Source organism: Haemaphysalis longicornis, unplaced genomic scaffold (genome assembly GCF_048455015.1).
Source record: "Haemaphysalis longicornis isolate Haplotype H1 unplaced genomic scaffold, Haemaphysalis longicornis Haplotype H1 scaffold_2, whole genome shotgun sequence".
Classification (NCBI taxonomy): Eukaryota; Metazoa; Arthropoda; class Arachnida; order Ixodida; family Ixodidae; genus Haemaphysalis; species Haemaphysalis longicornis.
This window is the reverse complement of record NW_027526295.1, coordinates 248,681,642-248,825,820: the sequence shown is the minus strand read 5'-3', so window position 1 is coordinate 248,825,820 and position 144,179 is coordinate 248,681,642. Positions and strand designations below refer to the sequence as shown.

The window sequence follows — 144,179 nt, the reverse complement described above, 5'->3', positions numbered from 1 at the left end:
TATTATTTTATACAGCAGTATTTAGGGCTGTATTCGAAGCTTTCTTCGTGCCCCCTACAGTCTGTAATAACACACTCAGAACTAATTCGTCTTCAAGAATCCACTTTTACACTTCGTTTTTAGGTTCGGCTTTACAATATCCACTCAAGCTGTAGATCCCCCCACACCAAGGTATTTTTTTCCACAGCACCAACAAGTTTTTAGGCAGTTTGTAATCTGTCCTCTCGACGCAAGTACTCCGGGAACTATGATTTTCTTGCTCGAGAATAAGCAATTCGGAAAACGTAAACAGATAAGTTAGGCATAATACGTGGTACGCAAGCAGGTACGAAATCAGGGAAAACAGGATTTCCAAAAGTCAGCTGGCTAACTTGTCCCCTAGTGCCATAGAAAGATGTGTATAAGTGAGGGGCCGTCACTTGGATTTCCGCACCTTGCAAAGCCATCTACAGAAAATTTAAGAAAAAGAACGAAGTTTAGTGCAAACTTCAGCACCCCACACAAAACCACAGCCATGTGAAGCATTATCAATTCATTACATGGTAATGAAGATGCAGGCGAGAGAAAGGAAAGAAAAGCCACACCAGAGGGAGATTAATTTACGTAGAGTAATTTTAGAGCATATTAATAATCATTATGAAGAGTAATACACAGCATAGTTTATAACATGTGAAGGGACTGTAGTTATGCGTGCCAACTCTCCCGAATTTTGTCTTGCGCCATTAAAACCCGAACATCACCATGATCATCCTAAATTTTTCGTGTGCCATGCCCCAGTTTATGCCGTTATCAGTATCAGTTTATCTCGCGGCCAGAAGTTTCTGCGTTTAACCAAAGCATGCAGAAATTTCGGGTCTCAAGATAAAGTTGGGTGCAGCACATACATTTGAAAAAAAGGAGAAACTGATGCCATGCCTTCTTATGCAATTATTCATAATACGGACAACGCAGCGGACGTCAAACCGAACCCAAAACAATCTGCCTCCACTTAGCTGACGCTGTCCACGCCACACTTTAGGCGGTACACAAATGTGCCCACATTAATTGACCACTTCATTTAGAACAAGGCTCCCGTGTGGCAGCCGAAATGTCTTTTATTTCAGTAAAGTGTTTTGGCCAGTGTTTTCATCCTCTGCTGTTATTAAAAATAATCGCCAACCTACAACTTTTTTCCGTCCATAGGGGTTCTATCCTTGTAGAATTTGCACCGATCTTCAAGTGCCATCTTCATGAGGGCAACAAACACTCTCTGTGTACCTGGGATGGCCCGAAGGGTTAACTTAGTTAACGTGCAAATGGGTTGAAAGTTGGGCCAGTTGCTATACATATAATAATGAAAGAATAGCGCAAAGTTGACGGGAAGAATAGCGGAACACAACACCAACACTCACTAACCCCTGAAGTTTTATCAAAAAGTTATTTTATTTGGGTTATTTTGTTGTGGCCCAGCAGAATAGCTACAGCTGTTGCTGAAAAACTAAAATGTGTCAGGCTGTGGACATCGCTAAATAAATGATAACATACATGCAGTAGCGAACTGACGGAAAGAGTAACTGAACATGAGGCAAAATAATATAGGGAGCGTAAAATACAGCAAAACGACCTTAAGATGTACAATTAAGGCTGAAAGTCGGGCTAGTTGGTGTTGAATTAGAACCACTTTTCCAGCGAGAAATGACAAGGACCTAAAAAAAGCAAACAGGAAAATCGCTAGCGATTGTCCTGGTTGTTTTTTTCTTTAGGTCCTTGTCTTTTCTCGCTGAGAAAATGGTTCTAATTATAGAAAGACCTAAGTAAATCATCTGAAGCTACTTTTCGTCTGTGCTGGTCTAGTTGCCACCTTTAAATTGAATATTTAAATAGATATGTTTCGGTTTTTGCTGTTTCATACCGTTGTTGCGAACAAAATCGGACTTCATTTTCACTTGTGTCATACTCTGCGGAGTGTTGGTAGCCAGTCAAAGGAACAGTGCCTGCAAGAAAAACAGCAATGCTTATAAGTCATAGCACAGGTACCCGCAGTCAAGCACACCTTTTAAACAGCCAGGTACCGGTGAGAGTGCAACACCCAGGCCAACACCCATCTCTGTATAAGTTCACCAGCCCAGCCTGTAACCAAATTCGTCACAATATCTACATAATCAGAAAACAACAGCAATCCAGCAGCCTGCATGCTGCCTCTTAATACCACCATCTCCTACAGGAGCTTCACTGCTACAGCCATTGTCTTCCACACCAGAATCATGTGTGATAGCCATGAATACTGCGATGACACGAGAATGAATCAGAATAGTGAACGCAATAACCCCCAACAAATTTACCTGCCCAAGAGAAAGAAAATTACAAATAAAGAGGCATACGCTAGAGAAGAATGATTTTAGAAATTTTGGGCAGCGCTCAGTGGACGACTTTTTCTGCAATGAACAGTTTGTGTTTTATCGGATAGATTCCTACTAGTGAGGTAATCGACAGACACAATTCAGAAGACATGCAGCGGAAAAAATGAGCATTCCGCGACGGGTGAAACAAAACGATAACGCGCACATATTAGCGCGAAAGTATAAGCGCTTATCGCAAAGCATTGAAATTATTCCATCACAGCTATCTGACAATTACATGGGCCAATCACTCGTTGAGTGGGCTCGATGTTCCTACAGCCAACGGCGCAAACGAAACGTTCAACAGATGAGGAAGGCGCACAGCCTGACGCTCCACTAATAACAGCGCTAAAACAGGACTCGGGTGCTGCTACTTGTTATAATGTACCAGCTTGCCGGATCGTCCGCTCTAATCTGACACAACGAACGCAAGCCCGTAATATCATTCATTACCCGGCGCGGAAAATTGAACACATATCCGTAAAACAGTCAGTCAGGTAACGAGAATCTCTCTCGTATGCTATAATTCAAAATATTATATTTGAACAGTCTCCACGAAAAAAAAAAAAATGGCCGCGTATATGCTCCTTTCGTTGCAAATGTCGACGAAAGACGATGGGCGACCGGCGCCCCTGCCAAGTAAGTGCCTCCCTTCTCTTTCCCGATCACCTTTCATGCTGCTGATCTCCCGTCTCGTTCCTCCCAAGATAACACGCTAGAGGTTTGCTCAAATCAATTTAAATTTACCGCCTTCCACTGCTCCTAATCGGGTTCTTCGATGCCAGCGCTGCCATACGGTGGAGACGCGCGTGAATCGAGGCACCCTAATACAAAGTTTATAGAACCACGTTGCCCTACTCCTCGAGCGTTCCAAGCGGAACGTGGAACCTATGTAGTGGAACCTTTCGTTGGGGTTGCCGTATGATTTCTTAAAACAAGCATACATATTTTTTTAATAAGGGAACACTGAAAATATCATTTATGTATTGATTTTCTGCCTTATGTTTGCGTAATGTCTTGCTCTTGTTCAGAAATGTTGGTAAGTATGAACATTGGCACGGGACTTAGACGTTCAGATTTGACTGTGGATATATAAGACTATTGCGCAGATTCTATTTCACTTTTGCCAGGAGGCTGAATCGAGTCACAGACAGACAGACAGACAGACAGACAGACAGACAGACAGACAGACAGACAGACAGACAGACAGACAGACAGACAGACAGACAGACAGACAGACAGACAGACAGACAGACAGACAGACAGACAGACAGACAGATCAAAATTTCTTCGTTTAAGTAGCCCAAGAAAGACTATCGTCTTTAAAACACGCACCCAAAGAAAACACGTAAACCGTTTCATGAACACACTTACCGTATTCGCTCCCACGGGCGCTGGGGAAGCGGTCCAACATGCGGACTTGACGGCTGTAGAAGAAAGGGCGCTTTCAGTCACAAACGGGCTCACCGCAGCATCCGCGACTCCCGCCGACAAACAAGTTTTTGTAACAGCCATCGCGGCTTCATTGTAGGTGAATTACAAGGCTGGAAAGGGTCAGCTGGCGCGAAAACGCGGCCTCCTGTGCTGCCGACCCCGCCAGTTTTCTATATTACACGTAGCAACGGAGAAACCACAGGCTGCCCGGAGAGATGGCGCGACAAGCATCTCTTATAGGTTACCTAGCGTTTCTTAGGTTACAACGTAAAGGTTACATGTCGCTGCCGCGACGCTGGTCCCTTCCCCCCATCTACTTCCAAGTGCCATTCCCGGGCTATTACCAGTTGATATTTCTTTAGAGTTGACTCTACCTTATCACTTAAAATTTTATTGGGGTTAAAAGTTTGCTGCATCATTGAATTGGCGCAGACGTGGACGGCTTACTGTCATACTTTCCATTTATTCTTTCGGATTCTTACCATATGTGGACAAGAGCACTAGAAGCGTGTATGTATGCATTATGTATGTATGTATGTATGTATGTATGTATGTATGTATGTATGTATGTATGTATGTATGTATGTATGTATGTATGTATGTATGTATGTATGTATGTATGTATGTATGTATGTATGTATGTATGTATGTATGTATGCATGATGATGGGTACATTTTATCATCATCATCATCATGGGCTGCCAGTCAAGGGGGGGGGCGAGCATGAAAACTCTCCGCCTATGGACGTAACCAATTACTGAAGTAACCAATAAACCGCTTTTAACTTCACGCCTGTAACCCTTAGAATGGATTGGGATAAAGAAAAGATGAAATTGGCTCCATTGTAACTCTTAGGCTATATGGTACATCCGTTTAAAAGTTACAGTACAGGTTACCAAGATTTATATATGGCCAGAGAAGCATCGATTTTGCGAGAATACACGCGCAGCAGGGGTTCGGTGCCTTCTTTTCCCAATCTCTCCGGATCAAATGACGATACCAGTTGATCTCTTCCGGCGGGGCGGATTGTATGAAATTAGGCTTGACCTCGACCAACGTAAGTTGAATGCCTGTGCTCGCTAGCGTCTGCAAGCAAGGTTTGTTAGTCGGACATAAACGTGTGGAAGTGTTTGTACCTAGCTGTGCGGTTTATTAAACGGAGGGAATGCCCGCGGAATTAAATGTGCGGAAGAGATCACGCGCCGCTCATTAGCCACACATTTATGCTCGATGTAATGGGATCACACAGATGGGCATGGAGACAAAGTCTCTGAGGCGTCCATCGAGAGGGCCGAAGCGCGTGCAGGGCACTGCCCAAGCGGTGTTAAAGCAACTCTTGGACACACGCGGAATTGAATAAGAAATGACAAATATCGGGAGCAGTTCAGCCAGCTTAATTTTTATTCGTTTGCAGTTTTAGGTGCACACTGAACCCTCTGTTATCTCCGCCCTAATCGCCACGGGGCGATTGACTTCACAGCTCCCGAGTACACTCTTCCTGCAGCAGTGAGTCTCCAGCCCGGAGCCGCCCGAACAGATTTCCTCGTGCGCCACTCTTGCACACGCGCTGCCACCCGAAACGAGAACAAGCGTCGCGTGCGCGTTTGCGTGCTGACCGCGCGAGTAGCCGGCCGCACTGTATACAGACACGCGTCCTGACTCGAATTCCCGGTGCCCTTCTTTCATCGGTTACAAAACTGCGGCGGAACGCTCGCTTTACTGGGTAGCTCCCGGAGTGAGCGGTAGGTCAGTATTACACACAGCTGAAGTTGGTGGTGCTGACTTTGGCTCAGCCGCAGCTTGAAAAACGCGCCAATAAGGACGCTTTGCAAGCAAGTCGGCTTCTTCCGCGTGGAGTAATTCGAACCTTACACCGCGTTCTCTTCTATTTCCGTAAAGGAAAGTGGCTACGCTTAACTTCAACTTCTATATACTTTGTTCGGTACCGTTTTGGGCCGGAATTAACCGCATCGTTTACCCTACGCCATAAACAGCAGTGGTCGCCGAATTAAGCTATTATATTACCGCGGCGGGGGTTGTTTCGTATTTATAGACTGTACTTGTGACGTGCCGACGCGCGCGGGATATCGCTTGCTGACGAGGAAAACTTGCAGCCGCCTTTCTTTTTCGTTGTGAGCGGACGACCGCAGTCAGTCTTATTTGGAACGAAACTGTTTGAAAGGCGTGTTCATAACAGCAACGCCTTAGAAGGACAACGCATACGCGAAGGCTCTATCAGCAATATCAGAAAACATACTGAGTGGCTCAAATACACAACACACAAGAAAGAAGACACAGACAGGCGCTACTTGAGCATTTTCTCCATTCAGTATGTTTGTAGGCCTCAACCAACACGCCCGGCAACATGTTCTCAATATCAGAAAAGGATTTCAATGACTTGGTTGAAAGAACCCTCATTTGATTCGTAAACATCTGCGTGGAATTAATGACCGTATTAACTGCGCTCATACGGGATTTAAGATGGAGCAGCAACCGAAATTCTCGTGTGAAGGCACAAGACTACAGAACTCTTGCTTCCTGATCTCCGTAATATTGGTGTCACCATTGCGGATTTTCGTAGCAGAGGCACATACTTTTGCAAGTACACTGTGACGGCTCTCCACGACAGCATCGAGAGGCGCCTCGCCAGCGTTTGGAGTGAGTCAGTGTTTTTAATCGCAACATTGCTTGACCCTATATTCAAAAGCTCGTGGTGCTCGCCCGAAAATGCTCAAGAAAGGCGAGCTATACTCTAGCCACGCGGGCGCGGCCGTCGGGAGACCAAGTTTCCACCAGCACCGCGGGTACTACGCACGAGCCTGTTTTTAATTAAGGGGCCATGAAGACAAAATACAACGTGGTTTAGTTTGAAAGAATTAACCTTTGGTAACACGTTCAGCTCCATTCCAGCCATAACCGACGTTTTTAGCACGAAAGTGTTTTATTCCTGGATACACAAAGATTTCAATGACGTCATATCCGTGACGGAAATGACGCCAGCACAACGAAGCAAGCGACCTGTAAAGGGTGGCCCCCTGCACACAGGGTCTTCATGCGGGGCAGCAACCTTTAGTACTAAAGAGTACGTTATACTTAGGGTTGTTCGTTTTTAGGTTTTATATTTTAACACGAAGGTGTTTTATGCCGCGATACCCCAAGATTTCACTGACGTCATATCCATCACGAAAATGACGCCATTACACCTTTGCCGAAGCGACCCGCCAGCAGGACGTCGCTCGCCAAGCACACTCACAAGACGGCTGTCGTCGCGCAAATCATGTTCGGCTGGAGATCTCGCTGCACGTTTCACTTTCGTGTTTTACCGATTCCTATGACAAAGGAATTAACCATAGTTTTTACTGGACAGCGCGCAAGAAGTATTAAAAAATTTTCAAATTTCGCGCTACACGGCGTCAGCAGTGACGTAACAGCAGCAGCGGGGACACAATACATGCCCGCACTAAAGGCGTAGTTATCCCTGTTTTAACTGCACGTTAGCATTCAAGGGATACAATCAAACGGAACTATCGAGGACAATCAGCCAGTCACGTTTCCTGTCGGAAGCTCTGCCCGGCGGCTGCCAATGGCACAGACAAACCTTATTTAGTGACACTAGCACAGACAAGACTATGTGACGTCATAGAGACATCTCGATAGAGTAGTTGGGGAGTCGGCTGTGTTTTTTATGTACTATTAAATGCAGATCACTTTATGGGCTCGCCTTGTCCTCTTAGCTCGCTAACGGTAGATGCGACTGCCGGAATCAGGCGGCGCAGCGAGATAACGGACCTAAGTAGATCCTTCTGTGCCGGGGCCAGGGAGCCACGCTGAGGCTTCGAAAACCACGCGGTTTAAATAGTCACAACCGTTCAAACAAAGGGAACCGCTGGCGCTTGTCATACATCTCCCCGATATTTAGCGCTAAGAAAACAGCAGGTACATTTCAGGCAAAATCTGTCTATATAACCCCCGCGTTCATTTAGTCGGGAACGCTCGTTGGGTTGGTTTTTACGATAGTAAGCGAAAAAAGCGGCCGCGCAAGAAAGAAATGGCGCGCTAGAAATGCCGCAGAAAGGCTCCAGACGTGCAAGAAAAAAATTACGTGTTCGAAATGACTCGAAACAGCTCCAGCATACGAAATTAAAGCAAGCGCAAGAAGAACCGAACGCGCGCTGGCGCAGTTTCAGGCAGGAGGCGCGCGAGCACTGCGAAGGCGGGAAATTTGAAATGCAGGTGTGAGCGGATAACGGTGCTGCAGCCCGTTATGGCGAATCACTGCTCTGCCCTTCCGACAGCTTTCACATTGAGTGGAACGGCTTTAATTTTTTTAATATCTCGATTATTTGTTTGAATCTTTTGATAGAGGTACTAGTATCATTGTTATCGGTACACAGTAGTCTTTTGATTGAACCAAACCTGCATTTTGTCTTTCATGGTCCGTTTAAAAAAAATTCCGGCACAAAAATAAGCCTGGGACAATCAGGGGAGAACTTCCATTATGTATCTCAGAACCTACACTCAGCGACGCCTTGGCGGCTCTAACTTTTCGCAAGAGCAATGCGGCCCGACTTCCGCACGTATTCCGTGTCACGAAAGGTGCGGGCAGCGCAACTGACATATGAAGGGCATCTTCTTGCCGCATCTCGCATTGCTAGAGCTTGTGTTCTATAACATCCTGGTAGTTATTCCTGTCTGAGTAACCTCTTCCTGTGCACAGTGCCTATCTTGCCCAATTGTAACTTATAACGCCGAGGCGGTAGTTCCTTTTGTCTTTTTGTAACCTGCAAGGGACGGCTAGCTCCGAAGCGAATGTCAAGGTGTACATGGTCACAAACGGTGAACGCAGCCAGTTTCCCCTCCATGTTTGATAACGAGCCTTCAGTCTGTCTGCGAGGCAAGCATATAATGTGTTTAATTTTTAGTCTTCTCGGGCGATCTAAAAGGAGAAAGACGTAACGATGCCGGCTATGTGTGGCGCAGCGCGCCACACATCTTATGGAAATGCTCCTGTTGCCCCAGTTTTTGCAAAGGTGAGCAATAGCTAAGGAGAAGTATGTCGTAACAAAAGTTCCTCGTTATTATCTTCGGTATCCTACCTTTGCTTTCAGCGTGTAAAACGGACGGTGCATTTCGCGCAGGGGTTTCTTCCCTTTTACGGTATCCTTAAACAGCTCCCGAGTGATGCCCGGTTCGTTGCGGCTGACAGTCGAGGAAACGCAGCCACGGGTGGGCCGTATACATGTGAGGCACTATTGTGTTAAAGCGACAGGGTCACGCCCTTTTCGCGGTGCGCGAAAGTTTGTCAGCTTCGCATCAAACACTGGGCACGTGCTCCATTTCAACATTATGAGTATCCTATTCGGCGCTTCCCGTTCGAATAACCGGTGCTTTTCCTCATTATTGTTTCACTATATAATGTAGTGCGCACACCCATGAGTGTTGACGTATATGCTCCAATGCTCACCCTGTAAAATTGTCTATTGGCACTCATTATAAAATACCTCACACACCAGAGCGAAGTGAATATTCATGATAATAAGGCGAAGCAATTGGTGTAATTACCGTGACGCATATCCAACCTTGCTGCAGGGGTTGCCCAAGTTCGACCACCTGTGTTAGCAAGAAAAAATAAAGCACAAATGAAAAACTTCAAAAAAGCTAAAGCTAACCGCCGCAAAGATTGTGAATAGTTCGGTGAAACGATTGCGGTGCATTGAGGTGTTGCTTTGTGGGGACGTTTAGGTGAGTTAAAGTTTGCAATGAGACTTTATGGGGTTCGCTGTGTTTTAATTTCTTTGTTTGGCGCTTTCCAGCTTTTATCTTTGACTGCTCTCGTCCCGCTAAACCATTCAAAATCGCTGAAAACTCGGAACTCTCCAGAGAGATCGCTTTACAATGAAAACGAAGAATATACCCTTGTAACAGCTGCGCGCAAAGTACAAGTGTATCGTCGAAGCATGAACCGGCGTGACCGATCGGAAAAGTTTGTACGTTAGCACATACATTTTTGAACAGAATCACTCAAGCGCATAAAACATAGAAATAAACAAAATTACAGGAGAACTAAAACCTGCTCACGTGGCTTGAGGCTAAAGCGTAGCGATTAAAAGATCTCCTTTTGTTCTACGTCGTGTTTGCGCCCGTTTCTCTTTTTTATTCTTCGTCTTTCGGCGCGAATAACTCCGACAGACAGACTGGCCGTCCAGCATACCTCAAATGAGAGCTATCCTCCGCGTCCACCTGTTATACTCAAGTTCTGTGACGTTCAGCTGTCACGAGGCACGCGTCAGGCTAATTCTTGTTCCATTCTGGCAGGGTGCCGGGTTCCCGCTGTGGGGGTTCTGGTACCATTGTAATAGCATGCCAGGGTACGTAGTGCGCGGGGTGCTCCATGCTGACGTTTTCAAATTCCTTGGCGGGCTCTCCCAGTCCCCATGCTACGTGTCTATGCAATTGATAGCGCTTCCTGTCTCTTCGCAAAATTTCGTCGCTACTCGGACCGCTCTACTGACGCTCTTTTTATCACAGCACACAACCGCGAAATCGTCAGCATAGAAAAGAAGCCTTACGTCACTCTAGTGCGACGTAAAACCACTTCTCTGATTACTGTTTAACAATTTCAGACAGAATGACTCCAGGTAAACAGCAAACAGCAGTGCTGCTTCACGCTCGACGCAACCGATCAGGCCTGTGAAACTGTTTGAGTAGAATAACCGAGCCGAAATTCACATGCTCGAGAACTGCGAACAGGATCTTGTGTGTTACACGACCAAAGGCCTTATAGCAACCAATGAATTAACGGTTTCTAAAAGGCTCCGAAATACATGGAGGTTTGGCCTGATTGAGCGCCCTTTTTGCCGCAGATTTGGTTTTGACCAACAATAGATTGAATAACACCTTGAAAACGCTTTGCCAGAACTTTCATAACTATCTTATAATCTACATCTGCGAGTGTAGTTGGTCGGTAGGTTTCAACGATAACAATTTTGTTCCATCGTTTTACGGAATGACGGGGGTAACGCCTTTTCCCTATACGCGAGACTTATAACGGTATAAAGAGCCTCTGCAAGTTCACATTAAAATGTTTTGTTCTGGTCTGAAAAAACTGACAGAATCCGGAGTGAAACGCTAACACGGTGGAGAGGGGGGGGGGGGGGAGGGGGGTTTAGTCATGATATGTCCGTGTTTTCGCGCGCTTCTGTCTGCAATGTATTTTAGGTTGTTAAAATAGGGTATGGGCTTCAGGTGTTGTGCATGTCAAGGGTCAACGTGCGAAAAATTCACAGGGTTGTTGCTGTGTTTATTTGGCTCTCAGGATGGGGGCGCATATTAGCCGTACGCATCGTTTATTTCCGTTAGAAGAGGAGGCCTCGGAAAGGTGCACCAATTTCTGAAACAGGTTGCCTCCAGGTTTATTTTTCTGAGACCAGACAGACCCTTTTCTACGAACGATGGTGCAGACGAGGTTGTTGATTTATTTGCCAGGCTTTGTTGTCGTGCAGTGCACTGAAACCAAGAGCGCCGCGAGGCTACTTGAAGGAGGTCGTTTTGGCCTTTCGGTTCTGAAGGCCAAGTTTTCGCACAAATACCTTGTTTGGGTACCTCGAAAGAAACTGTACAAGGATGTGATTGACGTGGCATTACTGATACCTGTTTATCGCTCCTTATACTGCACAGATTCGGGGAGGGGCGCGTGTTAAAGCGAGTTAAAAAAATGCCTGTGAAGTCTTCGGTCAAAAGCTTTTTTCAATTACACAGCGGTAGCGGAACACTACCTGTAAGTCCATGGCTGCGGGAGAAAAGGTTGTGGGGTCCGTGAATTGCGGACTTTGCGGTAAACTGGAGACCCCAGAACACATTTTCTTGGACTGCTTTGACGCAGTCTTCCACTGGGACATTGTTCAGCGAACACAAAAGAAAGAACTGACGGTATCTCCGTACGTAATGCGTTTCCTTCTAACTCGTAATGATGAAGGCACGCCTTGAGCCTGAAGAGTCTCTGGAAACCTGGTATGGCCGTACGATATGCAGACGTGGTTGCACGGCCGGCGAGGGAATACTTTATTGAAACAATGCTTATATCAGGGATGTAATCAAAACGCCGGACGAGTAACGTGATGTGGCTAGCATGTTAACCTGAAACGTTTTTAACGCGCACCACTCGTAGTAGCGGGTGGGATTTTTATCATTATATTGTGTTGAAGCATATGTCATTGTTTTGGTTTTTCGTTCACTGTACCGAGCCGGCAATCAAGACAAAAAACGGGTTAGCGCTGTGGTTGGAGCAACCTGCTGCTTTTGTGGCGACCGCGGCTCAAATCCCGGCGCGAACCCAATTTATTTTTTCTTTACAGCGGTAGCCATTTTGGCACCGTTCGTGTTGACGCTGACGACGACAACGAGGACGAGTACGACTACGGTCACTCTTCGCGTTTGATAAGACGCCCAAGGTTTTCGCATTAATAATTTTGAACGGCAGTCACACAGCTTCATTGTTTTTGCAGCAGCCGCGCATTCCGCGCACCGATCTCCGTGGGTGAAATGCATGGGTCCGAACAGAAATGCGCGCAGGGAGAAAAGGCTGCTTCGTCACACTTACTAATAGACGTGCATGCACTGCATGAGACGAGGTGAAAAAGGCGCATGGTCTGCGGCGTCGCTGCTCCGCAATCTACGGTTCATCAGGCCCGCAGGTCTAGCGCGTTGTGGCCTGCATATTTATGGAAACCGAAACCCCGCTCGCACGGATGGGGGCGGTGCAGGAAAAGCCGCACCGGCTCTCGACTCAAGGGCTGCGGCCGTTTACATATCCGCACACGCGCGTATGCAGAAGCCGACCATGTGCTCTACATCAACCGCACGCCCTTGTATACAATTACGGTTTCGATCCAGATGAACAACGCCCGCTAGCACTTACGCGCGTATACTGCGGGTCGGCCAATTTCCAGAATGCCTTCTGAGGTATACAACCCAGGAAGGCGCCGTTCAATACGCTAACGATTGGCAGTACGCAGCTTTGTACGCGGATGGCATATTAAACCTTGCGGTTTGGTACACGTCCAGGTTCCTGGTCGGGTTCCGACCACAAAGATATTGCTGTAGGGCGCATGCGCGGCGGCAACTGCCACAGCGGCGTTTACTGCTTAACGCGCTCTGTTCCCCGCCAACACACCCCGTGGATCAGCTATCTCTACGCCCCTTTAGCAAATCTCGAAGTTTAAGTAGAGATACTAATTCACTTAAAAGAAGAAAAAAAGGCAAGCTTTTGAATGCTCGTGGGCAATACGGCTATGGAATGGGAAAGCACGACACTGGAGTTTTGTTAACGACGTCCCTAGGTGTGAAAGGCATTGTCCCTTCACTCTGCTCCTGATTAACGCGGGCAGTAGCGTAAGCATTGTGCTAATGGGTGTAAGTTTTGTCCCACCCCTTCTGCTGGACCGGATAGCGCGCATACGGAGCAATAGTGCTCGTGGGGAGCAGGAACGTTTCAAAAAGAGCGGGCTCCGCTTCGCGTGGGAAGCGGAGACGCATACACGACGCGGACGCCGTAGGGGGCATGAAATCGTTGATAAGGTAGTCCTGCAAGACATTGAAAGAATCATGAAAACAAGGGAGAGAGAGGAGGAAAAAAACGTTTATTGCTCCCATTGAACGGGAAGAAAGGAGCGCGGGATGGTTGTCGGTCATCCATGGTGGGTGGCGTCACTACCCGGGATGCCATGGCCAGCTGCAGCTCTAATGGCCCTGGTCACCAGGCCACGCTGGTTTTCCAGGACATCGCTCGTCAGCAGGACCTCCCACTGCTCCTGTGTCGGCGCGATGACTTCAGGTAGTTCGGTGACGCCTTCACATTCCCACACTATGTGGTACAGGGTGTTGGGCGTCCCAGAGCAGAAGTTGCAGTCGTAGCTTAAGAGCGTGGGGTGTATTTTGGACAGCTGTGTGGCGTGAGGAAATGAATTTGTCTGCAGTCTCCGGAATTGTGTGGCTTCTTCTTTGGTTAGCTTCGGGTGGGGCGGTGGGTATCGTCTTCTTGATAGTATGTAGTGCTTTAATATGTCTCTGCTGCGCTTGGGGATGTACGGGTGATTGTCGGCAGAGTGGTGAGTGCCTATGAGGGTTGAAGCGCGGTGTGAGTGGCCTCGGGCTGCGGTATCTGCGGCTTCGTTACCCTTTAAGGACTCGTGACCTGGTGTCCAAATGATATAAATGTCCAGTGGAGTTTTCCGTGCTTTTGAAGCCTTATGTAGTAGATCAAGTGCCATCGCTGAGATACGGCCCTTTTGAAAATTACGGCAGGCCGCTTGCGAGTCAGTGATGATGGTCACCCGGCCTTGGGTATATGGTACTGTGGTGGTGGCAAGCACGACAGCGGTCTCCTCCGCAGAGTCGGTGTCATCTGTATTGACCGTTGCTGAGCACAACTCAGCTCCTTTACTGCTTGTCACACCAACCGCGTACGCCCACTTGGTTCGTTCCGGGTACCTCGCAGCGTCGACGTATCTTGTTGAGCTGTCCTTGCTGTAGGCTTTTCGCAAGGGCTTGACCCTGGCTTCCCTTCGCCCCTTGTGGTAAACCGGGTGCATGTTGCGTGGGACTTTTTCAACCACGATGTATTCCCTCAAGGCATGGGGGATGCGTCGTTTTTGGTTTTGAGGTCCCACGCTTGCCTCGTAACCGAGGCGGTACAAGGTAGCTCGGCCGGTCGGGGTAAGCATAAGTCGCTTCATTTGGCTGGCTTTATGCGCCTCGGTGAGTTCTTGCCATGTGTTGTGGATTCATAAATGAAAAAGTTTCTCTGTGGAGGTCTTGGCTGACAGTCCCAGTGCTAATTTGTAGATGTGACGAATTAAAATGTCGAGTTTCTTTATTTCAGCAATTTTAAGCCCCAAGTAAGGGGTACCGTAGGTGATTCTGCTAATTACCAGGGCCTGTACCATTATGATTGTGTCCTCTTTCAACCCGTGTTTTTTGCTTGTTACTCACCTGATTAAATTGGTTAACTGGGTGACAGTGTTTTGTAGTTGCTGGAGGGTAGTAGTCCCTGCCCCGTCTTTTTGAAACGTCAGACCCAATACTCGGAGTGTATCGACCTTTGGGATGGTAGCGCCATGAAGCGTCACTTCTGGGTCGGGGGTCTCGGCGGGCGGTCTACCTCTTGTTCGCTTCTTGAGTATGAGAATTTCAGATTTTTCCGATGCAATAGAGAGCCCACATATTTTCAGATAGGTTTCCGTACAGTTAACGGCTTCCTGCAGGGCGTCCTGTTGTATGCCTGCTGGACCTTTGGTAGTCCAAAAGGTCAGGTCGTCCGCGTAGATGGCATGCCTGAGACCTGGGATGGCATTTAGCTGGTCAGGTAGGTGCATCATTGGTAAATTGAATAGTAATGACGAGATGACGGAGCCCTGCGGAGTGCCCTTTGCGGTGACGTCGAATTTGTCGCTCCGTAATTTACCAAGTCCCACGGTTGCCATGCGATGCGAGAGGAAATCCCTGATGTAATTATAGGCTTTCTCTCCGCAATGGGTAGTCCTCAGGGTTTCAAGTATGGCTGCGTGCGACACGTTGTCAAAAGCCCCTTTGACGTCCAAGGCGAGGATGGCGCTTGCTTGTGAGGTGCTTAGGTTGTAGATAACCTCTTCTTTAATTTGTAAGAGGATATCCTGAGTGGACAAGTTGGGGCGGAACCCATACATGGTGTCAGGGAATCTCCCTCTGCTGGTTCCTCCATGTGAGATGTAAGCCTGTCTGGTACCATGTGTTCCATTAGTTTGCCCGCGCACGAAGTCAGAGATATCGGCCTAAGGTTGGATATGCCCAAGGGTTTGTTGGGTTTTGGAAGCATGGTGACATCTGCGTGTTTCCACATGGCCGGAAGTCTGCCGCTGTCCCAAATAAGGTTTATTTTACCCAAGAGATCAACCTTCATCTTTTCGCTGGTATTGCGTAGCATCTTGTTTGTTATTCTGTCTTTCCCGGGGAGGTGTTTCTCGTGAGCTTGGCCAGTGCAGCATCAAGTTCTGCCCTCGTGAATGGCTGATCAAGTTCTGGGTTGGGGTTTCCACCGTAGTCCGGGTGGTTGACTGCTGTTGACGTGGTTCCCCCCCCCCCTAAAATTTCTTCTTTGCCGCTTCTAGGATGTCTTTATCTGTGCCCGGAAAATTGTGAATAAGTCGTTCCACGTTTTTTCTGGTCGTGGACTTTGACTCCGAATTGTATGAAACTTGAGCGACCTCGAAATTTTCCATGTTCCCCGAGTGCTCAGGGTTCCTTGTAATCTATCACACAGTTGATTCCAATTTTGTCTTCCAATTGATTGGCGTACTCTGCTGCTTCTTTTGTTAATAGGGCGATGCGACGTTGCAATTTCTTCTTGTATTTTTATTTCTTCCACCTTTGGGTAAGGCTTCGTCGAGCCTCCCAAGGATGTAAGAGGTGGGGATCCGCGTTAGGATTATCTGTTGTAAGTTGAATTTCTTTTGTGTGTTTGTTGGCCTTCTCCACCAATCGTCTGGTTCATTCTTCGAGATCAAATAACTGATCGTAGTCTTCTTCTTCTAACTCCTCTTCTTCTCTGAAGGCTTTCCAATTCGTGATTCGTGCCTTCCCCACCCTGGCAAGTGTCCGGGTATGGTGGTGGTCAATGGTTAGTTGGATAATATAATGATCACTTCCCAGTGTTTCATCCAACCTCATCCACTCTATGTAGGGTATTCCCCTCGAAAATGTCAGGTCTCGAGTAGTGTCTCTAGACACACTGTTGCCGATCCTTGTCGGGCACTGGACATTATTCATTAGGGTCAGGTGGTGTTGCTGGGCAAAGTTATGGACTTGCTCTCCTTTCTTTAGTGTTCTACAATATCCCCACGCTACGTGAGGAGCGTTAAAATCGCCCAGAACAACTATTATATGCCCTTTGGTCACTTTGAGGACCGTACGGAAGAATCCATCCAAGTCTCCGAAGTTGTCGGCGGGTGGACTGTTTATCTTGAGTAGAAATTTCTGCAGATTTTTCTTCGCTGGTATTAATTCAACGAGCGTGTGTTCGATCCTGTGTTGGACTAGGTGCTGTTGCGTCGTTAGGCTCTTCGAGGTGATGATGGCAGTGCGGTTCTTGCCTTCGGCTATGCGGGTATCGTAACCACTGAAGTTAAGGGTTTTCGTTTGGGTTTCCTGCATGGCCAGAATGTCCGGTTTCTCTTTCTCGCTGAGCTGCAACAAATTTTGTCGCTTCTGTTTAGTGGTCCTGCAATCCCATTGCCAAATTTTGAGCCTATGCTCCTGATTTGCTTTGTTTCTCTTTTTCTGGGAGTTGTTGCTCATCACTTTCGAGCATCTCTTCCATCCTTGCTTCTCTGCTAGGGTAGTTCCAAGGCTGCGAACTTTGTCTCTCCTCGGTAGCGGTGACTCGTTTGTCTAGCTCCGATATCTTCGTCACTATTGCTGCCATAGTTTACTGTATTTTCTGTTGCGTTTCGTGGGTTTGCTTCAGAGAATCGTTTATGCCCTGGATCTGCGTTTGGATATTTTGGAAAGTTTCTAAGGCCGCTTGTTTAAATTCGGCGTGGTATTGCTTCGTTTGGGCCTGATCTGGTTTCATCTGTGCAATTTCATAATCTTGTCGGGCTTGTACTATTTTGATTTGTTGAATATTTTTCATTGTCTCCTCAAAGTATTTCCTCGTCGTAACGTTTTCCTTGATCAATTCTTTGGTTTTTCGCGTGTTCTCTTCCATGGTACGTCGGAGTGCTTCAAAAGGGGCTAGCCAGTCAGGCGTGTCTTTCCCTCCTTTGATATAATTTGCAGTGCAGGATGTAGCAGAGGACAGAGGCGGGAAGTGTTTATCCGAGAACACAACTTCGTTAGTGTTCTGCTCGTCACCTCTACTGCAGTCCCCTCGTAAAATCGACCGCGACCTGGACCTCGAGTTTCTTTTGGTCCCCGACTTTGAACGGGATCGCGATCTGCTTCCGAGGTTAAGCAAGTAGGCGAGCCATTAGTGGTTGCCTATAGAATGCTCAAAGGCAACGACTCGGATCTTATGCTGCTTTTTGAACTGGTAAAGCTGCGGTCTGACGAGGGTGTCGACCACGGCGCATTGTCCCTCTTCTGTGCCCAAGCCTGTCTGACGTGCAATGGTGGTGGGGCCGGTTTCAGGCGCCTCTTGCACTCCTTACTGGCCGTCTCGTTAGCTAGATAGCGTAGCTTACATTTCGGGTTGCACGTATTGATCTGCAGCGGCTGTTCTAGTGCCAAATTTGGTGCATACGTCCGGTTTGGGTGATGGACTTATGTCCTGTCTGTGGCCGACATCACCGCATGCCTTGCAGTGCTGAGTGGATTTGGTCCCTAATACCTTTACATTAAAGGGAATTCGTGCGGCCCCTTTAAATGTATTACCGCTGCCTTCGAGTTTCGCAGGCGTCTTGCTGATACAATTTCGTGACGTTCTGCTGCAATGTATTCCATAATTTTTTCATTGGTCAGCCAATCGTTGATTCCTACTACTACTCCCGCAATCGTGTCTGGCAGTGGTTTGAGATATGAAGCGAAATTGTGAACGTTCGGGCCCACCTGTAGTTGGCGGATTGCTGTGAGTTGGTTGATCAGCTCCTCATGGGCCGTGCTGACTACAAGCAGGTTCTGGGTCCACTGTACTTGGACAGTGATCTTGTTCACGAAGTCTCGTAGGGGCATGTTCATTGCTTGCGACATGGCAATAGCAGCGTCCGAGTCTTTCCATTTTGCTAGGTGTAACCAGTTTTGGGCCCATACACGATCTTGTAGTCCGTCTCCGGCAGCGCCGGTGACTTAAGGCCTGTGGGTTTCGTCTTCCTTGTTGGTTGCTACTTCATGTTGTTGTTGCCAGCTCCCCTCTGGAAGTTCCTTGCCCTGGGCAGCAGCAGCGGTAATTACCTCCTGTTCTTTTTTCTTCTTGGCAGCACTCCTACTGTTAACTTCCTTCATCCACAATGAATGATATATTGTTCTTCCGCTGTCTGCGTCATAGCTAACAAGGGTGGTGTTATTCCCGCTTTGAATCATGGTCTCCGCGGCTTCTTCTCACATCTCCTCTTCTTCTCCAGTATGCGCTTCATGTACGACCTGGGTGTTGATGTTCGCATTTTGAACTGCCATGTTTTGGGTTTCTTGTTCCATCTCGTGCTCTTCGTTGCCGATCATAGTCCTCTCCGGTGACCACCGCTTAGTGCACGACGGGCGACACGTAGACACGTGCGCCTTGCGCAGCGCGCAGCAGCTGGGGGGTATGTTTCCGACCAGGTCTAGCGACCTTCGCCACTCGCTGATCACTTCCAGCAGCGATTCTTATTAGCAGCGTCCACGTACCGGTCAGAGCCTGGTGTCCACGTGTTCCGCTTCACTTGGCGGTTCTGGTGATGCCACTTGACCGGTTGTTAGATATACATAACCCCAAAAATTGCGTAGAAATGCAGGAGCCCATGTGTAAGTGCGACTGCTCTCCGCGGTACGATGATGATGATCCCCGGGAGAGAGAGGGAGAAGAATTTTTAAAGTGGCGCTTTCTTGGTCTAACTGATAATGGTGTCATAACAAAAGGCATTGCAGGAAAGCCGATTTTACAAAATTGGAGGGCTCATGATGACGATGGTGATGATGAAACAATAAAAAAAAACGCTTCCCGTGGGCGGAGTCGAACCTGGGTCCCTCGAATTATCAAGCTGAGGTATATCAGGTTGCACCATTCCGACACGGTCGAAGCAGTTTGAATTTTGGACTTTGATTTTCCCCCTTGGACTTCTTGAACTTCTTAAAGTTCTTCAACTTCTTGAGCTACTTGAACTTATAAATAAATAACACACACAAATCAATCGCGAATGCCCATTTACTTAATTTTGCGAAGATAAAGTTCGTTTTTCAACCATATTTCTGATTAAATGAAAAGTTGTTTTTTTAATAAACTGAAAGAAAAAAAAAACAGAGAGCCTGATTGTATACGCTCTAGCGGGCTACTCTGTGTAAGGGAAGGGAAAGGGGAAGAACCGAGCCATCTGCACTAACTTGAAACCTGGGGAGGGGCGAAGCATGCTGAGTATAGGTGTATTCAAAGATTGTAAGTCTATCTCTTGCCACACAGCACGCTCTGATATACGCGACATCCCAATTTTGAAGACAGAGGAGAAGTGAAATTCTTAATGGAGAACTGCCAATTTCAAAGGGACCCTGCTACACTCTCGATAAGCGCTTTCACTCTTTCCTGCTCGTCTGGAAGCACTGCGAAAGCTGCAGTTATCACCAGCACGGAGCGGCACTGCGTGATTTGCTCGTCGCACCAGATACGCCTTCCGTTTCTGCTTTGTGTTTATGGCTTTTTAAGGTGCTATCGAAAAGTGTTCATTGCTGCAGCTGAAAGAAAACCGGCCAACAGCCGCTACGTGGCCCCAGTGACGTAATTCGAGCCGTGGAAGAACGTCAAGACCGGGAAAGTGAGAAAAATCTTTTGAGCGAGTTTACAAGTTATCTGATGAGCATAGAGCAGTAATTTATGGCTGAGGTCTTTGGTGACCCTCTAATTTAACGACTGGGTGTGTTGGGTGACTACGTTCTGCAACCATTTAAAATTTCAAGAAAAATTGAAGAAAGTGTTGCAGGGTCCCTTTAAAGTTAAAGCAAGCACGGAGCGAAATAGAAGCAAGCTAGCAAGCGCGAACGAAAAACGAGTGTCCCGGTGTGTTCTTTTAGTAGGCGTTTTTGCCCACGGAGATGAATCTTTCTATCGCGAAACATTGCAAAACGAGTGTCCCGGTGTCTTAGCACCGCGAGAATACAACGGCATGAGAGGACGATGCATGAGACGCCGACAGCCCGAGCACGTAAGGTGCTCCGCCCCTAGAAGAGCGTAAATGGGGGTAACAGGTACAAAGATAAAAAGTGTGCCAACTTCCACGCGTTAAACTAGGCAATCATGAAAGCAGATTATGGAGGAGCAAATCACTATCGGCTTTCACTTCCCATGTGGCATCACAGGGACCAGTTAGTGGTATTGTCACCCGCCGACAAAAGATATACGGCCAATAAAAATTATTGTGCAGTTGTGTCGATGCTTCCCGTTACATTTTATAATTCCGCTTGAATGTTAGCCTGCGTAGAGTTAACACACTTTTACTGTGTTTTCTTACGCGCTTGCCGATGTTGCGCATCAGAAATTTTGAATGTTTTGCAATATTTGTGGCCATTGGAATCATCCGGTGAGGTTAGAAATCACCGTCGAGTGTTTTGCCTACGCGGGCAGCGCAATTACGAAATTAAAGCCAAAGTGATAAGCATAAATACGCTCATGGAGGACGTGTTAGTTTACAGTGAAAAGGTAATAAAAAAAAGCAAGTAAGTTTTGCAAACCACGTGACATAGATTTAGGGGGCGTTTGTCTTAACGATATGATTGACTCATTCCTGCCCAATAAAAGTTACGTGGTGATCGTTAAGTGTACAGGCAAAATAGTGCACGTATATTGGACCTCACTTCAACTAAAGCGCCACCTCACCGTCACCTATACCTCACATACGTCGGCTTGAGTTGAGGTCAAAATTCCGAACCTCACACACTTGGTAGATCGCAGCCTGGGACCTCACGTCCGCTTTAACCCGTTGAGTGTGAGCTTGACGGCCATTCAACGCTAAGACCGACGTTACGAGCCGAAACGCCGTGTGGGTTGTTCATCCCTGATCACCTGCCTCCAGTTTTGCTTATTTAGAGTTTGTGCCCTAACAGGCATCGAGAAGTTCACAAATTTGCGTTTGTTTGTTATTTCTGGTATAGTTAGCTTCGCATTCAGTGTTTGTCTGGCGTTATATAAACCACTGGAAAATAGAATTCATGCTGCTCTCATAGTTTAAGAAACCAATGCCAATAACAACAAAACACCTTTTACAATCATTTCCCTGTGACAACCATATACACAAAAAGCATTTTCTTTTCTTGGAATAAACCGTCGATTATCACAATTAAACTCCAGAGCCTTCGAGTGTACGAAGCGTAAAATGTGACCGCAACCAGACCGTGGAAAGTGCTAATGGCCCACCTTCTGTCGCAAACCGCTTCTGGGGTTTCATAACATTGCGCCGGCGATTGTTCCTCGAGCTTCGCGCATACGAGTGGGCTCACCGCTTCCGTATAACCGGCCCGTTCCGGATAACTTGCAGCGCTAACAACTCCATTATGCATGCCTCCGTAACTACGCGCTGAGCGTACGCGCAAGGGACGGTCGGGCAGACCGCAGACCGAGTGCGCTTTCCGGCTCGTCGGTTTGTCTTTTTTCGAGGGTGGCACATTGCGCGTTTGAAAACTTGTGAGGGGATGATGCCGAGAAACGTCAGAGTTGGGAGGCTCAAACAGCCAATGGCTTGGCGTACAAATGAAGAAAGAGGAAAAAGCATTGCTCTTTTTTCCTTCCCAGACTGTGCCGACTGCGGCGGCCGGAAAAGGCGCACTCTTTGCAATGCAGAACGCAGCAGCTCCGTGCGTATGTGGATGGTCGCATCTCGGCGCCGCATCGCGGGTTGTCGTCGCAGCGAAAGAATGCAGCCAGGGGGACAAAGAAGACGTCAGCCGCGTGCACCGAGGGGGCGTGAAAGAAGCGGCCCAGAAAGGCCGGATAAGAGAACGAAGCTCATATTGGCGGACCGGTTCGGGCTCAATTATCGCTGCGCTCATCGGCGCGATGAGACAAAGGAACCTGCTGCTGCACTTCCACGCTCCTCCTTCCGACAACACGCGACCAGCACCGCCACTGTTGTGCACGCGGCGCGTAAATAGATCCTGCGGTGGCTACGCGGCGGGCCTGTGTCCGTCCGGCCAAATCTCTGTCGGTCATGTGGTTGAACAGGCCATCCCTTCCTGCATACATTTTCTTTACTTTCTGATACAGAGAGGGCACGAAACATTATGAGTAACGTGCTTAGAAAAAGCGGACTTGTAGGCTCCACAGGTACAAAGTACGTTTATAACATACCAGAAATATTTCATTCATGGTAGGGTTTAACGCGCCGACGCAACGCACAGCGATGAGGCGCACCGTAGTGGACGGCTCCGGATTAATTCTGACCGCCTGGGGATCTTTAACGTGCGCGCCAAAATCTCGTTCACACGGGCGTTTTTGCTTTTCGCCTCCAACAGAAAAGCGGCCACCGCGACCGGGAATCGAACCCGCGACTTCGTGCTCAGCAGCGCAACGCCTTAGCCAGTGAGCCACCGCGGCGGGTAACATACAAGAAATAGAACACCTGGCATTTTACGCCTGGCCAAAAGTGTTGCAGGGACCCTGCAACACCTTTTTCAACTTTTTTTTTGAAATGTTAAATTCTTGCAGGACGTAGACACCCAACACACCCAGTACTTAGATTAGGGGGTAGCAAAGTACCGCAGGCAAAAATTACTGCGTTATGCCCATCAGATAACTTGTAAAGTCGCTCAGAAGATTTTTCTTTCTTTCCTTGTCTTGACGTTCTTCGACGGCTCGAATAACGTAACTAAGGCCATATAGCGGCTGTTGCCCGGTCGCAGCAATGAACGCTTTTCGATAGCAACTTAAAAAAAAGCCACCAAAACAAAGCAGAAATGGAAGGCGTATCTGGTGCGACGAGCAAATCACGCGTGCGCTCCGTGCTGGCGATAACTATAGCTTACGCAGTGGTTCCAGACACGAAGGAAAGATTGAAATCGCTTATGGAAAGTGTTGCAGGGTCCCTTTAAGGCTTCTGCAGGATGGGTATACAGGCCTGGAAGGGCTGCCAGTTGGGCTAGTTAGCGACAGTTCATGTATGCGCAACAGAGCTGCGCACTGGTGCCCGAGAGATTTTATGCAATCGTTTCGAGTGCCAGCCGTCGACCTTGCCCGCAACCATGCAGGCAAATGCAAACAGTTTCAATGTCGGTGCGTCCGACGACAGAATAAAAATGGGCCCCTGCAACGCGCAGATAAAATTAGGCATGCGGGTAAAGTAGTGTACACAGCATGGTTATGTTGTGTACATTAGGCGATGTACGCACAGACAATCATTACACGTCGAGTAAGCACTGTCTTGAACCTACATATTCAGGCACGTTTGGATCAGCACGGGTATCTGCTTTGTTGCATAGCACAATAAGTAACACAATAGGGAGAAGAATGCGCAGCACAATACGCAGCACAACACGTAGCACAATAGGTAGCACAAGTATACAACGCACACACTTGTACGCTGTGCCCCAGTCGCATGGCGTCAGTAAGTGGTCGGCGGTTGTTGCTAGTCCAATTACGTCGCTTGCGGAAATGAACCGCAGAGAGTATAGACGGTCAGGGCGAAGAGACACGCAGTGCTCCCGGGAGCTTCTGACGTGCACCCACCGAGCATTATACGTGTGCATAAGCGTTCTAATTTTAAACGCGAGTCGGGTTGCGGGGCGAAGCATTATTGTTCTTGGGCTGTATATCACGATATTATCACGCTCTTGTGGTGGAACACCGCCTATGCTTCGGTCGCATGCGTGCGCGCACGTACACACACCGCGGGTTTGTGCTTTCACCTGTGGACGCCAGATAATTGGAGCGAAGTGCGTCTGGTGAGAGCACCACAGCCGACGCTTAGCTCCTGGGTTTTCAGCGGTGTCGCGCTGATTAATCACGTGTCGGAACCCCCAAGACCCATTGTTTAGCTCATTGCGGCATTCCGCCACGTCTGGAGAAACTCGGTCGCACTTAGGCCGCGCGAATGACGCGAGAGAGTGTTATTTCTTAGTGTTCCGAGCGCGCATGCACGATTATTCGACCGCACCAGTTACGTAAGCCTCACCTACTCGTACGCACCCCAATTTTCAGCTCCTCAATTGCTTCATCAAATGGGCTTTCGTGCAAAGGAACATAGCTCGGCAGATAGTTTTTTACCTTCTCTATTTTGAGCATGCTGATTTGACATTACACATCTTCACCTCCCTTTTGTTTATCGCTGCCGGGGCAAAACAAAGGAAGTCCCGGCAATAGACCCCAATAGACCCGGGGGTGAGTGCTATGGTCCCACTGCTAGCACATCTCTCGGCCAGCCCGCATTGTTTGGCTTGCTGAATGATTGATGCGAAGCTTTATATACATAAGCGTATATTCTTAGCGTTTCTTAGTCGGGAAGATTAGATACCCCCTGTTCGCAAAAGCGGCGTACCTTCATTATTGGAGGACTGGTACGACACTGAAGTTCCTGCATAGGTATACACGTCAGAGCCACGCATGCGCACCAGCCACATCTTTTCAGAGTCGGCCACGCATGAGCGTAGCCACCGGAGCCAGCTCGCAGTTAGTTTGCACAGCGAGGTTCCCACCTGAAGATGGCGCAACAGGAAGTCGTTGGCGCTGACCGCCACTTCTGAAAGGCCGCTAAGTACTCAACGGCTCCATTGTGTGCACCGTACGTCGAATGGAGGAGTGGGAGGCCCGAGATGTGCTCTCGATCTCGCGACCTTTGCCGTCATCTCCGGATGCATTAGAGCGAGCCGCGTTGCCTTCTCGCTCGCGAGCTGGCTGCCGTCCGACGACGACGACTCAGCTCGCACGCAACGCTACGTCGAAGGTCAACCGTCAGATGCGCGACGGTGGCTCGACCCGCGTGTGGCCACGCTGATATATAGCGACGCGGCCTGTGACATATCGCCGATAATCACGCGACCTTCTTTTCTGTTTGATGAATTGTATAACAGGGCTCGTTAAACGAATTAATGTGTGCGTTCACTTCCGGGTGGTCACTGAAGCAAAGCTTTTGTCCGCGCCAACGCCAATTAGATTAAAGTTATGGCTGAGACGAAAGCTGCATTGAAATCAACTCGACCGTGGAATGCTCAACCGTATACGAGTCCTCAAGTGAGCCCGCAGGTCGCTCAATCTCTTATTTAATTTGAAATAGCCGTTTCAGCCATAGGATCTAGTCCATCCTCCTTGTCGACTTCAGCGAATGGAAGTGGGAGATAAAAGAGAGAGAGGAAATCTAGTCTGGTGTCGTGTCAGCTACGCTGGATAAAAACCTCAGAGGGCTGTTTTCCAGAAACGTTCTTGTTATCTTCGATTATTGCTTTTTGTTGCCATGACTTGAAACGAAATACAAATGCGGATATTTTAGAAGCTACCCGAGAGACACATTTAAGAAAACGCAATGTTTGCATACCCTTCATGACGGCTGCAGAAAAAGAACAGAAGAGCGGAGGTAATACTGCGTATTTGCGTAAAGTCCTGGGCCGAACTGACTGCGCCAAAATATTAAGTCGCATTTTTTATAACTATATAGCCTGTCTTCTCATTAATTCGTGTCCTCACTTGCGCGACGTGATAATATCTCATGAACTATTCTGAGGCTTAATTAAGAGAATGTGGTGATGTCAGAAGGTACGTGATGTAATTACCCATTTTGGTTCCGTGGTAGGCAAACGTGAAGCCTCACAGCCAAGCTAAATCATTCCTGATTGCATTTATGAGCATGAGACTACAGTGCAACAGCTAGTGTTCACGGCCCCCTGCTTTACTGTACCCACTGCTTCACCGCCGTGTCAGTAGGGCGGATGTAAACTGGCCTTTGATATCTTCATTTTTGCTAGCCTATTTTGTTATTCTCATGATTGCGAGTGGGTATAACAGCCTGGCCCCAATTCTTTTGTTTCGAAATGACGGCACTGAACTGTTGTAACTTGCACTGTACCAGGACTGTAATTTCTGTTTACACTGCTAGTGCAGAAGGAAGAACATTGTAAATGGAGCCTTCTCTCTACGTTGGTCGACATGTGTTAGAAATAATTGCGCTACGTGTCACCTCTAGCCGAAAAGCGTGCGAAGAGAGTGTCTTAATTTAGGTTACTTCAATGCACTGGCGTGCGGGTGGCGTGTTTTCAAACGCTTCTCTGCCCAGAGCACCCACGTGAAATGTTGGATGTCACTGCGCGCGCTATTCTTTTGAGCGCCTGCTGAAAAGATCCCGCCGTTCGGGCTCTGTTGCTTCGATGTAAAGTACTGAGTACTGACGCTAACAGTTTGGGTTCGAGCCCCAGCAGGTTTCTCTTTTCGTTTTCTGTTTTCATTGCTTAACATTTTTTTTTTCCCGAATTCTTTTTTCTAAACTCAAATCTACGTGTTGTTTTACTTAATAATAGGGATTTGGTATGTTTTAGGTCGCTTTAGGTTTGCGGCGCATACAATGACGACGTTTAATTACCGTTCTGCATCGCGCGAACAGACGTGTCACGTGGGTACTCTGTGCAGTGAGGCGTTTGGAAATACGTGTGCGGGTGAGAATGTGACGTGGGCTCACCATCGCTAGGCTGGAAGATTTTAAAAGCAAGCGCGGTCTAAGTGTGCCCGCTCCATTTTTCTTACAGGCATGCATAAGAGGCAGAAAAACTAAAACCCGTCGTGACAATCCCGCACGTAGAAAACTCGCGTAAACTGCGCCGGAAGGTAATAATTGGGCCAATATGACACGCAGTCCCCAACTCAGAAGACGGAATTCGTCCTCATCCGCGGCCGCGTGCATAAAACATGCCGAGCTGTATAATACCACGTCCGGATCTGCTCAATCAGAGAAGGGTCAGCGCTACCGATCTTCTCCCCTCGTGTCTGCAGTCGCACTCGCGCTTCCGCCTGCCAGTTCCACCGGGTAAGTGAGAAAAGATGAGCGGCCGGCGCATATTTGCATTCTAGAGGAGGCTCGCGCGGTGCAAAACGAGCGCGCACTCGCATGTTTGATTAAGGGGAAACTAGGTGCTGTTAAGGGGCCCACTAACCAATGCAGAAATTTTCTATTTTACGCATTTGCTGCTCTCCGGTGCACCTGCCGGATTCAACTCCTCAATCCACGGGCCTGAAGCGTGTAATGAACAACTCGTTACGCATCCTGAAACATGTTTCTTCTTTTTATTTTGTCTTTTCATTGACAAGTTGACAGGGAAGTCGGGGCAGTGTTGCCGTCGAGGAGTGAAGTAAATAAATACACGTCAGGATTTAACGCTATTCGCGATTTTTGTGGGCCAGCGAGCGGTATAAAGCGTTCGTCCGGGATCGGGGCGCGGCTCTCTGGTCATTAGATCGCCTTCACGACGCTCCCTTTCACGCACGCGTCAGATCTCTGATACCGTACGACGGACGCGCGGGGATGCGTGGCGATCGCAAGCCGCCGGCCAGGCCAAGCCAGGCCAAGCCTGGCACCATCGAATTTCCATAGCGTCATCGTCTATACACGTCAGGCATCAGAAACACCGTCCACATAGCCCTTTTTTGAACGACCAGTTGACTTCCTTTTCCCTTCTGACTTTTCTATTCGGTTAATGAGGTACCAAAAAACCCCTAAAATAGTGTTAGAGATGGTTAGTGCCTTAGATAGTTAGTGCCTTAGTAAGATGGTTAAACCTTTCCTGTAGTCCAGACATCCAACGTCAATAAAGCATAGATCTTCGCGTCTGTGAGGTGTTCAGGTGACCCATAAAATGGCTAGCTGAGGTAAAAGGACGAGCGCGAACACGCAATCCCTGTTCCGCCGTGGAGAAGTCTTGTATGACCTGGCCGGAGGCCAGCGCGGGAACCAGCTGACCTGTAGGCGCTCTGGTATACGACAGCTATCGTTTGTTGCTCGCCGGACGTGTGACGGCGACACCGAACCGAGCCGCCGTCCCTGCTGTCAGGCCGACTGAAGGCTCTAGTTCGCAAACACGAGCGCAGGCGCCTTTCTCGTTTGCTTGCTCGCTCGCGACGTCGCGCCTCTGCCTGTGGCGCCTGCCTCTATACGCCCGAGATGCGAGCACGCGAGAGGGCGAGCGTCGCTTAGAGAGCCGATCACTCCAGCCTTGTGTGTGCGTTGTTGCGTCTTGGGCCCCGCTTCGCCAGCGTTTGAGGGGGCGGCCCAGATTTTGCCATTGTTTTGGCGATGGCTTACACATTGTTCGCGTGTGATGATGACGCTCTCCGTCCCGGGTGTTTAACCCACGGAAGGCACTGACCCCGCTGTTTGACTTTCACAGGGAGAAGGAGAAGCCGGCGGCAGATGTATGGTAAACGTCGAAAACATTCACTATGTGCGCTCACGATAAGTTCTACCAGCGTGCATATTTGGATGTAGTACTTGGTGTTTTGGTATTGAGAGAGAGTATATGTGTTTAATAAAATGGCGAAGTTAGCCTGGCAAAGGCGCCTAGCTTGATACGCCAGGTCTATGAGAAAAAAAGAAAAGGTGAATGTAATGAACGCAATTATTATGACATGGTGACGATGGTGGGCAGGTTTGCGTAAATTTATTTAAAGACTGATCCAGACCTGTACTACGCAGGTATGTATAGTTTGGGTACGTGAGTTGGGAAACAAAATTCGGGGTGAACTGTAGGGTGGCGGACTGTTTTCGTGCTGCACTGCATGTTAGACGGACCTTGTGTTTGCCTGTTGGATTGTTTGCGTTTCAAGATCTATTCATTCTTGCCACTCTGGTTTCCCCATGAAGGTCTCCGTCCTTTCTGCGCTTGATGACATGTAAGGAGGCCTGTCAATTTTGGACCCTCCCTTTTGAGAAATTTGCTCCCGTCGCCGACAAAACCTCGCGACAATAATAATGAAAAAAAAAATGTTTGTTCGCCACCCTATGCGGATGGCGGCACTAATAAAGTCTGTACGTGTGCACCGCACTTAACGTCCCATGCAGTCATTTTTTTCCCGATAGAAGAAAATCGTATGCTGCATCCCATCGTGTAGCCTGAAAACAACGAAAACAGTATGAATTTGTGTTGACTTCGCAAGTGGCTTGTCTCTGAACATATATAAAACTGCGTACTATATGCGGTATGTTCATGCCGTCCATCCGTTGTTCAAAATATGCCGTTCATTTACTTGTTTAAAAAACTGTTAGCATTGATATCTCCCGAGTTATTAGCAACGAAACATTTCTGGTCGTTCTCGCAGAACAAGACGCACTTTCAGGGCTCTTGAGGTGTCCTTACTATGGCCAAATAACGAAGCTTATACAAATAAGCACTCTTTTCGTCATTCGCATGCCGACTGAGGCTTATTTGAGAGACTCAAAAAGGCACTATGGCCAGCAGAGGCGTAGCCAGGGGTGGGAAGGGGAGGGGGAGTGAGGGCGTTTCGGTGTCGGAACACCCCTGGAAATTGTCTGAGCGCGGAATTTTCCCCTACCCTCCATAAGACCTTTTTTCGCCCATGCCATTTAAATGCGTACGCATATCTTCAAGCGTAAAAACGAAAATAAAAAGGGTGTCGATTTATTAAAGCAGAAGAATGAATAGGTTATTACTTGGGTGCAAGACTTTTTTCCATTTTATTTGTTTTTCCCGGTGGCAAATACCCCCCCCTGAAACATATTTCTGGCTATGCCACTGATGGCCAGATTCCCCTCTCGATTATATAGTAGACAACACTCCGTTAAGACGTGATCTAATAGCTGATGGTGCACCACTTACAAGGCTGCGCAGGCTAACGAGCGTATCATAAAGTAATAAACTCTTCCAGCATCTGTGCTGACGCAGCAATCGGCCTCAACGCGTTCAAATACGAGCCAATCTTCGACGCCAGTAACGCGTAAATGATGTCAGTACTTCTGCTACCGTCGAGGACACCTTCTACGCGCATTCCTTTATGGGAGGGCAAAAGATCGCAAAGCCCTCAAAGGAAGTGTTTAAAGCCTCAATACGAACGCGCCAAGGTTCACTTCGTCGCCTTTCTTAGCCCGTGCGACGTAAGCTAACACCAATTCCAAAGCGCACGCTCCTTCACGACGCCACGGACGGACTCGAGAGAGGAAGCACTTTCTAAAGCGTTGCCTCGAATGATTTGCACGGTTCGGACTGCAGTCATAGCTGCAGTAGCATCGTCGGCGTAATGAAACGTGGAGCGCGAGCAGCGAAGGTATAGCCTTGGGAGCGCTCTCTTTCGCGCGAACGGAGGCAGCCCATTCACCGGTCGATTCCATTGTATTTATAGGCCCATCCCGGCGATTGCCGTCCAGCTGCGCGCGTTAACGACTGCTCATTTGGGCCTCCGTTGCCGGCTGTCCGTGCAGCCTTGGACCTCTTGGGAAACCGCCTTGAGTGCGGCCTTCGGGTGCAGTATTTAGCGCGCCTAGAAAGGCTCCGCTGGAACGAAAACTGGAGACACACGAACAGACGGAAATGACGTGTGCGGGTCCGGGGGTCGCCAGCTCCTTGCTGGACCAATGGGTGCTAGTCGGTTTTGCATAAGCTCGCCAGGTATTTCTTTTTTTTTTTTTTCGCTGATGGGTGGTTTCCACGAGCCAAAAAAGAAATCTTAGGTGGCTGCTGTTTGTTTCATTGGTCAAGATTATGCACATATGTATGCGATTCGTTTCCTTTCATCGGCGCGGTGGCTGTCCGGTGATTCATCCAGAAGCTCCCAATGAAGGCGGCTCTGTCTCGGGACTACTAGACAATGAAATTATCGTTAGCTTTCCACTCACCTCTTCGCATTTGCATAATGTTTTCTTCGACGAGTGACACTATTGTTGTTTAAGATTAATTGATCGACTTTCACGGACGCTGTCCTCGATTTCAGATGCGCACCTTTGTCGTGGGTATTACGCTATGTAAAGTGAAACTTGGCTTCTGTATACTTTATTTTCAGGGTGACTGAGTCCGTGAAAATTGCCAAAGAGGACAAAAAGTGTAGTGCGCTCTTTCCTCGTTTTCTTTTCTCCGACTTTTGGCGCTAATAACTTCTACCGACTTCTTTTCTACTCCACCGTGCTTGCGCTTCTTTATTAGCTCTCCTTTCTTGGTCTTATACAACTCGAATTACGTCAGCAAGTATAAACTGGCAAACGCCACAGGTATACCCCAAAATCAGGGTTCGGCGCGGCTGGAGCGCATCTGTTCTACTCACGTGCCACGCGGCACGCGATGTTCTACAACTTTGGCATTTCCGAATCGCAGTTTTGTGAGTTTTGTGAAGCGGGAACATTAGTCCCTCGAAGCTCCCGATTCCTTGTCGATTCCCCAAGTGGGTATGTGCCGCGAGGAAAGGAACAACTTTTGCTCCGCCGCTGGCAACGCGCGGAAATCGGGCTGCTACTGTGGAGCCCCAAATTTAAATCCCATCGATTTACCCGTGTTTTTTTATTTACTTTTACATCGGTGGCCACTTTCTTGACCGGATCACAACAACAACAGCAACCACCACCACCACAACAACAACAACAACAACAAAATTTTCGCAGAATGGCGCACTGAGACGCTTTCGCCTTAAAATGTGTCAGAGTCAGTCAATATTTGCTTTCTTTAAATACAGTTCCCGATAAGGCATCTCAATATCACTGTGTACAATAGAATGATTATTTTTGGCGCCACCGATAGCCATCATCATTTTTGTTGTTGTTCTGGCTCAGCTAGTTAGCTCTGGTGTACGATAAACTTACATGAAGACGACTTTAATTTGTCCGTGCCGCACGCTTCGCGAACATTGAAGCCACAACGGGGAGTGACAGCCGGCGTGCATCCGATGTCGCGCGCCCCGTCTCGATCATCACAGAAAAGAAACTCGCCCAAAGTCAGTAGCAGCGCTGGGCTCGACAAATGCTACGTCAGCACGCCTCTGATCAACACTGACCCGCCGCGGTGGCTTAGTGGCTAAGGCGTTGTGCTGCTGAGCACGAGGACGCGGGTTCGATTCCCGGCCGCGGTGCCGCTTTTCTGATGGAGGCGAAAAGCGAAAACGCCCGTGTGTTCGAGATTTTGTCGCACGTTAAAGATCCCCAGGTGGTCAGAATTAATCCGGAGCCCTCCACTACGGCGCGCCTCATCGCCTGTGTAGTGTCGGCGCGTTAAACACCACTATCAATCAATAATCAAGCACCGAAGAACTGAATCGTGCGCCCTGTGTCTTTGCGGCAAGCGAAAGAAACAAGCTTCGGACAACGAGGCTGTGCTCCCCCCTTCGCGTTGCCTCAGTAACCTTCGTGGAGATTTCTTATTTTTTTAAATATTTTTTCTTTCTTCTCTCAGTACACTTTATAAAAACCCGGGCAACTAACTGCCAGTTGAATTATGTGAGTTTAGATTAAGCGAGGTTTTTATTGTATGGGTGAAAAATTCTCCCGAAGACTTATTCAGCAGGCGCAATTAGGCCCCCCGAGTTCGGCTTGTTGACACACTGCGGTGTTTGGTACCTGACATCATTATTTGTGCGCAGGATATTTCTCTCGGGCCTTCCGCTCTTAACATGCAAGGCACGCCACCATCCGGAAATTCCGTGCGGAGCTATACGTCTCAGATCGAAACAAACGAGTAGAGGCGAAAGTCGTACGTCTGATCGTCCTTCGCTACCCAGACATGGAAGCTCTTGCATATCGCTTTAAGTTTCCCACCGTATCCACTTCAGGCGTTGCATGGGAACACGGATATAGGGACCAGCCGACAAGAACTGCGTCGGGCTTTGTTGTAGCTTCGCGGCTGTCTGCTACTATGCCAAGTGCGGAGCGTGCTGTTCGGTTCTTACGGCTCCTTCGTGCCGGCGTCATTCATTTCCATGGCGAGGCGGTGGCCGCCCCGAGGCGCCGATCCGTCGGCAGGTTTCAATGCATGGGCGCGGGCCAGGCGCCACGTGCGAGTGGACTTCCGACATTGATAACTCGCCTTGCTTGTGGACAGAAGGCCCTTCGTTGCCACCTATATACGGCACTCGGGACTGTGTCCGCGTTCACTCCGGAGATTATAAGATGCCTCGGAGTGTCCTTCTAGCCGCTGCTTTCGTTGGATAACTAGATTTTTTTTTTTATCTAAGCATCTCAGCGATCACGTTCTATGATGTTCACTGTGCTCCGAAGGATGAAATGAAGGATGTACTGTTTTGCGGGGGAAGCAACCAGCAGGCCTTGCGCTTGCATGGAAGGGGAAGTGCGCTGTCCGGACGCTATGCGTGCTCAAGGAGGGCGGGCGGCCGGCGCGCCCGGGTGCGTGAGACAATGGGGCGGGGATCCGTACGCGGCGGCGTCCTCGTCCCTTTGTTTAGTTTCAATTTGGCGTCCGGAATAGGAGCAGCGGGGCGGACAAAAGTGCCCGGCCCGGAATAAAGGCACTCGATCGCCGCCGCGTGCGGGGTCACCGGACTGCCTCTGCTGCGGTCGCCGCGACGGGCTACCGTGCTCACCGCAATCTTCGCGCGGACCGGCATGCATGGTTCCGCGCCGTTAAGGACAGCATGTCGTTGTCTCCACGCTGCCAACGAGTGTGTGTGTGTTCATGGACGCGCGCAGTTGCGTGTCCCGGGGTCGTCGAGATGCGGCGTTAATTATTGCATTAATTAGGGGCGCTGACCTCATTCAGTGATGTTCGAGCGCTGTTTCTCTGTTTTTTTTTTTAATTCCTAGCGCATTTCCAAACGGCTTGGAGCAGCTGCAAACTGTGCCCTATCTAGGAATGCCCTGTTGACCTTTACGTAGAATTTATGCAAAAGATTGAAAGGAGAGAGAGACTCGACGACTTCAGGTAAAAAAAAGAGGGACATACGCTTCCGCTTTGGTTTAAGTAACAAGAAACGATTCGAAAATAATTGCATTGCCTGTTTCGTTTTCGCGAGCAACTATGTAGAACAGTTGGGAAAGCGACACGGCGCCTCAATGGCTCGAACAGTGCAACAAAGTCGATGCGAATATAAACATATCGTTTCAGCTTTCGTTGGTCTCCGTCGTTTGCCTTCTGCTGTTCCGGAAGAAGGCTTTTCCGCTTTTCCTAAGCGAGGCACGGCTGTGGGAGTTCTGCCAATCTGGCAATGATCTCATAAGTGTGGTCCTGTGGAAAATTATTTGCCTGTATATCTTGACCTTCATGTTCATCCTCCCTGTTATGACAGGAATGTTTTTGCGACAACACAGTCACCGAAAGCTGGAATCGGCTGCAGAACACCGATTCTTAAAAAAAAATCGTATAATATGCTTTGCATATACAAATTCGGCACATCTAACAAAAATAACACCCTGTGGGCTGTAAGGGATCACTACTGCAGTGTTTGGGACAGGCTTCAATTTTGCTATCATAAAAGTAAGGGGCGTGTAATGAATGCCGTATCATGTTAACAAGCCCTTGGTAACCTAGATCGCGCATGAATATCCTATATAATTCTTTTTTTTTTGTTTTTTGTTAAGTGGATATATGCCTCTTGTTCAGCGATTTGCCGATAGTCAGCCCACACACCTGCCGGTTGTTCTTCTAAATTCGACAGTTGGGCTAGTTGGTGTTGATACTTAGTTAAGTAGCTCTTAAGACAGGACGAAGAAAAGATACACACGACGATTCAAGCGGCCCCCACTTAGCTGCCTCCAATGCGTCCGTTAAAAAAACGGAGGCAGTCTAACCCTTTCCCTCTTCTATAACACCGTAGTCCTTTCCACCGCAGTGCCCTCGGCAAATTGTAATGTGGAAAAACCGTGGTTTCATTCATACATTCGACGGCGCTCGTGTGTAAGTAGGTTGTTCCTCTACTTCAGCCCGTCACGCTGCCACTACCTCTAAAAATGTTCACTCTAAAGTAATATGGTGGTTCGTATCCACCACAATGAACGCGACTTTCAATCCACGCCGCCAACAAAGTCATCTCTGCGAATGACAGTAACATGCTTTTTTATGACACCAGTGTAACCCCCAGTGTACACCAGTGACAGCAGCATTTTTTCTTGTGACGCCAGTGTAACCCCCCTTACCCTATGTAATGCCCTCCCCAGAGGGCCTTTAGGGTTTTTTTAATAAATAAATAAAATGCTTACCGTTTGACTAAAAAACTAATTTGCGCATAGGAACTGCGCAATGAAAAACGTCATGCTTTCGTTGCGTGATGCCGCGTGCGCACACCATACTATCCAGCAAAATTTGAATGCTCGACGTAGTCACTTGCCGAATATTCATAGTGGACTGCATGAATTGGTAAATCGAGTGCACTGTGGTGAGGCTGAACCAAAGGATTAGAGTTTAGTAACTGCGCGCGTGCATTTTCTTATACCTCTTGAAGGGACCGTGCAACGCTTAAATAAACGCTTTCACTCTTTCATTCTTACCTGGAAGCACTGCGAAAGCTGCAGTCATTCCAGCTGAGAGCGGCACTGCGGTGTTTGCTCGTCGCAGCAGGTACACCTTGTAGTTTCTACTTTGCTTTTGTGGAGTATTTTTTTTAACATCGGAGCTGCTTAAGCTTAAGCTTGAGCTTGGTTCGGTGGCGTTATCAAAAAAAAAAACACTGAGAAAAAAAACGGCGCCGCATGTAAAGGGTGCACCACCGTAGATAGGGTACAAAAACAGTAAAGCCGACTTACGCGCCTATTCGAGTGTTTGCACAAGGGGCATTATGCGTATGCGCACCCCTTACTATGCCACCTTAAAGGTGATAGTATTTTTTGGGCTTCTAAAACGTAAAAAAAAAAAAATGGCGCAGCTCGCACTAGTGGTGCAGGGCTGGAGAAAAAGCGGAGCTGAGGGTCGATTTAGCTTCTTTCTCCCCTGGGATCCGATGTTAGTGTGGGAGACCGACTGGAACGGCCTTGAAAAATCCGGATAAACTTGGCCTCAACCCCATAACACTTTGCCTAGCCTAGCAAGAACATTGCAAAACCCAACAAAACTTATCGAAGCCTAGAAAAACTTAGCAATACCGGAAGAAGCTAAGTCGACTCCCCCTCCGCTGTTTCTCCACCCTTGCACTGCCTTTTTTTTTTTTTTGAAGTGGCTGTCGATTGCTTTTCTTGCTGCACCGGAAATCAAGCCGGCTAATATCCACAACATCGCTATAATTAAGTCATCCGAGCACTCAAACAACGTCAAGACCAGGCCGGTAAAGAAAGGAAAATCTTTTGAACAAGTTTCCAGGTTATCTTATGGGCGCAGAGCCGTAATTTTTGACTGATGTCGATTTCCAATGGAAAATCTAGAGCACTTTCAGAGCACCAAATCATGTTCTAATGACAGATCAAGAGCGCCTTCGTAGCCACTCGAGATCGCTCCGTGGAGCATGAAAAGTTGCTCCTCCGAAATTGGCGGTGTCGGCAGGAACTAGCGGGGGGTTTTCTCTTCTTTCGTGACATCGTCGCCGTCTGCTTCCGCTCTACTACCCTTATAAACCACCATGGCGCCCGCTTCGGCAAATACGAGCAACGACCACTTTTACAACGGGAAGATAGATGCTGCACGCCGTGTCGCGTTCATGCTTCTACTAAACGAAAGCGAGTGCGAGAGCTTAAACTCGGAATCAAGTGGCGAGGAGCCTAGCTCAAACGACGACAGGATGGACAGGCGAATAAATGCGCCTTCGGCGTTTTTTTTTTTTTCTGTTTCTTTTTTTTTCCTGACTGCGGAAAGGCCGACAAAACTTCCTTCACGGGCGCCGTTGGACGTCGTCGCAACTACTAAAGTCCCTTTATAGACAAAAAGCCTGTTAACGGACTTTAGTTGAGACCGGGAAAGGAGAAAACACTTGCAAGGAAGCAGACGATTTTCGAAGGGCCCGGCGTAAAGGCTGCCGGGAAATTCCTGCTTCTGTCATGCTTCGGCATTTACTCCGGCGGGAGCGCGTGTGTTACAAAGGCAGTTTCGGAGCATCTGCCCTTCGAGGGAGCAGGGTGCTCTGCTGCGGAGCTCGGTGACCATTCACGATCTGCCATTAAAATCCAACAAGAGATACTTTGTGAGCCCTTATTCCAAGTAGTGGACGCCCGTGCTGACTGCGTTGTGAAAGCAAGTTAGAAGAAATGTTGCAGGGTCCCTTTAAAAACCAGGCGGGTCGGCGAGACTGCTTTCGGGCGTGAGAAGGCGGCTCGTTTCCTCGTTTTTGTTACCCCCCCCCCTCCAAAAAAAGAAAAAAAATTACACCATCTTCCCTTACGCGAACCCTGAGTAGTATGCGAAGCAGCCATGCGGTCGACTGAAGTTACCATTAGTTTTCAGTTCGTCGTTTCCGGTGACGTCCAGCTTCGCGTGCCTTCGTAGTATCAGTAGCTTCTTGACGTAGTTTGAATGAGTAAAGGACATAAGGCACGTTCGTAGCCCATGCTCCCCTCTCGGTTTGTAGCGCAGTGGGAAGAGCGCCACGTACCTCCCGTTGCGGCTGCAGAGTCGTGGGATCGAAACCGGGAGCCGCCTAACTATTTCTTTTTATAGCGGACTGCGCTGACGTCAACCCAAACGCTGACGGGGCTGAAGAGACGCGCAAGCGCAATAGAGTGCGGACGGCGGACGACGACAACGACAACGAGGGAGAGAGGGACACAGCCCCGAGCATAAGATGCTTCGCATCTAAAAGAAACGACACAAAAAATTTCGGGTGATGCTTAGAACTTTCTAACGATGTGTAGGCGAAAGCCTAGTTGGACATTCTGTTGATCTGCTGTTGAAATTTCTGTTGAACTTTCAGGTTGCTCTCGTTGAGCTCCAGCCGCAGCGTCATACGCAGCCACTTCTTTCCGATGGCGGTTAGGACGAGCAGCATTTCAAGCTACTCTATCTTCTTCCGCCGTGGTGCACTTTCTCGGCCCTCCCTGCCCGCGACTAAAGGGGCTGGCGCATCGTCACCCATAACGATGTGGAATGAAACTCTGAGCTCACGCGGCGACGTATACAAGGCGCGTGCACGACGTTCTATGGTACGTCGCCCTTTCCCAAATCCCCTCCTCCGGCGCTGCTGTTTTCCTTTCCCTTCGCGCGCTCCCCAGCTCGCGTCCAGATTCTCTGTACTCCGTTTTGTAGCGCACACGTTCCATGAAACACAGATATCTAAGGCTTTCGTCTCAAAAGATACCCGCCAATTAACGTTGCCGATAGCCAAGTACGTGCCATCAACAAGCGATCGCATCTTCGCCACGAGTCGGGAATTCCAATTGCGCCAGGCTCAATCTCTTTCTTCCGCCGCTCTCAAAGAACAACCTCCATTCCGCACCAGTCGCGACTCCGAAATTCGCGCAAGCGCACAAGATGCGAGCGCAGAACTATACGCACATGCAGCACGTCATCCCCGCGGAGTAAACAGATCCTGGAGCATTATTTACTCCCTTGTTCTAGTGCTTCGCGTTAATCAGTTTCACAATTCGCACTTTGTGGGATTTTAAGTTTTGAACAACCGCATTTGAATTGAATTATGGTGGTTAACGCGCCGAAGATACACCTGTGCTATGAGGAGCGCCGCGGTGGAGGGCTCCGGATTAGCTTTGACCACATGGGTATCTTTAACATGCTCAGTTATAATCTCAACAAACGGGCACTTTCGCTTTTCCTTTCCACCTGAAAAGCAGCCAACACAGCCGGAATCAAACCCGCGTCCTTGGGATCAGCGGCACAATGCCTTAGTCACTGAGCCACCGCGGCGGGTAATTTTCAACAATCTAGAAAAAAAAAAAAACGATCGAGCAATGAGCCTCGAACAATAAGACTGGCCGCACAACACCGTCTAGAACGACCTAAATGAAACCCGGAGTGATTAAACAAGAGTTACAGCCGTTTTATGTAACCGTATACTCCCTACGTATCATGCAGGCATTGACAGCAGACGGAATTTAGGTAATGTTGACAACTTTACTGCGAAATAGCTTATTACGACCAGAAAATGAAACTCGGCGTAATGAAAGGGTCCTCTTAGCGCCCTATTTCAGTAGGATTTTTCCAACATGCCTACATCAGATTGAGAGCTACAGAGCATTCGCGAGGAAGTAGAGATGAGAATTGCTTCTTGTCGACGCGACGCGTGGATGGACGGACATCTACCACCACCGGAGGACAGCATATACGTACATGGAGCTTCGCTGTCAAATTCTAGGCTGTAACAACGCAAGTCTGTACGCGCTAACCGAATGACACACAATAGAGCAGGTTAAGATAAGACGAAAAATCGCATTTCTTGTGACAGCCGTAGGATGTGCTTTTATCCCCGCGTGATGAGGAGTGCGAAAGAAAAGCGGAGCGGCTTCTGCTGCTGATCGCAGGGTCGCGGGTTCGATTCCCGGCCGCGGCGGCTGCTCTTCTGGTGGAGGTGAAAAGCTAAAACGGCCGTGTTTTCGAGAATTCGGCACGCCTTAAAGATCCCCCGGTGGGGAAAATTAATCCGGAGCCCTCCCCTGCGGCGCGCCTCATTGCCTGTGTAGCGTCGGTGAGTTAAACCCCACAATGAGTGTGTGAATAAGCACACGTTTATTTCGTACTGTCACACCTATTTTACCAGCCGGCAGACGTATGCGTGGGTGACCCTGCACGTTCTTAAACACGGTGGTCAGGCTATTCTTGCGAAAACGTCTCACCTGTGCCAAATTTAGTTTAACGCGATCGCCTTACTCCTGTGACGTCAATATGAATACGCGGTTCGTGAAATGCAGTCCACTGTGCTTGCTTCATCTCCTTGGTTCAACCTCTTGAGGAACTTCCCGAAAATGAATGAGCGGAGAGGTCTCCCATGCAGCCCACGCACTCCTTCCTTGAAGACGATCTGTCCCGAGTATTGGGCTGAGTGAGTGACGCGTGCGAGTCACTTGCAGGGTCGTATAAGAAAAAGAAGAGAAAGCAAAGGCAGGGCGAGAGAGAGCACGGAAAGAGAGTCGTCATATTATCCATTATATAAACGCTCGCTTATGCTACACGGCACCGATGAATGCGTCGAGCGGCGGCAGCCGCTCCGTGATGCGTTCCGGCTTTCATTCGCTTTTGTTCCCTCGCGTAATTCGAGCCTTCCCACTTTTCTTCACCCGCCCACGCAACAGCTTCCTGGCTACGAGAGCAAAATGAACACGGCAGCCGACGTCGGCTCCAGCCCCATCGTGCAAGCATCTACGAACAATGGCGTGGAGGGGCTCCAATGAGCCAGTCACTCGCGCGCTTGCTGTTTATTCCTTTTTCCTTCCCAATTCTGTCTTTTACCTCGTAGCGCTTCTCTTAACGAGTGGGTGATGGCTTTCTCTTTTCACATCAACTCGCCGGCTTTTTCGAAAAGCGAAGAAAACTTTTCCCCTTTGCACGCGCACCCCCCGCGCAGACACTTCCGAGCAGAAAAGGGGCGCAATTTAGTGGTTGTCTCTGCCCACGCGGCCGCGTCGTCAGGCGACCGTTGCCCCAGAGCGCATTGAGACACGCAAGGCCTTGACACGGCGCCGGGACTGCTGTCAGAGCTGCCGCGTTTAGCGTGTTTTGCCAAATTATCCCCCATCTACGAAGGGGATTCGCTCCGCGATTGAGCACGGCGGTGTGCACGAGACTTAGCGATAACTGCGCGGCGGTTGCGACTGCGGATGAAAGTGCGCAGTTTAAAAAGGAGTTGCAGGAGCTCCTTTGCGTGTCTTTACCCAGTAGGGGGAAGGGGGCACATCGATGTCCTGTACACACGCACACTCGGATTCAATTTTTCAATCCAAAGCTACAAAGCGTGGATGTCTCTATGAAGGAGAAAAAAAAATTGTGCTCAATGTTGGAACGACCTAAGTACGGCGACGGCTGTCACGCCGCCCTTGGCAACCCGTTGAGCCTTCTCAATACTTTGAGGAGACCCGAAGAGTTGCCCATTGCGTTGCCTTGTGTGGGTGACCCGCTGAGTTGAGCAGTCGAGCCTGGCGGTTGTCTTACAGTGTCCAGTTTTCTGCCGAGAATTCTTTCAAACACCGTTTCACTGCTGGCAGGAATTATTTTGAACCTGTGTGGACCGTTGCGAATACTTTGGAGAATCGTGTTGCCCTTTTTTTTACTACGGCTAGTGAAGTTAACATTTTTTTAAAACATACGTATGTTTAAAAAAATGTTAACTTCACTAAACGTAGTAAAAAAAAAAAAGAGCCTAGCAACAGCCCCATGCCCCCTTTGGCGTTGTAGACTGCTGACCTATCTTTCTGTATTTCCTCAACGGGCCCCTCATTGCCTTACTATATTATTCTGCGAAAGTCAAGCGAGGGTCTCGGTTCTGGCAGCCTTGATGCCAAGGTAGCATAAGAGGGTTTCCCGCGAGTTACCCGCTCATGACAGGCTGTAGACACATTTTTTTTTATGCTGATGACCTTTGCTGCCCGATATGAGCTCGTGCTTTTCTGCTCACCTTCTTCTTGTGAACCGCATTTCTCTTGAATGCATTCCGAACGACCCAGACTGTCCACAATGGCTCCCTTCAGAAGAAATAGTTTGCTACACCTTGGCAACACGGCAGCCTCCCTTCCTTTAGACATTACGATTTCGCGACTGGCGCGCTTGGAATGTTCCCCAAACATTACCTCAGAGCAATTATTACGCGATCGTTATCGAAGGCTGGGGGCATGGGGACTGGATAGCCGAGGCGATCACTCGGTGCCAGAACAGTGCTGCGCGCGATTTCGAGTTTCTCTCGTGCAGCCGGTACACCCGAGGGACACGTTTTCGCCTTACAAACGTATTTCGTGCATGCGAGCTCGCGGTGCCGACATTGCCGCTGGTAGACACTGAAGTATTGCCCCGGAAAACGGAGCGGCTCGTCCTTGGAGAAAGGCTGAATGCGTGCAGTGCCCAGGCCGCAGGCACTGTTCGCGCACACAGAGCAGGATCTTTTCGCACGTTTTAGCCTGAGTCGATACGGATGACGATATTAGAGCAACAAAGGCAAGGCAACCACAAGAGAAGGGCAGGGCAACAGTTGTGGCGCCGGTAGAGCACACTAAACTTTTTTACACCATTTTTGGCCGAAAAGGGTGTAAAAATGTTGCCCCATGGCGCACACATTGTGTTTTGGCTAAAAAGGTGTGTAAGAATAAAAAAAAAAGGTGTAAGGATGCTCAACACCCTAAGATAATGGTGGGGGCACGGTAACTACGCGTGATAATGTGGATTGGCCGAGCGCGCAGCATGACATGCAGACACATTCAACACGCACAAGTCACGCTTGGACCACAAATGTACTGAGAAAGAAAACCAACAGGATGCATGGGGAGAGCGAGTACATACTTAGAAATACGTCTGCTCTTTTTGCTTTTATAGCCAGCAGAAAAAAGTCCTTTGATAGAGTCGGTGGGCTTGTCGAAAAAGTCAGATATATTTTATCGCTACCTTTTGAATTATGCAGTTTAATGTGAGCGTATACAAATCAGCATGCGGGATTGCGAAAACTTTTTAATCGGAAGGTGAGTATCGTGTTCAATAAGCCATAGAATTTTATTAAGTACCAAAAACCTATTCCACACCATTTCAACACCCTCCAAAAAGGGAGTTCATTATTTCAACACCCTTTTTACCTCAAGGGAGTAAAGCTACGAATTAGAGGGTTGGAAACTAAGAAAAGGTTGTAAAAGACTTCCAGCTTCGGAGGTATATAATACCTGTTTACCCGGGTGGACTGAACATTTTCTACGAGCGGGGATGTTTTGTACCTCACGATGTTTAAAATGATATGAATTAGCATAATTTATTACCAGCGGATCTGTTTAAGCTTGAGCTAGATTCGCTGGCGTTAGCAAAACAATACAAAGATAAAGGACTGCACCGCCTGTAGAGGGTGCACCACCGCCGATAGGGTATTATAACAGTGAAGCCGGCTTTAAGGCCGGCCCGAGTGTGAGCTCAAGGGGCGCATGCGTATTCGCACCTCTTACTATACCATTTTAGAGGTACTAGTCTTTTTTGGGATACTAAACGCAAAAAAAAAGTGGCGCAGCTTGCACTAGTGGTGCAAGGCGGGGGAAACAGCGGAGCTGGGGGACGGCCTAGCTTGTTTCCCCCTTGGGTCTACTGGCAGTGTGGGGAACACTGGAACAGCCTTGTAAAATGCGGATAAACTTGACCTCACCCCTTCAGAACTTAGCCTAGCCTAGCAAGAACACCGCAAACCTTACCAGAACTTGGCAAAGCCTAGCAAAACCTAGCATAGCTTAGCAATACCGAAAGAAGCTAGGTCGTCCCCAAGCTCCGCTGTTTATTATTTTTTTTTTTGCATCTGTACACCTTTTTCACGCTCTTTCAACACGCTACAGAAAACCATGGTTGTTGCAGTCGGTCAACACCCTGTACGCCACACAAAAAGAGTGTAAAGCTACATATTAGGGCTTTGGAACCTAAGAAAAAGGACGTAATGACGTCCGGAAACCTTTATTCCACTTATACTACACCTCTTTCAGGTAATAAGGGTGTAAAAAGTTTAGTGTAAGCCTTTTTAATTTCAAAAGTCAACGTTCCCGCACCGTTACTTTTGCTGCCTCATTTTTTCTTCGTGCAGCAAAAGACTGGAATGACCTCCCCCACCATATTGCAGCAATCACCTGTCCATCAACATTTATGCATAGCGTCACAAGCCATTTTTCAAACTAATTCATGGCTTTTTTGTACGTTTTTGTGTAACCCCACCCCTTATGTAATGTCCCTCCGGGGACCTTTAAGGTAATAAAATGAAATGAAATGAAATGAAAAGTTCAACTTGACGTTTCTCGTGCTAAAGCTAAACTTGGGCCATGCAGCGCACCGTATATGGATACGAGCGATCATTGCAGACGAACATTTTTTTTTTGCTTTTGAACATTTCTTACGAGGGGGTGAGGAGGGTATGAGGAAATATCTTGTACTTCGCAGTGCAATTTAAGTCCATGCATGGCCTTAATCGATCAATAGCTGAACACCTTTTCCGCACCCTTTCAACACCCTTTCAAAAACCGATGGCGTTGAAGTTGGTGAACACTCTTTTTTCCACACAAAAAGGGTGCGCAGCTACGAATTCAAGAAAAAGGGTGTAATGGCCTTTTGCCACCTATAATACACCATTTTTGGCCCAAATTGGTGTAAACGTTTAGTGTGAGCTTTCAACTTCGTTTAAATGTGAAGTGGGACTACTGCTGAATAAAAAGAGCAATTATATATTTGAGGGCAACTTGTGATCTTGCCAACATCAAATAGCATGACGCTTTGAGAGGTCATTGTCCAAAACAGGAAAAACACATGAGCATTCAAAATACCCCTCCCCCACCTCCCTCACCCATCCCTTTAAAAGAATTCCTTAGAGAACATCCTTAAAGAAATGGATCGCGAATGACTCCGTTAAAAATACCGAACGACTAATCATCAAGGGATCATGATCTTTGATGTATTGTCCTCGGAAACATTTTCCCTTAATCATGACCCGTTTCCTTGAGGAAATCCTTTACAGGAATCACTCGTGAGTCCAGGGGATGTTTCAGAATCCCCGAAGGAATGTATCATGATTGTGGGCGTAGTTACGAGGGACAAGGCATCAAGGATCATGCTTCCAGAGGGACAAGTCATCACTCTCGCTTGCTTTCCTATTATTTTCTCTCACCCCATTTTTGAATCTCCTTTCATATGTCGCGTGGCAAGAACACGAATCAAAAAACAGCCATCCACTCCCGTATGATGATTCATACACATCATGATTGCGTTTCGGATAACTCTTTAGGACATATTGCTGCCTATAATGACACCATGAATAAAGGTCCTGCTTTTCAAGAAGGACCACGACATGCCACTGTACCCTACTTATCTGCCCCTGTCTTTGGCGAGAGGCGCGATGCACCTTGCTGCTACTTGTTCTCCTCATGCCCCACGGAAGAATTGGAATGGCCCAGCACTCCAATCGCCATGTCAGAAAGGGACGGGTCACATCTCTCGGGTTAGTGAGGGTAATGCAATCGTACGCACGTACAAATTCCTGATTGGCGCCAGACATCCATATTATCGCATAATTAAACAGTTGCTCCTGGTTAAACGAACCCTGCGAAATCAGAACTATACTCAGAAGTAGCAAGTGCGCAGTGTCACTTGCAGTGTCCTCTTCATTGCAGTCACGCAATACATAGCTTGCATGTGAGTGTGACGACACCACAGCCCTTTTTGGAGTACTGCTCTCAGCTTCCCCAGTGCGACAGCTAAGTTCACAGATTTCCACCATGCAAGCAGTTCTACAACATGGCAGCTAAAGTGACGTCAGTGCAAGCTATGTATAGCTTCCGACAACCACAACGGTCAAAACAATAATTCTGCCCCTGGCCTCCAATTCTCCAAAAGCAACGTGTCGCGTCACTGACTATTGCCCGTCTCATACAACCGATACAAGCCAAACATTTGATATACAGGCGTGACCTTCGCTTGCACGTTCGTGCTGCGTGCGCATTACCGCGACGTAACTAAACGCGAGGCGCATGGTGGTGAGCACACCGCCGCGCTAACGTCGGGCCACGTGACCGCTCAGCGGAAGCGCGTGGCGTCATTCATCGATAACGAGCCTGGCCGCCGGTCAACGCCCAGCAAACGCTCCGCCCGTCCTCCGTTAAGTTTCACACCGTCGCCGGTCGGCATTATAGTCGGCCCACCCAGGCAGACGCGACGCCAGTGAAGCAACGGAGTGGTAATGGGCCCTCCCCATCAAGCCTCAGCCCGTCGTTTGGCGCCCCGGATTAGCACGTACACGTGCAAGCGACAGCAGCGCGGGGTTCGCTCCGGAAAGCTGCGTGACGCTCCGCTGGGGTCTGGCGTCGCCGTCGTCCCAGCGGGGGGAATGTAGGCCTCATCGCCGGAGACACCGTGCTGCAAGGTGGGTTCGGACGAGGCGTTTTGCCTCAGCGCATTGAGGCCGCTGTCGTCGCCGCCGCCGCCGCCGCCGCCGCCGATCTGTTACCCGCGACGGCCCGATCGCTGCCTTGTGTCACACGCCAATCAAATGGTACGCGCGTGCATCTTATGCCTGCGTGTATGCATTTACCTGCCTCGGTAGCTGGAACACCGTGGCGTATGTCCCGGGGCCGGCACTTCGCATCTGCCGCCTCCTGAGCCGCCGCTTGTTTTCGATTAGCGCTCCTCCCTATCACTCACGCGTGTTTCTTTATTTCTTTAGTAGATGAGGCTCACGTAAGATCGTGCGACAATTACGGCATACAGTAGGGTGCGGGTCGCGCCCTCTTCGCTTTAGCCACGGCGCCCCGGCGATATTACGAGCGGAAAATTGCACTGCGCGGAAATTGCTTAGCGCTTATGACACGCAGAAGGCTGACATGCCACGGTATACTTTTTTTTGTGCGTGCGAGTAAGCAAAGTAAGTAACTTATTGTTTGTGTTCCTATGGTCTTCTTTCTTGTGTTCCGCCACAGTACTAATTGACGCGCATACAATTCAGTGTGTGCACCCCCTCGTGGGATCCATACATTGCCTTTATCGTATACATTTCTGTGTTCAGGTATATCTTACTATGCGCGCGTCAAGGACAGCAATTCAGAATCAGTGGAATCAGAAACGCTCGGCCGCAACTCCACTGCTGTTGCGTGACTAAATTTCGGATGTTTTATGTGCAGCCTGTTTAATGAACTGTTATGAAGTTATGAGCCGTTGAAGAGGAGGCAGAAGAACCATTAATCGTGGTTAGCTAAAGTTACCTCAATTATAGCCAGCAGCAACAAAAAAAAAATTCCTCGGGGTACTTCTCTGCTTACATGTTTTGAAGGCGAAGGCCTGGGTATACTTATCAACGACTTCCTTAGTGCAAAATCGTACTTTCGCCTCTTTCTTCGCGGCTTACGACGTACCATTTTTGTTCTGGCGGGGGCGAGGGTAGAGGGGGGGACATTTTATTAGGGGAGCAGCGGTATTCACCTGCAGCATGTGAATGAGCCGGGACTAATTCCGCAGGTAGCAGTATTTTGAGCGCTCGTACAATTAAGCCCCAGCTGACGTTGTGCGTATGCGCGTGGTTCCTGCAGTTTGTTACGCATGTCTCTCGCGTGGTGTAATCAAAAGCGGAGCGCGGCGCGAGAGAACCGCCCGGGGCCCGCATCTTGTCAGTGGCCCGTAATAAGACAGCCGCGTCGGGAAAGGCGTTCCATTTTTGTGCTCTTCCCGCAGTGCGCTCCTTCGCCCCACTGCGGCTTCTGGTTTATTCCTGGTTCCCACGCGAAAAGCTACGAACAACCGCTTCCTGAATTGCGCAGCAGGCGAATCTTCCTCTTGACGAAGGATTTCTGCTCGTGTAGGTCTTTCCCCTAAGGCATTTTTTTAGGATCAACAGCATTATTGTTGTTGTTGACCCTGATCAATACCCTGACTGTGATCCTGTTAGTGATCGTGTTGATCAGGGTTGGTTGAGGCCGTAGATTGGGAAGACAGCTACCGGTTGGTGTGGATCTCGCGTGCGTGTCTGATAGCGGCGTTGGGCGGTAGCCCCTAAAGGGCCAGAAAGAAGTGTGTAAGCGCATGCGTGAGCATCACAAAGCACGCAGATTCTGACGCCACGGCAAGATTATAGATTGCCGAGGTTAGCGTTCCCACCTCGAAATTGTAACATCAGAGCTGTTTAGGCCGAGCTTTTCCGCCAGTCGCCACCTTAAAAAAAGTCGAAGCCTCAAGAAAAAAATGTGGTTAGCGAGGCCCCGGGTTCGATTCCCGGGACCTCGCTAACCACATTTCTTTCTTGGGGCTTCGCTTTACGCCGTGAAACCTGCAACCTATAGCCACTGGGCCACCCCGAAAGGCGTACGGGGTCAGAAGCGGTGAGGAACAATAGCATGTGTAGTCAGTTGGACAGAACAAAAATTGAAACGCGACGGAACAAGAGTAGATGAACCAGGGGAAAACGCTTCCCGTGGTCGGAATTTAATCTGGGTCCCTCACGCAATGAAACTGGCTTATATGCGATTGCTTTCGTGGCTTGATATCTCACGCCACGAACGCAATCGCATTGAAGCCTGAAGGGGGAAACACAGACTCCGAGTTCGCGCTACCAGCGCCGAGTTCGCGAAGCCGGTTGCCGTTGGTTCTAGCGCGTGCTCCCGCGGTTCACTTAGGGAGAGGTGTGAAGGGCTGCGGACAATGATGATCCGGGCCTGCCAGTCATTGAGAACTTTTAGCGGTAAGTTCGGAAATTCATGTCAGGTGCAAAGCCGGGTCTCCGACGAAGGGGTACCAGCCCTGCTGTTTTCCCAGCCATGCACCACTAAGCGCAAGCAGTCACTATTTTTTAGTAGTCATTGACTTTCGGGTGGGTTAATTGGATCGCAGTGTTAGAGTTAGATTTGCGTTGGTCTAATGCTTACAGTAAATTCTTTCCTGGAAATGAAAGGATGAATATATCCTGAAGTGAGCACCACCAGCTTTTGGCGAAAAAATTCACGCAACCGGCTTTGAATGTCGAATATGTACAGCGATCAACCGAGGCGAACGGCCAGTATGTGGTAAAGGCTATTACATCTTTGATGCGTTCGCAGTAGTGGCCAACATCAGTTTAAAGCCGCAGTATCGCAGGACCACGCGATGAAGAAAAGGTCGTTATCGCGCCTACACAGTGGCATTACAGTGAGGTGATATAAGATCCTTGGAAAGTGTGAAGGGGCAATGAAGTTATCATTTTGATTATCAGCCAATGCTGAAATAGTCTCTCTCGCTCGGCACTCTGTTTCCTATCCAACCATCGCCGCACAACCATCATCACCGCGTTGATTGTAGCCTACTTATTTTCTTACGGCGAATATTTGATTGTTGTAATTTCATGATCGCGTGTACGCATTGGAACGTTTTCATCCAGAATCTGCGTTGGCCAACCATCGACAGCGTCTTTAATGATAACCACGTTAGATTTCTGCGGCAAATGCACGTGGAAATTGGCACAGCATGAGTTATTAAAATTCCTTGGATAGCGTACATCATTAATTGACCTTTTCTTTCCTAGTCGGTTACTGCACGTACCCGGAAAGGCAAAGTTTACCTGTCATTCTATTCCACCAAGGTCGACGTAATTAGGTCTCATCACTGCGGGAGGTCCTGAATAGCGCGACCCATCGCTAGACACAAAGGACGCGCAGCACGGATCGCACAACATTAACCGGTGCTTAATGAACTCCGAGAGGCAGTCACTGAATCTGAAGACATTAAGCCATCAGTGAGTCCCCTCTAAGGAACTTTAATGCTCGCGGCCACATTACTTCTCTCTCTCTCCATTCCCACGACCAGCACTTTTTCGTGCGCGTTTCTCTCTTCTTATGGAACGGCCTGAGGTGATTTCAATACAAAGGCGGCTGTAGGTAACGAGAGAGTAAAGAAAGCGCGACGCCTGCGCGAACGAAGTAGTGATTAAGAACGTTGCTCGTCACGGCCGCGACTACCGAGCGGATGCCGTGATCGAGAGCGAAGGGGTTAAGCACACTGGCACGGATCACCGAACGAGGGGAGACCACCCCCGCCGGACACGGGCGTCGTGCGGGGAAGGCACCGCGCTTTGGTGAACCCACTCGATTGTCAACGTCGTGCGGCGGCGGGAAAGTGAAAAGGCGGATGCAGAGGGATGCGCTGGAGATTGAAAGAAGCGGATGAAAGGGGGTTGTGCGGAGAAGGCAACCCTCGCGGAAAAAAACACGCAGCGGCTCTGAGGGGTTCACGACAGGCGAGCCACTCTGGGGAGGAGCGAGAGCGCGGCCTCGTTGGGCAAGGGAACGGCGCCGTATAAGAGCGAATGGGCGAGAAGTTTGGCCCGCCAGTCGCCGTCGCGACAAAATCTCTTCTCGAGCAGAGCTCTTGCCACACTTCTCTCGCGTGCATCAAGCAAGCTCTTCGCCGACGAGGAGCGTGCTCTACGACTTGAATCGACTCGACCGACCGCTTGTGCCTCGACCCGGGTGATTTGAACGCGCTTGCGCGCATTCTTCTGAAAGTGTCCGGTGTGTGAACGTTCCTAGGTTCCCCAGCGGACGCTCCAGTGTTTGGTTCCTTTGGTTTGCGGTACGCAGTCGAATATCGCCGGAATGAAGCTGCTTCAGGCAAGTACCAACTCCGTGAATATTTTAAAGCTAAGTTTGTACACAATGTTGATACCGTATTGATTCCTGGTATCTCAAATCGCACTCCGTCCAATTTTGCAGGTTCGCTCGCTAGTTTCTTCAAAGTAAACTTTTTCTTCACCTTTGTTTCCACGCGTGAACGGGGTTGTTTACGTCGACCTTTCTGGTTGTCAAACGCATTCACGGGTGGTTGAAACAAAGTAATCGTCATTTATACTCGGCACTTCGCATTGGCTACACAACGCGCATGTATTAATGCGAATCAAGTAGTCTCAGCAGTAATGGTTAGTCTCGTTTGTAGCGTCCAGTGCTTAACTGTCAGTCAAGAACTGGAAAAAAAGTGGGCAGCGTTTTTTAAAGTGAAAGCTTTCTTAGTGGGACCGATTGGTCGACTGAAAAGATGTGATAAGATCTTCGGACACACTGCGCGTGCGTGAAACGGGGCTTCCATTGGGTCGAAACGGTTACTTGAACATCGCGAAAAAGGAACCCTTCTGCGTAAGCCAATACACGCATCGATCATGAAGGAGTACAATTAGCACACCTCTATTTCATAAACCACGGATACATTTAGATCGTTCATAGGTGTGTTTACTTAGCGCGCGAAAAATCGTCGCATAGGTTCGTTCTTCGTTTGCGATTTGGGTCTTTGAAGGTTTGGCGGTCAATTGGATGCACTTTCAGCGAAGGTTGGACTCACTTTTAGAAAATTTTCTACAGAACTTTTGAAGCAATTTTGATTTGAGTAAGCTTTCGTGCTTCTCTCAACTTTCTTTAGCAAGGGGAGGTGAAGCTTTTTTTTTTGTTACTTCGGGTGGAAATAGAGCAGAGTGTTTGCCTACAACGTTTTTCTAAAATTTGCAATTACTGTCAAGTAGTGGGTACAATTCTCTTTGGAGCGAGACCGGGGCAACATCGCCGCAAGGAAAAGAAACAATATTTTCACTGTCATTTTTTGTTTTGCGCAGTTTGCTCCTTTTTTACCCCTTCACAACATAATATGGACTATAAAAAAGAGGAATGAGTCTCGAGTTTGGAAGAGCGGATTTGTTGCCTCCTCCACTTTCGCTGACGGTTGTTATTTGACGAGTTCGAGAGGGAACTCCAAAAGATACCAGGTGCATGTCAGTGGCAACCACCGACGCTCATCGCGTAAAAATAGGTGAAAATATGAATTTTTTCGGTAAATTCATTCGCTACCTTTCCTCCTACAAGTGTCACTTTTAAGTCACGTGAGAGGCATGTGCGAGCGTAAATGTTAAGCCGTGTCACCACAAGCCATATTTCTGTCGTGTAATACCCGTGCCACACGTACCCGAAAAATGACATTAAGTGCTTAATGCCTCACGTTTTAAGGCCGATAATTCGCTGCTACACGCAAAGATCTAATGCCATTTGCTCTAATGTCATTTTTGGTTTAAGGAGTTCCGCACAACTCATTCACCTTCGCGAACGCCTTCAATCTGCCTACTCTCGAACGCGATGAGCACCAAATGAAGCCTACAAAACTCTCAGCACCAGAGTGTTGACGCGGAAACGTAGCTGAACTTCGAAATAAGACGATTTTTTGGGCACAATTGGTGGCGAAGTTTTGACGAAGTTCACTAGAACAGCGGCAAAAGGAAAAACATCGTGTTACTCTCCGCGTTAAATTTTTCGGATTCGGCTGCCGCGGGCCGGCGACGGCAGCTGCTGAAGCCACTTTTATAAACGGCTCACACCATTTTTTAGAAAACGGTATTTCTCAGAGCGTTTTCTTTCACAAAAAAAAAACAACAAATTTGTCCCTTGTAAGTCGTTTTTCTCTACGTTAAAGTCTTCTAAAATATATGTGAATTTCTCTTTCTGGTCATGCTCACCATCATTCCTAAAACATTTAATGCCTTTGCGTTTTTGCGAGTAACATGGCCTGCCCAATTAATGACATTCGTTCTATTAAGGCCTTAAACAATTAATGTCATTTTTCGTGTACGTGTGGCACGAATCAGTGCTTGACTTAACCAGATATCATGAATTTTTGTTTGCTCTAAATAGATATACTACAAAAATTTGGTTTCATTGAACGATAAAGACAGTATAAATTCTCATGCAAAAAAAGGCCGTATATCCGCTTGCTTCACTGCAATTGTCGTCGAAAGACGATAGTCGTCTGCCGCCCCTGCCACAAAGCTCCTTATCCACTCTCCGCTCCCACCTCCGCACTCTTCTTGCCTCACCTCGCTCCTCTCTTTAAATAGAGGTTTCTTCAATGTAATTCAATTTTCCCGCCTTTGCACTGCTCGCGCCCTGCTTTTGGGACAGCGCCCATCTCTTTCTTTACCTTTTGTTTGTTGTTCCGCGTGGAACAGCGCCAGCTGGAACTCTGTTCTTTTTGTGCTTGCTTTTATCTCAGACATTCTGGAGCCCTTCCGGACCATTTTTATCGAATTCTTTTTTTCCCCTTGCTATCTTAAAAAAAAAATCCAATGTGTATTCCTAAGTAAAAAAAAATAATGCGGGAACTACTGGTTAATCACTTATATTTTGCCTCAAATATGCCTGATGCTTTTTTTTTTTGCGCTAAATATTGGGGACATGTATGACTAACACCAGCAGTTTTAGTTGCTCGGAACGGTTCTGACTATATACACTCATTTCTGACAAATTTCTTAACTTTTGACAGGAAGGCTGAATCGGGACACAGACGGACAGGCACGCAGACAGACAAACCGAACATTTTGCGTTTAAGTAGCCTGTGAGAGATTATCGTCCTTAAAAATTAACGGGGAACGGGTGGTAACGTGTTCCCAAAGCTATGTAACGTAACGTGCTCCCAAAAATCTTAGAGGAAAAGTAAGAGTAAAGCACCAAATGCCTCAAGTCGTTGAGTACAGAGACAAGTTTCAAATCATGATTAAAAAAACTAATGGAAGATTCATTGGTGTGTCTTTACGAACGTGTGATAATTTCATTCCTCTTTGATTAATTGATTATGACGTTTAAGGTGTTGACGCAACGCAAGCGATTAGACGCGCCGTAGTGGAGGGCTCCGGGTTAATTTTGACCACCTGGAGATCTTTAACGTCCTCCGAAATCTCGAACACAAGGGTGTTTTCGCTTTTCGCCTCCATCAGAAAAGCGGCCACCGCGGCCGGGGTTCAAACCCGCGTCCTTAGACACTGCGCCAACGCCGCGGCTAATTTCATCCCTCTTCCTCACGAACTTGAAGCCCAGCGGGATGCGTACGCCTTGCGCCTGCTTTTTAATCCAGCAACGTCACGGTTCTTCAATGTGTACCAGTTGCGAAACTTTGTTTCACAATCCGGGCGCAATTTTTTTTTGTAAAATAAGCTTGCTTGGCATATTCGAAGACATTAATTAGGTAGATTTTATTTATGTTTTTATTGTTTTTTATGACTTACAGCAGCAGCCACGAGCACTTGAGTACACTTCAACTTTCTGCCTACAGATGACAGGCTAGTCAATTCGCCCCGTGCTTGTCAGAGAGAGAGAGAGAGAGAGAGAGAGAGAGAGAGAGAGAGAGAGAGAGAGAGAGAGAGAGAGAGAACGGCTTTTTATACATGGGGCCTTTGGGGAGTTTCGCAACTGTTATATATCCAGTAGCTGTGAGCAACACGACGTTTCTCGAACGCCCCTCGCACACCGTGCGGGCCATGCTTTGCGTTCTAACCATGTCGGTGGTCACGTTTTCTAACTCTAGAAGTGGCATTGGCTGCCTGTTGCTCCTCTTGCTGTCCACCAAAGTGAGCATTTCGCTACCACATCTTTCCAATTTTATACTGTTTCTTTTTTGCGCCTACTTGGCCCTGCACTTGCTGCACGCTCCATTTTACAATGCGAAAAAGCGGCGACGGAGTTAGTCGAGACGCCGTGCGACGTGCGCGTCGGACAGAGGAAAGGGGGCAGCCGCCGCGGCTTCAACTTGACGTCTCCATAGCAACTAACTTAGCAGCAGTGCGAACGCCGAGCCACTGCAGCCATTATCACCGCCGGCTCGGCTAGCGTAACCCCTCTATTCTTCCGTCGCTGTGTGTTCGCGGAACGATGGCGAAAAGTTTTGCCGAAATGTCCAATTTGTTGCCCACGCAATAAAACCCTTCACAGATACCACTGAAAGGCTAGGTCTGAATGCCCAAAGCGGCTTGGGACTACCGGCGCCTTGGCGATCACTTCGCTTTGCGCGGGGAGCTAATTGTGCGCGAGCACCGGCCAATAAGTCACATCCTCCTCCTCCAATATCTTACTACGTGAGCAGTTTCTGGAATCCTGTTTTTTTTTTTTTATGAACGTTTATTTTGCCACAGGGCATATATATGGGGGTATGAGTTGATGACGAAAGGTGATTAAATGAAAATGAAAATGTTCGCTTCGCGAATGAAGTCAAGAAGTGAACGATGATGGTGCCCATGTATCCATGCGGCGTATGCGAGGCGTCGTCTGCGCGGAGGCCCGTCGCCGCAAGGTGCCGCAGTCTCATCAGCCCCAAGGCGAGGCAGGACCACTGCAAGTGGTGGAGGTCGGCGATGGCGTCGCTGCGGTGGCAAACTGGGCAACCAGGGTTTGTAAAGGAACCTCGGTATTGAGGCCAGTGGCGGGTCACGGAGAATCCTGGTTGCTCGTCGTCGTTTTGTAATTTTTGGTATTTTTATTTGGTAACGATTTTCGGTCCTCCCGCAACATGTTGCATTTCTGCCTCCTGATCGGCCTACTGCTCGTCAGCCTGCGGGTTTATCACTGCAAGCTTCTCGGTGAAATCAATTTGTTTTGTGTCTTCCGAACGTTATTGTTTTATTTCACCGCGATGTGAACATTGTAACAACAAAAAATTCTGCTTCCGCTGGACCATGTACACATGCATAGCATACCCTGATAGAGACGCCTTGAACAAAATTTACTTCGACACCATTCACGTGACACTATGGTGAGTCGTTATTTGCTGAGCGGCTCTCTACAGCAATAAACCCACTGATATAAAATGGGTTTCTCGAAATTTGTTGTCCAATCGGATAAGTTTATTGCTGGGGAGCAGCCCGTACACGGCACAGTGAACGCATTCCTGAGGCGACAGGCGTACTCGCCTGCAAGCCGTTAACGTCTCCAATGCACGCGGGCACTCGTCTCGCTCGAACACGAAAGGTGCGGTATTCCTTCTTGCGCAAAGTTGGGGTGTACGCCGGCTCCTTCGTCTTAATTACCGAATTTCTTTTCCTCATTTCTCTGTCGCGTGCCTGCCATGAGCCTCCTCTTTTTCTTTATCCTTGTCGGGCCCGAGGCAGTGGAGCACTCTAGGCGTGCTCGAGGAATGCCCGTCCCGCCTTATCGACGCTCATAATCTCCACCCGGCCATTACGGAAGATTTAACGCGTTTCGGAAGCAAAGCGAGCCGTCATAAAAACTCGGAGCGCTCACGCGTGCGTGCGCCTAGCGCGTCGAGCAGCGGCAGGAGGAAGACGTGGTATACAGTGAGAGTTACATGCGCTCTTCCTCACCACTCTCGCAGTTGTCTGCTTCTTCCTTTACTCCTGTGTACAGCGTACACTTAAGTTTTTCGCACTGTTCTGGCTGTTTACGCCTTCAAACGCAGCTCCTCGAAACGCTCCATCCGAGATGTCCCGAATATGTTATTAAAATAATGACGGAGGGAGGGAAATTGTGTGCGTGTGGTCTGGATCATTGAGGCGAGTGCTCGAATATGACGGCTGTGCGGGCTAAGCCACGAAGCGGTTCTCCGCGCGCGCAGGATATATACGCTGATGAGGAAACGTATGCCGAGGGGTGCACGCGCGCGCGCGAGAGAGAGAGAGATAGAGAGAGGGAGGGGGGGCAGGCGTAGTTAAATTGAAGAAGCCGGCATTGCACGCATTTACTATACGGAAGAGAGGTAGAGATGCCGACCCGTGAGGCGCGTGAAGTGCGTTAAGAGAATCTGGAACGCCTGTGGAAGGCGATTCTCATTGAGGGCTTTTCTTTTTTATGTATAACATATACTTCCCGCTTTTGGTGTTCTTCGGCGGGCCCAGTTAAGTGCATCTCGCAACGCGCATTAGCTGCGGTCTCATTCACGACGCTTAAAAACAGGACATGTTGATCTCTCAGACGGGACTCACGGTATACGGTACTTGTAAACTAGTGGAAGTGGGTGTGTTTCTGGGTAAACGGGCCTTAACGCAGGCAAGTTTTTTTTCTATTTACCTGTCATTATTATTGCTTTAGTTGTTTCACCGGCACAAAAATGCCAAACCACTTTCTTTCTTTCTTTCTTTTATTTCTTTTCCTCTTTCTTTGGGTACAAGGGCAATTTTCCTAGCATTGGTTGTATTATAGTGTATCATCTGTTGACGCAGCCGTGAGTGCAAGCGTAACTACATACAGACGATGACCGGTCACGCTTGATTGCTGCAAAACCCCATACTGTGCTGCAGTGTGGATTGCACAGGTTCCTTTGAAGAGGAGGTAATGCCATAACCAAGGTACTGTGCACATTGACGGGTTCCTCGCGATTGTTGTTATGCGAGGATTAACCGCCAGTGTTTTCAATGGTAAAGCGTTCGAGGGGCGGTCATAAAGTTCTCAATGCTGCCATGAAGCAAAAGATATTAAACAATGAGGCTCCGGTAAGGGTGTAATATTACCCTACATATCCTCCACTTCTTCACACCACGCACTTTATGCACCGGAGGGTGGGCAATTGCTGCAAAACTCACATTTTGGAAGTTCAATAAATGCTTGAGCTCACTTGCCCGCTATCCCGCGGGCTTGTTTAACCATATTGAAAGAAAAGGCAAGCTTGATTTTGGGCTCGAAATTGCAGAACTTGAAGTGTCCGTTCTCGTCTTTTCACTGTTCGCATTTTGTGTTTGGCATTTAAAGAGGTAGGGGACACTATTAACTATTAGCTTACGTGTGCATTCATGGTAAAGGTACGTATAGCGTCATCCGGCGTAATATATCCGCACTAAATCTGAATGACTTGTTCATGGCCATTTCAGATATGCCCACTCCTTTTGCCGTTGCAACCAGCAGGTACTCGGTGTAACGGGGTCTTTAAGCGTTCCTCATATTGTTTCGCAATGCCAAGGATGATTGAGAGACCAGGGTTAAATAAAATACCCCGGTAAAGCTACGGTACACTTAAGCGATGTTGCTCGCCATAAGACACACAAAGACGCGTGCAAAATCTGGACAATGGGCTGGACTCTGGCAAGGTGCACGGCATAATCCGAGCGCAAACTTGCAGCCATTTGCATGCCGTCTCGAAGGCATCACGTTGCAATCTGCAATTCGACTCCAATCTAAATTTCTAATGAAGCTACGGCACCGTCGGTGGTTTGCTTAACAATTGTACGACGTTTTATTTTGCTGAGAGCCACTACCAACTGTTTTCGCGTGCAACTATCGCGCGTTATTTCGGGGACCGTGCCGGAGAGACTGTGCGTTACTCAGAGTATACGGGATGCCCTTGACAGCCTGGCCCGTTACGAAGACGTCGAAGCAGCTGAGATGCATCACGTTTGAAATTGACGCTCGTGCATGGCGTTGTGGGGAGAGACGACAAAAGAGAAGGTATAGTCAACCATGTATAGGGGCGACCCGTTGGCTACTGAGTGCTGAAAAATTCGGTCGAGGAGAAATAAAGGCAGAATGAGGATGCTACAAGTAGGAAAAAAATATTCGGGGTTGATGCCTCTCTGGGAGGAATTTGCCGAAGCGCAGAATGTCATTCTATTACAGTGTCCTCCCCCTTACGAACATGTGATTCATAGGAAACCGGAGCAGGAGCGAAATACAGTGACCCTCTGCTATGGTTTTCGGACAAGTTGGTACAACGTGGTGCATTTGGTAGGCCTTTTTAAAGACAAGACTCAAACTACAACTTGCCTTCTGTAAAATGTAAAGTACAGTAAAGTAATTTACAGTAATGTAAAGTAAAATGTAAATTAAAGTAAATGTAAAGTAGAAGTACCTGGCATAAATTTGTTTGCTGACATTAAAATCGATTAATTAAAAGCGAAAGAATTAAATTAGAGACGAGGAGACGCGACAGCAACAGGAGCATAAAGGTAGTAAAACTCAGTTATCGAGAACAAAACACACATTATAGAATAATTGGCAAGAGAGTTTGTCCGGAAATGTAATTAGACTAATAACTTCAGGTCAACAATGAGCTTCAGGTCAACTTTATCGTTGCTATTGATAACTTTCCGCGATGTTTACACAACAATGGTGTAACATTCAAATAGCATCGCCGTTATTTTTCCATTCCATGGCGGCTTACCAGCACTTAAAGCGCTGATAAGCTATCAGCGCCTCCTGGGTAATTTTTTACGCATCCCAGAGTTCGAGAAAGACGTGCACTGCAACAAGGACCACACCCATACATTTGACATTGACACATAAATATCAACAGTATAGCTGGCAGCTGAGCCTCCTTGTATGCCTCATTTTCCCTTGAGCCAAACATCCTTAACCCATGATGCTGTGCGGCATAGACGAGCTTCTGAGAAGATGACCAGAGCATCAGAAGCGCGGCATGTTCAAAGGTCCAAAAAGGGCTGTCGTATACGGGCTAGAGAATGATTTAGAACACATCAGTATGCTCGAGTCCCTTGGAAACACCGTAGACACGTGTTTTTTACACATAATTCACCTGTACCAATAATGCAAATTACGATACTGGGAGCCGAACCGGCGACCTCGCGCGTTCCCGCACATCGTCTTAGCCGCATCCCTACAGCGTCAGTTCGGAAGCGAAGCGCCGTGAAACGTCGCTTCCTCCCCCTCCTCCTTGTCGTCGAATCGCGCGTAACGTGCCAGCGCGGTGCGAGTTTTCTTGCTATCGGGTCGACACTGCAGCCGCTGTAAGGGGTTTACACGGCTTCCAAGCTTCCTCCTCCCCCTCCTTCCCCAACACGTTCCAATGGCCGACCGACCCGCCGCAAAAGTTGCGCGCAATTAAAGCAGCTGCTTGGCGGCGCAGCCGCGGGGCTTAGCGGCACCGGCTAGTAAGACTCCGGTAGCGGCAACGCCTGTGGCGGCTGCGCGGAAGTTAATCGCGCGTCGCCATCGACCTCCAAAGGACGCGGCTGCAGCAGACCGCAGGGCCGCCCCAGGCGCACGCCAAGGTCTCACGACCTCGTAACAACGGGCGTCGCGGCTGCTTTTCTCGCGACGGGAAGAAAAGCCGAGCGGCTGAGCTTTCCGCCTGCCAAAAGCAGCCGAGGGCTTTATATCGCAGCCTGAACCTCGTTCCGAGGTACGGCGTATAGACTCCCCCGCCGACGCAAGTAAGGCCTGTTGCACTCCACAGTCCATCAGGGGTCCTGAAGGCAGTAAAAATAAACCGCAGTGTTTGGAACGGTCAATCCTATAGCTGAGAGAGGAAATAGAAAGTGGAGGACGACGACAAGCCCCGGGGTCTTGCAAATCGGTGGTGACCGCTGTACGCAGGGTCCCCTAAGTGTGGTTGGGGCGGCGAGTTTAACCGTTATCGCCTTCTTGTGTGCGGTGCCCCATTGTCCACTGCCGTTAATGTATACCGCTGCCGTGGACACCGCCGAACCAACGCCCGTTTCCGTGAATAGCGATTCCTCATAGCTGAAATCGCTCACGCACGCTTCTTTCTTTCGTTAACGGACACTCTGAACTTGCGCAGTAGAATAGAGACCAAAAAAGGAAACTCTTTTTGTCTGTCCTTACGAAGCTGGAACAGTAATACCATGATATGGGGCAGGAGAAAGACCTGTAAAACAGAGATCTTTAGACTGCGGTTTACGTTTAGGTAAGTTCATTTATAAGCCGAAGAGCACTGGTTGAATGCTGGTATGCTTTTTTCGGCAAGACAAACGACATTTTTGTTAGCTGAAGGATCTCCGATATCACGTGTCGCGTTCAGACGCATTATCAGTGTCACATATCATACACAGGCCCGCTCTGTGTGGGCCAACACCCAACACAAGATTCGGCTGGCCTAGTTTTCGTGCTGCGAGGATAGGCCAGCCTACATTCCACGATTAGCCAAAGCTCTACCGTTTATTCGTGATACAGGACAATGGTTTAAGAAACGACGCCGTAACAAGACCAAGGGAGAGCTTACCGGATTACCTATTAAGGCACCGGAATCATGCCAGCGTTGACTCTAGAAGAACGCCGTACCCTTGAAAGGAGCGGCATGCATGTTGATTCTCAAACCCCCGATGGTGGCTCGGTGGTTTTAAGGCGTTGAGTTGCTGAGCAAAATGGCGCGTGTTTTATCCCGGCTGCCGCTGCCGTCTTCCTGATGGCGGAAAAGAACGAAAACTCCTGCGCGTTGAACGTTAGTGGTGACGTGTGTTAGCGTTAAAGATCGTCAGGTAGCCTAATTTAATTTGCAGCTCGATCCAACGGCGCGCATCGTATCCCAGGTGCGAAATTCCGAGTTTTGGCTGCTTCAAAACTGTCCGTTTTGGGGTGCGTTTCACTTGTGACGTATAGTTCCGGTTGCGGGGCCTCTGAGATTTACAGAAAAAAACGCCATGCCTTGCTTGTTCCCCGTCACATGACCCAGACCATCTTCCTTCGGCCGTTCAGTGCTCACTCGATATGAACGGACATGATTTGTTATTTGTGATTCTGTAAGTTTGTAATTTGTCATTCTGTTACACCCATTCACGTTATGTTTGATGTATGCGGATGCTCCCCGCTATGTAATACCCCCCCACGGAGGGCCTTTAGGGGTGCCCGAATAAAAATAAAATGGCAGAAGTGAAAATTCCGCCACAAGTACAGTGTACTAGAAGAGAGAGGTGTGTCGTTCGGGGCCTGTTAGGGGGGTCCCTTTTGCGATGAAAATTTCTGCTGAGGAACTTTTATTGTAAGCAGCGCCCCTGACGGGCGCTGCTTATCAGTTGGTTTCGGAAATTTTGTTTGATAAATTAATCCTTATTTGTTGTCCTAAATAGTCTCATTATTTGATTTTATGATATCAAGTTTTATAAAACCCGTCAAATAAGTCTAGTTTGGTTTAAAAACTTATAGGCGGCGTTGGCTGCAACAGGAGTTCTCTGGGGAACGCCTGCGCTCCATACAATTTTTTCATCGCAAAAAGGACCCGCGCTCTCCAGTGGTTTTTTCCCTCGCACGACCCACCTTACCTTTTAGTACACTGTACTCCAGGTGTAGCTTCTGCGCGTGTCCTCTTCTCATACGACCCCTCCCCTCAAAAAAAAAAAGTCTTAAAAAGAATGTTAGTTCTCAAACAAGCAAGCAAGCAGGGAAGCAGGGCAGCAAGCAAGCGAAGGCCGGATTCACCGTGTCAACCGCGAGGAGCGCGCAAAATTTGAAAGACGGGCTTCGTTTAAAAGGGCTGTGGCTTAGCTCAGCTATAACCTTGGATATGCTAAGCAAAAGTTTGGCTTAATTTGGTTGAGTCTTGGTTTCGCTTTGTTAACCTTTGATTTAGCTGTTTTTGCCGGCTACGGCTCAAAGCCGTTCGGTCCCGCGTGCAACGCTCACAGAAGCAGGCCCGCCTCACTTTCATTCGCGGCGAACACGGCGTTCCTCTTCGCCGGGCGCAAGACGACTCACGTAGCCCGAGACGACCCAGCGGTGCATGCTTGGGAGGCTGCGGGGTTGGTCGGCTGCCTATGAGCTGAGCGGCCGCATCCGCCGCGGCCGCCGCCTCTAGTTGAGCCGAACGACTGAAAACTGGGCCTTGTGCGCAGCGCCGAAAGCGGGCCCGGCGAGTCAGGGGATGCGCTTTAATGGGGGTGTGTCGCAGGGGATGTGTCGCGGTCAAAAGGTGAATTTGCGCATACGCGGCAAAACCTCCGGACGAGAGTAGTAAGGCTTTGCTTTAAAAGCATTAAACGCTCATTCATCGCTTTCAGTGCCCAAAATCGCTTCTTCCGAACCCGGTTGCGTAAGGTGTAATAACAAGTGCGATACGCTTGCGTAGCGGGTGAGGAGCTATTCGTGCCACGGCGCACGCGGAAGAGGGTGAAAACGATTAGGGAACGTAAGCGGCGCTAAACTGGTCTAGATATATATTAGGCCCTGGGCGACGCTGTGGGACAATACTCGAACCGGGCAGCCAGTGAAGTGCGGCACAGCTGCAGCACCACCGCAGCGGCAAAGCACCAGCGAACCCGCTGTTTTGCCATTACCGTGGACAAGAGCTTCCGGGTTTCCTTTTTGCAATTTATTTCCTTCGCTTCATTAAAGGGTGTGGAAACGCAACGACCACTTTTTTTTTTGTGGTAATAGTGCATTTAATTTTTCCGGATAGATTTCGTCTTGCCGGCTCGCTTGCTTCCACAAGTTGTAGCCTTTGTTACGTAGCTACGGGCGCAATGTTCAACGGATCGGCCCCGGAGGGGAGAAAAAGACCTGTTAGTATACGTGCCACATAATCGGCTCGAAGCCGCGCGAACTGAAACACACAACGGCGGTCTGATTGCGATCGCCAGGACGGTCGTCGATCAACCGTCGGTAAAGAAAGCCGCCATTGTGCGCTTCGCTTACTCGACAAAAGAGAACGCTTTCAAACGGCAGAGTATACACACGCCCACGCCGTATAGCCGTGCCCGCAGATGAATTCCAAAACCGCATCCGCGAGCTTAAGACACGGGACTCTCATACCTAATAAGAGAGAGCAATGACAACAACAAAGATCAGAACGTTTGTTCACTGATTTGTAATTTATCTTCATTAAAACTTGACAGGCGGTCGTGAGACACACGCGACGCCGATAATTGGCGGCTTGCGCGCGTGAGGTTTCGTTAGCGAACGGCGTCGTGCTTCACCGATTCTCCTGGAGCAGCTGGCCCGCATTTCGCATTTATTGCTTTCATTACTTTCAAGGAAGTGGGCGTTTTGTCGCCTTCAGGAGATCCAGTGTGTGTGTGTGCGTGTGCTCGCTAGTAGAGCGCAGAAAATACGGCGCTGAGCGATAAGTGAAGCCGAGCAGATGAGTTCGGACGAAGCTGGCGCCCGGTGATGTTGTGGGCCGCAGCGGAGGAGTGAAAGCACACTTTCGCCGCTTTAAGTGGGCCGTGCGTCCGCGTGAGTGGGGCGAATTCATGTTTTTGCTGAACTGCTTTTTTTTTTTATTTGGCGCACCTATTGGGAGCCGGCCCCCTACAAATGCCGCGTGAACCTGCAAATATTTTCTCTTCAAAATTGATTTTAATAAAAAATCCTTAGATCTCGGTTTCATATACTTACGAGTGCGGCGAACAGTGAAAACAGCGCAAGGAAAGACGAAGACAGAGATAGGGTAAACAGCGCCGTGTTTGTGTTTACCCTATCTTTGTCTTCGTCTTTCCTTGCGCCGTTTTCACCATGAATGTTTAGATGGGATGCGTGAGGTGGGAAAAAATGTTGTTAGGGGCACAGAATCACACAGAAAATCGGAGCGCGCGCCGGGAGAGGGAAACACGTGCGCCGAAGAAGGTAGGCCACTCGAGCATCCTTGAGAGATGAAGGTGTACCGGCGGGGTGAACAGGAAGCTCTTGGAGCAGGCGATTGAGCGAAACTAACTTCGAACTGGTGCTGAACGGGATGCTGGGCAGGTGTTTACGGTTGCGGCCGCAAATGTCAACAGAAAGTTCAACAACAGATCAACAGTAGGTCCAACTATATAGGCTTTCGCATTCACATTCTTCGAAAGTTCTAAGCATCGCCCGTAATTTTTCCTACATCAGTAATGAAGCGAGTCCTATAGACTTAACGATTCGCAGTGTATTACTACAGACCGTCATGGTTTGTACTTTGTTGGTTCTTCGAGTCGATTGCGCATTCGGGGAGAGACATTTTTGTATTTTTTTTTTGCAACTGTGCAGGCGCAGGCTTATTGGACAGCCCGAATTTGATTTCCAGACATCCGACAACATGATGATTCACTAAAAGCGAAGTTGTTCCTGGGCGCGCCACATAGTACCCACCGAGGAGTGCGGAAATTGTTCGACATTTTAATAAGCGTTTCACACGGTAATCACAGCTAACTCACAACCCCGTATAATGAGTATTGCAATTACTCTCAGTGTCATTTCCTGCTGCGCTAAATTGAAAGCAACAATGCCGCCTTGAGCAACGCGTTTCTAAGCAGTTTCAGCGCAACTTCGCTGCAAGCACTCGCCGCCACTTTCAGCAACAATGTGACCTCGCTAGAACTGCGTTGTGCTAACGCTAACCTCCATTGTGGTGCTAACGCTGACAGGAAGGCCATTGAATCCGCTCTGCTCCCCTTTATTGTCACCCTGTGGCTGGCTTTTCTCTCTTCTTTTCTTCCGCCGCATGCTAGGTTTATTTGTTTAATTTTTTTTCACTCCGTTGTCCTCGTGACTTTAGCTTCCGCCCGACGACCACGCGACATTACCGATTCGCTCCTCCTTTATTTTGCGGCTCCCCGCTGTTTCACCGAAGCTCTTTCATTCCAAGCAGTCGCCAATGTTTTTCGACACGACACTTGGAATTTTCCCCAGCTGTCCAACGAACGCACGGCACACGCACCTTTTTTTTGTGCTTAACTGATAAAATAGGAGGCTGATTTTAGCAAGTGTATTAAGCCGAGTTCTTAGTAGAGAGAGAGAAAGAGAGAGAATAAACTTTATTAGACGAAACGAGTCAAGTGGTCGGTTTCCTAAGTTCAAGACCCCGTGCGAGTGTCCAGATGTCTCAGCCCGGTGGACCTTCCGAAGGAGATCTCCGACTCCCTCCTACTGCTCAATTGAGTTAGAAATCGGGGAAAGTGTGGGGTTAAGCTGGCACTCCCATACCTTGTGATGCAGAGTGCAGGGCATGTTGCAGAATCGGCCCTTCGAGTCGTACTGCATTGGTCAGAATAAATGGAACTTGGTCGGGGGGCGGGGGGGGGGGGGTGGAGACGTTTTGGCTTGGAGGAGACGCCAGGAGCGCTCATCTTTCTTGCTGAGGTGAGGGTCCAGTACAAGCTTGAACAAACAATATAGTACATTAGCAGACGTGAAAGATTTGTCACTTTGCAAGTGCAAGCATTTGACCGAGCTGTAACAGACAGCATATACTTGGTCTCTCTCTCTCTCTCTCTCTCTCTCTCTCTCTCTCTCTCTCTCTCTCTCTCTCTCTCTCTCTCTCTCTCTCTCTCTCTCTCTCTCTCTCTCTCTCTCTCTCTCTCTCTCTCTCTCTCTCTCTCTCTCTCTCTCTCTCTCTCTCTCTCTCTCTCTCTCTCGTGTACGCACACAGGTGTGCAATTTGGTTCACCGTAAGGTCAAAATGCAAATTAGGAAAAAAAAACCGCACTCCCTTCACTAGTTTTGAGCTACAGGAAAAACAATTTACGGTTGGTTTTGCACAGCCCTAAACTTCAGTATACAGGTCCTCGAGCTAAAATTTATAAAAATGAAAGAATTCCCTCTCATGGAACGTGTACGTGAACTGTAATCGTGTTTCAAAAGAGCCACCGAAGTCGCCACCAGCCTCAGGCCGGCGGCCACCGCGCTTCTCTGACCACTTGCTAGAATTAAGTTTTCTCCTCCTCCTCCTTACTTTTCAAAATACTTACGATGAAGTTGGCGCCTTTAAAAACCTCAATCGGTTCAAGTCAACTGCTAATCGCTTGCGCAACAAAACACAATAGTCAAATAAGGTGTCAAGAGCGTCTTAAGTTTTACTTCTTTAAGGTAGAGTAGCGTGTGTACAGTTGACGGTAAAAATTCCCATGAAGGCAGCCAACAATTTTTAGGTATGGTCTTCTGCAGCTCGCGGTCGACGTCAAACATTTCTTGTAAACTCAGGGTGAAGAACTTAACATTGGCCAGCATTTCTCGTGTTTTCGTAAATATAAGAATATTCTATGGGCTGCAATGTATTATCTTCCACGCTCTGTCGCCTTAAGAAACGAGTTCGCACTACTCACTTACGTGATAGAGCGGTCCTGCGGCAGGTTCGCTTACGGAACCGGACAGGAAATTACTCTGCTCTTTGTTCCAGCTCTGGGCTTTGCAGTCTATTCTCCGACCCCCCGCAGCGGGTATCGACGAAGCACTGAGCAGCAGCAGGTGCATTGCGGGCTCCCACGTCTCGCCATTAAGAGGGTCACGAAACTTCTATTTCGCTAACGAAGGCGAACGAGAATCGGCAGCGGCACAAGGACTGTGGGCAGCGGCACAGTTATCGTGATCAGTGAGCACCGACTAATGAGCTGCCCAAGGGGCCGCCGGTCCAGGGGGCCGCGCCGCACGGAGCTGTCTTTCGGTTAAAACAAACGTTCGCAGCGAGCGAGAGTTAATGGCGCGAGTCGCTCGACCGACCGTCGTGCAGTTATGGCGGACTCCACACTCGTGCGTGACGGTGCGTGTTATACTTGCGCACTCGCTTGCGCTATACGAAACCCAAGATGAGCAGCTTTTTCGCCGTGGCATGCTTTCACATTGCGTGCATTCGTAGGTCTTTTAACTTTACGGCTGCGTTTACTAAAGGCCGCATGGCAGACCGTGCCAAGTGACAGGCAGAGTGCGGCTTATCAATGTTCCCGGATACTTTCCGGCACAGCCGTTTTTGGGAGTCTAATGGTGTAATGGAAACCGGAGGGATTGGCGCAGCAATCACGCACGTCGCTTACTGGGCTTTCACGCAAAATGCAGCACTCCCAGGTTTGCATATTAGTGGCACAGTTCGCTGCATTACTAAATCCCTAGATGTGTGCGGGGTTACCAAGTTTGCGCTTACATGTTGTACACGCCATGGCGAACGCCAAAGCGCGTCGTCACAGCCTATCGTTGTGACCTCCTCAATAATCATGTGATGACCTCACTTATGGTAAAGTTCTGGTCGATTAGCGGGACCAAGATGACGCTTATAACAGTGGCGGTCATCCTGCTGCTCACAAACGTGGTAGAGGACGTCGGGTGGTATTCCGCCCTCAACTGAGACATTGACGGAAGAACACATAGGAGACTACGCACAAATCCTCCGACCTCCCCTTCCTCAACACGGACAGTGGCAAGCCTCATAATAGAATGATGCTTCCTTCCAGTACAATGCCTTGCAACGTAGTCCACACTAACGAGTGAGGACGGGGTGTGCGTGCGTGCGTGCTGGCGTGTGTGTATGCGCGCTAGAGAGAGAGAGAGAGAGAGAGAGAGAGAGAGGAGAGAGAGAGAGAGAGAGAGAGAGAGACCACGTCCGTCTTTGCATTGTATGTTCTTATGCACGCTGGAATTGACCCTGACTTTTTTTATTATCCTGAGTGTATGCGCAATCTGGTAAAATTATGGCGCAATGGTCTCTTATGTTTAGATAATTGAGCGACAACACTCTCTTAACCGTTGATTTCCATTTCTCGTGGCTGGAACTACTTATGTCCCTGGCGTACACATAGGGGAGGAAGTAAGAGGCCCCCCGCCTCGACCTCCAAAACTTTCGAACTCATTGGATGAAGAGAATAGATGAGACCGCCGACTCTGCCTTTCATGCCGCTAGCGATCATACTTGTTCTACCGCGAACGATGTACCAATGTTAGGCGGCGGCTTTGACGTCTGCTCCCACCATGGCGATCAGTCATTGCAGTATCCTTGGTGAAACTGAAAATTAGAAAAACGAACATTTTGAAACCAAAGATTTTTTTACTTTCAAATAGATTTCTCCATTTTTTTTATCTCCGCTTATCATAGTATCTCTCTACTCTTCTGGTGGATGATCTTCAATCACCCATCATCTTCAAGACTGAGTTTATTCTTCAGTTCCTCTCTGCCCTGTTAATCGACCAGTTGCTAGATGCAACAAAGACCTCAAACAGCGACAACTGAGAAGGACCTACGCATGTCTAAGAAAACTACACAAACAATGTTCGCCAAGTTTTTTTTTTCACGTCTCTGCGGAGCCCATCTAACTTTTGTACTCGTCCAGCGTTGACACTTGCACCGACAGGCCTCACGCGGGCCCGATCTTTGATAGGTTCGTCGAACACGTTGTCGTTCAAAGTCATAACCATCACGTCGTGCCGCAGAAAATTGACGTATGCGTACCACCCCGTTCTCCTTATGCCGTGGTAGCCGCTCCACAATTATCTATGGCGCCTTCACACTTTGCGACATCCAACGGGATCCACTTCGTAGTTTTCCTTCGATTATCAGCGCCGCCCACTGTCAATGTGTCTTTGCTTTTTCCTCGTCTACGTCGCCCGCACCACGGCGCGTACTTAGAGGACCGCGTATTCACGTAATCGAGCGGGAAGGCAAAATAAACTGAACGGCTTTTCGTTTAGCTTTCGCTCCTGCCAGGCTGCGCGTTCTCAACTGCCTGGCACGCTGACACCTTTCGTCGAGGAAAGCGGACACGTTTCTCAGCTTTTATATTTTCCGCCTCGATATCTCGTCCCGGCATCGACGGTCGCCGGCGTGCACGCGCTAGACTCCTGCGGCTACGGCCGCTGTAGCCACCCGCCGAACCGGCGTTCCCGCCTTCTCACGGTTGCCGCATGTGGAAACTGCTGTCGGCGACAAGACAAGACAAGACCGGATCAGTACGGCGTGAGCGCGAGTCGACCCAAATCGCCCTCCATGCAACTGTGCCGCGCACACCTTCGTTCAATCCTTGTGCGGTCGCGCGCGCTCACGCATGCACACAGACAAATGCGTTTTGTCCCTATTGCTTACGCTGTGCTCAGATCGCGCGCGCGTGATTAGGGAAACGTGATAGCGTCGCGTTGTTAGCCTTCCGCGCAAAAACGTAAGAATGCGCCGGGCGTGCGCGTGCTGTTGCGCAAGGTGGCCCGCAAGGACACGTTCTCTCTCCTCCGCTTTTTTTTTTTTTCGCCGCTGGACAGCACGTTCCGCTGTCGGCGGCAGTGTTTGCAGTAGAGCAGTGCAGCACGCGTAACGAGGAGAATGAAAGAGAACGGAGAGAAGAAAAGACGAGAAACGCGGGTTCTCTTTTGCCCGGCCTGCGGGTTGCCGGTAGGTATGCGGAGCGTGGGAGTCTCGGACGATGAGAATGCGTTTATTTTGTCCCCTTGTCGCTGGACCACATCGCAGAGAGCCAGTGTAGGTGGGAAAGTATTGTCTGCTCGTAGCCTTGTCTCACTTTCTTCTCCAGAGTCGGCTGACTTTCGGTACCAACAAAGCAGCAAAAAACTGACTGGCTTTTAAGCTGATTATTACTATTGTCATTATTGTCCGCTCAAGCTATGACACCAAGCATAGATTTAATTAATTTCACTTGTCACATTCCTTTTCTCAGTACAGCTGGAAGCAATCACCTTGCTTTCTTTCTTTTATTATTATCAGCGACAGTCGACCCTCGCTAAATCGACGCTGGCGGAACAGCTCAAATTTTCTCGAAGTAAAGGAAAATCTGAATTAACCGAAGTAGAAATACGTAGCTTTACGCGCTATTGAGACTCGGAAATTTGGTCAAATTAAGTGTTAAAATCAAATCAGCTGAGATTCGGGCTTACGGGCAGTGCTAATATAGAAAGGGGGATGCTTGCGAGCAAAGATATATTCAGTGGACTGAACAAGTCTGAGGAAGCGGTGCAAATTAAAGTGCAGCGACCTCGGGAATATTGACACCCGCTCAAATGGGGCCGCTGTAGCAACGCGGGCAGGTGGTAATTATTTGTTTCTTCAAATTTCGGCAAGGCCAGCGAGCTCTTGACACCGGCCGCGTTCGTTTCTGCACTATTTTTGTTATCGTGCGAGCACATAAAAATTAATTTCGCAGAAGGCTGTTTTTTTTTTGTTCCGTACACAACTGTCGCGCGTAGCGCAGAAGTGAAGTGATTAGTGACCTTCGCTTGTCTCAAGGCCAGATCTTTTCTTCAATTTGCGACATTTCCTCTACGTGTTCCTTCTGCGAACGGCTCGTGACTTCCTGGCTACAGGTTTTCCTGCTTAGTTCCTTTTCCTTGCGTTCGGTTCTCCAGCTTCTTTCTTTCTTTGACTTCCTCGCCACTTTCCTTGGTGCGCCTTCTGTGATGCTCGATATAGACCTCTGGGACGGACTTGTGAGCCATGTCCACTTCAGAAGCGTCCACTTCGCTTCCATTTCAATTGTGACGTAGTTGCGCTTTCGAGGCCTCAGACCAATGACGTGCATAGAAACCGACACCCCGCCTTGCTTATTCTGCGTCACATCCGAGTCATCGGCTCTGAGCCAATCAGAGAACACTCGAAATCGACACTTTGAAACGGACATGAAATAGTACAGACGTTGCCGAAGAACCAGAACTAAATTCGTTTGTACCCCATCTAGTGTTTATCTATCTGTAAGGGCTATCAATACAGACAACTCCGACGGCTCCTAATTTGATGCCCGAGATGAGTTTTGAAGGGCAGGCGTCTTGGATGATCTCCCTCCCTTAGCCATCACCCAGGATTCCTTGGATCGAATCGGCAGCTTCGGCCATCCGGTCTGCTGTGAGTTGTGGCTCCAGGTGGAGCTGAGCAGAACAGTCTACAATTGGTCTGTCACCTTAATATTGTAGTCTGAGTTTATCGATATCTGCATTGCTATTATTGCCCGTTGTACATTTCTGCAGCTCATGACAGGACCATACCATGTGAAGCGGGTCTGCTTCGCTTTTGCACAGCGCAGACATGACAGGACCATACCATGTGAAGCGGGTCTGCTCCGCTGTTGCGCAGCGCAGACATGACAGGACTATACCATGTGAAGCGGGTCCGCTCCGCTGTTGCACAGCGCAGACATGACAGGACCATACCATGTGAAGCGGGTCTGCTCCGCTGTTGCGCAGCGCAGACATGACAGGACTATACCATGTGAAGCAGGTCCGCTCCGCTGTTGCACAGCGCAGACATGACAGGACCATACCATGTGAAGCGGGTCTGCTCCGCTGTTGCGCAGCGCAGACATGACAGGACTATACCATGTGAAGCGGGTCCGCTCCGCTGTTGCACAGCGCAGACATGACAGGACCATACCATGTGAAGCGGGTCTGCTTCGCTGTTGCACAGTGCAGACATGACAGGACCATACCATGTGAAGCGGGTCTGCTTCGCTGTTGCACAGTGCAGACATGACAGGACCATACCATGTGAAGCGGGTCTGCTTCGCTGTTGCACAGTGCATACTATTTTTTTTTTATGCAGGAAAATTACTGCGCTCCTTGTGAACGCTTCAGATGTCAGCATCCGCGTTACACACCTTCCCGTATTTAGTGAGGAGCGACAATCGACGTCGCGGACCTTCATTGTGATCAGAATAAAAATTCCGCTTTTTATGCCATTCCTCGCCTTACTTGGTAGCGGTTAGAACCTAATTACTGCCGCTCACACGGAAAGAAATTTGAGATGAATAAACATTTCTAAGAGGACAGAACGACAAACCGCGTCTGTCAGGCTGTTACGCCTAATCTGTCACACTTTCGCCGAATGCAAAAAGGCTATAAATAAAGGATTTTGTGGTCTTCATATCTTCGCATAATACAGCTTAAATGGCCCTTGAAAATGCCTTTGCAGCAATGTATTTGCGCTTAACTGGAATGCCGACTTTAGCAGTACCTGATCTGGAAGTCACGCTTCCTCTAAAAAGTGTCTTCGTAGCAATCCATCCCAGTATGGCAGTGAAGCCGCCTCTAAAACGGCTCGGTGTGTAGTGCTTTCTGGGAGCAATGGGGTTTTTTGGAGGTATTTAATAAAAGGTCCTAGGGCCTTCATACTTTGATGTCAGACCACTATGTTGTCCTAGAAAAAATGTATTCCCAGCAAGGCAGTAAATTATAACCGTGAAGCCGACTTTACCGGGTTGGGGTTTCTTGAACTTTTTTTACTTCCTGCCACGACCACGCGTGTTATGTTTGCAGTATTGCGAATCCAAGCCGTTCACCCGAATTTTATTTATTTATTTATTTATTTATTCATACTGTAAGCCTAATTAAAGGCTCATACAGGAGTGGTACGGTGCAAAAAATATGACACTTTAACAAATCTCTTCAAAGGTGTTAGCATACAAGGGTTAATAAAGGCGATGTATGTTTATATTTCTCAGGTCAACACACTTTCATTATTATTGAGAGTTATACAATGTTTCAACTTTAGCAACAAACATGTCCACAGAACGCGCTTCGACAATTTCACTAGGTAATTTATTCCATGTTTCTATGGTTAGTGGAAAATTGGTTAGTGGAAAGTGGTTAGTGGAATTCTAATGTTTGCCTTTTTTTAAATTTTTACTATTTTGCCGAACTCTCTTGAACGTGCAAATAATATGGTTCTGCTTTACGTGACAGTATGTTGAGTTTAAGAGTTGGTGAGGTTCCATCTTGTGTTTTCTTTTCTCTCTCATTTATTCGAAGTCTTCTTGCTTTTATAACCCCTATTGTTATGAGCTCTTAAGAAAGTGGCACATAGCGCTCGCTTTTTTAATGCCCTCCTAGTAACCTCAAATACCAAGGTAGAGGGTGTGCTAATAATGAGGTGTTGCATGTGGTTTACAGCCGAATCAAATTGTTGCTTTACCGAATAGACGCGTGTAATTACTGCATTAAAGTAGTGGCTGGACTCTTAACTTCACAGAAGGAAACTGGGAAAAAAACATTTAAATATTACAAGAGTGTAAGTGGCACCGGCGATTTGAAGAAAGGTTCGGTGGAGTTAGGACGGGGAAGGGGGGGGGGGGGTGGCTTAAGAACGCTTTTATTTCTAGTTACAGTCGGCAAGAGGCACGAGAAAACTTTCCACGTTTCTCTGTATTTTCCCTGGCCGTTCAATCTCGTTCGTTCTTGAATCACATCCAAGGTTGGCTTCTAATGGGGAGGGCGTAGTCGCATGGCAGCTGTGACCGATTTGATTGCCGAGAATTGTTGGTACTACGCTTCCAGTGCTGCAAATCGTACTGACGGCAATTGCAGCACGAGCTCGCTCCAAGACGCCCTCTACCCTTTCTATTATAACAGTACCTTACTTTCAATGTCTGGAAGAGTGAGTCATGGTGGTTCTTGTGTTAGAAAGAAATGAGGACTGGCCTCGCCGAGCTTCCGGCAATCGCTACTTTTGTGTTCTCGCCTGTACCGTGCTACAAAGATGCTGCAAATCCGTGGCGTCTATGAAATTTAGGAGGAACTCTGAATCTTCCCCGGGAGTGATCATACAGTCGCAGGTAAAAAGCATTTAATCGCAAGACTTGCGCGCGGATTACCTCTTGCGTAGCATGTAGCGCAAAAGCGGCAATGAGTGGGATTTTAAAGACAGCGAAACGTACAAAAATAAACCAAACCATGAAGGGTAAACAGCATTCTATAAGACACCGCATGTTTTTATGCGTGTTTTGCTATCCGTTGTTTGTTTTTCTGCCCCTTGTTGGTACTAACCAGTACTCTTAGTAAGTACTTACCACAGTACACCTGAAACACGTCAACAGCAATTTCTCGGCACTAACATGCTTGTACAACTGCCTACTGCACGCTTATCGGAACACAAAATCAATGCGCAATGGGCTCGTGACGCAACGTTTTAATGAAGACAGAACCCACTCCTTGTAGAAGTACCATTTCAGCGGCTAGTTACGATATAGTCGCAACCAATCCGTCTCGCGAAAAACAATCCTGACCGCTTTGATGAACGACGTTTGCAGATCAAGTTGTTGATTGCGGTTGTTGATAGCCCGAACTACCGAGGCTGGGCAGTCAATGAGGGTCAACGTCGTGACCAGCGATGAGGGTCAACCACACACAAGGCCACTGTACCCCGCTGTTACGCCGCGCGAGTCCGGCTAAGTGGAGCATGTGCCACTGTATGCATCCGCCTACGGTGCACGACCGCTCAAAGCTCATTCGCGAGAGGCTGGCTACGCAGGTCAGTCTTATTCTTCATTATCTCTGTGCTAGCGTACAACAAAGGAGGGAGCGAAAATTTGAGCATTGTAATCGTCGCTGTCGACGCAGAGCCAACTGTCGTCAACGCCGGATTCCGCACAGGTGCCTGCGGGCAGATCAAATCGGGACGAGAGTCAATGCCGTGTTGCTGCGTTTTAAGTGCAGATCATTTTAGGGGCTCACCTTTTCGTCATAGCTCGCTCGCTGGACCCAAGTAGAGCCACATGGCGTTCCGTGGTAGCGGCTGTTGTCGCGGCGTAACCCAGAGGCTTCGAAAGCCAAGCGGTTTATATAGTCATAAGCGTTCGAAACGCGTGAACCGCTGGCGCTTGTCATACATCTTCCCGTTGTTTAGCGCAAAGAAAACTGTAGGTACATTGAGGCAAAATATACGCAATTAAACGGCAGTGCCGCCCGCGTTCATTTAGTTAGGAACGCTTGTTGGGTTGATTTTTACGATGGTAAGAGAAAAAAATTCCCCCGCATTTCCCCGAGGGGGAGAATGTGAAAGTGCGAATGCACGGTTGTCGGCCCGCTTGCGGCGCTTGCGCTCGGCCCCCGCAGCCCACCGCCTCGCCGCCTTCTCTTCCATCTCTTCCATCGGGTTTGTAGTATCACGTGTACACCACGCAGTTATCAAGCCGCTATAACGCCGCTGAGTCGCCAACGCACGCCGCTGACGACGTAGTTTGAGTGCGTTAAAGATATAAGGCGCGTTCTGACACCGATATCAGCGTCGCGTCCGTAGCCTATTCGGTAGAGCGTCGGGCTGCGGCCCGCAAAGTCCTCGGATCGAAACCTGGCGCCGGATGCTGTTTCTTTCTTAAAGGAGCACTGCGGACGCCGCCGCCGGCGGTGGATGGTTTGGGGTCGCTTATAAAGAGCATTCGCTCTTAAAAAAGTGGCAGTGCAGCGGCGGCACGTGCGGGAGGAAAAGCAAGCACAAAAAACAGAACATCCCGCTGGCGCAGTTTCACGCAGAGGGCGCGCGAGCACTGCAAAGGCGGGAAATCTGAATTACATTGGGTGGTAGCAGTGAGTGGATAACGGCGCTGCAGGCAAATCACTGCTCTGCACTTCCGACAGCTTTCACATTGAGTGGAACGGCTTTAATTTTCAAACTGTAGTTGAGGAAGAGGGGCGGGGCTGGTAGGGGCAATCGATGACTTCTCCGATGCTGATTCCGAGGCGTTTAGATTTCGCAAGAGACGGCCTGAATAGCAGAGCGGAGGCTTTCTTTTCTGCACTCTCCCCATCTGTTGTCCGCGGGCGTCCTTGAAGTGCGTGGATGTGTCCTCAATCAACGACATTCATGCATACTTATCATTCGTGCACGCTCTGAAACTGCTTGTGTGGGATCCTTTACGTTAATTGCATTTGGATGCAGTGACATTGGTCCTGTTATAGATGACTGATGGCGTGAAACGCTGACCATGGCCACAGTTGAGTTTGCGTAGAACCATCGCACCCTGCTCTGTCCAGTACAGTAAAGGAAAGGGAAATGGGGGCGGGGATGAAGGACAGGATTTATTTCCTATTGTGTGTATAAATAACCACGGTAGTACCTGCGTACTTGAAGGAACATTATGTTGACAGGATTTAGTCTCAACAATGCTGGTGAGATGTTATCGTATGAGTAGTGGAGATATGATTTGCTCCCCAGCGCAGCCAACTCTGGTGTTCCCCCAGCAGCAGAAAGGCGCTTGCCCTATCGGCGACGTCGACTTATTTGACTCAATATTGTGTTATTTAATTATTGTGTTAGGAGGTTTATGGAGTGTTAAAAAACATCAAACTTCAGTTGTTATTCATTAAATCAAAAATAATGAAAACACAGGTAGGAAATGTAGAGAAATTCCGAAAATTGTCTGCTAATGTTTAAGCCACTCGTCTTCATTTCAAGTTTCTTTCCATCGACAAATAGAGTACATTTACACTATTGTAACAACTAAATGCGTTAAATTCGCCAATTGTACGTATTTGTACCGCTGCAGGTCGTTACATGGTTGGCGCTTTTTATTTTTTTTTCGCGTTTCCGTTTGTCCTTTGAAAGAGTTTCTTTTTTATTTTTGCCTTCGTCGTGCAAGGGAGGTGTATACAATAAGCATTTTTGATTTCGTTATTTCATGTCTGTTATTTTAACAGCGGAGCTGTTCAAGCTTTCTTCTATCCGTGCGCATAGTTAACATAAAATTCCGCTCGGCAAAGTGCAGAAGGAAAAAATGCTAGGCCAAGAAGTGTGAGGGAAGGTGGCGAGGAGGCGAAGAACCGACGAGTAGGTGTTGGGAGCGCGCGCCTCAATAAAATCACGCTTCCCGTAGTCGGAATCGAACATGGGTCCCTGGGTCCCTCGAGTTATGAAACCGGCGTCTATCAGATTGCCCTATCATCGTTTTAGGGCCGCACAGCATTTCCTTTGGATTCGTAGCACGGGCATTGGCTTTGGACTTTGGCTGACTTTGGCTTCAGACTTTGGCTCTTTGGATTTTGTACTTTAGGAAGGTGGATTGTGGACTTCGATTTAACGCAGTTTGCAAGCAGAAAGCTTCGCTTTTTAGCTGTCGTTCTCTTAAGGGGCAGACCTAAAAAAAAAAAAGTCAAGTCAGGTGAATACCACCAGCTCCACTGTCTCCTCAGTCTTCGCATTTCAATGGCGAAGATGGCCGAATTTTTATAGACCTTATTGTATGTTCGTTTTTTTGCTACGTAAAACCTATAACCCAATTTACATTTAATAACGATCGAATCTATTAACTTCGCAATTGTACATTTTTGTGCAGTTCAGCGCATTACATTGTTTAATTCGTCAGTACAAAATGCTTACGAATTATAACACGCACAGAAGACCCCGTGGGAATGACTTTACGCGCACGCGCACTCGAACTATTAATTTAATTCAAAGCTTGAACCAAGGTGCACGTGCTCGCGTAATCTTTCTACTTATCAAAAAAAAAACTGCACTGTCCAGACCCACTGGCTGACAGGTCTCCCTCGGTATGAATTCCTGCCCACACTTCGCTAGCCGCCGGTGCCGAGCAGGACGCGCTGGCGAGGCCCGAGGCGTTTGCTACGGCGTATAACCCCTGAGGCTGTGGTCCGAATCCCGCGCTCCGGATACGGCGTGGCTAGCGGCTCTCAAGGACTCCGCATATTGGCGTTGCTGGTGGCGGGCGCGGCTTCGTTGCAGCCTTGACTGACCTGCGATGTTATATCGCCGGCAGAACACTTTTTTTTTCGTCAGGAAAGGCGCTAAAGTGTAGGCACGTCCGGAGATAAAACAAAAGAGAAGCAAGAGTCAGTCACGGAAAAAAAACCGTTCAGCGAGAAATGGATACGTTTGGAGGCAAAGCAAAACAGAAACAAAAGTCAGTCACGGAAAAAAACCATTGGGCGAGAAACAGGATTGTAGAGAGAGGAAAGTACAGGCGGTTCCCTGCTGTGCTTTTTCTTTCGCCGTTTGCACCGGGAATGCTTCCATGTACGTATAGATTAACCTGAATTAGTTTGTTATCGTGTGGGCTAGCAAGGGCACGAAAAGGAAATACATTGCGCTCTTTTATTTTTGTTGTTCTTGTGGCGACAAGGTTGCAGTAAGGATATGAACAACTGGCCATATCCATACATTTGCTATGGCCTCAATTTTAGCCCCTAATGGAGCGATACTATCGTTCGTAAAAATGATCGGTAAGAAGTTCGTATCTGCCTACAAAGTTCACTTTTATTATCCACCCCAGTTATGTCAACAAATAAAAATACCTTTGACAGACATGTTGGCCAAGGGCTCTCATCGATTTTTCGCCGCTAAGAAATGAACCGTTGGGATATGCTGTAAAAGATCACCATATGCTTAAACATAACGTTTCTATGTTTTATGGGTTACGCGTTTTGTACCTGAGACTACGGTTAAATGGGTTTATTTTCACGAAATCGTTGCATTGCGGGGATATAATTATCCAGTTGTGCCAAAGTGAGCAGCAGTGCTACTGTGACGTTTCAATCCGGATGTCATAAAGCTCAGGCGTTTATGCTTCATGCGCAGGTATATTCTGTTGTTCGTTTATTTTCGCTCCTTCAAAAAGGAGTATTAGCGAGTGTTACACGTCCCTCCATTTGAGATGCTTTTTTCCACCCTGACTACTAGAAACGTTCAATTAAAGAGTGGTGTCACGAGCTCCTCTTGCGGACAGATCGAATTTCACATTCCCAATTAAGGATATAAATATGTGTGCAAGGGATCAGAGTGAGTCTGCGATGCTGATATTTTTTTATCAGGGGCGAAGCCCCTTAGGGGGCTGGGGCGGTTGGCGTCTCCTGTCGTCGTCGTCGTCGTAATCGTCGTCTCATGTAGACACGGTACTAAAACACCGGGACACTCGTTTACACCTCGCTCTAAGACGTTTCGTGTTTCAAATACACTACAGCTAAGCTGTATAGCTCTACCCCCCCCCCCCCCCCCCCGAAACGGTTTAATATCCGTTGGCAAAACCGCCAAGGCGCCAAGAATACACTTATACAGTGCATGCTCCGTCCCTCCCTAGGTTTCACGTTAGTGGAGATGGCCCGGTATTTTTTGCTTTCGGCGCTACCTGCAGGCCAGTAACTCTCAACCAACAGTCGCAAAATGACGGCATTTTTTCTTCGCGCTCTGCGCGTGCGAGAAGACGCAACTAGACCAGTGCAAAGCCAAATCCAGTCCAGTAAGGACACCGGCGCCGAGACTAACTGAGGCAGAGGATACGATGCGCGGATTCCGAGTTTACGAGGACAGGGGCGAGTTTTTTTCGAGATAGCAGGCTTCGATGGAAATTGAAGCTTCACCGAAATAGGTCGACGCGTGGGCTTCACAGCGGACAGAATCCGAGTGCGCCCGCCTTGTGCCGCCTTCGCTCCGGCAATCGCCGATCCAGCCGCGAAAACTCGGACGGGATGAGCAAGGCGCGCTTTTGTGCGGCTGTGAGCTGCAAACACCCGTGAGTCCCTTATTTTTGTATCGCTTCTTTTTATTTCCCCCTTTGCTTTTTTTTTTTTGTCAGCTTAAGAACTGACATTGCGCAGCTATCGTCACCGAGTCAGCAGACGGGCGATAAGTGTGTTTTCTTTTCGCACGAAGACATCAAAGAAGAGAGAGACAAGCCGGCGGTGCTTGTCTCTGTATAATTACTTGTTGCTGCTAATCCGAAGTGGAGCAGAAAAAATGCTATGCCAGAGCGTGCCAGTCTCTATGGGAATGGGGCCCTTTTCGTTTAACGATGACGGCTCCTGTCTGGCCCGTGGGTGCTCACCGGCCGGCCAATATCGGTCACTGGCAGCACCGGCGTGACAGTGTCGCTCGTTTTCGTGTCGCTGTTCGGCACACTTGCCTCATTTCTACCTTGTAGATGATTTGTGCGTGCGTGTAACTACCTTGGTGGATAGTATGATGGATGAAGATATGCAGAAGGGTGCGCAAAATTTCACTATGACTCATTCCAAAAGCGAACCATTAATTTGATGGATGGTGGAAATTAAAAAAAACTGCGGTTACTTCCTCTGTCGTAGGAATTAGTAAAACAAGAAAGTGAAATGTGCAGCGAAATCTGCATCTGAGCATGAGTTATGATTTTCGGGTCAGCGGCTGTCTTGCGGGTGTGCTTGGCGAGCGACGTCCTGCTGGCGGGTCGCTTCGGCAAAGGTTCATTGTAGTCATTTCCGGGACGGATATGACGTCAGTGAAATCTTGGGGTATTCCGGCATAAAACACTTTCGTGTTAAAATATAAAACCCGAAAACGAACACTAAGTATATCGTACTCTTTAGTACCGAAGGTTGCTTTCCCGCAAGAAGAGCCTGTGTGCAGGGGTGCACCCTTTAGAGGCCGCTTAATTTGTTGTAATGGCGTCACTTCCGTTACGGATATGACGTCGGTGAAATCTTCGTGTATCCGGGAATAAAACATGTTAAAAAAATTAGAGACGGAGTATCGCAAGATAAGAAATACCCTTAGGGCGTCTTCACTAAAATGCTCAAGAGTGACCAATAAAAGTGGCCTAGTGCGCAAATTCGGTGAATGACGTGGCCGAACATTCAATTTGACTGAAAAAGGGCATCCCCGCAGGCACATTGCCCAATGGAAAACGCCATTTACGCCTGTCGTGCTGTCCCTGCTCACAGGCACTCTTTTTAGTGAAATCATACATAGAAGAAAGAGAGAGAGAGACTTTATTCGCGGTCAGACTCAGACCTACTGGTATTCTTCCTCCAGAATAACCATGGTAGTCGTCAAATCATGCGCTGGGCGTCGTCATTAGCCGAATTCGCACACTTGGTCGCTTCAATTGAACATTTTTTAGCTCTGTGGTGAAGACGACGTACGGGGACGTCTTAGAGCCTATAGGCTAGAAGAACATGGGAGAGGCCCTTCGTCGTCCGCTGGACACAAACAGAAACATGAAGATGATGCTGGTGGTGCTGATGGTGTTGGTGGTGTGGTGGCGATGATGATAGAAGCGAACTGTTAGCCCGTTGTTTCTGACTACACAAATGATCCCGAACGTTTGAAACGACCGTGACTAGCAAACAACTGCCGCGCATACATTGTGCTTATGCGTCTTGTTACTGCGTCTGTTCAACTTCCTGGGATACTGATTTCGTGCGCCAGGAACTTCCTAAGTCGGAAGGGTTACCTTGTCCCACAAACCCGCCTCATGTACCTGAGGGTTTCGGTGTTACAGGAGTCAGAACTCTGTATTGAAGTGCGTTTTATTAACGCGAACACACCCAGGATATTTTCAGCGGAGGATCTCGGCATAAGGCGACCCAAACGTCCCCCGTTTGCAGTCACACGAAAACTGACCGTTTGGTTACCAGGAAATAACTGCCAACGCTCTCTCTATCTTTTTAAAAACTTTTTCTACAGTTTGAAACACTGAATGATGTGCAGGATTCGGCAAGCGACGTTGCCTCGCCGAGCGGCTCGCATGAAGCCCGTTCGCAGTGTGACCGTCATGCATGGTCGCCCTTCAAACATGTTTTGATACTTTTTTTCGGCGGCGAAGTACAGGCCCCGTCGGGCCATCATTGCGCCTCGTATAAATGGAGATACCCTTTACCTCTGACGCATTTCCTAGCTCGGCGATTCGGCGGGGAGACCTGCCCCTTTGGCGCATTCGAATAGACCTTCTTTGTTGTGTGCGCACAGCGCTATATAAATGCGAAAAGCGGTCATTCTTCAGAGACCGAGTGCGCGCCAGCAGCAGGGGCGGCTTCTTTTTCAGACATTTGGTTTTATTTGTCCCGCCAAATAGGTTATCGTTAGTCCACGTGCATGGTCCCGCTCTGAACGATGTTCGGAATACAGCTTAATCCCTAGCGTCCCATATAACCCACATTTGCAACTTGTTGAATTCTGTCGTCTTCGCTGAAGTTAGTGCAAGCGGTTCGACGATGGGCTTGCTGATTTCATTCATTTTTGTTTCTCTAACCCCATTACATCTAGAATAGTTTCTTTCTACTGCAGCAGAGGGAATAGTTTCGGAATTCGTTCCACTTAGCGACCGTACGGGCGAGTTGACGTTTGTATATATATATATATATATATATATATATATATATATATATATATATATATATATATTAGTAGTCTGTGGCCATTTTGAAACCGGACGGTTTAATTTATAATATGAACATAATATGGGGAAAATATACGATGTTGGCTGGGAAAACGCCAAAGTCAATCCGTACATGGGAACTTGTAAGGGATCAGCAGGAAATAGGTTTAATATGGAAATCCCTTTTACAGGAAAAATTGCAACAAATCAATACTGAACGGGGCGCTGTAGATAAATGCGGGTTTACTAAAGGGCTGTCGTGTTAACGCAGCTGATTTATGTGTCAACCTGCTATAAGAAGTTGTTGAAATCGTAGTTACGTGGCGGGCAGTTTGAAAGCAATGTTATGCCAATCTTGCATAAGGTACAATCATGTGAAGGACCCTCGGCGTTCACTCTAAAGTTTCATTTGGGTCTGCTTCACCGCAATAGCCATGAAAGAATAATTAACGTCTCTAAGGGAGCAATCAATGAAGAAGGCCCGACTTGACTCTGAAATTTGATATGCACTGTGACGTCGCGCAATACCTACGTCACAACGCAAACCACGTTTTGTTACCAAATCGTACGCTGTGCCTTATCATAGGCGAACTTCTCCCCTTTGATTGGGAATAGGTCATCTGGTTGCATTGCGGTGAAGCGGAGTCACTTGTATTCTAGGAGGGTGTGGAAAGCGTTGTGGACGCCACTAAAGAGCCAGTTCAGGCTCCCTCTGGAAGCGAGTATGTCATTCACTACCAAAATTATAAGTCCAGAGCTAATTGGCATGAGATCGAAATACAAATGAGTGAAGGCGACCTAGCATAATTTAGTGGGCCACAGTCGAAGTCGTGAGCGCATGCTGCCTAATGTACACTGCCTCAAAGCACCTGCATAGGATGGCACGGCTGTTACAATTACGAACTTTGTAGTGGCCACATGAAACACGTAGAAAAGCAGCGCAATGTAGTTTTTGTTTTCATAAATATGCTGGTGAATGAAAGTGTGAATTGTGAAATTCACTAAAAGAATGAGGCTGCAGGATATAACTTGCACAGTGCTCTAGAAATTTTAGCATGACACCAAAACCTGCTTAGAAGAGCGTGTCTAAAAGGTTGGTTATGTTATAAAATGGCTTGTCGGGTCAAATGTTTCATGCAAAGCATTCTTCGGTTACTTTCCACTCTTCGTAGTGACGAGTTGACCGGGTATTTCTAGGCTCTTACGCCGAGCCATCAATCATTGGCTTGCCTGTAAAGGGTGCACCACAGCATAGAGGGTATTATGGAGGTGAAGTAAATGTTAGTAATAATGTCGAACATACTTCCCCCACTCGCACTACTCGCACTGTATAATTTCCTTCCTGTCATGATCCAGGCATCTTTAGCAGTGGCTGTATATCAGATAATGGCGAGAAATTCTCCAAAAATAAAGGAGGCTCGCATTTAAAGGCACTTATTAGACATGAATTCTGCCTGTAATTTTTTTCGACGCAAACTATGCTGCGGGAAATATAAGCAATGGTGCACGAAAGGCTGTGAGATACAGATTTCAGTGGGTAGGGAAGTATGATTATGAGTGATCAGGCTTTTTCTGTGTATACATAAACAAGTAAACATAAAGGTTAATCATTCTGTTGGTTTGTCGTCGTACATCTATGATAGAGAATTATTTGATTTTTCTCGGAAGTCATCGGCCCTCCAGTTCGGACACTTTTTTGTGCGCACTATACCCGTCTGTTCTGCTACCGTGACTGCTCTCAAAAAACATCGTTTCATGCATCGTTCTCTTCTACCAAAGGCACTACTTTCGAAAATAAATCCCTCACGAGGACGCCGTGAAAAAAGCATCTGGATGTCTGTGCCCCCTTTTTTGGTAAACGTGATTTTTTTACCGAACCCGCATTTTCGCGCTCCACTGGACCTAGACGAAAACACGCGTTTTTCAGGGCCAATGTGAAACATAAGCTCTGTCACCAGACAAGAGTTGTAGACCTGCTCAGCAATGAGTCTACTACATCACCCACCCTGCCTGTTATGCACGTGGTCCTTGAACTTAAAGTGGGCGTGTTTCGACCTTGTACTTGCGAGCGTCCAAGTTTCTCCTGAAAGCAGCAGCCAAACCCAGCTACAATATTGGGAGAAACGAGAAAAGACAGTGTTGTCTACATGCGCGGGTGATGCTTATGGCTGGCGGCGTGCTTCGTGGCAGCCGTAATGGCACGCAGCGCCCTCGTGATGGACGTTCAGCGTTATTCGCGTTCGTATAGAGTGAGCCAGGCTGCCTCTTCACGCTTCTGTGCAGCTTCACATTTCCTCGAGTCCGCGTTCGTTTTAGCGGAGACAGCGTTGCGTGACGTATGGCTAGCGCTAAGGCTTTGCATCGCACTCGGGCCTCGCGCTCGCAACCGAGCCGAAACAAGAGCATTCCTTAGGCATGCATGACGCTCCACCCCTCTGCTCGTTGAATCACAATAAGTGTGGCTTGTTTTTGTTGTTGTTGTTGCTCGTCGTTTTTTAAAGATGATAGTTTTTCTAGGGCTACTTGAACGGGAAAATTTTGGTCTGTCTGTCTGTCTGTCTGTCTGTCTGTCTGTCTGTCTGTGACTCGATTCAACCACCCGGCCAAAGTGAAACTAAACTAGCGCAATAGTCTTATATACTCACAGCCAAATCTAAACGTCTAAGTCTGGTTTAATGTTCATAGTTGTCAACATTGTTGAACAAGAAGAAGGTATTACGCAAATATAAGGCACAAAATCAATACAGAAGTGATATTTGCGGTGTTCTTTTATTTAAAAATTTTCGGATACTTGGTTTTTGCGATAACAAATGACATACTACATCAACTGCAAAAAAAAAAAAAAAAAACGTCGCCTGCTGTTGCCTGCGCTACCTGGCGGCATTTAAAAAATAAAACGGCAACAGCAACGAAAGGTTCCACTAAATAGGTTCCCCGTTCTGCTAGGAACGCTCGTGGAGTGTGGCAACGTGGTTCTATAAACGTTTTAGTAAGGTGCCTTGATTCACGCGCGTCTCCGTCGTACGGTAGCGCTGGCATCGAGGCACTGGACTTGTAGCAGTGGAACATGGTAAATATAAATTCACTTGAGCAAACCTCTAGCGTGTTCTCTTGGGAGTAACGAGACGGGAGAGGAACAGCATGAGAAGTGAGCGGGAAAGAGAAGGGAGGCATTTACTTGCCAGGGGCGCCAGCCGACTATCGTCTTTCGTGGACATTTGCAACGAAAGGAGCAGATACGCGGCCTTGTTTTCGAAACATGCTTGTCTAAACAAAAAATTCCGGCAAATTTTTGCTATTTATGATTTTTTACGTTGCTGCCCGGTGCCGTTAGAAATATGCGCTCAGCGGCGTCGATAGCGAGGTTCGTTTGAGTTACCTCGGCTCGACCTCTTGTGCGAGTCTATGATTCCAGCTTGAATTGGAACAGATACATTTGTTCTCCTTTCATGGAACTATTTTCGCAATTTCATTCAATACCGAGGAGTTTACAAAATCTAAACATGGTCCCAGACTTTCCGCATACGGCTACGATCGCCTGGCCACAGTTAAGTATACTTTCTCAATCGGCTAGGTTTTATTACGGGGGGAGGGGAAGCAAATGGCGTATGCGTCTTTGGTCCGACTAAACGCCCTATCACTCTCTTCTGCGCTGTTTGCTGTCACATAGTATACGTCCGCGTCCGTTGTCAAGGGCCCAATGACAGCGCGCCACTGACCTCCATCGTGGCCCAGACGTTACCCAAGTTGGCGTTATGTTTACACGGGACAGCTGTTGTTTGCGCCGCCCCCCTTTCGGGCTACCGCCGGAGAGAACGGCCCGTCTTCCCCGATCCGAGCGAGCGACACCTAGCTCTGAACCGGGCACATTCCACTCGGCAAGCCAGCCTGGGTAGGCGGGTGGCCGACGAAAATGGGATGGAGCCACACGCTCTTTTGTCCGTTGGCCGCGAAACACAGATGCCGCGGAGGTCCTTTGTTTGATATCGCTTGATGTAAAGCCTCTCGGTGGCTGCTGTGTACCCTCGTACACGGCAGCACAGTCCACTGCGCCGCCGCAGCACAGGGCCGGGTCGGCATCGGCGGAACTTGCGTAATCAAGGAAGAACCGCGATCGGTAGCCGACAAGGAGCACTTGCTGTTTATCTATCCACTCGCGGGGCGTATGAAGTGCGTACGTGGGTGTACTGCGGACGTTATTCGGAACACGTGGCTAACACACCTTGCCGGGGAGCAGTTCCGTGCAATTCGACTGAGTGAGATCTCTACGGCCGAGCCAATGCGCGACATGATTAGGAGGCACGGTGTTAGAGTTTGGAGGCGAACCTTCACAGGGATGTATACAGGCGTCTGGCATCTTTATGAATGGAATTTTATTATTTAACCCAACAGACTAAATTTTACCGTCGCATCAAATAAACTAGTTTCATTTCACCCCTCTATTAAAAAAACGCAAACGAATATTGCTACGAAGACAGAAACGCTGATCATCTGCTGCACCTCTCGTGTGACGAAAGAAACGTGCAGCGAAAATTGTAAACCGCTGGCTTTCTCGAACAACGTGAAAGGCGTGGTTATCAGATTGTGTCCAATGCATGGTATTGCGGAAGATCGGATCTCAGCCGTGACTAATCGCCCAGAAAGCACAAGCTTATCTTGTAGAGCTAGCATTAAGGGTAAACAATGTTTTGTGTTAAATATCGCGCTTGAATGACTGTTCTGCCTCGTTGCAGCAAGATCGAAGCCACGATGAGTAATTCTACGGACCTCCATAGAGTCTACAATTTCGCAATTCTGTGTGATTCTTCTGACTACAGTTTACACAGATGTCCTCAATATATCCATGACGTATTCTTGCAAAGTCGTGGTTAAAAGTATAACGTTGCTTTAAGCTAAATATCGCATTTATAAAACGGTTCTGCTATGTTCCCGACCAGTGACCGAAAACGCAGAGTATGAGTTGTGTATTCAATTAGACTGTGTAGGGCTGAGCCAACGGCAATTTCGTTCGCGCTTTACCAACGATGGCGTCCGGACGGACACGGGGCTGAACTCTTAAGCCATGCACGCTGTTCGTTCGCAACGCGTAAACGCCCTGACTACCCGTGCTACTAGTAGTCCACCGAACGCAATCCAGGAGACTCAGAGTCCCGACTAAATTTCACCACACCGCCGATGTCTGCCAATGTCCTCCATGTCTGCCAATGGAGGACAAATATCAAAACAACGCCTTGAACAGAAACGTTTAGGAGGCCAGTTTCCTGGTGATCAAGACAATAGTGCGAAATGAAAGGTTCGTAAGCATTGTCGTCTAGTAGGCGCCAATGCAAGGCGCGAGCACACGCACGCGACGGTTCGCGCGAGGTAATGGGCGCTGCTCGCGAAAAGTGGGCCCTCCTCCGCGGTGAAGATTGGCTTCGGTCGATCTCGACTTCCGTGCCGGTTTCGCCGACTCACCCTAACAGCCGTGCGCCCACTGATCGAGCTCCGTCGTCGTCCCGATTGTTGTACCGGTTTTGGAGCACACCCTTGGAGAAGAATAAGGGTGAACGGAAGACAATGCGTGTCGTATGCCGGCGCACGTGGCTTGGCTGACAGCACCCACGGCGCTTTCACTGCGAACGGGGCGTGGAGACCGGATGACGCGAGATTTAGGGGTACCGTTATTGTGTTTGTCCGGCAGGGTAAGTATTGCTTTGAGGCGTATGGACTGTGACCGTCTGCGAGTTTATGAGGCTTGAGTGGGGCCGAAATACGGACCTTTCATTCAGCTGGAAATGAGCGCGGTGGGTGGCCGAGCGTGCGCAAGGGCCATTCATTGGAGCAACGCGACAGCGGTAGTTCATCACCGTCTTCAGCTAACCGTACAAAACCAAGCACGTAGATGGGAGATGGTGGGCTCAACGGTAGGTAATATACAACGCACACGCAGTGGCGGCTGTTTTTTATCATACCATGCGCTTATAGTTTCCACAGTGCACAAGTGCCGGAATGCATATTACTTGGTCCTGTACGTGTTATTGTAATTTATTAATAAAACGCTGACTTTGGCGTCGTCAAAGGAGTGGCCCACGATTTTATTGGTTTCTCAAGGTTGCGCTTAGATGCGTGGCGCCTGGGGAATTGCGAAATAACACAGGTCGTGTATCGAAAAGCTGGGTAACTGGGAATTTTATTCATCTTACGTTTGTCTTTGAACACACTAACGACGTTTTATATCAACAGATAGTTTGTCACCCCCGGGTAATGTCAACGCTTGAGTTTTCAACGGCAAATAATCAAGCCAAAATTATATACCGGTTAATAAAACGCTTATATAGTACTTTGGCCCCTATTATTCGCCAAGAAAAGAAAACGCGAGCACCAATTGCCGACAGCGTTTGCGAGTTCCTTGGCTCACAATATCCACGGAGGTCACTGAAAGCGAAGATACTGACTCTGAATCCCGAAAGCTCTTGACTTCCAGTCGCCCCAATAATAATCTTTCCCAACCGTGTAATCTTTTGTACTGAACGTTAGGCCATGTTCCCCTCTATTCAAGATATTTGTTTCAGAAGAAGGACGTACAGTAGATTTGTGACCCCTTGTTTCGCCAAACTGCAATGCCAAATATTGGTTCAAGGTGAGCCGTTTAAGAGACGCGTCCTTCATTCGGTTGCCTTCAATCAACTTGGACCAACAATCGCTCATAAGCGGCAGCTGCCTGCGTATACATGACGAGACAGCTCAAGGAGCACCCTTTCTTTAAACGGCGAATGCGTGCAACCCTTCGTGACACGCGTCCGTGAAGCTATAGCGGTGCCATTGGTACTCACGTAGGCGCCCCCCTTCTGTGGTCTGATTCCGTTTACAAGCCCGGTTGTTCATGGCTCCATGTTCGTTACTTTGAGGAGCAACTTAAATTTTTTTGGCCCAAATTTTTTATAAAAAGTCGTATCAATGTACATGTTTTCTTTTTACACCACAACGGCGTCCTTTTTGGGCTGCCTGTACACGATGCCACGTTTAAACTGTAGTAAAGACGGCAAACAAGGAATACACCAAACTGCGGAGTTGGTATGGGCCCAGATAATGACGCGCCATTATCTTATAAGATATCATAAACCTCCTGTGGAGTAGAATACACTGTGTATGACGAATAAGTGAAGATTGCCAGCGTTATTTTTCACCTTGCCTCGATCGCCTATGCTTGCTTGTCGCGGTTGGACAGCCACACACTCGTCTATATGGCAAATGGAATAGAAGCGCGAACACAACAAGGACAAGTGAGTCGACGCTTGCCCTTGTGCTCGCGCATACATTGTTTGTCATGTCCTACCAACCGGCCCAAACCAGCACTCTCGTGAACTCGTCTGCGCGTTTATCCTTTGATTGTCCCGTAAAACTGCCCTAATTACTGGCTTTCGTTAATAGTGCTGAATGCAAGGCGCTCTTAAGGCATGCTCGTTCTATAATTGTTATTCATTATCTTACTCATTGCTCGTACCAGTGGCGTCATCACCATGTTCATGACCAGCAATGTTCGAAGTGGGGCCCCTTTTTCTGCAACTTCTTTTTTCCAACGTAAAGCCATGAAGTGCGACCGCTGCCACCAATTGTCGAGGTCTCTTGGCAGCAGAAATGAATAATCTTCGGAAATTTAACCTTTTTTTTAGGGGAAAGGAAAGGCAAATTGGCAATACAGGAAAGTAGCAGCGCCTCGTTTTTTCTGTTTGGCTCGCTTGTTATTTTGTTTCTTGGGGGCGTTCCCGCCCTGTCCTGCGTCGGGCTACATTTCACCAGATTGCACCGCTGCACACCCTCGTGCCGCTTAGGTGCTCACGCTGCTTCGCCGGTCTGTACGCCATTGCAAGCAAGAAGGGCTCTGACCGCTCTGACGGCCAAAGTTTCGAAACCATGTGTGTGTTTGTGTGTGTGGAGGGGGGAGGGGGGAGTGCTAGCAGCTTCTGGTCGCTTTATATTTGCCCGTAAAGACAAAAGCTTTTGTTCTTCCGAGAGGCAAAAAGCTTCAAATGGCGTGGGATAAAGCAAACAAAAATCACCTTTCGCGCCTTCTACGTGAAGGCGCGAATTGCTTGGAGCCGGATTTTGCCGCGCGAATAAATTCTCGACGTACGCCCCCAGCCAGGAGGTGGCGCGCGCGCGAGCAACAAAAAGAGAAAGCGCGCGTTTTCGCGGGCCGTCGCGCGGGACCCAGATTCACCGTCCTTCGATGTGCCGCAGCGAGAGCGGCGTGGTCGGCCGCTACAAAAGAGAGTTGGAGGACGCGTGCTTGACCTCACGGCGGTGAACTCGATCGAGGGGCGCCGATCGCGCTCGCGCCCACTATTCCGCTCACGGTGCGGGTGGAACGCCGACGACGACGGACGCGAAGACGCCCACGTGCACGCCCGCGGACAGCGTTTCCCGCGGCGGCCGCCGGCTGAGAGTGCACCAGACGCGCGAACTTTCAATGCACGCGTATGTGAATACGTTGCGTTGCTCTTGGCGTCATCGCCGCTGCGTGGTACCAGCAATGGAGGTGTCGAACTGCTTTGGCTTCTCTGCGCTCAAAGGTTCAAAAGGTTCAACGGCCGTCTGCTGGTGTACGTTTGGTTACGGGAATAGTATTTTGTAACAGCGAAGCTGTTTAGCGAATCGTAATTTTTTTCTGTCCGCAGTTAGAAATACCAAGGAAATGCTGAGCGCCTGCACGTGAGCGTGCGCCTCGCGGCGAACGCCCGGCAGTTAAAAACCCAGAAAATGCCGAGCGCTCATGTGTGCGTTCCTCGCGATGACCGCCCAGCGTCCCCGGCGCAAGTCCGTCAAGCGAAGCACACCCACTTAGGGAGATTGGCCAAAATTCGCCACAATAATAATAAAAAAAAAAAAACTCCAGCGTTCGCCGTAATCGGGACAACACTTGCTCGGAACGAGAAAGACACGTCCTAGCGTGCGCCCCTCCAAGGTGATGTCCAATGATGTTATCACTTCTAAGAAAATGAAGGAAGCAACAAAGATGGAGTAGAGGTCGTTGCGACAGCGAAGAAGCAAATCGGCTGCAATCGTGGACTTAAACTATCGTGATGGTCGTGAAGGTTGCGTACAGCTTCGCTACCTTCAAGTCTTTCGCGTTACTGTGAGCTTCCTTCATTTTCCCTTTTTTTGTTTTTTTTTTTTGTTTTTTGTAGCAACCGTAAATAGGAGTGAGCGTTCAGAGCTTTCACCGGCGCGCCCCCTTAGCCCAGTGCGTGGTAAAAAGCGTGCATGATTGTCAGCGTTCCAACGTCCCAGTGTGCCGGGGGATTATAGCTATAGTGGTTCTCAAGGATTCGCAGCGGTCAACGTACCCTCGAAACATTGTCGACGACGCAATAGCCGACGCAACAAGTCTCCCTAAATTGATAAGTTTATGTAGCCTATTACTAAAGGCGTCTTCTGGTTGGTCTGCACACTGGTTGGTCACTGATTCACAGGTGTGTCGCTATTGTCACCTGCTCCCCGTGATCCAGCAGTGACACAGCAGTGACTCACCAGCGACTCATAGTTAACTAATTGGTAAGTCACTGGTGACCCACTATAGGGGCGCCCCACTTCTGAGCCGGGGGTGGGTGCGGAGGTGCACTGTGTCCCCAGCGGGCGTCCCAGTGAGGTTGAACTGATGTTCACTACAAGGGAAACAAGTTTAAATTGTATCTGAATGCTCAGATCACCTGCGGATGCATAATCGGCAACTGAATTAAGGTATATAGGCATTGGCTGCCAGCTCTATCATCTTTCCACGCAGAAAATTTTCTACATCTTTTTTTTATAGCATGAAAGTATATTCACCGGAACAATTTCACAAATCGCATGAAAAATTGAGATCGCGGAGCGTATTAACAGCCAACTAAAAATCCAGGCATTACAGCTCTGGCATGCTAATATGGCGCGATGTAACACGTCCCGAGTTTGCTCCTTGAAGTCAGGAGCGGCGGCTCTGCGTTGTAGACTACGACGGGACACTTCCAGGAGGGATACAGTCCCATCAGCATAAATGAATCGTACGGAGCTTGGGTGTCGTTATGAACAGACGAGATAATAATTCCGTGCATGTGTACTGGCAGAGTTATTTTGTGTGCGTGTGCCTCCCTGCAGCACGTCCCAGAAATCGAAAGTGCAGGGGCAATTAGTTTCCGAAAGAAGAAATTCCTGTAAATTTACAAGACCGTGTTTGAATTACTTTTAACGGCACCTCTACATATAGAGTCTTGCCTTAAATTTACAAGACCGTGTTTCAATTAATTTTAACGGCACCTGTACACATAGAGTCTAGCTTAAGTGGCAGTTGGCGTGGGAAGGATTAGTTATGAAAAGTGAACAGCGCTTTGGTTGCTACTTTTGTGCCTCAAAACGGTAAATTGAAGGAGTTAGATAATAAAATATGGAGTAGTAAGAAACAAACCAACCTGGCACAAATCGGCAGGGCTTGCTACATTGCTTCGGATTGCGACGGTGTTTCGCAATAGACTTAACAGATCACTTCCATCAATAGCACGCGGTAAGCATCGCCGGCTGAAAGAGCATGCATTCCAATCCGCCTCTTTTTGAAAATGGACCGAGATAGATCGAGAGAGTGGAGGAGAAAGAACGATAGAGGGCGAATAATGTGCGATGTAACGTGAGCAAAACCTAGTTCGTGACGGCTTAAAGATACCCGCGGAATACATATGCGGTCACGGTGCATAATGGAGTTTTCCTCGACATTACGAGTGAACCGAGCAAAAGCGAATAAGAATAACGAAAAAAAAAAGGCGTGCAGTATAAAAGCGTAGCATTTCCTGGACAGCTCAGCGGATGGACCAAGCGGAAACTGAAAGCGTGGAAACGACGGCTCTTCAAAACGTGGGGCGATCCTTCACGCCGGACTCGAATGGAGAGTGCATGCGTGCAATGCTTCGCTTCCGCTTGCACCAAAACGGCCGCGCACGATCACCGTTTCAGCCCGATTCATGTGCTCCAGGCCGTGTCGAAGCTGAAGCTACCAAGTGGCCGGGAAATAACGTGAGAAACGTGTTTATGGCTAGATTCCGTGTGTGCTAATGAGAGCTATGTTGTGCGTTAGTTGGATAGACCACACGCGTTTTGTGAATGCCTTACTAAAAACGAATCATAAGCGCTTTTCAGAACGCAGCGGGGTGACTCGCTGTCTCATACTTCGTGAGTCTTCAACATCTCAGCACACTGTGGCTGCTGTTTAAAGGCACTCTGCAGCACTCCCCATAAACGTTTTCACTCTTTCCTTAGCGTCTGGAAGCATTGCGAAAGCTTTAGTTATCGCCATCACGGAGCGGCACTGCGTGATTTGCTCGTCAACAGATACGCCCTCCGTTTCTGCTTTGCTTTTATGGCTTTAATTTTAAAGCGGCTTTCGAATACGTTCATTGTTGCAACTGCAGGAAAGCCTGCCAATAGCCGCTATACCGCAGTAATGACGTAATTCAAGCGGTCGAAGAACGCCAAGACTGGGGAAATCTTTTGGGAAAGTCTAAATTATCTTATGGGCATAGACTTGTCATTTTTGGCTGAAGTACTTTACGACCCCCTCATATAAGTATGGCTTAGTTGACTACGTTCTGCAAGCATTGAAGGTTTCAAAAAAGTTGAGAAAAGTGTTGCAGTGTCCTTTAATCATTTCAACTTACCTGCTCCTCAACTCGGCGGCAATATGCGGGGAACATCGCTGAATATTTAAACATTGCTGTTTGCAGCAATGATCTTTCGACGAGCATTTAAAGCCCCCTAGCCGGTTGTATGAGAAACATTACTGAATATTTAAACTGCCGTTTACACCAATGTTCTTTCAACGAGCATTTGCAGCCCCCTAGCCGGTTGTCGACCAAGCGACCACGCCACTAGGGCACGCTGTCCTACACGACGTCATCAGTTACACGAAGTTCCATATACTGTTTATCTCCCACGCTCGCTTAACGAGACGAACAAAACGGGACGCAGAAAACAGCTGCGCTCGTAACGTGTTACCCGTATAGTAAAGTAAAGAGAAAGAAATATTCGCGCCTGAAGCAAGAGGAACGCCAGCCACTCGCCTGCGTTCAACGTTCTTGCATTCGCATTAGCGTCAGCATTGAGCCATCGTTCGCACGCGAAGTGAACGATAGCAGCACGGGACGCTGAAGCGATGCATCTGACACCTCGATTAAAATTCCGCGTAATAACCGCTCACGCACGAAGTTACACGGACGGGAATGCTACACGCGTAGGGCAGCCGACTGAATAAACTCGGTTAGCATAAATGAATGGCCAATGAGAAGGCGTGCCATCGAGCGAGGTCGGTTCACGGGCACGGGCCCCGCAGGCATACGCTTGTCATCATCTCTCCTGCTCAGTGGTTCTGCGCAGCACTGCAGGCGTTAACGTGTTTCTTACCAACGTTCCTGGCACTGGAACTATCGGTGCGCTCTCCCTTCACTGCTCCCGCGCTTTGATCAGACAAGTAACATGCAAACAAAGCTGAACCACTCAAAATACCACACTGTACGTCATACGTAAATCCAGTGGCTGCCTTATTACCTGTCATTCATCCTTCAAATATTACTATTTTGCGTCAGTTAAGAGTTTTCTCTTGAATTTTTAACGCTAAAGTGTTTTATTACCGGACACACCATTTCGGTGACGTCATATCCGTCACGGAAGGAACGTCAATACAACGAAGCAAGCGGCCTGTAAAGAGTGCACCCCTGCACATAGGGTCTTCTTGCGGGGAAGCAACCTTTAGTTCTAAAGAGTACGTTATACTTAGGGTTGTTCGTTTTCGGGTTTTACATTTTAACACGAAAGTGTTTCATGTAGCGATACCCCAAGATTTCACCGACGTCATGTTCGTCGCGGAAATGACGCCAGCACACGTTTGCCGAAGCGACCCGCCAGCAGGACGTCGCTCGCCAAGCACACCCACAAGATATCCGCCGACCCGCAAATTATGCTCAGCTGCAGATATCGCTGCACATTTCACTTTCGTGTTTTACTGATTCATATGACAGAGGAATCAACTACAGTTTTCAAGTGATGTGAAGCAATTTCAATTCATTTACATCGCTTTCAATCACAACCCCAGTCGCACCTCGCGTTGCTAAAGCATTTTGCCCCCTCGCCCATACGAAGACAAAGGACAAATAAGCCCGTAAAAATTGTTCTGAAGAGACGAGCAGCCTCAATTTGTTGCCAGGCATTTAGCATGAGCCTCTACTTTCTACGTCAAATTCCTCTTTGCTAAGGAAGTTTCAGATCACCTCTCATCAAAGAAATCAATGGAACGTGCACGTAGAATGAAGAAGTATGGACAAGAATTTAATTCTGACTTAATCCCCGGCTTTACCAAGCACCAGTGATTTCCCGTTCTACAAGCGTTTTCCTTACTAAACCTATCTCGCTAACTTGCATTCCCGCACGTACACGCAAAAATAACAGGCTAAACACGCACGCAAACTTTCGTTTTCATCACAACCACAAGAGGCTCTTGGGGCTGTACAGAAAGGCCTCCCAGCAGGTGTTTGCGAATCGTACGGTTAAGGAAGCAGTCTCCCTGACAGCCCGTATTACATGGCCCGCTACGCAGGAATGCTCCCCCGATGCGCGTTTCGGAGTTTCGGCTCTGCTGCGTGGAACTAATCGGCCAGCGTAGCATAGTAAATAGTATACGCAGCGCCGCGGGACGGCCTAGATTCCTGGCGCGAAAGCGAAGTGCGCTCGCGGCGACCTTCCTCGTCTTCGCATGCGAGCGCGGGCAGGCCGCCTCCGAGTGATTGACAAAGATGAAGGCTCGTGCTCCAGAGTGGCCCGCATTGCCGCATCGGTTTTGCGCTTTAAGTCGCACGCTATCTACAGTAACACCATGTTCACTGACACACACTTTAAAAGCCAGACAGACAGACACACACACACGCGTGCTTGAAGAAGATGCAGCCAGCCCGGCGACTATGGTTGGGCCACCGAGACTCTATATGCGCATGCGCGCACCGTTCGAGGGAAATGTACTTAGTGCGCTGAAGTAGTAGCTCCGATGTAATCAATCATGCAGCACTTCCGCAGTATGAACAATCTAATAAGAACAAAAATATTATAATGCGCGGAATAGTTTTTCTGGTGATAGGCAAGAACCCGATACTACGCGGTGTCGTAGCCGTATCTTTTGTTAATCAGGTTCGCTGGAGAACACCTCAGAAGAGCGCAGCTTAACAGAGCGCAGTAGTCATTTGGCTGCGGTTTCTTGCACAAACGGTGACTGGGGAGAAAATATTCCCTTTTTGTGAACACACGCCTCAGTAACCTATATTTGTACAATTTTAAAAAGACAGTTTCTGAAGTAGCGTGGATCCACAAGCGGTTAACTCGCTGCAACAAACTACCATCTAAACGCCTGAGATGTGGTCGACGGTAAATGGGCATAGGGAACAAACTTCCATTGAATACTCGTGTCGTCCTTCCTGGAGCGTCCGTAGTGGCACCAAAGGGAGAAACGCAGTGAAAGAAAGGTTATGAAGTTCAGGGAGCAGAAACAATTTAGCATGGCTGGCAGAACTTACCTCGGGTGAAACCAGCAATACCAAGAACATGAGTCGGTCCTACATAGGTATAAAGGGTCATTCTGCATCAAGTACACTCGATTCCTAGGTTGCCCTCTCAAAAAATTTGAGGACTTGTTTTTTGTGTGTGTGTGTGTGTGTGTGTGTGTGTGTGTGCACTCCGTGACTTTTTCACAGATATTTCGACTCAGCTTTCACTTTGTTTTTAAGTGAATTCTGGACCACTTTCTGCGCCCGGAAATCAGTAAAAATAACATCCAATGTTCATACATCCCGCGCGGTAGCATGGATACATGACGCCTCACTAGCAGGGACATCCTGTTATAAGGGCAACATTTCTTTTTTTGCTTCCCAATTTCTGCACCCTGTACATGCACAGAGATATCAGGTATGCTTTATTTCGGTCGCTATCAATTTATACAGTCTGCTTTCCATTCCACCTGTCTTGCGTCGACGAGGAAACAGTCGGCGTAAGATGATCCGTATACTTCACGGCCATGGTTGACAATGCTTCTTTTCACGTTCTGGGCCTCCAAACAGCGCGATGCTCCTGATTTGAGGTATCTAGCACAACGATGTGGCCGGACGGCTTTGATATAAATGGCACAGTTTCACGGAATGCTGACGTGCCCCCGATCGCGGGTTAAAAAAAGACGAAACGAAAAAAGTGTGAAGGCTGGTTTAAAGGTATACGTACTATTGCGCTTGCCGCCAAACTGCTTCCTTTTCTCTATTTTCCTCCTCATTGATGGATAGAGGTCGCGGGTTTTTCTTTTTTTGCTTCATACTACTGTAGTTTTTAAGCTGCCAAGCTGACGCCCGTATTGCCGGCTTAGCACACGGTTATTATCAGTGTTTGTCGTTATTTCTTGTCAGTTTGTTTTTGACGGTGCGTCTCTGCTGAACGAAAATTGAAGTTGACTGTGGCAGTTTGAACTAGACGGTGCAAGGAGAGATGTTCACACGATGTATATTCCGTTTCACAGCGAGAGATGATCGTATTTCATTTTGCAGTTTTGCTGACTAGCTTATAAAACGTGCCACTACAAGTTGTGTGTCTTAAAAAGGGTATACAACCATCGCCTACTTCGAAGGCTACTTGGACTGAAAGAAATCTTGGCAAGGCTCAAACCGCAAATCACGACAGTTCAGCCCCAAAATTGCTTAAAGTATCGCGTATCTTCTGAATACGCGATAAAACGATAATGTATCCCCTACCGCAATACTTTTTTTTTTTCTCTGGCAAGCGATGCTTGGCAGCAAGAATCTAAATAGCTTAGCAAAGACACGTTCTCGTCGGTACCGACTGCTTCTGGTGCCAGGCATATAATAATACATTTTCTCTTTAATTGAATTGTTTTAGTTTTATCTCGGGACTCGGGAATTTTGGTGCTGAATTTTGTCCGAGTATAGGCGGCAAATAAGGAATCAGAGCCGATCTTTCGAGCTATAAATACTCGCGCTACTCCCGGATCTTTCTAATGAAATGCTTGACTGGTAGCCTATCGCGGGCGATCGCCCAGGAAGCTCACTCTTCGGAACGCCTGAGCTGTTAACTCAACGGCGCGCGCGGAGATGCGACTGCCCGCGCGAATCGGACAGCTGGAGTCGGCGTCTCTGGTGGACATTTAGGTTGACGAGATAAGAGCGGCGCCTGGTTCACCATCCTCGCAAGGGAAACATCCCTGCGTAGGCCGTGATTTAGAGACAGCAGTTAATGGCCCTAAGTGAAGTACACGGCGGACCGCTTAAAGCTTCCACCAGCTCGGCGAGACCGCACGGCCGTGTGCTTTATTTCTGTCGCCCGACGAACGATCTGTGAGTGGATTTGTGTTGTTTTGTTTTCACATCTGTTCTTTTATCCCACGCACTGTAGTGTCACGAAGAAACCTTTTCTAAACGCCAGGAATAGGATTCACAGACTAGGTGCTGCGTGCTGTGCGGCCTGCCAGGCAATTATCCGCTGTGACGTTACAGACTGCGTTCAGGCTATAAAAAACGTTCCGGATATAGAAGTAGTCGAATGGCTTACAGGGTCCCGGGACATGTTCTTAAGGACACTGCATGGTTGGCTGTTAGCAGATTTATCGTTAGAGCAAGCAAAGCCGCGTGAGAAATGTTGAGTCGTACCCTAAATTAATGCGTTGACTAATGCGAAAAGTTTTGAGATATGATTTCTTAGACAAATTATAATGCGAACAGTGGAGTTTATCCGCGAATGCATAGAACTCTGGTACGGTGTATCAGGACCATTCATTTATAAAAGCTGTTTTTCGGCAACAGTCGTCCCCTTTTTACAACTTTCTGGAGACATCTCGGGACGTGTTCTTCATCACTTCATTGCACTGCTTGGTTAAACTATTCGTTAGGTCACTAGGCGTCAGTATTCTGACTCTGATACGTGCTTTTGTTTTAAATACTGTATGGGACTTGGTTTTGGTTTAAAATCTGCTTCCTGGTCAATCCCCCGTAATTTTTTTCTTTTGGAGTGTTAGTCACAAACAAGAATATCAATTAGTCCTTACCTTATCGGCTTCCTGGTCAATCCCTTGGAATTTTCCTTCTGGGGAACGTGGGGCGCGAAAGCGGGCAGCGGCGGCCGCTTTTCTGATGGAGGCGAAAACCAAAAACGCCCGTGTGTACGAGATTTCGGCGCACGTTAAAGATCCCCAGGTGGTCAAAATTAGTCCGGAGCCCTCCACTACGGCGCGCCTCATCGCCTGCGTTTCGTCGGCGCGTTAAACCCTACAATCAATCAATCAATGAAACCTTGCAACCTCGCTCATCGACAGCTGTAGCTTTAAAATTACTAGAGGGCTATTATGCTAAGTACGCCGGCCGAATCTCCCTGTTCCCTCCACTTTCACTTGCACCAACGGTCCCAGTCCCCTCATTTGCTTCCTTTCATGCGGCGCAACGTGATCAGCCTTTCCCGGTGAATACCAGATTCGAAAACAAAGACATTTGTACATTCACTGTGGAAAACCCCTACGATTAGGACCGCTTCGTTATTTCCGAAAGATCCGTCTAATACGACCCGTGGTAGGCAATTCGATGCACGTTTGCAAACGATTCCACGTCTAAACGAAGCGTCGACGATGTGGTACGTCCGAGTTAAAGGGCCGTTACGGTGGGTGGTTCTTTCAAATTTCGACCTTCGATTTTACGACTCGAAGTGCGCGCTCCGTACTCCCCGCTCGTCGAACGGTGTTTCTGGAAGCATCAATAGGTGGGGGGCACAAGCTTTACGATGGCTGCAAAGAAAGGAGCTAACCGATGTTTGTTCAATGCCAGCTTGCCGTTTTGTTCCGATAAATTAGTAGTTAATGTATGTGCCGTCTTGTGAAGACAGACTGCCGATTTTTCTTGTTTCTTTAAATCCCAAAGTATAAAACGGGAGCGATAGCTTTCTACTTATACCTAACAGGATTTCGCTAACGGGCTTAGCGAGAGCAACGCTACATGTACGACCGCCACGGCTAGAAACGCTTGCATGTTGGCTTTCTGCTTACATTTAACAAGTTTTCGCTAACGGCCCGGGCTTAGCGAAAGCGACGCTACCTGTATGGCCACCACTGCTAAAAAACGCTTGCATAATAAGCACATAGCAAAACGTGTCATTCCGAACCAATAAATGAAATTGAAATCTCACTTTCTGCACTTATAACACGAGATTATTGTTAGCGGATAATGCGGCCTTCGCGTGGCTAATAAATGGTCCCACTTCTTAGCAAATTACTTTAAAACTGCATATTTTCGTCACTATACTCGAGACGATGGCTTTATCGGTGTTGTTATCGTCTGTTTGGGAACTTTCTGAAAACAAATGAATAAATACACCAACGCGAAGGAAGCCACTAAACATAAGTAAGCCGCCCATGTGGGAAACATTGAAGACTTCGTTTACGCATGACAGCTCGGACAGAGAGCATGCCCGCTTTCAATGCATCGCACTTGCTCAACAACGCTTACAAACCGTCCGTTCGATTGTGTGCCCATGGAGGCCCAGCTGTCTACGCTGCCCATTCATTTCGCCACTGACCGAAATAGACTGTACAGCTAGCTCTTAGATGAGATTCCCACTGCTTTCTTGTACACACTGCGTCACCATGGGTGCCCCGAGTCACGAGTTCCCGCCTCTGTCAACGGGCGTGGAGGCAGACCATGTGTGTCTACCTCGTCGCCGAGTTGCAGAGACTCGCCGCGCCTTTTACGCTTCGCCGCTTATGCGGCTTCGGCTGTGACAGGTCATACACTGTAGAACGTACGGGTGCCGAGGCGATAACGTGACGGTGACATTCTCGCTCATGCGTGTGGGACGTACGACTCACGGTTGTATGGACGCGTGGGCCACCAAGCGCTTGCTCGTAAGGTTGAGTGCGAATGTGGATGCGCATGAGACACCCGAGGGCATAGAGCGCAGAGAACTTACGAAATTGAGCGCATAGTGTCAGCTAGCATGGCCTGCCTTGTCACGGTACTCAGAAAAGAAAATAGCATGACCCTGCATCCCTCCGAGCAATACAGCTGCGTACTGCTGAACCTGCTCCGCAAGTAAGCGTACACGGAAGAAACAATGTCCTCTAGTGCTGAACTCTTTAGCATGAACATTTCTTTCTTTAATTGCCTCAGTGCAAGCACTTTGCTTGATTGATCTCCGTTCTGCGTTTGTTTGCGTTTATCAGTGCTTAAAAAATCATCGAAGGCTGTTTTGCCGCAATTCGATTCCTTTTGTTCTATATTTCGATATTGTTTATGTACAGTGACGCGTCTTGTTTTTTAACCACCACTGTGACGGTCTTGCCGAATCAGTAATGAACGATTATCCCCGCATTGTGTTCATATCCTCTAGGTATAATTTAGTTGTGTGAAAATCTGCTTTACATTTCTGCTTATACTCATCTTTCACTTGTTCTTATGTAGTTTTTAACAAGAGGTCCCTCCTCAGGGACAAACTATGAGACCTCTTTCTGTATTCTTTACAAATTGATGCACAGTACTTTTTGCAAACTTTCTAATAAACTTCGAACTTCAATTCGGGGCACTTAAAAAGAAGAAAAAACAGCAGCCTTAGTAATCCCGCCCCTCACGCACGCAGACAAAAGTTCGCATGCTTCGAGATAAACCACTCTGCGATGCTTCCAACATAAAACAAAATCATTCAAGTTAAACTCGGCCTTCCCGAAAAATGAGCCGCTATTGGCCGCGAGACCCACCACTGGAGAGGCCGGCGCTGCGATCGTTTTGACGTCACTTGTAGGATCACCGTTCCTATCTTGCTGCATAGTTGGCTTGCAGCGCGTGACGCTTCGCTTAGGCAGCGCGTTCTAAAAGTATTATCGTGTTAATTTCCCTCGTTTGAAGTTAATTCTCAGTGCGTCAAGCGCAGTTCGAACTATGGTGACCGTATAACCGTATCAACTGGGTAGATTATCCGTAAACACCATGAGCGTGGTGGTGTATTACGCATGCGACCGAAGCGTAAGCAGCGGCTTGTTTCCCCGATCAACAATGTGGACTACTACGATCGCCGAGTGAAGTTTCTAGATTTCCCTTGTTTGCAAGAAATGTATAAAGCAGGAAATCGTGAAGCGTTAACTGCTCGCAGAAGCACACGCACCCGCCGTGCCTGCCCGCATGGCCGAGGGTGCGGCTCGAACCGACGCAGGTCGCGGCAGCAACTACTTGTCGCCGCTTTTTAAAAATCACACAAGTCGTGGAAAAGAAGTTCCAGATTGGTGAAAGTGGATGTTAGTGTGATGAAAAATTCTGGTAGGTAGTGTCATCAGCTGTGGTTTTCAAAGCGATGTTCAAATATCTGCCGCGATTTACGCCTACCGGCTGCGGGGGTCGGCCCCGGCAGCGCCGGCCCGTTCACGCACGGTGCGGCGAGCGGCCGAAGGATGGCTATGCTTGCGCGCAAGAATCGGCCGAGGCCGTGCAGGTATCTATAGATCGTCGATCGCTTTAACGGAAATCACTGCGCTTACAGAGTTCCCAGCGCGGTGAAACGTTCTGTTAGGGTCTGTCACTCGCAACTCTAACGGCAATGAAATATCTTCTGCGACGCCAAGCCTAAAGTTCCCAACATCCGATTACATGCACCCGAAGTTGGCTGCGAGCTGTTGGCGAAGGCCCTCCCGTCGCGCACGCGCGTGTTGCGTTTGGGTTCCTCTAACTTCTTGGGGGCCCCCAACGCTCGGTTCTCCTATTCTAAATATCCCCATTACCCGAAGTCATTAACGACGTGCTCGTACGCAGCCTCGCCTTCTGTGGGCAGTCGTGAGTTTCGGAATTGATGCTTGAGAAATGCCGGTTTACTGTAAACATACAAAACACGCTGCAATTATAAATTACCACGCCGAGCGCCTAATGAAAACTAAATATAGCCTTGTCCGAACCCGCTCGAAGGCGTTAAAAACTCGCGTTCATACCATTCATACATTGCGGACAAGTCGCGAAAAGTAAACATCAGTCGTGCAGAGTACAGGCTACAGCAGTGATCGTTAATCAAATCCGGGCATGACTATAAAAACATCGTAGGGGAAATAGGCACTGATTAAGCCAAACTGCAGGCCATAACAATACTTTTAAGCATGTGCGGCGAAGCAATCTGATCACCGTTCTCGCGTCATTCATTCACCAAGCAATACGAGCAGTTCGCGCGGTGAGATCAAAAGTGAGCGACGCGTTTCCGTCACTGTTACAAGGCGTTTGCTTGCACACACATGTCCCGTCACAAGTATTTCATAATGAATTTACAGCGTACTTTTCTCGGCATCAGTTGCATCGTCCTTGGCGTTAGCTGGCTGCGTATGTAAGAGCTGTGTGGGTCGCGATGTAGCAGCTACCTAAACGCGGCGGTGTCGCCGGGAACAAGCGAGTCGCTGATTGCTTGCCCGAATTATTTGGTTTACAGAAAACTTTTTTGGTAATTTGCATCAAATCCACAAGGAGCGGGCGAGACGGTGGCCACAACAACAATAACAACAACAAAAAAAAACGCTTCCGCATACGCAGGGGAAATGTGTTGTAGCAGACGACAACACGATTCGGCGTCCAATGTGTTGTAGCAGACGACAACACGATTCGGCGTCCTACAAGTGACGTCACTCGTAGGTGGCGCCACGGTATGTCCTCGAGGCCATATTTAGACAGATGGGGAGGCTTGGCCCACGGTAAGCCTTTCGCGAGCGCTCGTACAGAGAACAGAAACGATCTGAGCGTTCAGAACAGCTGGGAAGTCCTTTGAGACCGCCTTTATAGTTGCCTGGTCACGCCTTGTGTTTTTTATACTTTCCTTTCTCTCATTTTCTCCTTTAATACGTACTGCTGTCCTTTCTTTCCCTTTCATTTCCCGTATCCCCTCCCCCCTGAGTAGGGTAGCCAACCGGACAGTATTCTGGTTAACCTCCCTGCCTTTCCTGTACTATTCCTTCCTTCCTTCCTTTGAGACCAAAACGATCGTTGCGGTCCACTCAGTGGGCTGGTGTCAAAAACTAAGATGTTCGTAAAATTCGATCCGCATTTAGTTAATTTACCGAAAAGGTAAAGCCAAGCTACGAGAAATATTCGAATATGTGTCATTCTGTGCAATCTTTAGCGTCAAAAACTCGTTAGCGTTGGGCTGATTAATGTTTCTGTGGAGAACGACCTACAACAGTTACTCAACCGAAGAAACTGTTAAAATAGATGCTTAACAACATTTTTTCCTCGTTGACTTGGTGACTTGACCACATGTACGAATACCGATATTCTGAATTGCATCACCGGTGATATCCGGGGCAAACCAATGTTTGCATAAGTATAGCCACATTTAAAGGGACCCTGCAACACTTTCGATAAGCGCTTTCACTCCTTCCTTCGCGTCTGGAACCACTGCGAAAGCTTTAGTCATCGCCAGCACGGAGCGGCACTGCGTGGTTTGCTCGTCGCACCAAATACGCCTTCCATTTCTGTTTTGTTTTTGTGATTTTTTTTAAGTTGTTATCGAAGAGCGTTCATTGCTGGAGAAAAACCGGCCAACAGCTGCTACATGGCCTTAGTGACGTAATTCGATCTGTCGAAGGGCGTCAAGACAGGGAAAGAGAGAAACCTTTTGAGCGAGTTTACTATCTGATGGGCATAGAGCAGTAATTTTTGGCGGAGGTTCTTTGCGACCCTCTAATCTAAGTACTCGGTGTGTTGGGTGACTACGTTATGCAAGCATTTAAGATTAAGCATCCACAAATAAAGTCAAATTCTTTGTTTTACCTGATTGCCTGGCTTGCTATTTGTGCGCTTCATTGATTTGTTCTTAAACCGTCACTTACGCAGACATGGAGGACGCCCAGCCTCCATACACCTCGTTGTTTATTTGTTCGTCCATTCATTCATTCATTTGCAGCTTGATAAGTCTGCTTAAATTTTGTGCCCACAGCAAGTGAGTGAGAAACCGTTCAAAGTCACAGTAAGGGCCTGATTTTGACGAGCACTGAACTCGCACTGTAAACCGCGGTGCTCCGCTGTATGTAGGTGTCGATAAGCGAGCTTCGTTCAGATCGCGGTTTATTTCGCAACCGCCACCCGTGCACTTACCACGCTTAGCATGAGTATGGAATGAACGGGATCGCTGCGTGCTCGCGTGTGATCCGTGGTCCAACGTCCTTCAATCGCGGAACCTGTCGCCCGCGTCTTTGGTTCACCCGAATTCTTTGTCCCACTCCTTTGACTTCTCTTACTACATACGCGCTTTTCGTTCCCACTCTTCGTATGCGCGTAGATAGCGTGTGGACGCCGTCAGCCCAAGGCCTTTCAAAAAGCTCGACGTGGTTCGGCCTAAGTGTTCTGATAATCCTTCGTCACGACACTGGTCACGTCAATCTCCGCCCTACGTCCCGTGTGCGCGGGAATGCGCGAACCTACCACCGTGGGAAAACCCATAGTTGGGTGGAGCCGTTCATAGTGAAGGCCTCATTAAATGCATAAAAGAAAAAGGCTGGGAACAACTTCATCAAACATTTTGCACCATGGCGCGCACAGGAGGCGAGCTAGTTGCAAAATAATTATAATAGGGAAAGATGGTATCATTTTCTTCCTTTTTTGCGTGTAACTTAGGGAACCAAGTTCGAACATGTACTTTTTGTTGTTGGTTGGTTTTCCTTTTTTTTGCAGCTAGTAATATATGTATATATACATATATATATATATATATATATATATATATATATATATATATATATATATATATATATATATATATATATATATATATATATATATATATATATATATATATATATATATATATATATATATATATATATATATATATATATATATATATGTGTGTGTGTGTGTGTGTGTGTGTGTGTGTGCTCATTTTGTTAAGTCTTGAGTGGCTCGTTCTGCACAACAAAAGAAACTTCTTCGGTTTTTCGGTTCTGGTTCCGTGTTCATCTGTTTGCGCATATTCTTTGTGCATTAATTCTGTATTGATAGCACAAACTATAAAAAAACTTGTTGCAGAGCTAAGTGCCATTCATAGATTATTATCACTGTAAAATCAATGCGTTGTCCAAATCCAATTTGACGAGCTGGTGACCAACCTCGCCATGTTTGCTCACTGATCTTGAACGTATATTGTGTGGAATAACGAAGTTGTGTAATTGTTTCTTAGCGAATTAGATTGTAAAGCTAAAATAATTAGCAGCTTTGGGCTTTCATTGTCCGCTACAATGAAATAGCTACGCGGTATGTCACTTACACCTAAAAAATTATTCCTGCTGTCGTAGTGACTTACGACACTAAGCAGCTGCAAAGAATATAAGGTTGCTCCAACACTTTCTTTGCTACGTTTTAACGAATGTTTTTTGTTTTTTCACCTTCGTTGCCTTTTACCGATCCCATTTGTACTCATTTCTTCCTTTTTTTTCTATTTTTCAGGTGGCTTTTCTGGCGTGCGCTCTGGTTGCATCAGCCAGAGCTGGCTATGAGGACCAGGAGGTAACAGCACCTTTTTGCTTTTTGTCAATATTCATAATGGGGGAAGTTAAACTTCGTTTCGTGCAGACAACTCCTTGGCGTGTTTATGGACATTTGTTTAACAACTAATGAACGCAATGGCGTCTAAGACAAAATCTGCACGTGCACGCTAGACGGCTCCTACAGCTGAGCATGCGGTCACGTACGTTCGGTTCCTCTTCAGAGAAGTTATGTAGCAGGGCGTTCAGTGTTGGTTCAGAACACAGGAACAATGCTATACAGCTGCGCAAGAAAAAAAAAATGGTGAAGCTTCACTAGTGTTGCAAGGCTAGAGAACCAGCAGTGTTGGCGGCTCCTGTCTCTTCTTCGGAGACCCGGCTGTTGCACCTCGCATATATTTCCGAACTTGCCGCTGAAAGCTCTCCATGACTGGCAGGCCCGGATCGTTTTGTCCACAGGCTTTCACATCTCTCCCAAAGTGGACCGCGTTAGCGCGTGCTAGAACCCGCGGCAACCGGTTTCGCGAATTCGGCGTCTGTAGCGCGAACTCGGCGTCTGTGCTCCCTACTTCAGGCGCGAACGCACGTGAACTGGCGAGTAGAAGAGCACGCGAGATATCACGCCACGAACGCCGGGCAGTGTGTTCTCGAAGGTCGAGCTGGCAGACGCTGGGCGCTCCTCACGTGGCGCATTCCTGGCCGACGCCGCGCGCTCCTAACGTGCGCTCGGCTGGGCTCAGTTTTCTGGTAACGCTCGACGGCGGAACTAAAAGCTTAAACAGCTCTGCTGTTGAAACACGAACTACTTCAAACATAACGGGAGTTTTCTAATGCGGCGTTTTTCTGTTACCTTATACTTTCTGCGGACCTTCCAAAGCACGAAGCAGTGCCGTTTTACATACAAAACATATCTTAGCAAAGCCCGGCTGGTTTCTTGCGTCGATTTTTTAGCAGCGACACCTTTCTTTTAAAGCCGCTTTCAGCGCTGTTGCAAAAGCATTTCTGCTATATGACAAACAGCATGAACGCGAAGTATGTAACAGGCAAGCCCTTTCTACTCTAAAAGCATTGGTGGCGCGACTCCTGCATGTCAGCATTAGGCGCACAGCAAATCGGTTTAATAAAGAATGAAGAAACGGTTTACTAAAGCCTTTAAAGAGAGGCGAAAAATTCAGGGAAGTTTGCTCTCACGCGCAAGACTTGAATGGCGAAGCTGTTGTAGCTGATCATTGACGGACACAAAGTTGAGTTTTAGTATTGTGCGGTGTCGTGGTTGACGTCGGAGGCATGGCGTTTCAATGACCTTAGGTTAAGCAAGGCCAGAGTGAGTTCGTCGTCTTGTTCGACATTTTCGTACGCCACTCTGCGAGCGTGACTTATCGCCTCTAGCGGATGCTTTGCACTCTGAGCCTCTCGAAGCGCGGCCTCTTCCTCGGCCGAGCGAACTTTCCGCGGCCGGGCCATGTGGGGTCAATGATCGCCTACAGCAGCTTCGACATTCAAGTCGCGGCTCTTCTACGGTACAGAGCGCATGCGCATGACGACACGAGGACGAACGAACGAGGTGCGTACGCTATGACGTATTTTCCTCGTTCTGAGCAAGTGTTGCCCCGATACGGCGAACGCTGGAGCTCTTTTGTCTCCCTAAGTGGGTATGCTTAGCTTGACGAACGTGCGCTCGAGGCACTCGTGCATGAGCGCTCGGCATATTCTTGGTATTCTTAACTGCGGACACCATACACCACCGATTTGCTCAACAGCTTCACTGTTAAAAGGAAGCTCTACAAAAACAAAAGACGTCGGCTCGAGCGACGCCAAGCTCAACAAATGCAAGAAATAACAAGAAAGGCGTTGGCTTCTCCTGTTCGTTCGAGCGGCGCCAATAACGTATACGTACGGGTGCCTTAAACCACACAGACCCGGTTAATTTCGCGCGGTCTATGTTAAATTGAGAGAACAAAAGCAAAAGGAGGAAACTGAAGAAACTGAAAAGCAGCCGGTGGGTCATGCGCCTCAGATGATATACAGTCCCTGAAGAAAACTTAGATATTCACGCCTGGCGACGTGCTGTAATGTTCCCAGCGATTTCAGCTCTCTGATGGAGAGCACGTATTCAATATTAGTAATGTTTCGCATAAAAAACTTGCGAGTGGACAATAGAGCGTACGTATTTATTTTTAAACACGCCTTTATTATTTCCTCTTGGTCTTCACAGATTGTGCTCGGACTCCAACTGTGCGCTCGAACCGTTTGAACAGCTTTTCCTGGATGCCCACTTCCGGCATTGTCGTTTCATTTTTGTAGCGTAAGCTACACTGGCCGAGGTTGAGCAGTTTCGCGTGTACCCTGAAGGGCCGTGCTGCACAAGCGCGAAGAGCATTGGATTGGATTGGATTGGATTGGATTGGATTGGATTGGATTAAATTGGATTGAATTGAGTTGGATTGGAAATATAATCCAATTGGAGTACGGGTGTGTAGAGAATTGGGTCTGCACATTCGCCGGTCTGCGCATTCTAGAGGAGTGACGTCCTAGCCGCTGCAGACGCACTGGCGCCGGCGCGTGCCCAGCTGTGCGCCCCCGTTGCGCAGTAGCAAAGTCTGACGCTGCGGCGGAGCCGCTTGAAAGCCGTTTCGCGTGGCTCCTGAAGAGCCGTGCTGCGCATGCGCGAGGAGTAGTGACTGGACCGGATTGGATTGGATTGGACTGGACTGGACTGCATTGAATTGGATTGCTGAACCTTAGCTCACGCTACGTATATCCTGGCATAGCCGAGCTAAGCCACTGCTATTTTTTTTCCCTGATCCAAACCATGGTCAGTGCTTCAGACAGACATCATCTTCTTACATACATTTATCTCCAAAAAAGGCTGTTATTCCCAAATCACGCAGCTTATACTGTCGACGATGCGGCGTACCTCAGAATTGTTATCAGCTACGTGCCTTGCTTGTCGGATTTATTCCAGTTTAAACCGGAGATATGGCTAATGCACGTCTGCACAAGCAGGAGCAAGCGTGTACGCTCGAGGTTTCACCTTTTAAAGCGCTGTACAGATCGAAGTTTCACGCACAGTTATATCTCTCATCTCTGTTAGCGCCTTTAATCTGGCGTGTCAACTCTGGCCTTGTTCCCTGCCCCAGTTTTTTCACTTACGTGTGAACATTTCACATAGCCTTTCGGCTTGTTTGCTTTCTGTATTCGATACTGCCAGGTATTTTAATTTATTTGCTCCGCCAGCGTCCACGGTCACTGGACACACACTACCGCTTTGCATACGGCCGCCCTGCACAGACTAACGAGCCTCGTGGACAATAGCCGCTTTCCCAGTGTTAATTGAGGCTGATTAGGGCGGCCTGTAAGCACCCCGGGCGTGTCCTGTTCCTGCGCGCCCGCCGAGGTGTCTATCAGGTGCACTGCTGCCGAGAGAACAGACCTTGCTGCGGGGGATATAGTTCGAGGCAACGCGACCGAGGTGTGTAGTAGAAGTGCGCGCTATATCGGTGCTCATTGCACGAACGAATCTGGAGGTTAGCTGTGGCCTGTCGATTGCCCCCGATTAATTCTATTGCGCAAAGGGCGCTCTACCCAGGCCGCCGTGTGCGGGCACTGGCATGGATACATATAACTGCAGTGAGATTTCAACACTCGATGTTATCGCTCATTTCATACGTGCAAAGCAGGGCCAAGACCGCATTTCAAACGCAAACAATGCGGCGTTGGGCAATTTTAACGGTGTAATGATGTGGACACTTATACAAACAAAGAAACCTATGCAGGCTCTCTAGTTGGAATTAAAATATACCTTCAGCGAATGAATTTCGAATCAACAGTTGTCAGAGCAGATATATACTCGTTCATTTTGATCTCAAGGGCTACGCATTTTTAACCAGGATGTACTGCGTTAGTGGACTGCTCTGGATGTTACTAAGTACACACTTTTTAAGAATATAAATGTACGGCGTGGACAGCACGAGTGCAACGTCGACCACGTCGTTCGTTTGTATTCGTTAAAAAGTGTGCCCTCAGTAACCTCAATAGCAGTTTACGAACGTGCAAAACCAACTAGCCCAATTCATTACCTTACATACGTTAGTGGGTTTGTTGGATGTTTTCGCCAGCCTTTTTTTTTTTTTTTTCGTTTCGCCGAGATACGAGTAGGCAGTGAGGCGTATGCGGGCCTTTGTTCATACAAGCGGAATACTAGAGTTGTCTTGTGGCTCACACTGCGTGCACATACAGATGTATAGGAGGTAAAGCCGCGTAGGTTTGATCACTTAATGTACCTGGTAGAATACAGAGCGCTCTTTGCTCTTCGAAGAAAGCCTACATTTTTCTAGCCACTAGGCTAGAAAAATTCCGTCCTTTTGTTACATTCAAGCGCACACGTTATGCTCGTATACACATAGAACATGAATCAGCCTTCAGATAATGTAGATATCGGTACTCCCGTAGTGCGAGTTAACTTGGCGTGCTTTCACCTTCAGAGAGACTGCAAAATTTGACTGTCGAAAACAAATGCCTTGCCAGAACAAGGAGCGTTTAGATAGGGTACTCATTTGTAGCAAAGCTTTAGGACACAACCAGCTTCATCTGCTCTTAACTACTGTTAAAACTTAGGGGCCGGATTCACCGACCAGTTTTGCCTTGTACAGACAGAGTTAGATTGTCACAAAGCTACTGAACTTCACAAGTGCAGTCAGCCACAAATGTAGCTGACTGCAGCTTACGAGATGCGCGACTATTTACATGCGAAGTTGTCTTCTACTCCAAGGGCCCCTCGGGGGCTATTCCGTGTGGCTAATCGATGCGCCCCTAAATATAAAGAAAGCCATGTCCACATGGATTCCCCACTACGTTAGGAAGTGAAGGACGATTTTACTCGAACTGCCCATCCAGTACAGTTAAAGCAACCGTATGTTTAGCAAAAGTAAAAATATAACTTGTTTGCACCACCACCTCGGTTTTTGTTCCAGCACTGCAAAGTGTTGGATGCGTCTCAGGCATACCGTCGTTGTGTTGCTTCCTGCGATGAAAACAAAAGCAGAGTGAACGCAGGCAAATAACCGCTAGCTTGCTGCTTGGAATTCCAGGAATTCGGTATTTAATTAACGAAGTGACCAAGAAGTCCTAAGACCTAGTCGGCTACTTGAAGTAGCAAAGGTTATGTAAGTGAACTCGGCTTCTCACGAAGGGTGAAGTGATAGTCTGAGCTGTACAAATAATAAAAAAAACAACTGTGGTTAAAATAATTGGGCGCAAAAATAAAAGCACAAATACAGACAACCCATTTTCCCTATGCTTTCTGGCGCTTTTTGGAAGTCGCGTTAATTAAACTTTTCGCCATCCTTTTTTTTTTTCTGTCAACTTTCTCGAACTTACGTTTCGACTACCTCCGTTGCTTTTCTTCCCCTTCCATGGTGAGCCGTACTTGCCTCGCAGGGTAGTGTTCTCCCCATATCACCATCAGCGGCGGTGCGGCCTTAGCGACCGTATACGTCCGCACACAAGCCACCGAGCTCGTCTGCAACGTTCCGCTCTAGACCAAATCGCTTAAACGTTTAGCCACTGCAGCGTAGCCCTGTACTTTGGAGCCCGCCAGGCAGCTGAAGAGCACTGCGGTTCTCGCTCCTTCCTACGCACGAAGTACGCACGCCCTTCTAGGTGCACTGAGTTCCCGCGTCCTGTTGCTCGCCTCCTACCCGACTGTATAGATTAGGCAGGCCGCGCACTGCAAGGGCTACGCGCATTCGGGGCGGCTGTTTGTGCAGGCGCACAGAATCACAGCGCCACGCCCAACGGTTCTAAGAGGGCCGAGTAAAGAAAAGGCGAAAGCGACAGCAGCTCCCTGACGTATAGGGTATGTATGCATACGCGCTAATATATGGAACTTTCGCGCGAAGGTCTCGGAGCCGCTCGTACCGTTTCGAGAGGTGTACAATTGGTTTTCGAGTCATACTGTAGTTGCAAGGAGAGGAAAAATGGGAGAGAGGTTGTCCCGCTGGCGAACGTTTTGCTCGTGCTCGACGCTCGCAATTATTACCGACACATTTTTTTTTTCCCTTCCCGGCCGTCGTCCGTCGCTCCGGCGTTGACAATCTAATGGGGCGGGCGCACGCTTGATTGTTAGCCTTCGGCAAACCAAAGGAAACGAAGAACGGTCGCGCAGGCGCGTACGTGCTCACCGGGGCGCGCATTCCGCAGAAATGGAGCGTCGCGTGTGGCGCTGCTGAACTGTCAAGGTTGAGCTACGCAGGGCGAAATCGACGACGAGCAGAGGAGAAGTAGACTGGAGAAAATTGACTGCCGTGCATCGAAATTCAAATCGAAGTGCTGTGTCTCTTTGTTGTTCTTTTTTTTTTATTGTTTGTGTTATAAAACACTACCCTTGGGGAGCCTCTACTGCCAAATCAAAGGGAAATCAAATCCTCATTTCTCTGACTCTACCGGAAACGAGTAAGATTCCGAAACGCTGGTTAGCGAAGTGGAATTGCTCGGACTTATGGGCGCACGCTGACGCAGCTACGACTTGTGGTGACGACAGGCGTGGCGCCGTTTTTCGACCATAAAATTCTTTTGTTGATATTCAGTGGGCTATGTTATCGTAGTTCTCGAACGGCGATATGGCGTACAGCTATCTTTTACCTGAGATACTATCTTAGTAACTGAACTATGCCCAAATCACCAGAATTTTTGTGCTCAATTAATCACCAAAGGTTGCTGCCTATAAAGTTACTCCTACAGGCCTTGACCTCTCTGCAACTTAGTAGAACCGTGTCTTAAACATGAGGCTGAACAGAAAGCAAGCTTTTGATTTCAATTCTAACTATAAAAGATAACTTTCCTGAACACCCAAGAAATTTTGACTAATTAGTCATGAAAGTGATGCGCTGTGTGAAAAAGAGGGACATGGTTGAGTTTACTAGGGAGTGATGTCCTGTACATCCATTTTTACCATTTTTCTTTATTAAATCAAATGGTGGTGTATATTGCTGAGTGTGGCGCACCAGTCTTTGTGTAGTCAGGGCTGTAACAAGAAAAATGGATACTTCTGTAACGGAAATATGAATGTATAGAATGGATGAGAAGAAAAAAAATTACCTGCAGCAGCTCCACTGCAAGTTCAGAGGAGCCAGTGAATAAGGTACTCGAGATGAAGTACCGACTTACTGTGTAGCGATAGATTTATCAGTTGGAGTCTAGATATGCATAGTCGCCGGTTTATTCTTTCAAGCAGAGTCAGTGCGCAGATATTTTGGGCTGGGAACACGTTTTGATGCCTTCCTTACGGCAATTTTCTTCGCAGTTTAGTCTGGATGCAACTGCACTTGAGTCCAAATATTGACATCATTCGTTCTTACACGCAGTCGACATAGTCCCCGGTGTAAAAGTTTCAGTCATTCACACTCGCTGCTTGAGACACCGCGATGCGGATGGTGTTTCACATCAAAGCGCCTTTGAACCCCGCGCTAGCAGGACGCTGGGCGCAGTAAAACGCTGTATACTGGCACGCTAAGGAATGGTATTCTGAAACGCGTCCTTATCAAAGTCTAACATGTGTTTTTCGAGCTGCCCCAAGGACGCATCGTGCCGCAATACTTTTCAGATTTTACGGGTGCTTTTATTCGAATACCCACGCATACCGCGTACGGCAAGAGTTACTCGGATAGCCTGCAAGTGAAAAATGTCATGACGTCACCTGTTTTCCACTGACCTAGAGCCTTCTCTCTCCATAAAAGCGTTCCTCCTCCTCCTCCTCCTGTTTTTCATTGGCGAGGCTTCGAGCACTGTGCCTTGAGCACACAACGGCTTTGAGAGAGGCGCAAGTCAAACGGCACTTGTCGAAGGTGTGAACCTAGCCGTACAAACAACCAAGATTTGCGCGATAGTGTTTCGAAGAAGTTGCAGTCTCCATTACAACCAGCTTTCTTATCTTTACGACCAGCCGAATCTGAAGCCCGGGAAAGATTTCGACACGATCGAAAAAAGGATATTCACACTGCGTGCCTAAGACAATCGTCCATACGAGGAAAAAAAAAAAAAACACCTGCATGAAAGGCTGGGTTGTTGGGAGGGCCGAGACCGCTGACAGAACGGCTTCTCGCCGACGGTGGAGGAAGGAACGGAAAGACGACGTTAAAGGCGCCACCTTATTTCTTATTCCTTTCGTTTTCACCCCCCATCACGGGCCCAAAAACGCCTACCGCTACTACTACCAGAGGAAAGGCCGATGTGTTTAATGTAGGCCGGTCCTATGCGCGTCTTAATTACGATATTTGTTTTACCCACTTAGCGCTATCGGCGTGAGAACACCAGTTTTTCGTAGTACATACTGCGGTCGCTCAAAAAAAAAATTGAGCCCGAAGCGCATTTTATGAGGAAAAAAGATAGGGGGAAAGTGTGAGATAAAAAAGGAAGCTTCGCACCACTATACTTTTTTCCAACCGCGGTTTCTACGGCAGCGTTTCACTGCTACATAATCCGGCTTCGTTACGTGCTAGAAACTGGCCGCGTACGCGGAGTATATGCGGCAAAGAGAGATAGCCGCCTTTTATCGGCGCCATTCCCGTGAAACAGGGTCAGTTCCGCCTCGATAGCAGTCGACGCTGCTGGGAATAAGAATGTCTCGTTTGATCGCGCACGTGCAGGCACGCAAATCTGATTGCTCGGAACTCGTTTTGGCGGAACAGCCTGCCGCACGATCCCTAGCGGCAGTGCTGGACGCCCTCCTCCTCCTCCTCCACAGGATGACTGCTAAGCGGCGGAGTCCACCTCACAAAAAACTTCGACGAGAATCGAGACAGGCCTAATGACTTCGTGTCTCAAACACTGGCGGTTCGAGGCCATTGTTGCAGCGACGAAGAATCCTCGGAGGTCTTCCCTTTCGGCCCACGTATTTGAGTACACACTGTTCGGTCCACATCGCGTCGGCGTATGCGGAGTTCGTGCGTCGCGACGCACCGAGTTTCGTCTCGCGTCGTGATGCAGACAAGGCTCCGCTCCGCTTATAACGCATACAATATACACCCGCCGGGTCTGACGCTCCCATTGTTTGCGGAAGCGCTGTCGCCTTGGCGCCTTCAGCGTGCGCGGTCACTCTTGTTCTTCGATGACTTATGCAGCCCGATACGTAATTATTCTCGTGTATTCACGAACTTCGAGTCGTGAGGATTTTATTCGAGGCCATGGATACTCGGTCGCCTTGTTGACGAGCGTGATGTCGGCTTCGACGTGCGTGTTCTTATTCATTTCGATCGGTTCGTTGAATCACGCGCTTGCTAACGATATTTCGTTTCAGTGATCGATGCTACTTGTGCGCACGGGTCACTGTGAAGTTATCACTAGCGCTCTCCTAAGCGCCCCGCTTGTCACGTAAATTGAGCGTCTGGCGTTTTATGTAAAAACTTCGGTCAACTAGTTGCAATCGTAGCACAATTTTTTATATTTAGGAGGTGTTCATGCCATTTTTCCACTTCCTGTAAATATCACTGTTTTCATAGGCAGCGTACAAATTAAGTGTAAAGGTTGTTCTAGAAAATGTTATTACAAATAAATAAAAATGATTTATTATTCAATTTAACAAGTGTCAATTATTTTAAAATTACTGGTACAAACAATGTAAGACAACATTACATAGTTTTGGTAGTGGTTAGCGTGCAGACTCACAAAAACGTACAAAAACAGCGCTCAAAGCGGGGCACAAGGAAAGAAGCTACACATACATAGCCTCTTCATTTGTGTCCCGTCTTTAGCGCTGTGTTTGTATGAAGTATGGACCAACGAGCCTAAACACTTCCATTGCTTCATAAAACCGTATTGTCAAAGTTTCATGCTCCCTCAATAAAAAGTCTTGGAGAATGTGGTGCCCCGATGAGCCCCGTTTATACCGCTACCCAGTGCCACGTGCTACAGAAGACGCGTGTCCTGTTTTCCTCCCGCAGACGTACGCCCCGCAGCCGTACCAGTTCGGCTACGAGACCCAGGACGAGTACGGCAACCGGCAGTCCCGCCACGAGCAGGACGCCGGCGATGGCGTGAAGACCGGCATGTACGGCTTCCGGGATGCCAGCGGCCTGTACCGGCAGGTGCAGTACGTGGCCGACCACCGGGGATTCCGCGCCTGGGTCAAGACCAACGAGCCCGGCACGCAGGACTCGGCGCCGGCCTCAGCGCGCATCGAGTCCCAGCAGCCGCACGGTGCCGCGGTGGCCAGCGCCGCGGCGGCCGCGCCGCACCACTACAGGCTCGTCGCGCCCAGGCAACAGGTCGGTTATATTGCGGCCCAGGGAACAGGCATAGTGGATAGAGAGGGTGGGGAGAACAAGCAGGTGTCTTTTAGGGCGAATCTGTACTACGCCACGTCTCGCAAGGTCATTCATCGCGTCGCAATGACCTTGAGCCGCCGATGCGCAAGTATGGCAGATGTGACGTCACACCGGAGAGGTGTCGGAGCTGCGCTCGCTAGGAGCCCCACCGCTGCGGTACCACGTGACCAAGCGAGGGTTTAAAGGCTGCTTCGCCGGCTCTTGATCGCTCAGTCTCACCATAGATAGCTCACCGGCTGGGCGTCTGTGCATGCGCTTCGGCGCAAGCGAGAGGCTGAATCAAATCATCGAGCAGATATAGGTAGACAGGAGGCTGTGAAAAAGCAGAGACGTGTGCTGCTTTCACCTTATATTCCGTGGTCGGCGCAGCCAAACCATCTGTCATTTCCCCGTCGTTGTTTTTTTGCGTTTGTAGAGCCATAAAAAAGCGGCTCCCCTTCTTGTCACTTCGGCACACTCTCTCTTTTTTGACCCCTGATTCGCCTCTGCCGCTTCATAGTTTGATATAAAATGGCGCATACTGCCTCCTAAAAAATGTTTTCCTTTCAGTGCATTTGAGGTCAGAAGGAAAGGCGACTTTAGAGGAACGATGTAAATTTGGTCTTTGTAATTTCGCTGGCTTTCCCACATTATGTGTTGAATAGTGAAGCCTACTCACAAAGAAAACAAAATAGGCAGCAATGGCGCGAAGGCGGCGGAAGGAGTCCACCGAAGACGATCGGGCCGCGGCGCCAAACGGAAGCTCGATGCCCGTCGGGACCCCGAATAACGCGAGGCGGAAAACGCCACACGCCGGCGTGGCTACAATCCCGCTTGACGCTTACCCGGCGCGACGGCGCGGTTTGAGCGGGAGTTTGTGGCCTACCGATAACCTATAAACAGCTCGGGCGGTCAACCACCTTCACAGCATTAAGGCACTGAATTTTTTAAAATCTATAAGATTAGCTTTGGGAAGGCTAAAGCGGCGCGTTGCTACTCACGATGTCGCTACCTCGACTGGCAGTCACCAGGACGAATGCGAACAAACCCCGACTAAATGGCCGTACGTGGGTACAGTCGAACCTCGCTATAACGAAGTAGTATCGGGACATAAAATTAGTTCGTTATAACGGGTATTCGTTATAACAGCAGAGGTAAAAATTGGCTGTAGAAAATCGACAATCTGGCTCGCGAAAAAATACTTGACACAAAAATGCATTTTTTAGGCTTCCAGCCAACTATAAACAAGGAACCCTTACCTTTCTCCTTGTTGCATTTCAAGCTGAATGAGCCGGAATACCAGTACGTTAAATTACAACAAAACAAGGTTCACTTGACAAAACAGGCCTGCGACATTACTTATTTGATGAAGGAGATGATCTTCATCTGGTGGCTATTCACAGCACTGAGCTGGACGGAGTTTCCCACAATGTCCACGAACAAAAGGGCCTTTATACTTCTGCAATTTCGGATGCCGGAGGGTTTTTCCAAGTAACTTCTCAGCCTCCTGGTCAAATATATCTTCGTTATATCCGACATCGCGCGTGTCTCGCGGTTTCAGTTTTGTTATAAAGAATAAGTGCCATTAAAATAAAGCGTGACCAACCAAAGATCATATTTAGTTCGCTATAGCCGATAATTTGCTATATCAGTGTTCGTCATAACGAGGTTCAACTGTATGAGAATGTCAGCGTACGTTAAACGCACGCAGAAAGACCCAAACATACCCTTATTCTACGGCGCGGTTCATGGCCGAGGTGCGTACCTTCGTCGCTCTAATCAACTTCTTAAGGCGCATACGGTGCGCGTGTGTGCCTTGCTTGTATGAGCTTGGGGCGCTAGAGTAGATGACGTTTGCTGTAGACATACATCTGGGTCCCTATTTGAAGAAACAAGGACGTTTTTTTTTTTAGTTTGTGTGCTTACTTCGTCCCTGGCAGCATAAATTATTGACGTGAACTAAATTTAGTGTTCCCCATTAGCGTGCCAGGTGCTGTGCAGAGAAGCGCGCTTTGTCAGGCTCGTTTCGAGAGCGTGGCATGTGGTTGCAGGTCCACCGCCTGGCGACTGTGGCAGCAACGCCGACATTCGTGGCTGCGGCTCCAGCGGTCGTGGCAGCGGCTCCGGCTATCGTGGCAGCAGCTCCGACGTTCTCGGCGCCGGCTAAACCGACGTACGTGGCGGCAGCGGCGCCGACTTTCGTGGCCAGCCCGCTGAGGAAGGTGCCCGTGCACCACTCGCTCTACCCCATCAGTGCCGTATCCGCAAGGCACGGCCCCATCGAGCACGCCTTCTCTCAGCAGGTGTGTGCACGCTCGGCAAGGGGGCGCGGGGGGGCTCCGGATGCTGTTGATCGGGGCCCGTTACTGATCGCTTGGGGAGGCTCGTGCTGGCGCGCCGACCATGCTTCGACAGCGCACCAAGCGACTCGGTGGCCAACTTCCCCACAGAAGCTTCGTGCACCTTGGCGGAGCCAGCAATGAGGGATTTAATCACCGTCATCAACAGCCTGTTTATGGCCAATGCAGGACGAAGGCATCTCCCATCACGGCTTTACGTGTATGCATTAGAATTAGATGATAAATATTTTTACGCCTTTGTGTAAGCCTCGAAGGAAACACGTACGAAAATGGGCAGAACCCTTCAAATGTTTGCTAATAAAAGACAAAATTGCGACCCAAACGTCCAAACCTTTATATTGACGCAGCATTTGTCGCGTTTCGTCTACTTTAGTGTACACATTTGGAACAGCGAAGCAAAACACCTCGTTCAAATAGTGATACTATAGCAGGCATTCAAACGTAAATATGGCAATGGAATGCTGCCTCTCGGTGACAGATGTATTTCGTCTTTGGTGGATAGGTGCAGCATGTGGATCATAGGTGCATCATGGGAAAGGGTGCTCCCAAATTGTGGTGCTGTGCTTTGTCAGTAACAGCAGAGAGCGCGAAAGATTGGGATGACGAGAAATTAAGCTGTTGAACTTTTGCAGAAAGAATTGATAATAATCATCGTCACCATGTATTGCTTTCGTTATTATAATTATTTTATCGGCACTAGTAGTAGTAGTAGTAGTAGTAGTAGTAGTAGTAGTAGTAGTAGTAGTAGTAGTAGTAGTAGTAGTAGTAGTAGTATAAGTATTAGTTGTAGTGGATAAAATGGTGACAGACAAGTGGCTAGAGTTGAAGGAATAGATAAAAAGGCATAAAGAGAAGAAAGGATGTATCGGCTGCAGAGGCCGTCTTTCCTTGGCACACTGGAGCTTTATTCGTTCTTTTAAGTCCTGAGGCGAAATGATTATCACTGCAGTAAGTAAACATGCGAGTGGTACTCCAGACTTTCCAGCTATGGCGATATTCGAGCGTACTGATACGGCCTGTCTGATCTCCCCTAGGCTGGTTTGCCGAGGTATTACTCATTTCTGGTCTTGGAAGAAATTCGTCCTTTTTTCCATTTTGTTGCTACACTTTCGTATATCACTGGAGCATCTTCTGTGGAGAGGTGACTTTCTCAGTGGAATGCAACCGTTAACCTTACCTAATTTGTAAGTCTAATGATGCGATAAAGTAGACTATGTGACTATGTAGCTGAAAATATACTAATCAGTGGCTCCGACGTCCGCGTCGGCTAAGCCAACATCAAGGCAGCTGGCAGCGGTGCCAATTAAGTGGCTGTAAAGGCGGGACACCCCACCTAAACTGATCGCGCTGAAATCAAAATGACTAGGCGTCGCGTGAATAAAGTTAATGAGTTGTATGTTTTTGTGAGTACTTGTCATCATAACAGGAGGTTCCGTGCGAACACACTGGCTTCACTTCTAAAGGGCAACTCGTGAGTTCACACGTTTCTCCACCACGCCCACCCAGGTCCCAGTTGTCCGCCAGCCGTCGTTCCGGCGCCTGGCCGCGAGACCAGCGTCCGGGGTGCCCCTTGTGGCTCCAGTGGCAGCAGCCGCGCAGGGACCCTCTCTGACCGCCGTGGACTTCGGAGGCAGCTCCGGCATCACCAACGGCCACGCCGGAGGAGGAGCGGAGGGCAGGCTTGCCGGCGGCAGCAGCGGCGGCAGCGGCGGCGGCCGCGCCGGTGGCCGCGCCAGCGGCAGCTCTGATGCCGGCGGTCCCTCCCGCGGTGTCAAGAAGGTGCGCCGCCGCAAGCCCGCCGAGTTCTTCAAGAAGTCCATCATCAACAAGCCCCGCGCCAACAAGTCCCGCAACGTTCGTGTCCGCGTCGCTCAGACCTCCAAGGACGGAGGCGCGAGCAGCGACGAGGTTCCCGTCTACAAGGACTAAGCGCTGCCAGAAACCTAACTTATTGGCCGAACGCATTCCGAGGGCCGAAATATGGACGGGAAACGCTACATTTCGTTCAGCTAGCCTACGAAGGTCTTAAATTGAAGCGGCCACGCGTGTCGTCTGCTCGGGTCACTCCAACTGCTCTCACTGCGCTCCTAAACTACACCGCTCGTGCGGCCCCGTACGGGCTAAGCAGCGGGCGCACCGCCGATTGCCGAGGTCCCCCGTGTGGGCCCCCCGCTCGTTCGGTCCAGGGGGCTCGTAGCTCGCTTTTGAAATCCTCGTCTTCAGCGATGCGCGAAGTTGTTTTAGAGTGCAATTAATGACGGTCGGTGCACGTACAAGTCATGCTTGGGTAACTCGACATCGGCACATAACTGTCATGAGGCTGGTGTATATAGAGCTGGTTCACCGGAATGAGGGGACCCGCTGCGCGCAGTCTTCCCTCCGGATGGACGCCCACGTTCGACTACCAAGACTTTTCGGGTAAACATTGGTTGCCTGACTGATGTAGCAATGATTTTGTGACGTGTGCTGAGTTATAGATTCTGTTATGGAGGTCTGAACTTCCCCTCCAAAAGTTCTGTTCCACATGGCGCAGACATGATGGCCTTGCTTCGTGGGTGGCGTTGGAAAAATATCCGGGGTACGCCTAACGTAGGCGGATCACGTCGAAGTTTACACGCAATTTAGACACGGATCTTTACTGAATGCGTGCTTCACAGGTTAACATGCCGCAAGAGTGCGATGTAGCATGTGAACCCGAGAGAACAGTTTGGAAATGCGCGTGAGTTCCTTGAGGGCTTGGAGGAGATGACATTGAGAATTTGTCTGTGTGGCTACGCATGCTACAGAGCGCTATTGCGTTATGTTTTCTGTGTCACTGGAACAGAAACCTTTTCCGAGTTCGTATGCACAAAAGGAAGGAAATAGCGGGGCAAACAGCTGAGAAGCCACTCGTAGAAATTTCATATAAGTGTGGGTCTCGCGAGTTGCCGAAACAATTACAGAAGAAGAATGTGCGGGATATTTACGAACTTTCATTACCATGACGATGTTTAATGCCGAGTTTCAAAGCAAAATACCCAAAAAGGTGCGATTGCGCGTTTATGCCGGTTTTACTGACTGCTTATGCTGTAAAATTCCCAACTGAGGGTCAAGACATCCCAGAAAGGGTTCTTTCAGCAATACGCTGGCTGGCAATGCTTTCTAGGGGTGAAAATCGAGTCTCTGGACTTTGACCTGTCGCAAAAATCGCATCTACAGCGCGGCTTTTGACATGCGCAACGAGCGCAACGCTGTCATCAACCGCAGATTCAGAAAGATACACATAAAACAAAAAGAAACAGTGCTTTCGATGAACATAAGGCAAAATTTGGCATAATAAACAAAAAGATACTTTAACGCAATTTCGTAAATCAAATGCAGGAATAAGCGTTATTATTGCGTTGCAATCAGTGTGTTCGCGTGTTTACCACTATTATTGTTGAATGTTTGAAGTGCCGACAGTGTTTGAAGCTTTTGTATTATACTCATTTTGAATGGTTTGCGGTAAGATATATATTTTGCGAGCCAGTGTGGACCTTTCAGTCTAGACTGGTTGACCTCGTAATCGTTGAAAAGCCTCTCCCTCTCAGTACAACGGGTCCTTTTGACACTGCCCTTCACCCACATGTGCCCTCCCGCAAAGTACATGTCGTGCAACTCTTCGTGGACCCTGAGTAGAGATGCTTCACTGCGTGACATGCAGTAAAGCAGGCTTTCAAGGGATTCGCGCACCGCCATATCAAATTCTGGCACGCGTAAGAGCACCAAATCGTCATTTTCAGTTGCTGCAGCACTCGTAGGGTGAAGCTGTAAGCAGTACGTTAATTTTTCCACAAGGCGTTTTTATGAAGATCCAAGAATAACGAAATACCGATTTTAAATGGTTACTTTCAACCTCCAAAATACATTAATATGTCACCAAACTACACTTACGCGCTTTGAGATAATTTTCTGTTTAGGGGGTGCAGAGGCTTAGCGGTAAAAAATGCCGTTAATTCAGAGCCAGCAGCTTTAGCACGTCATGGAAGACCCCGCGGAACAACTGCGTTTTTTGCCGTTGTTTCGTGGCACCCACAAACACACACACACACACACACAAAACACACAAAAAAACACGCAGTTCCAGTCTTTGGTTGGCGGTGCACTAAATATCTCTCCAGCGTAGTGGTCCTTATAAGGAGACGAAAATTTGAGTCTTAAATTATTTTTTTCTCTCGTGCTTCTGGTGCGTGTGTTTTTGTGTCTCAATCTTACTAACTCTTTCTGTTCGTTTGCTATTTCCGCTACTTTCTTCGCAGACTGCTGGTCTTTCCTTCAACTTGTACTTCTCACACTGTGTGTAAGGGTGTTTTAAGGCCTATGATTGACCAGCGATTGGTTTTATTATAAGACAGTATATCCTTGTTCTCTGTTGATGAGGATGCCTTATATTTATAAACTGTGTGGATGCGGCATTACATCGTCCATTACCTCTGTCCTTGCGCGGTGTCCTGCCATGCCGGATTCTGCTTGTGCTTTTTGATTGCTTATGTACTTCCACTTCTTACTTAATAAACTGTTTTACGAAGTTCTGCCGAGTTCAGTGCAGAAAACCACAATCGATCTGACGTCACAATCAGTCGGCTACAAATGTGTTTTCTTTTTTTCGTTTAAGTAGACTGCGCCACTAAGGGCTTGCTGGAACTAGCTTCGATGCTCTGTTTCTCAAGCATCTACTTCCCCCGCTTCGTTGTGACGCTTCTGGTGGGCATAGACTCAAGGCCTCTGTCCGCTATGTTGCACATGCTCTACAACGCAGCGCCGCGTTTTGCCGGACAAACACTGCAAATGACTTTTCCGAAAAGTGCCGCAGGTGACTTTTCCTGTTTCACTGCCTCGTTTTGACGTCAAACTCAATAGCAAATTTTTTTAAAGATATATATATTTTTGTGAAGGTTGTCTGTCGCAGAGTTTTAAACAAAAGCTTGTTTCGTATATCCTGTTTGTCAAAAGCTGCCGCCGTTATATTATCTCCCCAGTATACGTCAATAATCAGGGCTTTGTCCAGCTTTAAGAAATGAAACTGCATGTATATTCTGGCTTCATTGTTTGATGCAGTCAGTACTACAATACAGCGTGCTACTACAGAGCGGGACATAAGAGCTTGGCGTTAGAAGCCTGCACTAAGAGCTGCCGGCCAGGTTTCCAGGTTATTGCTGCGCGAGGAGCTAGCAGCGCATGATCTCCGATAGTTCAGAATTCTTCAGCTTCTCTTCAGAACTCTTCAGAATTCTTCAGCTTCAGCTCCAGAATTCTTCAGAATTCTTCAGATAGTTCAGAATTCTTCAGATAGTTCAGCCCCCACTTGTCTTACAACACGCACGTTCTTTCAACGGATGACAGGAATGATCACATTAGCGTTGTAATCGATCGCGGCATGCACACGAACACCGAAATCACTGATCGGTCAATGATCAAATCACCCTCGCCCATACGCGATACACATTCACCAATGCCGTTGTCGACTTATAGTCACCGCGCCCGCACTAATAAGGTCATGACACCACCGTATTCGGTTCATTAACTCTACACAGAAACATGCGTGTAGTGCCCGTTCATTTCGAGCCTGTTAGAGGTGCGTTGTAGGAAAAAAGAATGCACATAGAATACAAGGTGTACTGCGATACTTGCGCAAAAATTATTGGCGCTTATTAAGTTGCACTCCGTCGACTCATGCGCCATGCGTCCCACTTTCATGAAGCCGGAACGATTTAGAGCGTGCTGCTTTGCGCGTGTTGTATTCTTTTCTTTAATGCCGCAGCAGACACCATCGAAGGTGCTAAATGTTGCGAGATCGCATTCACTAACCCGTGCGTGTTTCTTTCGCAAGAAAGCAATTGTTTCGAGCGAAAAGCCTTCACATTTGCTAATGCCCTAAGCGCGCCACCTTTTCCGCCGAACCCGATCACAACCGCAGGCCGCCATTGCTGTTCTGGTGCTCATACAGGGGCTGGGGAAAGCCAGTTTACGGCAGGCCGTGCAGTATATCCGTACTCAGACAACGAAATCTACCATATTTTCTAAGCCCATATATACCCAGCCCGGTGTTTTTGAGCCCTTAAATTAATGCATAACTCGTAATCATAAATGAGAATAACTATAGTCATTAAAATTAATCTCAAGGGCACACTGCTGACAGCTGCAAAGGCTTAATTAAGCCCCGAAGCGTATACCTGCGCCCACCACGGCCATTGTGCGCCGTAATTTCTGCGCGAGTGCGTGCATGCGTGTGAGTACATGTCAGTGCAGGGCTCTGATTCAAGCTTATAATTCGCGTGGTTTACGCACCTCTGAATCGTCCCATTCCTTTGTATGAAAGAATCACCAGGCCACGAAAGATAGTCTGTAAGTCCGGGCAATGACGCGGGATTTATATGACAGCTCCAGTATCAAGCGCCAACAATTCTTATTGCTTTCTTTCGTTTCCGGTCGCCATCTTTTCTTGCTCCTTCCTTTAAGGCTACGACGAGCGTTACAGGTTCCGTGGTTGCGTGAAAAAGGGGGCCTTGGGAAGGGTGCCCCGCCCAAGTGATCGAAAGCACCTGCGGAAACAAACTGCAGAAAGAAAGACCGTGGGCGTTTTCTCTGCAGTACTGCGCCCTTCCTTGCATTGGGGAAGAATTAAACTTTCGACAAAAAATAAACTGCCTCGATATCATATCCTGACGGCCACAATGAACGCAGCAACACTGGTTTCGTGGCGACGCCTAACCGCAATGGCCTTCGATGCATGTATATAAGCTATCAGCGTGACCATCGAGATTACAGCACGGCGCTACTGCAGTTACTGCTAATGGAGTTGCGTATAACTGACCGTGACATTTAATGAGGCCGGCGTACTTAGGCGGGTCTGTTTGCACAGCGGGGTGGATGGGATTGTGCTTCCAAGGCCCAACGCCTTCCGTCGCTTTCTTCTGCCGGCCTCTGTAAAGTGTCAGGATGAATAAGACGAGCATTAGAGAGCTGTGTAGCCTCCACAGTGCTGTTTGCAGCTTGTAAAATGCGTAGGCATATGAAAGGTATTGAAGATGGTCCCGCTCACGGGTGCTTAAATTTGAAGTCCCCTATCCGGTTGCTCTAATCGTGCGACAATGGGGGCTAGTTTGTATTTCATCTTCGAAGTATATAAAGTGTTACCGAATACGAAGCAAGACGGGGCTTACAAAACGGCTCGTACAACACAAAGCACTCTGTACTACCGTCGCTTTTTGTAACCCTTGTCTTGCTTCGTATTTGGTAGTATACTTGATTTGCTTCAAAGATGTAATACCAACTTTTTTTTATTATGGAGTGTTAGTCTACCCAACCGAAAAAGGGCTGCCATTTTTTATCAAATATTTCCACCGTTGTGTCCGATGCGGCTCATCCACATCGACTGCGACATTGTGCAAGGCAGGGTACGAGGCGTGCGCCACCTGTAATTGCGCCAGGGTTACATATGAGATAACTATATACAAATAAAGATTCTGTCCCAGCACTTATCCCCGCGTGTTCGACATTAATGATGGCAAATAACGCGACTAAAAAATGTCGGCCAACCTCCTGGGTTCCCATTAGAGGGACCTGTATACCCCGCGCAGACTTGCTTTCATATCGCCGTACGTTACGGGGAAGAAATCGTCGCTGTGAACATAACAGTCGGTGTACGTGGCGCATTCTTCGCGCACACCCTCTTTGTACGACCCAGTAACGCACTACGCCTTGCAGGCCAACAGCCACCACGGCTATACCCAGGTGATCGATTGCGGCCCAGCGTGTAGATACTACGAACACGGCGCGCAGGGAAGGTTTCGTTCCAGAACAACCGCTTAGCCTTCTTTGGCCGGCTGATAGGCGCACGCATGAAGAAAAATGGGAAGTCACTTCCGCCGCTCAAACGGGGCCTCACCCGACGCCACCCAGGAGACGAGGCCTTCGAACTACGTCGCCACGGGGCGGTACTAACGATGCGACTGCGTCGTCCATCTGGCATCAAGGAATCTACGTCTGCATAACGGACGGACGAGGCCCGCGATCGCTTAACCTACAAAATAATAAAAGAAAGCAAGAAAGGTGCGGAGACGTATGGACTTTTTGGCCTTAATGATGTCAGCCTGTATTGTCTACGCCTGTCATAGTTCACAGGAAGCAGAGTGTGCTCGCATATGCTTACTTGTCCGTGCAGATGAAACTGCGCGCGAACACCGCTCATTCCTGTCAACTCGGGCGGAGAGGATATGCGGTAGGGGCAGTCCACTTTAGCATTGCTGACAAGAGCGTTGAGCAGCCGGCCGAATTGTTGGTTCCTTTCTAGTATTAATCGTGCAAGGAGCGTGATCTCGTGTTGCACTTCCGAGAGAGAAATTTTTTTTGGCTGCAGTTCTTTGAGTCCCCATGCGGGCTGCACGCAGTGCGGGGAATCAAATTTCAACATTTCCCGCTAAAAAAATGACATTCGTTTTAATTTTAATGCTTGGCGGGGATCCCACCGCAAAAGCCTGGCTGACGCCTTATATCTGTAAATAAATACATGATTTCTCAAGTTAACACCCGTAATCATTAAATAGTGCAAATGTCGATGATTGGGGCATTTATAATTGATAAAAAATAGCTGAAAACTAAAAATTCAAAAACAAAAACCTGTTATACAATGCGCTTGCAATGCATTTGTGTATAATATAGTAGGTGTAAGCTTGAACGTGTTGGTACTACATCCCCAGAACAGCGCAAAAAACAAGGAGGCGAGGCGTAAACGAGACGTAGCGCAAACAAACAGCAGACGCTTATTGCACAAAAAAATACTTAAAATTCTGCATATTGAAAGGCAGCGAGATGAACGCCAGACAAAAAGAAACGCACAATGATGATGGTAATGTACAGATGAAACAGAAGCAGCTGGACGCCATGGAAATGGGGATTGGCCGGCGATGCAGTAAAAGGCCCTCTTAAGGTGCAAATCTGTCCTCCCACTAATTCCTTCCCATGAGTGAAGGCAGCCGGGTGGTCAAACCTGTCCTCACAATATCCCTGCGATACTTTTGTGGTGCAGGCTTGGCTCTCTTGCCTATCTCACACTCTGTCCCCATTTTTATAAGTATTTTTTCGTGCAATTAACCTCTGTTGTTAGTGTGCGCTGCTTTCCGTTTAAGTCTCGTCCGCGTCTTTCTTGCGCTGCTCCGGGGAGTATAGTAGGCCCGACTTTGCCAGATTTTAAAGTATTGGGGAAATTATGATATCTGTGGTTTTGTTAGTATCACGTAAAGCAACCGTTTTTTTTTCCTTATTTAGTTTCATTTTCCAGCGTTCACACAAATTCTCAATCGATGCAACACCTTTGCTGAGTTGCGTGTGGCCGTTGCTATCATTAGTTTCCCGTTATATTGGGCAGTCGTCTGCAAAAAGACGCATAGAAATCCTCATAAATTGCAGAAGCAATGTCATTTTGTGCATAGCGTTTTATAGGGATAGTATATGTATAGAGTATTATGGAGGGGTTTAAAGGAGGCCCTATGTTCATATTCTGATATCAGACGTGGTCTGTGAGAGGTCGGGTGACATAGTGATCAGGTTTTGAGAGGTAGTTCAGCTTGAAACAGGATCGGTTCATGAATATGAGTAATTGTCATCTACACATAAAGTTGTCAAGCCATCAAAAGTCTGCAATACACCAAGCAATGACCGCATGCTGATCCGGGCTATCCTCATGTCCAGAGAACCCTAAACTAAAACGACCAAAATCCCCATACTAAACGAATGAACCACTGGTCCTCAGGGTAGCAATGGCCCTGAACACCTGTCGCTGTGGCTCAGTGTCTAAGGCGTTGCGCTGCTGAGCACGAGGATGCGGGTTCGATTCCCGGCCGCGGCGGCCGCTTTTCTGATGGAGGCGAAAAGCAAAAACGCCCGTGCGTACGATATTTCGGCGCACGTTGAAGAACCCCAGGTGGTCAAAATTAATCCGGAGCCCTTCACTACGGCGCGCCTCATCGCCTGCTGCGTTGCGTCGGCGCTTTAAACCATACAATCAATCAATCAATCAATCAATCAATAAATCAATCAATCGATCGATCGATCGATCAATCAGCAATGTCATTGATTTAAACGAGGCAGCTCATCGCGTGGCTCAGCGTCCACTCGACAATGCGATTTTCAGCCACTTCCCCTGACAGCAGATCCGGCAGTATGCCACAGGATATACCGAGGCATTTACAGGTCTTACTGCTTAAATCCCGAACTGGAGCGACCATCAACCAGCGCGGGAGAAATGAACCTGGTACTAAAGCTTCGGCAGACAGCGATCAGACGGAATCGTACCCTAACCGCCTCCAGTTGCTCTCTGTGGAAAACACCTATACCAAACAATCGGCCCCTCATTCTGGACTGTCACCGCGAGAGACAGTGCCAAAAACCGCCGCAGGTTACATCTTTTTTCGACTGGATTACGCCGCAAGATGACGCTAAATCAATTCTGTTAGATACTGCTCTTCCTAGAACTGGACTCGTTCGGAAAACGTGAGCGGCGTTTGCGTTTCGTTTGAGGGGCGAACGCCTTAGGGTGACTTTTTCGCATCTTCTGCCCTGATCCACTGCAATTAAAGGGACCCCTGGCCTTCGTTCTCACACTTTTCCTACCACATCATGCGCACCTCTCTGCCTTTACAAATTCATTCATTCATTCATTCATTCATTCATTCATTCATTCATTCATTCATTCATTCATTCATTCATTCATTCATTCATTCACTCACTCACTCACTCATTTGTAGCCCAGGCTGAACGCTATAAATAATTTTTTGCCAACCTCCCGCGATGACGTATCTAAGGCGGATATATCGATATAAGCAATGGGTGGAGCAAGCTATATGGTTTTCGGTGCGACGTCCAGTTACGTCTGACGCGATTTCAGGAACGGCGCCACCACCACTGACGCTTTAAAACGGCACATTAAGTGCCACCACAATACCACTGTTTGCTTTCACCGGGCTCTCTTTATCCATAGTTTGCATTAGCCTCAGTGCGTAGCTCTTACCATGAAAGGACCGCCAAATGAGATCTAATTAAGAGATGAAATCAAACGAACAGACGTCCAGTTGTTCAGGGTTGAATGCACACAATGATCTACGCTTTGATGTTCTGCTGGTCAAATATTCCGGCTTCGAAGTTACGTTTAGAATAAATTGTTTCTTATCATTTACCATTTTCAAACTTCTTGGCAATAAACTGTCCGTGTCCTGACGCAGCGGCTCCCAAATTAAAATTCACGTCACCGAGTGGTCAATGTAGCGAGGTTATTTAGTGGCTCTAGCGAAAGCCTCGAAACCACCTCGCCCATCTTTTTATTTTTTTTTTCTGCTGGACCATAATTGCGGTGTAAGGAGTTGGCTTTTTTGCATGGCATGCCCTTTCTTACAGCTCATTTGCAAAACTTGTGATGCAAGGTTGGCTTTTTGCATAGCACTACAGCTCCGCAGCAAAGCCAAAAACACAGTCGTGGATGGCCAAAGGCCGATATTCAGAGGGGGGTTAGGAGACTCAGTATGGGCCACAAGTTTAAGGTGCCAACTATACAACCAGTGCTAGGCCATTCCATTAAGAGTCGCTTAGCGCAGGTGGTTTAGCTGGAGCAGGCCTCTTTGGCGCAATAACAATTTGTCGATTGAGGTGTAAAGGTTAAACTATTCTCAACTCCAGTGATTTGATGGCGTAGATTGGCAGCAATGTGCAGAACATTTAAGATTGCCACCAAACACATGTTCGTGCTGCAAACTCCCCTTGCTCGAGATTTTCATTGCAGCGCCTAATGGCGGTGTTTTACAGGAAAAAAATTACATTGACATAAATACCCCACAAAGACGAGAGGGGGGGGGGGGGGGCGGGGAATCGCCTTGCCGGTAGCGTAGTGGTTATCGCACCAGACCGGTATTCTGGAGGCCGTGGGTTCGGATCCCACCTGGCGGGCATTTTTCCTCCGCTTTCTTTCTTTCTTTCCAAATTCTTTATCTGTTTCAATGACCTAAAAAATGCCCGCCAGGTGGGATCCGAACCCACGACCTCCAGAATACCGGTCTGGTGCGATAACCACTACGCTACCGGCGGGGCTACTTTAGCCTCCACTTTCTGGGGTATTTATGTTCAGGTGTTTTTTGTTTCCTGCGCTTGGGGGTGGTAGCCAGCGCCACTCGGACTACTCGGGGTGAAGGGGACCTTCTTTTTAACCCCCGGGGCCGTGACTCGGGCGTCTACGACATGTCGCGAGTGGTCGACCAGCGTTGAACCCTCTTAAGCTCCCTATGGCACCAAGACTGCCAGAACAGAGGCCCTCGCTATGCATGTAGCGAATCAGAATAGAAAATGAGGGGCTCGTTGAAAATAAGACAGAAATAAGAATTGGCAGTCAAGAAGACCTCGGAAAGCAAAGGGGAGGATGTAGTAGTTCAAGATAAAGAATTTGGAAAATATGACTGCTTGACTGCCAATTCTTATATATATATATATATATATATATATATATATATATATATATATATATATATATATATATATATATATATATATATATATATATATATATATATGTAACGCAGGAGACATGGCGTCCGTCGAATCAACACCTTTATTGACAACTTCATCATCCACCACTATCGCACCGCACCGTCTCTTGGTGGCTAATCTCCCATTCCGGCCAACTGCCCTGCACCATCCATCTGCGGGACGTCACACGCTTCCCCCTCCCCCCGAGAGAGTGTTTGGTGTAGGGGCGGATAATATCGTCTTAGCCTCCCCACATGGACAATGTCAGTCTGACGACCGAGTGGAGCCCCGCTGCGGTCGATCTCGTAGTTTACCGCAGAGATCTTGCGTAGGACAGTATACGGCCCTTCCATTATCGCGCAGAGTTTGCCGCGGTTGGGATGCCAGGGTGTCTCATATAACACACAGTCTCCCACCTGGAGCTCTGACGGAAGAAACTTCTTGTCGTAGATGAGCTTATTCTTCTCGTGATACGCCAGGGGATTGCGGACTGCGTTTGCGCGAGCTTCTTGCAGGGTTTCGGCAGTGTTGGAGAGGAGACAGGGGTATGATGGTGTGCCATACATGAGAAAACATGGTGGGTAGCCGGTGACTTCATGAGGTGTCCTGTTGTACTCATCGACAACCTCTGGAAGAAGGCGTGTCCATGGTTTTCGCGGTTCGTCGTTGATTTTGCAGCGGAGGCGAGTAACTATGGACTGATTAGTGCGCTCGTTTAGGCCATTACACTGCGGGCGTTGAGAACTTGTGAAAAGCTGATGAATGTTGTTGTGTTTGAGGAACTGCTTGAATTTGCCTGCGGTTAATCCTGTTCCGCGGTCGGAGACGAACTTCCGAGGCTTTCCAGCAACGAAGATGCTCTTCAGGCAGGACATGTACGCATCGCAGGTCTCATTTCGGTGCGCAAAAGCCCACACGTAACGAGTGGCATGGTCAACGGCCAAGTGAATGAACCTTTTTGGAGAACCGTAGTTCGCAAAACCTCTGATGGTGTCCATGGCCAGAAGATCAAATGGTTGTTCAGCTGGTGGTAGTGACTCCAAAGATCCGAAACGCTCAGTGGTCTTCGTCTTCTTGCAGCGCTGGCAAGTGTCACAGTGGCGAATGTATTTTGAGACGTCGGTGATGATGTCAGGCCAATAATATTGTGGAGACAAAAGTCGCAATGTCTTCTTGACTCCAACGTGACCAAAAGCGTCATGAACCTTCTGAAGAAGAGAAGATCGCAGAGCAGCAGGAACGTAGACTTTTCGAATCCCTCTACGCGTCACTATGGCCATTCCGTTCTCAATGACGTGCTTGCAAGGCGGTTTGTCGTTGGGATGCTCTTGCAGTTGCTCAGCTGATAGAAGCTGAATAATCGGGTTTCGCGATAGTGCATCAGCTTCGATGTTGTCAGTGCCCTTTTGGTGCTTGATATTGACATCGTACATGGAGAGCTTCAAGGACCATCGAAACAGACGGCCTCGCGGATTCTTGATGTTTTTAAGCCACTGTAGCGCAGCATGATCGGTGACTACCGTAAAAGGTCTTCCATGCAGATAGCAGTGCCATTTGTCGATAGCGTCAATAATTGCCAAGCATTCAAGCTCTGTGATGGCGTAATTGATTTCATGCTTGAGCAGCTTGCGTGAGTGGTATGCAACTGGGTGCTCCCGGCCTTCGTCATCAGCCTGCTTCAAAACGGCGCCGATACCTTTGCTGGACGCATCACAGTACAACACACAAGGTTTGGAGGCATCGTAGATGGCAAGAACCGGCTCTTCCGTGACACATTTCTTCAGCTTAGTGAAAGCCAGTTGGCAGTCAGAGTCCCAGTTCCACGTAGCGTCTTTGCTGAGGAGGCACGTCAGTGGATGGGCAATTTCACTGAAGTGAGCGATGTACCGACGGTAAACATTCACGGTACCGAGAAAACGCTGCAGCTCTTTCGGGCGCGATGGTGTGGGAAACCGCAAAATCGCCTACACGTTGCTTCGTTTCGGAGTGACTAGGCCATTTGAAACCCTGTGTCCCAGGTATTCAATGGATGTTTGTGCGAACCGACATTTCTTCATTTTGAGCCTGACGCATTCGCTTTTAAAAGCGTTTAGAAAGGCGTCGAGATGCTTCAGGTGGTCAGAAAACGTGTCAGAATACACCACAATATCATCGAAGTAGTTCGTGACGTGCGCTAAGCGGTGTTTTCCCAGGATGGACTTGACAGCCCGCTCAAAAGTGGCTGGGGCGTTCCGGAGACCGAAAGGCATAACAAGCCATTCGTAGTGACCAGTACGTGTCACAAAGGCTGTTTTCGGAATGTCTTCCGGGTGCATCTTGACGTGCCAGCAACCCGACGTGATGTCTAATGTTGAAAAGTACGTCGATTTCCCGAGAGAGTCTAGAACATCGTCAATGCGAGGGATGGGTTGGTAGTCAGGCACCGTCACTGCGTTCAGCTTGCGGTAATCTATGCAGAAACGTGTACGCCCTTCTCCCTTTTTCTCTGCCAGAAGTGCCGGGGCAGCGTACGGAGACGTAGACAGCCGTATTAGGCCTTGCGTGAGGTCGCTGACTTGTCTGTCCAATTCGACGCTATCGGCTTCTGAGCATCGATAGGGAGCCCTGCGGATGGGGACGTCGTTGGTGACGGGAATGCCATTCATCTTGCTACTGATGCACCCAATGTCAGTTTGGGATTTGGAAAAAAATGTCCTCATACTTGTGGAGAAGTTGCTTAAGGGCTGACCTCTGATTTTCATTCAGGTGCTCCAGTTCGCGAACTTTAAGTTCCTGCAAACAGGCGTTCTTGCCAGCCGTTTGACGGGCTTGTGTGTGAGGGTGGATGACGTCATTTCCTTGGCGTAGCGTCAGTATGTCGATGTCTAGAGACAAGTTGAAGAGACAGGCACTGTCCAAGCCAAGGAGTAAATTGCTCTTCATGCCTTGCAGAACATGTGCTTCAATTTCCTTGGTAATTTTTCCAATCTGTACCTTTTATTAACACGACCCTAAGTTTTGGTAGATGACGAAACTTGTTGAACGGTGATGCACGAATCTCTCCTTATTTGCATGTGAAGCGCCCTCAGCACTGCTTCGCTGATACAGGTAATTGTAGCTCCGGTATCGAGAGTAGCGCTGAATGGGTGCCCGTTAATGAGTGCATCAAACTGAATTAACATAGCTTTGGGTCGCCCTCCTCGTTTCCCTGGTCGGTAGCGAGGGTAGAAATGCTTGCGCGTCGTGGGCATTCACTGTGCCAGTGCAACTGTCGTGGCAAGCCGGCCATGGCGCAATGCCTGCATTCGGACATGGGTGCTCGGCCCGGCGTATTAGGCGGACGCTGATGGTAATTGCTATTCGGTGCATTGATCTGCGTGCATCCACCTGGTGGAACGCGCTGTAACTTAGCCCGGTGCATAGCGGCCTCTACTCTAAGCGCAGCTGAAAGCCACGCTGCTGGGGTAGATGAAGTAAGCCCAGCAAGAGCCATTTCCATTTCAGCAGGGAGGCCGTCGATGAGCACTGATATAAGGTGCGCGTCCTTTAGATCAGCAAGGCGTCCCAGACACATTTTTTCATCGTAATAGGCTCCGGAACGATCGCCGGGTGGCGCTGCACTCTCCCCGGAGGGGGAGTACGCCGGGGCGGCGGCCTATTCGGCACGTGCTTTTTTCGCTGCGCGCGTGCTGCATTTCTCGCGCTAGGAAGAGGGCTGGGTAAAATTTTCTTTCGACTTATGAAAGCATACACATTAGCACGTGTCCAGCAAGTTCGGTTTACACGTAGAGTAGCTACTGGGTCCATTTTTGCCGGTGCTTGTCTTGTCGTCTGCTAGAGACGCGTCGTCTGCTACGCGCCAGTCGAACGGCCGAGCGCCCCGGCGGTTTCACGGGATAAAAGCTCCATTCGATTCAGAAGAGGTGTACGGCAACGTTGCAGAGAAAGTTCTGTGGTGCCGGTGCAGTGCAGCAGCGTGGTTCCGCGGTGCCGTGCATCACGGCTGCACCGTCAGCAGCGCCCCTGCGTGTTCACAATCGAGCGAGGTGCAGGCATAGTCGTCTGCTAATCATCATCGCCTGTCGTCCTCTACAACTGGATGTTTACGGCCATCTGGGTTGCGTCGTACGCATCAGCGGCGACGCTAAGTTCGTCCCGCGTATCTTCGAGCTCGACGGACATTTTCACGCGGTCGCCGCAACTGCCGGTAGCCGCCTGCCAACCCGCAACGCCCCAACGCTCACGGCACCGAATCGCTGCACCTCCTCCGTAGCAGGTGCAGCGATTCTCTGCACCGCGGCGGCACCGCTGCCGCACCATGAGCAATCGAGCGACGCGGTGCAGGGAACCACTCGTGCAGCGGTGAATCGAGCGCTTTGGTGCAGCGCATCCTGCACCGTTGCAGGCGTTGCAGGGAATCGCGTCTGAATCGAATGGAGCTAAAGAGTGCTCTTGTGAAGCAGACGCCTCCCGGCCCGCTACTCCGCGTCTGGCAAGTACACGCGCAGCTCGCGCTGTCTCCCGCACCGCCTGAGGCAACCAGCCTCCTACTCACGAATGCGAACAAAAGGCGACCGCCGGCTGCGCGAGCCACTTAAGCCAGCACGTATGTACAAAGAGCGGCGGGAACACTCCTCACTAGCCCGAAACGAAAAGATGAAACTGAAAGCGAAAAAAAAAAAAAAAACATATTGTTGCATGGTCAGCTGCCACGACAGTAACAAGGCGAAAGAAGAGGATCCATTCGTTAAATTCTGCATATTCCCCGCGAAAGCGCACCAAAAGGATAGACGGTAAGCATGGATCACTGCGTTTCGAAAGGTAAAATAAGTTGACACATTTTTGTTTGTATCTGTGTGCTTTCAGTTTACATTACCCGGCTTTGAAAATGCGAACTAGTGTTCTAACGAGTCCTCCCCTCTACACTTTTTTTAATGCATGCTGCCAATGATTGTTTTCCGCTATAATAAATGAACTTCGGAGTTGTTTAGCTGGTGCCGTTCGATATCGTCCATATATAACACAATAGGTTGACATTTTGCATGGGTGAAAAAAAAAAAATAGTTTCTAGCGATTTACCTGGCTGTAGTAGCTCTGGTCCGTCTTGTCATTGTGACTTGTGTTCTGGACGGGATTGCTGCGTTGTTGGCTTTTTTCCCACATTTAGTAATACTGGTAATTAAAAGAGGTATACACCAAATTCTGTATATTACAGTAATTAAAAGTTATACGCCACAAGCTGTTCTGTTGTTTCCGCGAACTGTCACGCTAACCCATACTTGTCCTACAAGCGGGTGACTAACATTGCGAACAAAAATTTCTTCAAGGACAAGTAAAATGGAAATGCGGCGCTGTCAGCGCACCCCTTAATTAGCGTGTGCCTTTCTAATGCGTTTTTATAAGATGCAGCTGATTGTTTCAAGAGTAAGAAATAACCTATTAACCATAATCAATCACGTTTATCTTACATTTCTTGCACGCGTCAGTGTTTCTGCAGTCCAGAAAGTCCGGATGTCAGAAGCGCGAGCACGCGAAGGGAGTAACAAACAAGAGAAAAGTACGCTGTGACCAGCTGAACAGCTGTCGCCTTGCAGAAGAAAAGAGCAATCGACGACCGCCGAACAACGCGTTTCCCCCCTTAAAATCGTCGAGGCAGTCTGCCGGTCGAGCGGCGGGAAGCAGGCGGCGCGTCTGTAGCAGACGACAAGACAAACGTCGACAAAAATGAACTCAGTAACTACTCTACGTTTAAACCGAACTTGCTGGACACGTGCTAATGTGTATGTTTTCATAAGTCGAAAGAAAATTTTACCCAGCCCTCTTCCTAACGCGAGAAATGCAGCACGCGCGCAGCGAAAAAAGCACGTGCCGAATAGGCCGCTGCCCCGGCGTACTCCCCCTCCGGGGAGAGGGCAGCGCTTCCCTCGCCCGGCAAACTTTAGCTTCGCCTCTCTGGCCCGATTTCAGGCTGCAATGAATGAACTGACGGAATGGATCCGCGATGGCGCTTGCGAACCATTGGGTCATGTATGCAACGAGGTCCTCCCAAGCTGCGCCAGTGTCAAACACCTCGGTAAGGTACCAGCGGAAGGCCTCACCTTCAAGGTAATCGGAGAAATTCAACAACTTGTCTCGCTCGGTCCATGGAACGGCCGCAGTCTTCACCTCGAAGAGTCGGAGCCACTTGTCAAAGGGAACATCGTCGCTTGCTCCCGAGTTCTTGGGGATGGTGATGGCTTTCTTGGATGTTGTCATGATGCGGGGTTGCGCGGTAAATCCTGCCGACTAGTGTAACGCAGGAGACATGGCGTCCGTCGAACCAACACCATTATTAACAACTTCTTCATCATCCACCACTATCGCACCGCACCGTCTCTTGGTGGCTAATCTCCCATTCCGGCCAACTGCCCTGCACCATCCATCTGCGGGACGTCACATATATAATCTATCTAACTATCTCTCTCTCGTATGCGTTGTTCATAACAAGCATTTTAGAGCAATTGACACTTAAGGGGCTGGAAAATAATCACGGGCACATTAGGCGCGCTAGGACGAAGCGAAGCAATAACGCTAGCAGTGTGTAGTAGACGACACGATCGCAAGTAAGAATTCACTTTCGTTATCTATAATCACAGATGACAGGACTGTGGTAGTTCTCCAGAGCGAAATATTTCCAGCAAACTGCATACCATGCCCATCGGGTTCTCAAGTTTCTCGACCGTAACGCCCTCCAAATACTGTCGCCTAGAGCTGCTACTCACGGCGATTGGTGAGAACGATGGTGAGAACGATGCAATTCGTTATTTCCACCCGACAACCGGTGACGTTTCGTCCCCGAACCCCATGGGGCGACATTATAACCGTGCAATTCAATGCTGGCAATCAGATAGAGCCGCGCATGCACTGCGCTAGCTGCGCGCCAATACGAGGAAAGCAACCGGACCTACAGTTCACTGTGGTGGCTACATTGTTAACAGTCCGCCCACTCAGGGCGCCTAGCTCACCGCGAAGGAAGCGACAAAAGGCGCCGGGTCCTTGCGGTTCCACCTGTCCATAGGGGAGAAGTAAGTGTCCTTTCAGGGCCCTCTTCACGGTAAGTTCAGTGGGTGGACTGTTGACAACAATGTTGCCTCCATAGTGCTTCACGCATCTTGTGGAATGAACTATATATATGAATGATGTTGCGATGGTCGCGCCAGCCTCCAGATGGCGAGCGCCATACCTCCTTGGCGATATCCTCCCTGCGATCTCCTCCTGTTGACTATGACTGCGCAAACGACACAGACACAAAAAAGGAGGGACGCACACATTGAAAACGTGCCACAGGGAGGAGGTATATATATACTGAAATAGCAGCGACTGTGCATGTGCTTGCACGAAAAAAAAAAGTATCCAAACGATGTCGCCACCAAGAAAGAGTATTGTGTCAGATTTCTAACATGCCGAGAATGCTACTACTGTTTAACTGCTCCTCTCTATTTGTCTCGATGTTACCCCATTTTCATCGCCATTGAAGCTCACCTACACAGTGCTTGGCTAGTGAGTGCCCAGGCGGTTTTCGCATCCCCAATTAGCCTGGTGCGAGAATGAATTACAATATCAATTAACAGGACATAACCACCGAATTCTTATTGGCGAGCACCACGAATGCATCGCCTAATTACGAATGTTGACTTTCCGTTACCGATTTACCAAATTCAGCAACTCTCCCACTCTGGGAAAAACGAGCAGCGGCTGTGGATGATTGACTGTGGGGCCGAAAATATGAGTCGCGCTGTAGTGGAAGTCGTGGAAGTCCGGGGATCAATTTCGACAACGTGTGGATCTTTAACGTGCGCCGAAATCTCAACAAACGGCCGTTTTCACTTTTCGCCTCCATGAGAAAAGCGGCCACCGCGGCCGGGATCGAACCCGCGTCCTTGGGCAGCACAACTGAGCCACAGCGGCTGGTGCGAAGCTGTCGTGCGTTTTGCCTCAATCGGCGTATCTATGCGCGAAACAAAACACTTTTGTTCGTAATTTGCCATTGAACACATTTCATAGTTAATTAGCGGAATGAAACTTGAAACAACTAGGGTTTTATTTTAGCGGACAAATATGGAGCTGTCCGTGCCTTTCCAGTTGAAGCTATGTATTGACGTCAAACAAGAATTTTGCAATATTTGCTTTAAGACCCCGCACCGCACTGTCTTCGCTGTTCCAGGGGCTTTCTTCGAGACTCTGGACTCGACTTTAGCCTGTGACTGCTTCTGTCGCTTTTTTTATGTGTGTGCGTGTGTCCGTCTGGTGGATTTTCTTTTGTTTTAGATGCGGAGCGTCTCTTGCTCCGGGGTATGTCCCGCGGCGTCGGCGTCCGCACTCACAACACGCATGCGCAACTCTCCTCCTTCCCGCTCTCCAACAGCTGCGCGTTACTCTCTCCACTTCTCTCCTACCACCTGCTTGCGCTTCTCCTGCATTCTCGCTTCTGCTCTCACGGCGCATGCGCTACTCTCCTCCTCTAGTCTCCTCTCCTTCAAGTGGGAATATAAAGCGGGTGAGCGCTGCGCGCGTTCAGGGCAGCGCTTGTTTCGGTTGACTCCGTTGATGCTTCCGATGAAGTGTGATGGAAGCAACAGTCCCGTCAGTGAGTAGGCTGACGCAAGCACGCGTCAGCATCAGCCCAAACACTAATAGCAACGTTACGTCCACTCAAGACAAAGCTGCGAAGCGAAGGGCACGCGACGCTGAACGCAAACGCTTGAAGCGAGCGGCGGAGCCTGAACTTCGTCAGCGCGAAGCAGCTTCGAAGCGTCAACGTCGAGCAGCGGATCCTGAGCTTCGGCAACGTCAAGCAGCGTCGGTTCGAGAACGTCGAGTGGCGGTACCGGAACTTCGACAATTTCCTCCAAACCCAACTACTAACACAACGGAACGCAACGGAACCCCCCGATGCTCCGCATCCTACTCAGGGTTCCCCTCGGGAAGAAAGGGTAATTTTTTTTACTTTTTATTATTATTTGTATTATTCATGTTAGAATTAAACTCTCATCACATGTTCACCAACCATCTGAAGTAGCAAGCCCAGCATTATGCAGGGCTGATTAAAGAATTCATTAAAGAATTCTCTCTCTCTCTCTCTCTCTCTCTCTCTCTCTCTCTCTCTCTCTCTCTCTCTCTCTCTCTCTCTCTCTCTCTCTCTCTCTCTCTCTCTCTCTCTCTCTCTCTCTCTCTCTCTCTCTCTCTCGCAATATTTGCAACTTCACTGTGAACCACGTAATCATGAATATGCAATGAAACTCAATAAATGTTAGAGTAGTCTTATGGGCTAATGGTCATATAGTTTGTTTCGGGTTAGTTTCGTTAAAACAAGAGGTACAGCCTTTTTCTGTAACCATACTCCCTCTGTAGGCGGCAATGTTGTGACAGCGGACGGGAATTTTTCAGTGGTGTCGGAACTATTTTTTCCGGGGGGGGGGGGGGAGCAAAAAATATGCTACCAGAATCATCCCCGTCGTCGTCGTTGTCATCATCATCCTCCTCCTCCTCCTCATAACCCTTCTTATTATTATAATTATTATCGTTTATTCCGCTTGAGGACTTAAGAAGTCGTTTTAAGACAGCTAGATCAAATAAATGATCGCAATCAACATCGACAAAAAATCAAATCAAACCCAATCTAATCTTCATCCGAGATATCTGCACAGTCGCTGGAGAGCACAGTGCAAAAGTCAGTTCGTTCCTTGACGACGACTGTTCCCTCTCAACAAGGCATTGTTATCCCGCAAAATTCTATCAATTTTTACTTATCGGCGCAAAAAAGGAGTGCACACTTCACAAATATATGAAATTGAAAAAAAGCAATTTGCAAGAACAGTACACACTTCCAGCACAGACATGCATCTTAACCGCGAACCTATAGATACCAGGCCTGCACATCCATGCTACAAGAAGGTGGCATACACACCAAATACTTACAAAGTAAAATAGCAAAATGCAAAGACGACTTAAAAAAAAGTTATTCTATGTGTTCAAATCTGTGACGTGTGGGGTCAGTGCGATGAATTTGATTTATTCTATTTTATTTTGGGGGGAAATGGATATTGGAGAATGTGTCATATTGCATGGTATGAGTGCGCACAAGGTATGCACCACCGTTCATTTGTTTTAATTTTGTAAATATTAGTTCTGATTATCAGTTCTGCCACCATTTTAAGAAAACTCATTTTTTGGCAGCGGGAAGTATACGATACGGATGCATTTATATTTCGTATTACAAGGCGCACTTCTCAGTACATTTGTTGACAACTTATTAGAGCGTCACTGGTCATGCTATTGGTGTAAGCCGCTTCCCTTGACCATTTGGGGAATCCGAATTTCCTAAGACATCTTAGCTCGTTTGTAAAAATATTGTTCACACTAGCGAGTGAAGTTGGCTGGTATCACGGTAATATGAACCCGAATAAAGGGCATAGACAAATACTATATACATCTTTACATCGATACCACCGGTATCGATGCACTGCAAGGCCGCATATTGGGGACAGGAGGCTAGCGTTAGAAATGCTTAATATGAAAGCATTTCCATAATATATCTGTTGAGAACGGGAGACGTCAAAATCGCTATCTTTCGAGAACCGCGCTGTTATGATCCATAAAAGCGCCGAAGTTCGTTTGAATATAGTGACTAGCGCCCCCGAGACTTGGAGCGAGTGTCGTATTATTCTTGATTAAGCTTTTTGAATTCTACGAATAAATAGAGAATTCCTTGAGCCGTCTGCGGCTTAGCAGAAGCCTAGCGCGCGGCGCCCTTTGACTGGGGGATCCGTGCAACCCCATTTGCAAATGAAGGGGAGCCGACGCTCCCCGTGCACCACACGTTCCAGCGCCCCTGTATTTTTTTAACGTTTTAACAATTCACCGTGAACTAAAGAAACTAAGCGTGATGATAGCGTCGTCTTATGTCGGCCAATTTCAGTGTGATTTTATTTCTTCAAGTGACCACGTTAAATTGAGAGCTACAGAGCATTCGCGAGAAATTGAAGACGGAACCTTCTTTCGGGTCGACGCGACGCGTAGGCTGACGGGTGTCGAGCACCGCTGCAGGGTAGCTATATACATTTCAGCTGTAATAAATAATCCACGATCAATCGGTGCTCAGCACAGCACTCATCAATCGGCTGCTTTCTTGATTTCTTGATTTTTTTCTTGATTTCCTGATTTTTATTTCTTGGCAAAACCAAGGGGAGGAGGCTGCGAGTAAAGGCGGACGTGGCCTGACAGAGGCTTCAACCACCCGATTTATACAGTGTTCGTTATGACAGTGCCGTTCACAAATTTAAACATAATAGCAGAATCGTAATAGAAAAATAGCACAAAGCATAGTCATTACTACATTTTGTATGTAATATACAAAGCATAGGTCTAAAATTATTACTTTCAAAATGCTTTCAAATTATTTCCAAACAGCAAAAAACCCAACAGCGTTTGTTGTTAGCAATATATCGGCCGCGGGAAATATCGAGTACAAAGCAATTTAATGAACTATGGCGCGTTAGAAGTTATCATAGTTAGAGACTTTCTTCTCTTGAAAGTTAAAAAAAAATCAGGGTAGCTCGCACTCTCACGCAAGACTTGAATGGCGAAGCTGTTGTAGGTGAGCATTGCCGGACACATAGTTCAGTTTCAGTATCATTGTTTATTTGCGTAGCTGTGCTGCTGGTAATCGCCGTCATATGCATCGAAGAGGTCGTCGTTTTCTAAGCGGGTAGCGGTGGGGGTGGATGCGCAGTCATCCTCAGCATTGCAAACTTCCACCAGCTCTTCGTCACCGACTCGAGGCTAGAGTGCAGTCCACCCTATCGATGCGTACTCTATCGAGGCAGCGGTGGCGGGGGCCCTTTGAGGTGGTAACGCCTAAATTACTCCATATGGGCACGCCTCCAAGACCCTTTTCTCTAACCGCCAGCAGTGAGCAGTGAGTGGAGGGCAGCTCTGACCGAACAATACAAGAAGCCCGGGTCAAAAGAGCCACCGAAGTCGCGGTCTAACAACATGCTTGAATAGAGTTCTCTATCTGCATCCCGCTTTTTCAAGGGCATTTTCACTAGCACTGCCTAAGCCAAGGCTCCCTCACCCACCTTATGACCATGCCGTTATGCGCCCCCTTTCGATAAGAGGTCAGTCAGCATTTGCCCCTGCTCTTGGAAGACGCCTGCAAAGAACGTACGAACACAATCGACAATGGTTCAAATCACTACTTGTTTCCTGAAGGCAGTTATAAAAATAGTCGCAATCTACAAAACTATTCACAGATTGTCCAGGGGCGGTATTTACACTGTCGTCTTTTCACAGAAAGATCATACACAACACATTGAATTTTGTGAGTGTGGAAGGCGGTTCTTTTATTTTTATTTGATTTCCCGTCCAGAGGCTTGCAGCTTGATGAGCTCGAGCAGGATCGTCTGAGCTACTGGTGGGAACTTGGGGTTCTTGCTCTCTCCTTGCGTCAAGTCCACCAGGTCCCCGACGGAACGGACTGCGAATGAATGGAAAGTCTTGGCAGCCATCAAAAGCGAATACTGGAGGCAT

The 144,179-nt window shown here is 48.3% G+C and overlaps 1 protein-coding gene across 3 annotated transcripts; it reads left to right on the top strand.

The window, feature by feature from the left end:
* The first annotated feature begins 45,956 nt into the window (after positions 1-45,956).
* On the top strand, positions 45,957-122,550 carry LOC144170356 (uncharacterized). Of its 3 annotated transcripts, none has more exons than XM_077700111.1 (5): positions 45,957-46,317; positions 106,404-106,463; positions 116,380-116,703; positions 118,794-119,045; positions 120,609-122,550. In XM_077700111.1, the coding sequence occupies exons 3-5, from the start codon at positions 116,485-116,487 to the stop codon at positions 121,029-121,031; spliced, it is 894 nt and encodes a 297-aa protein (XP_077556237.1). In that variant the 5' UTR covers positions 45,957-46,317; positions 106,404-106,463; positions 116,380-116,484; the 3' UTR covers positions 121,032-122,550. The 3 variants fall into 3 exon arrangements, with proteins under 3 accessions (XP_077556237.1, XP_077556236.1, XP_077556235.1); XM_077700110.1 differs by lacking the exon at positions 45,957-46,317 and adding an exon at positions 46,324-46,446; XM_077700109.1 differs by lacking the exon at positions 45,957-46,317 and adding an exon at positions 49,663-50,521.
* The last annotated feature ends 21,629 nt before the right edge of the window (positions 122,551-144,179 follow it).

Coding starts and splice junctions, on each gene's coding strand:
- LOC144170356 (XM_077700109.1), top strand. Junction 106,464..116,379: donor CTGGCTATGAGGACCAGGAG/GTAACAGCACCT, acceptor TTCCTCCCGCAG/ACGTACGCCCCGCAGCCGTA. Junction 119,046..120,608: donor AGCACGCCTTCTCTCAGCAG/GTGTGTGCACGC, acceptor ACGCCCACCCAG/GTCCCAGTTGTCCGCCAGCC.